This window comes from Limanda limanda, chromosome 3 (assembly GCF_963576545.1).
Source record: "Limanda limanda chromosome 3, fLimLim1.1, whole genome shotgun sequence".
Lineage (NCBI taxonomy): Eukaryota > Metazoa > Chordata > Actinopteri > Pleuronectiformes > Pleuronectidae > Limanda > Limanda limanda.
In genome coordinates this window covers 6,132,132-6,275,995 of record NC_083638.1, presented here as the reverse complement: position 1 = coordinate 6,275,995, position 143,864 = coordinate 6,132,132, and the positions used below count along the sequence as shown (strand labels likewise).

General features: G+C 41.5%; 9 protein-coding genes across 9 annotated transcripts; 6 read left to right on the top strand and 3 right to left on the bottom strand.

Annotated features, from left to right (window-relative positions):
- Positions 1-25,662: 25,662 nt before the first annotated feature.
- Positions 25,663-44,775, bottom strand: LOC132998586 (CD151 antigen-like). The gene is made up of 8 exons (XM_061068307.1): positions 44,555-44,775; positions 40,911-40,995; positions 37,145-37,336; positions 30,845-30,919; positions 28,238-28,342; positions 27,333-27,491; positions 27,049-27,135; positions 25,663-26,916 (listed from the first exon to the last, which is right to left on the bottom strand). Exons 2-8 carry the CDS (start codon positions 40,992-40,994, stop codon positions 26,857-26,859), a joined length of 762 nt encoding a protein of 253 aa, XP_060924290.1. The 5' UTR covers position 40,995; positions 44,555-44,775; the 3' UTR covers positions 25,663-26,856.
- Positions 44,517-51,946, top strand: LOC132998847 (transmembrane protein 138-like). Its single transcript, XM_061068593.1, has 7 exons — positions 44,517-44,641; positions 46,676-46,787; positions 49,337-49,391; positions 50,071-50,254; positions 50,386-50,557; positions 50,656-50,731; positions 51,834-51,946. The coding sequence occupies exons 1-7, from the start codon at positions 44,517-44,519 to the stop codon at positions 51,944-51,946; spliced, it is 837 nt and encodes a 278-aa protein (XP_060924576.1).
- Positions 51,947-53,074: 1,128 nt separating this feature from the next.
- On the bottom strand, positions 53,075-54,244 carry LOC132998585 (26S proteasome regulatory subunit 10B-like). Its single transcript, XM_061068306.1, has one exon. It carries the CDS (start codon positions 54,242-54,244, stop codon positions 53,075-53,077), a length of 1,170 nt encoding a protein of 389 aa, XP_060924289.1.
- Positions 54,245-61,366: 7,122 nt separating this feature from the next.
- LOC132999077 (phosphoserine phosphatase-like) lies at positions 61,367-63,472 on the top strand. Its single transcript, XM_061068858.1, has 5 exons — positions 61,367-61,506; positions 61,604-61,738; positions 62,745-62,890; positions 63,091-63,239; positions 63,362-63,472. The coding sequence occupies exons 1-5, from the start codon at positions 61,367-61,369 to the stop codon at positions 63,470-63,472; spliced, it is 681 nt and encodes a 226-aa protein (XP_060924841.1).
- Positions 63,473-64,605: 1,133 nt separating this feature from the next.
- LOC132998845 (centrosomal protein of 83 kDa-like) lies at positions 64,606-67,206 on the top strand. The gene is made up of 2 exons (XM_061068592.1): positions 64,606-66,043; positions 66,827-67,206. Exons 1-2 carry the CDS (start codon positions 64,606-64,608, stop codon positions 67,204-67,206), a joined length of 1,818 nt encoding a protein of 605 aa, XP_060924575.1.
- A 4,630-nt stretch (positions 67,207-71,836) lies between these two features.
- Positions 71,837-79,659, top strand: LOC132998844 (uncharacterized). Its single transcript, XM_061068591.1, has 3 exons — positions 71,837-72,318; positions 76,715-77,183; positions 79,549-79,659. Exons 1-3 carry the CDS (start codon positions 71,873-71,875, stop codon positions 79,657-79,659), a joined length of 1,026 nt encoding a protein of 341 aa, XP_060924574.1. The 5' UTR covers positions 71,837-71,872.
- Positions 79,660-79,732: 73 nt separating this feature from the next.
- On the bottom strand, positions 79,733-91,006 carry cfap70 (cilia and flagella associated protein 70). The gene is made up of 27 exons (XM_061068590.1): positions 90,938-91,006; positions 90,099-90,285; positions 89,368-89,463; positions 89,171-89,238; positions 88,426-88,617; positions 88,025-88,207; positions 87,822-87,916; positions 87,375-87,462; positions 86,995-87,132; positions 86,709-86,870; positions 86,349-86,432; positions 86,096-86,187; positions 85,813-85,873; positions 85,496-85,678; positions 85,268-85,399; positions 84,785-84,913; positions 84,312-84,445; positions 83,286-83,401; positions 82,790-82,990; positions 82,417-82,556; positions 82,115-82,267; positions 81,867-82,049; positions 81,575-81,664; positions 81,186-81,287; positions 80,277-80,324; positions 79,886-79,965; positions 79,733-79,841 (listed from the first exon to the last, which is right to left on the bottom strand). The coding sequence occupies exons 1-27, from the start codon at positions 91,004-91,006 to the stop codon at positions 79,733-79,735; spliced, it is 3,315 nt and encodes a 1,104-aa protein (XP_060924573.1).
- Positions 91,007-93,551: 2,545 nt separating this feature from the next.
- Positions 93,552-132,185, top strand: ddb1 (damage-specific DNA binding protein 1). The gene is made up of 27 exons (XM_061068208.1): positions 93,552-93,697; positions 94,971-95,119; positions 95,463-95,579; positions 95,839-96,060; positions 96,224-96,338; positions 96,839-96,936; positions 100,084-100,242; positions 101,498-101,581; positions 102,708-102,824; positions 105,083-105,185; positions 105,848-105,923; positions 106,004-106,112; positions 107,177-107,355; positions 109,897-110,060; positions 111,983-112,090; positions 115,313-115,520; positions 115,780-115,875; positions 116,569-116,680; positions 117,588-117,711; positions 119,997-120,161; positions 120,731-120,825; positions 123,882-124,052; positions 125,422-125,531; positions 126,204-126,373; positions 129,258-129,360; positions 130,154-130,277; positions 131,504-132,185. The coding sequence occupies exons 1-27, from the start codon at positions 93,637-93,639 to the stop codon at positions 131,585-131,587; spliced, it is 3,423 nt and encodes a 1,140-aa protein (XP_060924191.1). The 5' UTR covers positions 93,552-93,636; the 3' UTR covers positions 131,588-132,185.
- A 7,671-nt stretch (positions 132,186-139,856) lies between these two features.
- LOC132998842 (tripartite motif-containing protein 16-like) lies at positions 139,857-141,527 on the top strand. Its single transcript, XM_061068589.1, has one exon. The coding sequence runs from the start codon at positions 139,857-139,859 to the stop codon at positions 141,525-141,527; it is 1,671 nt and encodes a 556-aa protein (XP_060924572.1).
- The last annotated feature ends 2,337 nt before the right edge of the window (positions 141,528-143,864 follow it).

Genomic DNA, 143,864 nt, shown 5'->3' with positions numbered 1-143,864 from the left:
GAGAGCAGGGATCTTGCATTGATAAGTACTTTCTAAGAAGTCAATCAAGTCAGTCGAGTGAAGTCCAGCGAACGGACTCAACCCAAAGTTCGCAGGACATCAGTCCCCTTGTATCTGAAAATGTTATCTCAAGCACAGAGGCAGTAACAGAAGTGCCTATAGAGCCCACTCGGCCAGGAAAAGCAACAAGGGAGAAGAAACCTTCTTTCTGAATGGAAAGAAGTGGAGAACACAGCGAGGCGGGCAAGAGCCTCATCAGCCCCAGGCCTGAACAGTGTCCCGTACAGGGTTTACAAAAATGCTCCCGAGGTTTCAATCAGACAAAAGTGAGAAGACACATGTCATCTTCCTTGATCTTGCTAATGCATTTGGGTCTGTCCCACATAGTGTCCTCTCGGCTGCATTCGACTTCTTCAAAGTACCAGAGCCCATCGCAATTTGGATTAAAGCCTACTTCGAAGATCTGCAATTCGGCTTCACAACCCCAGATTTGACCACCATCTGGCAGTGTCTCGAAGTGGGCGTCATGGTTTCATCATAACAGTCGGAGTTGAAACGTGATGGTTACTGTCGTTTTCTTTTATCCCAAATATGAGAAGAGCCGGTCTCGGTTTGGTTCAATCAAGTATTTATTAAGAAGCAATGAAAAGGTATGAAAAGTTACAGCAAAGCAATGGGCACCCAACGCACAGCCCCGGCCCTCTAGCACCACTGGGCAGTCAAGAGTCGCACCGCACGGACGGCGGTTGTAATATTTTATAACAGTAGGAATAATTTGATTGGTCAACAACGAAGGGGAGTCGAGACTTGGTTCTTCCTCGATAGTGCGCAGGCGTAGTTCCAGCCTCTTGGAACTGGAATCAGGAGGTGATGAGGAGCCAGTTTAGCTCCTCCTCTGGTAGTTGCTGGGCAAATCTTCACATAAACAAGCCTTGTGGGTCGGTTTTGTTGTTATTGGAGTAAAGAATATTGTGTTCCAGCTCTATCGGCTGTATGTTCTGTTTGTGTAAACATGCGCATCCTCCAAACAAAACAAGGCCTTTCTATCTGCCCGTCAGAACCTGGGGCAGCTGCTTGAACTCTGTCGGATGTTGACTTAGGCTAAGGGAGTTATGCTTTAATATGAAAAGTTAGGTATGAGAACTAGTTAATGTACGGTGTATAGTATGCCACAGATTTACAGTTCCCACAACAGGCAGCGGCTCTTATCAAGACAGGTGTGAGACTGACCAGCGATGTGACGCACACACATTCTAACCAACTTCAAGATTAACAATAAGCAGCAAAGGTTATTATAAGTCATTGTGTGAAGGTCATATACATTACATTACATTACATTTAGCTGACGCTTTTATCCAAAGCGACTTACAATAAGTGCATTCAACCCTGAGGGTACAAACCAAGAACAACAAGAATCAAGACAGTAAAATTTCTTCAAAATAAAGCAAAACTACAAAGTGCTATAAGTAAGTGCCATTTTAGTGCTACCAAAGTGTTAGTTTCAAAAGTGGTTAGTTTTTTTTTTTTTTTTTTTATTATTCAAGGTACAGTCGGAAGAGGTGTGTTTTTAGTTTTCGGCGAAAGATGTGTAAACTTTCAGATGTCCGGATGTCGAGTGGGAGCTCATTCCACCATTTAGGAGCTAGGACAGCAAACAGTCGTGATTTTGATGAGTGTTTAGCTCGCAGTGAAGGAGCAACAAGTCGTTTAGCTGAAGCAGAGCGGAGTGAACGTGCTGGTGTGTAGTGTTTGACCATGTCCTGGATGTAAACTGGACCTGATCTGTTTACAGCATGGTATGCGAGTAGAAGTGTTTTGAACCGGATGCGGGCAGCCACTGGTAGCCAGTGTAGGGAGCGGAGGAGCGGAGTAGTGCGGGTGAATTTAGGTTGGTTAAAAACCAGTCGAGCTGCTGCATTCTGGATGAGCTGCAAAGGTCGGATGGCAGTAGCAGGTAGACCTGCCAGGAGGGAGTTACAGTAGTCGAGGCGTGAGATGACCAGGGCCTGGACCAGAACCTGCACCGCCTTCTGAGTGAGAAGGGGGCGTATTCTCCGGATGTTGTAAAGCATGAATCTACAGGACCGCGTTGTTGCAGTAATGTTGGCAGAAAGGGAGAGTTGGCAGTCGAGTGTCACACCCAGGTTCCTAGCAGTCTGAGTGGGGGTCAGCACGGAGTTGTCAAAGTTAATAGTCAGGTCATGGGTGGGAGAGTTTGTCCCTGGAAGGAAAAGTAGTTCAGTCTTGTCAAGGTTAATCTTCAGGTGGTGAGCGGTCATCCACTGAGAGATCTCAGTCAGACAGGCAGAGATTCGTGCTGCTACCTGTGTTTCTGATCGGGGAAAAGACAGGATTAGTTGGGTGTCATCAGCATAGCTATGGTAGGAAAAGCCATGTGAGTGAATGACAGAGCCGAGAGTGTTGGTGTACAAAGAAAAGAAGAGAGGACCGAACCTTGAGGGACCCCAGTAGTGAGAGGACAAGGTTCAGAAACAGATCCTCTCCAAGTTACCCGATAAGTGCGTTCGTTGAGGTAGGAAGAGAGCAGGGAGAGGGCAGAGCCTGAGATACCCAGGTCCTGAAGGGATGAGATCAGGATCTGGTGGTTCACTGTGTCAAATGCAGCAGAGAGGTCTAGAAGGATAAAGACAGAGGAGAGAGAATCTGCTCTAGCAGTGTGAAGCTGCTCAGAGACAGCAAGGAGGGCAGTCTCAGTTGAGTGACCTGCCTTGAAACTAGACTGGCGAGGGTCAAGAAGATTATTGTGGTTCAGATAGGAGGAGAGTTGATTAAAGATCGCTCGCTCGAGAGTTTTGGAAACAAAGGGAAGAAGAGAGACAGGTCTGTAGTTATTTACTGCAGACGGGTCGAGGGTGGGTTTCTTCAGGAGAGGATTTACTCTTGCCTCCTTCAGAGAATTAGGGAAACAGCCATTTGAGAGGGAAGTGTTAGTAAGATGAGTAAGAAAAGGAAGAAGGTCAGGAGCAATAGACTGGAGAATGTGAGAAGGGATGGGGTCAAGGGGGCAGGTGGTCGGGCGGGCAGAGGTTACCAAGGTCAGAACTTGATTGGGAGACAGAGGGTATGAAAGAGGAGAGCGAAGGGGATGAAGATGAAGTTCCTGGAAGTGTGGTTCTAGAAGGAGGATCAGAAAAAGAAGATCGTATGTCATCAATCTTTTTGTTAAGTAGTTGACAAAGTGGCTTGGTAGAAGGGAGGAGGGAGGAGGGGGACTGGGGGGGTCGAGGAGGTTGGAAAAGATGGAGAAGAGTTTTTTGGGGTTAGAAAATGAGGATTGAATAGTAGTTTGGTAAAAAGTGCTTTTGGCTGTGGAGATAGAGGCAGAAAAAGAGGAGAGAAGAGACTGATAGGCGAGCAGGTCGTCCAGGTGTTTGGATTTCCGCCATTTCCTTTCTGATGCTCGCATAGTGGCTCTGTCAGCACGCACAGAGTCAGACAACAACGGAGCTGGGGAGGACTGGCGGACCTGTCGTGACATAAGAGGGCAGAGAGAGTCAAGAGAGGAGGACAGTGTAGAAAGGAGAATGTTTGTGGCAGAGTTAGGATGCATGAGTGAGAAGGAGTCAGTGGAAGGGAGAGCTGACAAAACACAGGATGCTAGAGAGGCAGGAGAGAGGGAACGAATGTTGCGACGGACAGGAACAGACTCTGTTGATGTGGTAGGGTTGTTGTTTTGAGACAGTGGGAGAGAGTAGGAGATAAAGAAGTGGTCGGAGACATGAAGTGGAGTTACAGTGAGGTTAGATGTTGAGCATTTTCTGGTGAAAATATAGTCAAGGTGGTTACCGGCTTTGTGAGTAGGAGGGGAAGGACTGAGTGAGAGAGCAAAAGAAGACATTAAAAGTAAAAGATCAGATGACTTGTCTGTCTGGATGTTAAAGTCACCCAGGAGGATAAGTGCAGGGCCATTTTCTGGGAAGTTTGAAAGGAGAATGTCTAATTCCTCCAAGAAATCTCCCAAAGAACCTGGTGGACGGTAGAGAACAACAATAGTTAATTGTACCGGATGAGTAACTGTCACAGCATGAAATTCAAAAGACGTTGGGGTAAAAAGTGGAAGCGAGTAGAGAGAAGAGGTCCATTTGCGGGAAATGAGTAAACCTGTGCCACCACCCCTACCAGTGGGACTGGGTGTGTGGGTGAAGGAGAAGGCAGAGGAGAGAGCAGCTGGGGTGGAGGTGTTGTCCGGTGTGATCCAAGTCTCAGTGAGAGCAAGGAAGTCAAGCGATTGCTGTGTAGCAAAGCCCGAGATGAAGTCTGCCTTGCGGGTAGCTGACAGCTCCTGCCCCACCCTCCTGCATTTGTTTAGAGTTCAGTTCTATTGCAGAGACACACACACACAGACACAATTTTAAATCACAACATTACACAACTGTTCCTGGTCCTGAGAGACTTATGATGGTTTGACAGCCGCCTCAGATCTTCTGGTATGCCAACATCAGCTATTTGGTTTTCTTTGGCAATGAAAGAAGGTAGAATATCTTAGAGACGTATCTTTCAATGTTGGAAAACACCAACAGCCCTTTAAGTTTAGGGTAGTTCATCAACCATTATGGATACATTACATATCATCGTTTACATTATATTTAAAATGTAAAATATATGATCAATCCTGATTAGTGAAACTTAACTTTAAAAATAAATTGTAACTACGTAATTAGATGTAGTGCCACCTTCAGGTCACCTGCGCTGAACTTTTGTGGAAAACATGTAGGAGAATGTAGTGGAACATCATATAGAGTTCATCTGTCCGCCGGGGCCTCCTCAAGAAACCACATTTAAATTCCACAGATCAAGATTTTTATTGGGATCTGAACCACACTCATAAATATCAGAAACAAGATCTTTTCATCAAGAGTTATTCTCTGCGAAATCAATTGTAAACCAGACTTGTTTACGCCTGCGAGGAAGCAAGTCTGGTATCAAGGTGAAAGGGATCTATTGGCAAAAATTGTATGTAAAATAATCATACCGATGTTTTGACTATTGTGTAATCATCTAAATTGCACAAATAGTTGTTTTATATTTAAATACTTTATATTTACATCGGGAGCGGCTCCTCTCTACTTAGACCGCCATGTTTTTTACAGTTGTCTAGACTGGACCAACTACACTCCTTTAGATTTTTTATGACAACTGAAGGTTTCAACAGGTTCTCTTTCATGTTTGGAAGGGGAAGGGGAGGGTGAGGTTTGGGATATTCACCTGCAACATGCAACTTCACCACTAGATGTCACTAAATTCTACACACTGAACCTTTAAGCATAAGGTGGGCTGCACAGTTTTACCGTATGAATGTGTGAATGAATGTGTGAATGCGCTTCAAGTGGTTATCTAAACTAGAAAAGTGCTATATAAATATAGAGCATCATCATTTATTTTGCTGGTTCACCTGGTAACAGACTCAAAACTCTTTTTTCCTGAAGCTTCAATGGAGAAGATGAATGAAAAGTTCACTTCCAGAACCAGAGCCGCAGTATACTGTAAATGTCCATGCCCTTCAGGGTGGTCTCTTCTGGCTGCTTGTACCTGACACAGGTTCCTGTCAGGGCGACATCAGGGTGAAGGAAGCTCACATGTCAACTGTTAGCGCTGACGAGCAACATGGTGGCACTCAGTGAAAAGAGAAAAAGCTGAAGGGAGAAATGCACCTGTGGTTAGTTTCACTTGTTTTTTGGTTCATGTTGACGCACTCACAGTGATGATTCAAGGAAAAAGGTCGAGCATCATTAAAACGCGTTGAACAAGATGAGTTGCAAAGACAAACGCTGTTCAGCGAAGTTCTTGCCAAAACAAGAAGTATCCACCAGACCTGATCCTGACACTGTCAACGTGTGGTGAGTGAGCTGACGACTGAGAGACTGAAACCTCGTTCAAGGGGAGACTCTGAAGAGGAGACCTGTCGAACAAGTTCAAATGACCCTAAGTACCAGTTTGTTACAAATCATGTCTCCTCATCATCATCATCATCATCGTCGTCTCGATGCATGACACTACAAAAGAAGATTTGTTTTTGTTTTGTTGTATCACTACCATCAGATGCCTCACCGTAATTCAGCAGTTCCAGCCATCACATCAGAAAGGACAGTGTGAACTATAATAATAATTTAGTTTGCTCACAAATGGCCCTTGTTAGAGATACCTTTGTGTTTTGCCTTCATGTTGTGATTCATTATTTCTTAGTTACTTGTAATTCTAGAATTCTATTGTGTCTTTGTTGTACTTTTTGTTAGAAAACACAGTTTTAACCCCTGCAAGGTGTTTGGGTCTGATATCTTGAATGTGTTATAAATCACGATTGATTCAGAACCTAATAACCAATTGAGTGTAGCGTGGTTCTTGAGATGCCACAGTAAATGTTTTGAAAGTGGAAGTGTTTCACAACGTGCCAAAGTGTGAGTCACTGGTGAACCTAAAAATAAATTCATGGGAATGCAGTTATCATTCAGAACTAACTGGCAATGACATCGCATCATCATGTGATTTCCATGAAGATGAAAAGAAAATGTCCCCAATATTTGGAAGAATTTAATGTTTATTATTGAAATGTCTCGATCTGAAGATCAGTTGTGCCGTGTGGTTTAAGATGCTGGTGATCTTTCTCCTTTGACTCGCCAGGAAAATACAGTGGAAGGCCTTGAGATTCATTCTGTGGCCCCTCAACAACAAAGAATACTTTCAAGGATCCCCAGGGCGAGTCACATAACTGAGTTTCAGTGGAACCAACAGTAGAATACATGCACTTGTATTGGTTAATCCCTGGTGTTGACCATGAAAGTACGGTATTATCCTGTGAATATGTCGCTGTGTTTGAATTGTGTTATGAACCACTGCAGGATAACAACATGAGTTGATGGACGTTTTATTGCCAAGATAAAGTAAATAAAGTTATATCTGTTACAAGATGTCGTTGGTGCCGGTAAATACACATTTCACATATTTTCCTAAACATTAAAGCTGTAAGTAATTTTTTCCTTCAATACTTACACAAGCAAAAAAACAAATACAACACCAAATACATTTGTATCATTGATAATGGCTAAGGAGGAGATGTACAGTTCAATTGAAAGTGCAAGTGAATGTATAAGACAAGTTTAATGAATAATAATAATAATTATCAACTAAAATTTCTAGGGCTGCAAAGCAGCACTGGGCGGGCCCGAGCACATGCATTTTGAAGCATTGCATGCGTTTTGCCTGAAAACAATAAATAATGAGGAAATGTCCCAATTCTGAGCGAGAAAGAGACGTGACTTTTGCAAGCCATGAAGTTTCCTTTGACTAGGAAGACTGACACTGCAGGAGTGGAGTTTATTTGTTTACGGCTCAGCATCAAAGGATTCATGGATGTATGTCCGCGTTACAGAACATCGTGTTTTAATGGCGTGTAATCAAACTTTGACGCCACGCCACGGTCACACCGTTTGACTAAAAAAAAATACGTCAGTCAGTTTTAATCTCCATCTTGTGGTGATGACACTCATCTCAATTTGAAGTTGATCTGATGAAAGCCCTGGTAGTACATCAAAGTAAAAATGTGGAATATGGCCAAAATGGCCACTAAATGCAAAAGAGCAGGCCTCCTGTTCTGTTTTTCCAATTGCACCTGAGACTTCTTTGTTTGTCTGGTCATGATACACCTGTATATCGATTTTTGTGAAGACCGGTCAATGTGAACACGTTCCAGGGGTCTCGGGGGGTCTTTTGCGAAGCCCATTGAAAATTCCATCAGAATACGTACATTTTCACCACTTTCTAACTTTCTGCAAATTTTGGTAAGAATTTGAGCATGGTAAAGCCCTCAAAAAGCCAATTAATTTGCCTGAATAATAATAATCCTTACAATTTCAATAGGGTCTCACCTGACCTTTGATGTCAGTGCTCGGGCCCTAATAACAATGACTGTGCAATATTTTACATTGAACTTTTCAGTATTTTCCGTATTAGTCTTTGTTGAGTGAGTATTCTTATTCTGTTTTTGTTTATATTTCATTTTGCACACAATGCACATAATATTTTATTACTTTATATTTTTGTATTGAGTCTTTATTTCTTCAACTTAATGGACCGCACCATTTGAAGTTGTTGTGTAGTGGTAAAAACCAGTGCAACAATAAACATCTTGAATCTTATTTTATGTGGTGGCACTTTTGTAAATGGAAAAATGTATCTCAAACACTTTCGCTGCAAGTCAAGAAAAATGTAAAAACCTGCCAGAGAGCTGACAGCTTATACTCACACGGTCCATTTACTGCAATGACCAGGGGTGGACTGGTACAAAAATTCAGCCCTGGCATTGTCTGTCCAGACCAGCCCACTACATTATCAGCGGACACTACATAGAAGTCCACAAATCTCGCGGCGTCTTCTCTCATGCATACTACTGTTACCACCTAGCTCAAAGATGGCAACAAGAAGGGAGGCCACACACAAACCTCTCAAGCCAAAAGTAAATTTATTTAACTCCAAATCAAGATAGCTCTAACTGCGTAGTGGGATGTGTAAAATATGTTACGCGTCAGTGGTGTTAACAGTGTTTGGATGTGTGAAAATAAGGTCTGATGTATGTTGTAAGGTGCAGAAGCAAAGAAAAACAAAGGCTGAGGGCCCCATGCCCCTGGAAGCAGCCTTTAGATCTGCAGCTGAAGCCCAGCCCAAAAGGGCAGGCCCAGGGTGACGCCCCTGCCAGCTCTACCTGTGTCTGGAAAACAACTCCTCAGGCTCTCACATGTCAAGTGGTCAACCTGAGAAAATGACTTGAGTAAAAGTCTTAAAGTAGCTCATATTAAGAGTACTTAAGTATCAAAAGTATCTGGTGTTGAAATGTACTTAAGTATCAAAAGTAAAAGTACAAGTACCAAGTGCTTTTTATAGTAGGCCTATACAGACACAAAACAACCTAAAATGTTTCTCCTCAAGATTGATCTCAACTGACTGAAAAATGATAACAACAATATGAATATAATGTATATAATGTATAATTTTACCAATTTGAACCCTTGACAGCCATATCTGAACTTCTAGAGACAACAAATAATCAACTATAAACAAGTGCCTCTTGTGCCCAAGAACATTAATAAACCACAGTATAACCACTAAAACATTCTGTAAATATCACTTAACATGGACCTCTCATCAGTAGCAGGAGTGATACACAATGCCCCTTATGATAACTCAGCAAAGGGAAACAAGGCACACAAAATAAGATAGTTTCTCTTTTGTAAACAGCCTGCACATGCAGGGTTAGTACAGAGAAGAAAAAATCACTGGACACAGTCTCGTTTTGCTGCCAAATTTCAGACAGAATACTAAAGATGAACTGAACCGAGCTCCTGCATGAGCACCTGGATCATTCTAGAGGGAATAGATGGATGGGGAGTGTGCTGGTGTTGATTAAGTCCCTGCCCACACACATCGCTAGTCCCCATTGGATGGTTTAGTGAGGTCCTCCGACCGGCCCCTCCAGAGTCGGTCAGGGCCCTGGCGGAGCCGAGAAGACGATCAAACTGGACTATTCTAGAGGAAGTAAAAGTTAACGAGACAAGCGCTGCCCCCCCCCCCGACGGCAAACACGCCCCCAGACCTGCACATCTCCAGAGGGAGGGGGCAGCGAGTGAGAGAGAGAGATGCTTTTCCGATGCTTCTCAGCGCCACCCGGGCGTTTTTTACTCTTATTATCCATTTTAAGTTTCTGTCTCAGCAGCAGCCCGTCCCGCGACTCCCCCCGCCAATGCCATGAGGTCCCGCCCCCCCGGTTTGTGTTGTGATTGACAGCACTGTCAGGGCTCTCTGAGCCTGTCAGCCCATGATTGATTGACAATGACAAACAATAGACCAATAATATGTGTCGATGCTGGCAACACACTGTTAGCCCTCTGTAGCCAATTTGCCGGCCCAATTGGAGGGAATTTAAAGAGGAAGAAGAGAAAAAAATAATAAATAGCGGACCAGACCGGCCCACATTGGGTCAACGGCCCACCGGGACGATGCCCGGTATGCCAGATGGCCAGTCCACCCCTGGCAATGACTATTGATGTTAAAGCCTGAAGTATGTATCAATTGAAAGCATAATTGAATAATTCCTCAGTAAAAAGCATGAATAAACTGATACATGTCTTGCCCTAAAAGAGTTATATGGGTCACAAGTTGCACATGTATGTGTGGTTCACTATGAAATTCAAACTGATCACAGGAAATCATTCTCTGGACCTGACTTCTTGTGTCACATCCGAGGGTAGTGCACGTCTCCGACACTTCCTGCGAGTCGTCCCGGAGATTTCGGCGGCGCCCCAGAATCAACACGACAAGCCGTTGATCACTTCTGGTCATTTCTCTGTCAGGGTCCGCCCAGGCGAGGACCAGCGATTCCCCAGGACTCAGTCACACAGACACCTCCAGCCGTCGCTGGCTCAGTGATCACAGCTCCAGGCTTTCTGACTCATGCACCTCAGTGTGGGATGATGTCGCTCGGCTCAACAGAGGTAGTTCCATCTGACAAGAAACACGTTTGCAGTCATGGCGAAGGAGAGGTGGGGGGGGGGGGGGGGGAGAGTACTGTCCAGAGGTGAGTGTATGGTGTAATGACTGTGTATGTACTTAATTGTATTAGAAACTGGCAGCTGTAGCTTGAATTCCACGTGTGAACAGGGTATTGAATCTAATCAACCAGCTTTCTAATGCACTGTGATAACACATCAGATTCAGGATGGACAGTTTGAAATAAAGATCAAAGTTAATGATGAAATCCTCACATCCTCTGATGCTTCTTCAAACTTTGCACTTTATTAGAGCACCGGAAGGAGAGTGATTAAAAAGCCATCTGAGTTTCAGAGTCTGTCCATATTAAAGTTTAAAATACCAGTTGAAAGAAGAAAAACTCCACGAAGCTACGTTTTTGAGTTTCGTTGCTTTTTGATTGGTCTTGTCTTCACCACCTGTACCAGTGTCTCAAATACCAGCCACAGCTGAGAACTGAGAAGTTGCTTTGCATGTTTATTGGCTCACAGCTGCCGAATGTAGTTGTCTTATATGGGACTGACCATGCATTTGCATTTACAACACAAACACTGTGTCCCTCACCAACTCCACAGGCTGATCAGATACTTACATGTGCTTAAACACCATCAAACTGCACCTCAATAGCAGTAATAATAACAACCTGTATTTATACAGGTGTAAATGGGGAACTTCCTAGCAACTAACAACAATACTGGTAGAAAATAATATCAATAAACACACAAAAGACACAAAATCCCCGCCCCTCAAACAATATGCTATTAACCGACCAGATTCAGGAAAACGGAGAGATGCAAACTTGAATTGCAGAAAAGAAACAAGAGGATGAATACAAGCTGTGCTTTTAGATGCAGATCAGATTCTTTCCCGTTAAAGCTCTCGGTCGTATTTTTTAATGACAGTAATTCTGTGTTGCAGTTTATGTTGGATGGTTTGTGGGACTGAGCTGTGATTAAAGTGGGGAAATGCATTTTAATAAAATGGATATAATCATTTACCCTCAGTAGTGTGTCAACTTAGATGCGTCTCTGCACATCACACTGGACTCTCTGCTCAGGCGCTGGTTCTGGCCAAAGACCGATCGATTTTTTGTAAAGCTGAGTGGCCAGTGCCCAGATTGTCATATCGTCATTCATAGTTCCAGACCCATACGGATTAATCTGATCACAGCAGGATAAAAATGGTCAATCAGGCTGTAATGTAGCTGTAATACTGAGTATGACATTATGTTCCAGCCCCACTGGAACAGGAAGGGAGGCTGGGGGGGGGGGGGGTGTCGCTGCAGGGACAGGAAGCAGATGTCCATCAGGGAGAAGTTGCATCAATCAGCGAGAAGAATTCTCTCACAGCGTCTCAGCAAACCTGCAGATTGTCTTCAAACTGGCTCGTGCTTCACTGACTGAGATGGGATCAAACTAAACACAACAAATGTTAAACAGGTGGAACAGGTGAGACACATATTCACTCTGCTTTTAATGATTATTAAAATTAAATCGATTTCAGTTGCCTCTGAGATGCTTCTTCATACAGTCCTATAAATTCAAATGGAAAAGGGACTTTGCCAGCTACCATCCAGCTCAGTGGCTGAAATGTGAAGCCCCCCCCCCCAGTCAGTGAGGTCAGCTCTAGGTTACATGACTGTTTTGCAATCAACCTGATACAACTGCCCTGTGAGGAAATTGGTCTAGTTGACTGTGAATGTGGTCGGGAAGGTTACAGATACAAGGAGGGTTTTCGCAGTTTTACATTTCTGGTCAATGATTGCAATAAACACGTATAATAAAAATAAATAAATCATCAATTCTAAGCAAGAAGATTGTGATTCTCATTTATTTGTCTTATATGTGGACAATGACTGTGGACTAAAGTGGCCTCTGACCGGGATGGTGGATCGTGATCCTGCTGGCTGCTGACCATAGACTATGATTGCAGCAGGACTGCTTCACATTCCGTATTTAAGTTATCCTTCAAAATGTTTACCCTCATCGATGCTGGTAAAAAACTTTAATCTTGATGACGTTTTCCTACACTTGACATCTATTGCACTTCTGTCCGTCCTGGGAGACGGATCCTCACATGTGTCTCTCTGAGGTTTCTATGTATTTTTACCTGTTAAAAGGGTTTGTTTGTAGTTTTTCCTTACTCTTGCTGAGGGTTAAGGACAGAGGATGTCACACCATGTTAAAGCCCTATGAGACGAATTGTGATTTGTGAATATGGGCTATACAAATAAATTTTGATTGATTTGATTTGATTGATATGTCACGGTTATGAAATGTTGGGCTGTGCTTTGAATACATTCGTTTGAAAGTACAGCAGGACATGCACACGACAATAAAAAGTGTTTTCCCCCAACAAAGTGTGTAGCAAATTGTCCTCACTGTCACATTGCGTTAAAACAAGTGCGGACGTCTGAACAAATAAACGAGAAAACGATCGAAGCCGGAGCCACGTCAGCGATAGCTACAGCGGCCCAGAGCGAAGCTAACGTCCTCAGACGCATCTCAATCGAGTCAGTGATGCGGCCCGAACCCATTTCTAAATGAACGTCTGGCAGAACCCTCATTGTCACAGACGATAGGTTGGACTGCACAGAGTCATGTGGACGAGTGGTGAGGGCGAACGGAATGAGAATGACCAGGAGAGACAGAGGGAGACAGAGGGACGGACAGAGAGGGCAGGAGGCGATGTGCTGGTTTGTGCAGCTCCCACACACATCTCCATATTGTGCTTTTTTGTTGCTTTTGCAAGGATGATTCTGCGATGAATCACCGTGTGACCTACATCCAGGCAGCCAGGCTCACAGAAAAATTAAATAGATATCATTAGTTGGCTGTGCCCATTCACTTGTTCCACTTTACAGTTGTTTCATAGTCCACCGCTCCATTAGGGAGAAGGCTCCCACTTAACTGTTGAGTTAGGGATTGTGTGGCTGTGTGCATTCAGCTGCTGGTTGACTGGTTTGTCTTTTTGTTGATGTGTACATGTGAATGTTTTTGGCTAATCTCAGTTCTCTCATATTTGCAGTAGAAACTAGAATTACCAGCCTGCAGCTGTATGTGTTTCTTTTGAGGCAGAATTCTATTCTACCACAAGAACATGAGGTCACTGTGACCCTGACCTTTGGCCTTCCAACCACCAGAATCTAATCTGTTCATCTTTGAGTCTAAGTGAATATTTGTGCTGAATCTGATACAACTTCCCACTATGTCTTAAGATGTTAGGTTATTCTAACCAATTCAATTTGATTCTATTTGATTTGTATAGCGCCAAATCGTTATATACGTTATCTCAATGCACTTTACATAGAAGGACCAAGTTATCTCTGAGTCTAAGTGAATGTTTGTAACAAATTTGAAGAAATATCCTCAAGGCATTCATTAGATATCGTGATATCAACAAGGCACACAGCAAATCTGCTTTGTGAGGTCGCAGATATGTGGAACTTTGACCTCTGACCATCAAGATTGAATCAGTTAAATCTTTACTCCAACTGAAAGTTTGCAGCAGATTTGAGGACAAACCCTGAAGCAACCGGGACATGTTCACAACAATAGGACAGACAGACAGACAGATAACCGAAGAACGTGATGCCTCCGGCCACTGGCTGTCTCCGGCATGGAGGGCATAATAAAACATTAGATTTAAATCACCCCTAAATGTCAGACTGTGGTCATCTAGCAGATTGTTATTGTAAAAGTGTTCTGCACAAAATCATGAAAGTTAATATAATGCAATTATTTCCGTCCTTCTCTTAAACTCAAATCAACTGACCCTTCCCTTTTTAGGTCTAACTCACATTTAAACCAGATCTATGAAGTGGATTCTAAACTGATTCAACAAACAAATCGAGAGGAGAATAAATCACGACTTCCAGACTCACTTGATGTTTTACAGATAGTCAGAAAAGACTTGCACTAAACTGTAGAGAAAGGCACGCTACGCCTCAGCCTCAGGATCTGAGCAGCGCACTCCAATGAATTATCATAATGAGCCGCTCATGGATGTCGATGTCTATGTACGACAAACATGCTGCTCCGAGCTTCCCTGAGGCGTCGCGTACATCCATACACTGCACATCTTCGTGTGAGGCCACTTTACTGTTGACTGAGTAATTCGGCGCAGTGTGCACTCCTAGAAAGTCATTTTCCTCTCGCTCAGCATGGGGGGGGGAGAGGCTGGACTCATCCAAGCTAAAACAACAAACTGCACATGAATATATATCTGTTTGTTTGGGGGCAGATGATGATATGAGAGAGTAAAACAATTCAGGCCGATATGTGTATATTCTAAGATGTAGTTATCGAAACCCTTATGCTAAAGAATTATTATGATTACTATGAATAAAGAGAAAACACAAATACAACCAAATATCAGAATTTCTTTAGGTATAAGTGCAATTTTATTCGGTAATTTCCTTCTGTAAGATTATTACATTATTATTACATGTCATTTAGTTGACGTTTTTGTTCAAAGCTACTTACATTTTTAGTACACTCAGCATTTATGAGGGGCCATTTAGGGGTTCTCTTGCCAAGGACATTCGGCATGCAGGCTTTACCACCTAGGCCACACCGCCCCCAAAGATAACAGTTTATATATTTGCGCATATTTGGCAAAATAAATGCTGAGACTCACACGTCTGTGAAAGGATCACATTGGTCGATATTAATTTGGAGGAAGGATTTGTTGCAGAGGGCAGGAACGACATTGTCAGTTTTGCAGAAACACAAGTGTCGACCTGAATACGGCCGCTGAGGTCTGGCACAGTCGAGTCATTTCCAGTCCAGGAATGAAACAAAATTGAATTTGAGGAAACTGTGACCATGTTTTCACAGAGCTTCCGACCTCTTGTCTACCACTAAATCCAAATATATATATAACCCCTCTGTTTCTCTCACAAGCACAAAGCATTGTTGTGTTGTAACAGCTAGTAGAAGGACAGGGAGGGTAAACAGAGCTACATGTGCGTGATGAGCGAGGATCCTCCCTGCCCACACACACTCGCTGGCTTCACAGTCACGTGGCTCACGAGCCTCTTGCCAGATGACGAATCGCTGTTACTCCGTTATAGTCGAGATACAAACAGGATTCAGGGGCCGTTGTTAGACTGAGGCACTTTAACAGTGACTTAATGGGATGTGAACAGTCTGACACGGGGGGGGGGGGGGGGACTCCGAGCCGACCTGCAGAGCGGCAAGGACTTCGCTAGAGCAGAACAATTCTCCAGTTTAATGTTGGACCTATGCGTCCTTTCAATTACATTGTTAAGTTTAACAGATTTTTGGGACTCTGTGAACGTCCCCATCGGATCTGTGAATACAGCCGAGTCCCAGCAGCAGATCGTGACCGAAACTGAAATAAATGATCCAACATTTCCACTAAATGTGACTAAATGTTATCCAAAGAAAAATCTTATTTGACTGAAATCGTGCAAACACCTCTGCTAATCGACTACAGACTTTCACTACAATACAGAAGGTGATAATATAACCACAAAGAACCAAAGGGCAAAGGTTCTTTGAACACAGCATGATGGTTAAGCACTGGGATAGTTGGTAGAACATCTAAGAGCCACAGTGGAATCTGTAGGTTTCATGAGGATTTGCCGTTTCAGTGAAGATATATATTATTATTCCTAGATCGAAAAGAAAACACAGAGAGCGAGGATAACTCATAATGACCTTTGGAAGCGATTCTCTTTGAAGCTATCTGTCACCTCGATAATCCTCAAAGGAGCAAAGTCAGAACGTAGTTGTGAATAAAAGGAACAGAGCTCGAACCCCCACACACGCTCCACAAACTCACATACATGTCCTCTTCCATGTCCTCAGTTATATAACCTTAATGCAACCGACAGCTTGACTACCACATCCTGGGCCGATCTGGTGATCGCCATTTCCTTCACATGACGGAGAATTCATTGATTCATTCATTCATTCATTCATTCATTCACTCATTCACTCACTCAGCACCATGTTGAGCGGACGACCTGAGTGTCAGAAGAGATGAATCATGTGGAAAGGAAGCCCTGGCTATAGGGGAGAACATGTGTGTTTGTATGTGTGTTTGTGTGTGTTTGTGTGCATGCATATAATGTGTGTACTTCTGCCCATCTTCATTTGTAGCTGTTTACACGAAGAAGATAGAGAATATGTGTGTGTGTGTGTGTGTGTGTGTGCAGAGTAATTCAGTTGTGTTGCTGGAGAATCTTGAAGGACTGGACGGCTGCGAGCTGCTGCCACGTGAGGGTCAAGCAACCAGCAGAATCCACCCCAGGCGTTAATACACCAGTAAACAGCACAGACTCCCATAACACAACTGCTCATAGAAAATGTATAAATAAAAATGCTTATTTGTTATCAACACATGGTAATAATGTAATTGTAAAAAAACTAAAATGTGTTGTAAATAACAAAATGGAACAAAAACACAAATGCAACCAAATATCGAGAACTGGAATTAAGGAAATAACATAAATGCTGATACCGATATGTTTGTGTAAGACTCATTATCGGCTGAAATAAATGGCCAACCGATAAATCTGTCTAGTCAAAATCAATTCCTAGTGGCACGTATCCATTTGTTATCTAATGAAAATGTATGAAACATCAATAGAATCAAAGTTAATGTGGTCCATTGGATCATTTAATATTGTTATAGCTTGTAGAGCTTCAATTTAATATTAATTTAATATTTAATTGTCTTTAAAGAAAAATAAAGCTAATGCTTCTCAATCAATTGCCTTAGTTGTGTGGGATGGTGGTGAGATGCAGAACTCCCAGAGGCCTTTGCTGCGACGTGCAGGCGAGTGCAACTGACAGCTAGGCCCAGAGTCGACGGTGACAAATAGCAGTGGACTTTTTTATGCCCTAGCAACTCACAAAACCCCAACCACCACCTCCAACTTCGACACACACACACACACACACACACACACCCTCTGCACCCCTACTTCCTCCTCCTCCATCTCTTTTCCCATCAGTGGAACAAACACAGATCGGAGGCACAGCCCATCAGCAGCTCCGAGCTTCTCCAGCAGGAAGGGAAAAAACTTAAAAATAACAACAACAAAAAGAGAAAATCTGAAATATTATTCACTGTCAGGCTCCTGGATGGCTCTGAGGGGGGGGGGGGGGTGTCTCATGGAGGTGGGACACTGAGGTGATGGTCTGACGACTGCACAGATTAAAGCAAGGATCAAATTCCCGCCGTCACCGTTTCAACATCTTGTTAAACGTTGTTAAAACTGTCAACATCGTTAAAACTGGACTAAGTAAGAACTTGATTAATGGACAATTTGTCATAAAATTTAAAGTGATTTGTGTTGAAGTTTGATTGTCTTGGAAGCATCTGACGGAAATTGGTGATTAAAATCAGTCAAATTTATGTTGTACATAAAAGAACTTGGAGTAATTTGCTCTGTAAAAAACTGAAGTATCATAAATGTGTCTGTCTTTTTCGCTCCTATATTTTCTGGTTCTGGTGATTTGAAATAAAAATAAGAGCACATCCATTTAATTATTGTGCAACTTTTTGCGTTTAAGTTCAGTTTTGAGCTTGATGCCATTGATGAAGTGGAATCTGCTGTGTACCGACCACATGGACGTTACATACGTAAACTGCACATGGTAAATGAACTAGCAAGGTGATATGGATTTTTCCAACTATCAATACATGAATATTAATGTTTATTTTTTAAAATTGAAGCCGCCTGTTCTTATAATATATATATCAAGAATGAGCTGATAAATATCAAAAAATGTATATAATCTCACGGTTTACAGTGAGTGAAGCTAAGTGAGGCAGTAATGTAAATGGTGGCAGTTGACAATAAGAAGAATTGTATTGAATGTGTGAAAATGTGAAATGATATTTACAAGTATAACATAGAAATGAATACGAGCTGTGTGCAAGATAACAATAATGTTTACATCCCTAGAGTCTATATCCAGTTTCATCCAGTGGGAAACCATATGATCCAATAAGAAACCTCCAAAAGTACAACAGCAACCAAGTTATCCAGAAGGGATTACACCCATAACATTTACAGTACTTATAGTATTTAAGTATTAATATGTCACAGCAGCACAAAAGCATTGAAATTTACTTTAAAAACAAATGCAAATAATATTGTTTCTGTGGAGTTTACAAGTCGTCAATGTGGAATTCAAGTTGACAGGTCAACTTTGATCTTTTATGTAAACGGCTTATTTGAGCTCAAAATGAAAAGTTTAATAACCTGAATCGTTTATCAGTAGCTATTATTCGCCAAGAAAAATTCACCCAGTAGATAAACACCAATAAATAACTTTGATACGGAGGAAAACTTTAAATGTTGATGTTTCTTAACCGAGTTCTGTTGTTGGACAGATTGGGTTTTTTCTCTGGTTTCCACGAAGGTTAATGAAGGTTAATTTACAGATGTGACGTTTCACAGTCAGTCCCACTGAGTATTTATACACATGTACGTACATAAATTACTACATATATGCATTACTACATAAATACATACATTAAGTACAAATATACATTACTACATAAATACATTAAGTACATATAGACATTACTACATAAATACATACATTAAGTACACATATACATTACTACATAAATACATACATTAAGTACATATATACATTACTACATAAATACATACATTAAGTACATTTATACATTACTACATACATATATTACTACATATATACCTTACTACATTCATACATACATTAGGTACATATATACATTAATACATACATATATTACTACATACATATATACATTAATACATACATACATTAAGTACAAATATACATTACTACATACATATAATACTACATATATACCTAACTACATTCATACATACATTAAGTACATAAATACATTAATACATACATATATTATTACATAAATATATACATTAATACATACATACATTAAGTACATATATACATTACCACATACATATATTACTACATATATACCTTACTACATGCATACATACATTAAGTACATATATACATTAATACATACATATATTACTACATAAATATATACATTAATACATACATACATTAAGTACATATATACATTACTACATACATATATTACTACATATATACCTTACTACATTCATACATACTTTAAGTACATAAATACATTAATACATACATATATTATTACATAAATATATACATTAATACATACATACATTAAGTACATATATACATTACTACATATATACATTACTACATATATACCTTACTACATTCATACATACATTAAGTACATATATACATTAATACATACATATATTACTACATAAATATATACATTAATACATACATACATTAAGTACATATATACATTACTACATATATACCTTACTACATTCATACATACATTTAGTACATACATACATTAAGTAAATACATACATTAAGTAAATACATACATTGAGTACATATATACATTACTACATACATACATTACTACATATATACCTTACTACATTCATACATACATTAAGTATATATATACATGACTACATACATATATTACTACATAAATACATACATTACTACATAAATACATACATTAAGTACATATATACATTACTACATACATATATTACGACATATATACCTTACTACATTCATACATACATTAAGTACATATATACAGTACTACTTACATATATTACTACATAAATACATACATTACTACATACATACGCATACATACTGCATTTCGGTGCACTCATCTACACCTGTGACCTAAGTATAGATGTTATTTACTGGTGTTTGTTGTGATGCACGATATATTTAATTATGGATTCTCCTCCCCTTGCCACAAACAGCAATCAGCATGTGCCTCCTCCCCCTCCAGCCCCGACCCCCCCCCCCCCACTGGGTGCAGGTACACGAGCTCTCGCAGCTCCTTTAACAACACAATAGCCCGTGCGTATTTCTCTTGGCCTGTGGTTGCTCTTTAATTACGATTTCACCTTCACAGTTTTATTCATTGTAAGCTGAATTTATTAAACAGCGTATCTGCATACCTCATCTCACCTCGTGTCCTTATCCGAGCATGTCAATGAACATTTTATTATCCACTTTTTAAAAATGGTTTAATGTACATTTAATGTCCCTGGTAGCTTTGATCAGGTTCATTGACCCCCGGCACTGTGGAGACGCTATCAATAAGATATTTAAAGTGCACATGCAGCTTTTAGAATATTCAGAAATCTAATGCATATTACTGCATGCAAAGATATGCACACAAAACAGACACACACAGACATACAAAGCAGGGAAATGTGCTTACTTGTGCCCTGTCGTTATCACGGTAATAAATTCAAGCAGGCTGCAATTGTAAATACACATAAAGTGCCGTAAAGCTCTCGGGCGGATGGTGAGCTCGGTGAAGGATCTCATCAGGACTGGATCTCCACCTCGTGACGCCTGCGGCCGACTCACAACATCGTTACAGATCCGTCCCACCCGAGCCGCCACCTGTTCTAACTCCTGGAAGTTACAGACTGTGCAGTTTGGACTTCCAGGATGAAAAACAGTTCCTGTCCCAGCAGTGGTGGTTCTATTAGCGCACTCTTCTACCCTCACAGTTCACCAACCCCCAGTGTGAAATAACCGGAGCACAACCTCAGTACTCTCATATACCTTGTGAGTCTTTTGTCTTTTTTAATCAACATTTATCTTTCTGTCCTTTCATCACTTTTATAATTCATCACATGTGCTGTGCACCAGGAGACCTGTGTAATTTTCTTGTCTTGAACGACTATAAAACTCTGTCCCTTCCAGTCTTGTTTTAAACTCTGTGATGAAACATGTTGGAGATCATCTAGAAGCTTTTAAGGAGTTTTCATTAAAAAAACAGCATTAAAAACTTTCGAATAAATCACAACCAATTGAAGATTCAGTTTGTTTAGTGTATTGATTCACTTGAAACTGATGTTAGAAAGTTACCTGCTTTAATATGTTAAAGCACCTTATCAACTCTGTTAATAAAAGGACAGTATATCCATTAAATACCACTTCATATTTCCATTCCACTACATTATATACTTACTACTCCAATGCTTTTACTCCATAATACATACACATTATGCATAATCATAGTTAAAACTACCATATGGTGGTTCAAATGAAGATGTGCAGTGATGGATATGGTGAGTCCTGAGATGATAAACAGGACAGAACAAAGTTTTACTCCACAAATACTTGTTTATCCGTTGGACTTTTCTCTAATCTTTATTTATTTAATGAAATGCTGGATACTTGGGCCTCACTGGCTCCTCATTCCACATCTGCAGCTCTGCTTCCATCCCTGAGGGGCAAACACACCCAAAGTAATAACCCCCCCCCCCCCCTCTCTCACACAGATACAACACAACCCCCGGGAGTCAGACCAACAGCCAGCTGGTGAAAGCACCTTGAAGGACGTCTGTACACCTCAGGACTCAGACTCTCCTCTGATGGGATGTGACCCAGAAGAAGGATGGAGAGCCAGATGTTGGAGGCCACTCCGCTTCAGGGAGTGAGCGATGGCTGGAGCGAGCCTGAGTGAGCAAGTGAGTGACGGAGGGAGTGATGTATGTGCTGTACGGTACTGTACCTGCATGCAGATGGATGAGAGCCACATGTGAGCCGCCTGTCAGCACACGGCGGCTCCTTTCTTCAACAGATGTGCAAGTGACATCTCGTAAAATCCGGGAGGCAGCTCAGCGAGAGGTTTGATTTCACACAGCTCAGTGTTCGGTATTAGTCTGAGCGGAGCTTGAAAAGCTGCCGGGGCTCAAAGTCTCTCACTCGGCTGAGCCAGTCCTTCTCAAAGTGGAGGGAAAGGGAAATGACTTATGTCATCAACACCCTCCCTTCACACACACTCACCCTAAAGAACAAGTGAACTCAGCACTTATCAAACACTGATGATAAATGTGTTAAAACAGTCAAACGCAATTAGACGTGTTCAGCAAGTCAATTCACAGTTTGACCAAGTGCAGCAGATTCAAAGTGAGGATTTACGAAGCTTCTTCTTCTTCTTCTGCTGCTGCTCGATGTGGTTCATCTCTGACCCAGAGTCCGGAGCAGCACGTGGATGAAGCTGAAGCTGTGACTCTGTGGTGATTGATTCAGGCATGATTTGGATTTTAACACACATAAACATCCACATGTTTATAGCAACAGTGTGAGTGTGCATTCATTCAGGCAGATATGTATATGCCTACAGGGACAGGCGGTGAAATAACTCATCTTTGCAGCGACTGGATTTATTTCACGATTACATTGCATTTTTTTTCTCCCCTTCGCATTGGATTTTCCAATTAATTTCAATTTCAGTTGGCAGCCCTCGACAGCCAAGACAAAAGACTTTTTTCCCCCATTTTATTGAGACTGATTGGCCAAGAGTGTTGCTGCCATCTACAGACTCAAGATTACATTTGTTAGCCTCCTCCACCTCCTCCTCCTCTACCTCCTCCTCCTCCACCTCCTCACACATACACAAGGTAAACAGCCCAGGTCTTGAATGGAAATGAAATGACCTGAGACGTCTCCGCCTGCAGCAGAGATGTCTGGGGATGCGGAGCGTGCACGCGGCTAAACATGACAGCAGATTATGTTGAGACCTCCGGTTTTCACCTGCAGCAACAGCACAGGATTAACAGGCTGGAAATCACAGTCACTGCCTCAAAGCCCCTGTAACATATTCATAGAAATACCTGCAGTGCTTTAAAACCCATTTTCCTTATGTGAAGTTCACACACGGATGTTACTCAGTAGTTTCTAACTTTTTGTCTTTGTGATTTCTTTAAGGTTGAATATTGAATATTGAATAAACTTTTTGGTCACGGAAATAGTTAATTGACCACAGTGGGCCTAAAGCTGAAATAAAGCCTCATGAACTATTTCTTGCAACGGTTTTAATATTTACACAATTAATTATAATAAAACTATTTCAAAACTTTGATTTAATGCATTTACAGGAATACATTTTTGAATGAATTTATTAATTAATACCATTATTATTCACTCTATCATAAGAAACTAAAGATTAACATGCCAAAATTTGATGGTGCATCTCGATTAAAAACGCTTAAGTAAAACTTAAAAAATAAAACAGGCTACAGTGGCTGGTGGATGCATTGTTTTCTGTTTTTCTGTTCACACGCTTTGTATTTCTAATTGTGGACAGATAGTTAAGAATAATTTGCCCTTCTCCCACTAATCCATTTTAAATTCTGGAGCCTGCGTAGGTAAAATACCCAAAGATTACCCATCAACTCCCAGGAGACCCTCTCTGCGGGGGGGGTCCTGATCACTGATATTCAACCGAGGGAGGAGCCACTTCAGCTCATGATAAATGGAACAGGGAAACCAAATCAGAAACAACAAATTCTTAACCTCAGGAGTTAAAGTTAGAGTTAAAAATAAAACCAACTATGCCCAAAATTAGCCGCAGCTTTGTGCGCCCTTGGGTTGCCCCGACCTTGAGCGACCCCGGGAAACGAATGCCTCCGTGTTCCTCCTCCTGTCGTCAGCTGCGATCTGTGGCAAAGCTCTCTCCCGTCTGTTCGTCCCGCGGGGCACGGAAATCACATCATCTCCCAGGAAAAAAGGTTTAAGGTGAAGAGTGTACACCCCCCCTTCTAAAAAAACAAACACACACACACAAACAGACACACACAGACTGAAAATAGCAAACCTCTCAGCTGGATGGGCCCAACAGGCCAAGGTGCAGCGGGCGACATGTGCACCGAATGGACAACTGCTTAGTGAGTATTGGAGGAGATATTTTGGAAATGTCACGCACCGGAATTATTAACATACCCCTGGTGTTAGGCGGGATGTGAGCTGTCACAGTGAGCGAGCCGGACACAGGGAGGCCTGGAGGAGGAGGAGGAATTATTATGGTTTGTTTTAGGAAGCAGAAATTGCTCGGGGCACACTGTTTGGTTCGGAGGCCTGTCATGATTTCTGTCGTGCGTTTACATTCAGAGAGAAGGTTAAAGGTTAAAGGAGTTGCATTCCACAGATGTCCGCTCCGGTTAAGTGACCATGTGTTGAACTACTTTCACTCCAAAGGAAATGATAAATGTTGGATGAGAGAAAAGAAGAATCTCTCTCTCACCCGCTCATTTGGCCAGGCATGACTCAGCTTTTTACAAGGTGTGCTGTGAGAGCAGCTTCGATGGGCTGCCATGACAATCCACGCTGATTTCTGTCGTATCGTTCCGCCACTTGGGCCTAGCTACACGAAGGGTGGGGGGGGGGACTGGTTCTACACCGGCAGCTCCACACACTGAGAAATGGCTTAATTCGCATTGTTAGCATTCCCAATGGAAACCAATTAGTCTGTGAGCCGACCGGCTGCTGGTTGAGTTTCCTCTCGCTCGCCGAGAAGCAGAAATCATCTGATGAATCAATCGTATGTTTCGTACCCAACAACATATGCTGGAGCTTTTTGGCCTTTCTGAGTGGGAGGTGTGAATGTGTGTGTGTGTGTGGGGAGAGGGGGGGGGGGGGGGTGCTCCTCCACAGCCTCTGGGTGTTTTGCACACACACTCTGACCAGCTGTTTTCATCAGAGTGCTGTTGTGCTGGTGAAAGCCTGACAGGTGCTGCCTCCCTGTGTTTGCATTCGGTAACTGCTGCTGTTACACAATGACGCCGATGCACAGTCACTCTCGACAATACAGAGGGGGGCGGGCGGGGGGGGTCAAATGAGCTGTAGCCTCCTACCAGAGCAACTCAGGTCACAGGCCCAGGTACAGGTGATAAGACTCGAGCAGCAGCTGCTCACATGCCACCTTTCAAACCACTACAGTAACATTAGTGAATTGAGGTTTGGATTAATACACTAATGCACCTGTAAGCTGGTGCCAATTGTGTCAGGGCCACTGGTTACAGACACATGGTTTTGTTTTAACACGATAATGGTTTATTTTGGCAGTTTTTTGGGACGACCCGCCCTGGTGAGGAAAGGACGTCGCTCAGCGTTTGTTCATCGCTGCCGTTGAAAGTTATTAAAAAACCCTGAAAGCGCTGCTGCCTCTTGTTTGGTAACGTCTGCTCGACAGCTGGGGAAGAAACACAGCAGAGGGAAGTGTGAAGTGTTGACTGATGTTTATTCAGAGTAAAATAAATCCCTGGATTTTCACAAAGACAAAGAGATACAGCAGATTAATTTAATGTCGTCTTCGAGGCACACGGGATACGATCATTTTACCAACAGTGAGAAACTCATCTACTAACACGTGTCTTGTTAAATACAAAATAATACATATTCATGGTCTATTGGAAAGTGAACTAAATCCTCATTTAGGAAAACAATCTAAAAAAGAGAGGCATCAGTAGATAGGTGAATAAGGCTGGAAGAGAAACAGTAGGTCCTCACAACAAGTTACAGTCGACAACTTTGGCATAAACCCCTCGTGTAAAAAAAAAAAGGTAAAAACACAAACATGAGGAACTTTCTAATGAGCGATATCAGTGGCACTGCTTGTTTGTGTCACTGACACAATAACAATATCTCTTCATTAACAGAGAAGCAATAGAAAAAAAATGGAACCAACTTGTGAACCTGCACGTTCTCAGACAATCGTTACTGGTTAGTGTAAAACAATACGATACACTGACGTGACACTGAAGAATTATAAGGCATCAAACGGGAAATAATCGCTCATGATAAAGCACATCAGGTGTTCATGAGAAAATCATCATTTACAAAGTAGAAAAACTAACAATTAAAAAGTTTAAAAAGGCAGCGATCGAACACAGATTTCAAATGCTTGAGTTTATGTGAAAACTAAATGTTTCAGTAGAAGAAGACCCGTGATGTGGGTTTATGAAACTTGCTGCTGCGACTAGGATTAATAATTTCTGCAAAGTGCCAGTTTAACTCCGTCGATCTTTACACCCCCCCCCACTCTCTCTGGTGTCACACTAGACCCACACATTGCAAAGTACATCAAGGGAATCAGAGTGGAAGAAAACTACAACTGAGTTACACAATCTCGTGTTATAACTCTCATCAGTTTCTCTCGGAAGCTTTTCCTTACAGCGCTTGTGTCTTCACTGTGGAGCAGAGACATTTAAGTCCCTAATTACTTCAAGAAACCTTGTAGTGTTCTTCCACCCGTTGTTTACCGAGATGAGATCTTCTGATGTACGATGTGGTCCCTCGCCTAACTTCTCCTCCCCCTTGAGTCCACTGCAAAGAAAAGAAGCTATGGGCTGTTGGAGTGGGGCACGCGGTGATGAAGTAACCTCCGTCACCCACACACTTCTCTTCTCTCGCTTCTCTCAGTACGGCTCTGGCTTTAGACTTCGATATAGGCAGCATGTGAACACCATCCCGATGATCTGGGGATTGGAGTGAAGGAGGAAGGAAGGAAAACACATTTTAACAAAAACCTGCAATCTCAACGGATGCACTGTGTATTTATTCAGTCTCTGTTTAGGTGATGGAAGAAGTGGAGATTGCTCTTCGCTCACCTGTACGCAGGCAATTCCGACACCGACCGCTCCAATGATCTTCAGGTGGTCCAGGATGAATTTCTCCAGTTGAGTGATGCAGCCGCCCTACAGGAAAAGCAAAGTCTCACTGCAAATAAATGCTATGTATACACCTCACATATGTACTTGTCTTTTTTTCCCTCTTACACCAAAAAGAAGTCTATTCTAAGACTCTGAGACATGACAGAAATCCAGATCAGGTGGTGGAATCTCAACCCTGCTGACACTCTTCCATCACTCTTCCTCACTCTTCATCCTCTCACCTCCACCTTGTAGATGTTGGACGGGTGGCTCCTGCGGCCACACAACTCAGTTTGAGTCTTGCAGCAGCTGTCAGGCACCTCCCTGTAGTTGGATTCTCTGGAGCGGATCCAGATGCTCGCGGCCCAGTCGGATGAATTGTTGCTCCCACAGCACTTGAACTGACACGGAAGACGAGCGGAAAACATATTTTAGCTTCACAGGTAGTTGGAAGAGTTGAAAGAAAAACCACGAAACATTGGAAAACCGTTTGCTAAGATAAGCTAACTGGCTGCAGAAAAAAGGGAGGCTGTCAATCCTCTTACCGACAGTATATTGTCAGGAAAGCGAATAAGCTTTTTTTTTGCAAAAAGTTTAACTATTCCTTTAAATGTGAAAGTGCAGAAAGTCCAAACAAATGGCTGGAAATGGTGCAGAATAAAAAGTTAAGAACGGTATAAAAAAGAAAAGTATAAAAAATAAATGCCGGCATCTGATAGCCGGGGGCTTTTCAAACTCGTAAACCCGAGCATTAAATATAAACCAACTACACCTCAGATTTATCAATTTTAACTTTGTGTGCTGTCGACTGGTATGAGCCAAAGAGATGGAAAATACAGCAGAGAACAGAAAAGTCCTTTAAGCTGAGCTGAAGTCAGAGGGACGACAATTGGATTTGTTTTGACTCACCCCATCATCAAATCTCTAATCTGATGGGATGATAGGTTTCCAGTGAACAAGCCCCATTTGGGTCCACGTGACTCTGATAAGACGCTCAGGTTCATTTAAAATATGAAGCTGTGGAGGCCTAAAAACGTCCAGTTTGCTTTTGGGTCAAAGAGGTTCACTGTAAAGAACAAATATCAGTTGTCGTCTAAGACTTTGTTCTAAAAAAAAAATGTAATTAAACGACCCTCCAGACATTTACCTCCTGCTGCAGCTTGTCCACAGCCCTGGTGATGCCTTCATGGGACTTCTGTTGATATTTCTGGGTCATGGTCTCCCTCAGGTTCTGCTTCAGCTCCTCGTTCAACTGTTGAGACACAGAAACGAAGACAAATGCATCAGCAGCTGGGTAGCAACAACCAAAAACCTTGAGCCAGCACAGAACACGACCATCAGTTAATAGTGGCAAGTGTTGACATTTCTACTGATGAGATTCATGTGACACAGAACGTCATCGCTCTCTTGACAAAACAAGTCATGGACCCCAGAGACGAGGACCCAACCGGGGCGAAGACAGAACAAGTCTGTGTTTTTTCTGTTTGTTCGCCAGACCAGTGGCAGACAACGCTCACTGGAGGAGTGGGAGGTCTGGGGGGCTCAGTTTCTATGGCAACAAGCCAGCTGGGGAAACCACTGTAAATCAAGGCTGGAAGGAGATATCAATGGAATGAATTATGAAGAGAGGGAATGGAGGACGGAGAGAGATGAGATGGGAGGTGACGATAAAAAGAGGAAAAAGAAGGGAAGAGGAGGCAGAGTTAAGGTTTTTATTTCACCTGTTGACAGTTTCTGCTGCGGAGTTGTAATAAAAACAGCAATTCCAGGTTTAGAATTGCTCAATAAGTGGAGACAGTAGTGGCAGGGGGGGGGGGTGAGAAACATTATGGCTCTGCATTACCCAAACAGAAATAAAAAGCATATACGAGTTCGAGCCTCCATTAAGGTGGTGATTACATCGCCATAAAAACTAATCAGGCCGGTAAGTTTCAGCTGCAGAGTCACACAGATCTGCAGATCGTCCATTATCAGCAGCAGTTTACAAGGTGTGTGATGACAGGTCAGCGAGCGCCATCTAGAGGCAAAGGAAGGTAGCAGCATCTGCCGTTTGGACACAGGTGCCAACTGAAGATTCTGACTGATACACCTGCAGGATCTTTCTGTTTCATAACTGGAGTCATAATGACCGGTGCAAGGATAAGAAACAAGAATCCAGAATCCTTAGGGATGTTTTTGAACTGGGTTGATTGAGTGGAGGAGGCTGAAACAGATTCCAGATCAGTTTATAATCAGGAAGGCGATTTGAAGGAGGGATAATGTCACACCACCTAGATTAACTTGCCACTTCTGCCGTTCCCTCTCCTAGCCATCGCCCCATCCTCAATGAGAGAGAGCTACGAGTGAAGGTTTGTGTGTTAATGAGCATCACATCGTTAATGCTGTTAACTAAGTTGCAATTAACATTTGGTATTTTGCAATCCAAAACTAAGCTATTATTTGTCCACTAGAGGCTTCTGCAACGCAAATATGCACATTTTTATACATACTTTAAATATTCTGATGACTTATTGGCTGCACATGGAAAAAGTGCAATAACTATTACTCACTTTGCCTGAAGGAGGCAACACTGAGATGTTTACATGAGCAGGTGTAAACTGCTGCTGCCGTCACTTTCCTTTATAAAAGGTGGAGGAGGTTGTAACATGAAGATCTGTTCTGACACCGGTTACGTGAGGTGTTTGGCATCTGGTAAAAAATGCAAATGCACAGTTTTCCTCAACTTATCACTAAAGAAAGAGAAATAATAAGAGGAGGAAGAATAGAGGAAGAGAAGTGGCGTTAAGGGACATTAGCAACGCTCTTCGGAGGCGAGTAAAGGAGAGGCAGATTTAGGAAGCAGGACAGGAGCTGTGGAGCTCAGCGACTGCTCATGTTCACAGATGTGTATTATGAATGAGGCAGTTATAATGATATCACTGCACCAGCAGACTGAGAGAAGTCCTGTTGCCGAGCTACAGGCACACCGGGCTTTAGTACCGTAGTCAGGGAGGGACCGTTACTGGTGGAGAGCAATGTCAAGTTAATATTGCACAAGGAAAAAAGGCCTGATTTGCAGCTGCTGGCAGCGCAGACTGTAGAAGTGAAAATGTGAATGTGGCAGCAAAACAGCTGAACTGTGCAGAGGGAGGTTGTCGGGCTTAGAATCACATGCATAGTTTTATCCCTTTTAATCATTAACCTGTGTTACTAGAGTTTCTTATTCTTTCTTTCTTTGGTGAGAGAGAGCAGCTCTGTCTGACTACACCAGTTGAGACAAATCAAAAAATGATTTAAATAAATGTGACACTGTGCATTCAGCCTTGTTATGTGAACAACTTGAGGCATTTTCGTTCCATTTGGACTAAATGTAGCACGAGTAACATTGCCGGTCTGATTTTTGTATTTTTAATGTTCTGTCTCATATTTCCTCCCTGAGATCTCATTTGTCATGCTGGTTTTGTCTCCATCGCCACGTGGGAACTGAAAGTGTTGTGTGTGTTTTATTACAACACTTTCAACTACGCGCTGAGATTAGGCAATATGAAACATTTGTGGAGAATGCTCTGTTGATTTAGTACATCAGTAGTGGACAAAGTAACATTACCTTACCTCATTAAGATTCCCACACAATAAATACTTTGTGTCAGATTTGAAATTGTGCTTTTTGTCAATTGAAAATATTTTCAGCTGCTCCTTCAAAACGTATCATGATGCATTGTACAGTACATTAAAATATACTATTCCTTCAATGGGACCAGGGGGGCGGGGTTACCTGCTGGTAGTAGATGTACGCCAGGACGCCGGCCAGGATCTCCAACAGGAAGATACACAGCAGCAGGACAAAGTACTGTGGACAACGGGAACAACAGAGGAGAGAAAATACAGTCAATGGATTCTTCATGTGATGAAACAGCTTTTAAAGTCAAGGTAGTTTGAACTAAATATAAACAAGACGGCAGCTAACGGTGATGAGATTGTGCCAAAACTGTAAAGCTGCAACTGGACAGTTAAACGATGTTAAACATCAAAAGGTTTGCGTGAGGCAGACGTGCACAATTTTAAATCAATGAGCATAAGCGAAGAGAACTAAGAGAATACAAATGTTTTTTAACTTTAAATATTGAAAGATGCAGAATTGTCAACTTACAAGTTGTCAAAAAAAAGAAAGTTTTACAATTTTGTACATTAATTAAACCCCACACATGTTTCTGATGTAGTCAAATACAACTGCACCAAGTAGAGCCTTAAAAAAAGCCATAAAACCCTTAAACTTAACTCCTCAATCCTGAAACTATAAAAACTTTGAGTCAGTGCTCAGGGGCACATCTCACCCGCTGTGCCTCTGAGTGATGTTTGCTTATCGTCTGTATCTGATTCGTGACCAGACTCAGAGGAGTTAGAGGGAAGGTCAGTTTTTTCAAGCCTAAGTTTTTATCAGACCTGAAGAACAGAGGAGATTTTTATCGCACCAAAACCTTGACCCCAATTCCTCCGGCCTGCTGCTATCAGAGGGTGAAAATTTGCCCGGTAACGTGGACGTGGTCTTTGATTCGATAGCTTGGTCTGATTAGATCTCTCAGTGGCTCTGGGTCTGAATGCTGAGCGGACTCAGATGCTTTGTGACGACGTGTTGAAGGTTTGATGAGAAGCATGACAGCAGAGGAAGGACTCAAAGATCCCAAAATGTACTTCTTGTGATACTGAAAGTAGGTTTTATCTTTGATGATCCTGTGCTTTCACTATACTCTTCGATCTAGCAACATCTGTCCATTAAGTGAAAGTTCCTTCAAGTAACCAAAACCACAACGATGATACCTTTGAATCTATTTGGTGTCCTGCATAGAATTAGCCCCAAAATGGCCTCTACTTTCACAACAATATTGGACATTACGACCTATCTGTGACAAAGTGTAACTCGGCCTTTAGGCTTGTTGCATACTTCCCTCTGCAGTCTCCACAATGTGAACTCACAAACCTCTGCAGTTATGCAATCATGGCCGGAACGCGACTCTTCAAATTTGAGTCATGATTTCCCCTCTGTTGGTAACTGGCTCTTTGGTCTGTGGGTCCCCCCGACACAACCACTTTCTCTTCCAAAGCACAGATAGCTAAATAACCACGGTGTAAAATATAAGAAGAAAGAGGAAGCAAGTAGAAAACAACACACAAGATTTACAACGCGGAAACGGAGCCAGTGTACAAGTTTCAACAAAGATATATCACACCACAAACAAGGTCCACTGAGTAAGTACAAGTCTGTGACAGCACCGCACTTAGGTTCTGCAGCTTTTTGTTCTCTCCCTATTACACACACACACGAACATATACATTCTTCTTCTTCTATTTTAACCATCACATCTAAATCCAAAACCCTTATCCTAACCTAATTGCAACCCAAACCCCAAAAGATGGAAAAGGTCCTTAAGAGGAGGAGGATACACACACAGACATGCAGCCCCTGCAGACTGCAGTTCTCTGGGTCTGCTCCCATTATACCTATATACAGTATTTGCATAATGCAGAAAATCTATTTCCATTCCAAATGCCTGTGCAGAAATTGGCAGAAGGGCTTTTGTGTATTCTGCACCTGCCGTATGGAAGATGCTGGAGAAGGACTTGAATCTCAAAGAAATCATCTTTAAATTCTTGAAAACCACAAGTTAAAGATTCCTGAATATGTCATTGTTATTAACTTGCCCTTCTACAAAGTAGAACATCTTGAAAAGTCCTCATCCTCTTTTTAATTTAGTCTTTTTTTGTGTTTTCTGTCTGTAGCTGTGCTTTTGTGCTCTGGCCTGGTTCTTCTCAGAAAAAGAGATTGATGCTCGATGTGACTTTCCTTGATAAATAAAGGTTCAATAAAATGTTGTCCATCTTCTACAATCTCGTGCAGCCTCGATGACAGGTGATCCGTGGCCGTAATCTCAACTCTTCAAGACGCACCATGCATTCAAACAAGAAACACACAGGTGAGTTTATTTTCTTCACAGTTGCACAAAGACACACACATCCTCAACCTGGTTTTAGTTGTTATTCATCACCATGTAGAAATCAATGAGCAGTAAACTTGGTAAATATCTTTCTTCACACAACACTGAGCAGAGCTTGTTGTCTCACTCCTTGCTGAATGGTGAAAGATTCTCCTCAAATAACTGTGCTGCTGAATAAATGCTCGAGGGTCATGAGCAATGGTCATAAGAGAGAAGTCATGAAAGACTCATCGGGTTGAAGAGCAGACCGGCTGCGAGCGGACCAGCACGACAGCAGGGAGCCACGAAGCCAAGATCGCTTTAACCTTTGCCTCGGCTCGCAGGTCTGCCAGCCTGGTGCCTCAGATAAATACGATCCAGGGCAAAGAGACAGAGGAAACTTAAACAGTCAAATAAGAGGAAACTAAATTCAAATAAATGGAAAAACAGGCACAGACTTTGTGAGACAGTATTTGTCCTTACATGTTGCATTAAGTTTATTCCTTACAATCAAGTTGCGGTGCTTTTCTGTATTTTATATATCCATTTAAACTAAATACTTTAGTCTGATCACTGTGAGCTAAGTACTGCCTTGCTGAACTTGTGTTTATTTTATTTTCTTTTTTTCTTTATTTTGTTTGTTTGTCTGTTTGTTCTTTTGATTTTGTTTTGTTTTTCTTCTTTAACTATTTATTTATTTTCTTAATTTTTTTTTAATTTTATTGATCGTATGTATCTATTTATTTATTCATTCATTTATTTTTAGTATTACTATTATATTGTTATTATTATTATTATTATGATTTATGTCATCTATTCTTTTATTAATGTATTTACTTGCTTATTTATTTATCCTTTCTCTCTTCCTCTATCAACCCATCTTTTTTGTTTTTCTTTTGTTTGTTTTTCTTTATTTTTCAACTATATGTGCTCATCTGTTGGGGCTAGGTGCCGGAGGGAGGGGGGTGGGGGGTTGGTATCTGTTCTGTGGCATGTTGAAATTACATCTGTAATTTTTACCGTATGGAACACTATTGTTTGTTTGTTAATTATGTAAAATTCAATAAACAGATTGTTAAAAAAAAAAAAAAAAAATACTTTACTAAGCCTGAATGAACATGAATGCTCCCCAGAAGTGAAGCCAAACTATCTCAATGAGCAACTAATCATGCACCCTGTTAATGGATGGGACAAAGTAAAAATGCACGTCAAAAACATTTTAGGTTGTTCTTATCAGGCTGATGTTTGTTCAACTTTAACATTAAGTAAGTAGAGAGAGGAAGTGAAGACATTTTGTCCGTCTTTAAAAACAGTCTATGATTGGACCAAACAAGAAACTGGTGATGTTGTTTTGGGCCTGAGAAAAATCAACTGCTAGATGCAGCCCTGCTTTAAACAAAAAACCTAAAAAGTTTAATTTGTGTAATTATTTATCCATTTTTAGCTGAGGGAAATATATATAAAAACATAACATTTCAGCTGAAGAGATGAAGCAAAAGAGATGTAGAGAGAGAGAGAGAGAGAGAGAGGGAATGAGAAAGAATCCAGTCCGACTGCATGAAGTCAGTTTCTCCACAGGTGGATCCAGCCCCTGTTAGGACTGTTTTCCATTTGGCTCTTTGTCATTTGGAAGGAAAAACTCTCGCCCTCCTCTCCCCCGGTCAATTACGCTGTTCTGTCGCTCTTCTACAAAGCAGACACCCCCCCTTCTTCCAGTGGGAGAGTTTCCTCTTTTCTCTCTTAGTCTATCCGACCTCTCTCACACCGGGCGCAGATCATCTCTGATATAAAGTCGGATACGTCCTTCTCTTTAATCAACAAACAGCTGCACAGAGTTTACTTCCACCTCACAGCTGCTGATGTTACGGCCGCATCAGCTTTATTTTGTGGTGGAATTTGTTGACCTTTTGGTTCCGGGACACTGTTGCCAATCACCGCTGCTCTCTCGCGAACTTCCAGCTGTTACCGGGCACTCAACACAGACAGGAAAACAATTAATCTACCCCCCCCCCCTCCCTCCGCCCTTATGTTTGCCCTCTTTAACAATCTCGATAGCATCTCTCCTTGCTGACAAGTTCATTCCTTCACTGTGATTCATCGCCCTAATCTCAGCTCTTCAGGATGCGCCGAGCGTTTCAAATCTAGTGCACAACACAGAGGAGAGGAGGTGGTGCGTACATCTGGATTTACACACAACTGCTGAGTCACAAATCAAATAATCGGGACAAAGTGAGAGCTTACAGAGCAGCGATCTATAGACCTTTCAATTATGTTTTAAAGACTTGGATAAAAATAACAACAAAACACACATAGGTTGCCCGGGGAATCTGCTGTCAGCCTCAACATCCCAGCTTTTCTTTTGACCTCAATATTCCCATAAAAGTAAAAAGCAGACTTATCATGCATGTTGTATTTACAGTATTATAAGCAACTACATTTTTTTTAACTACTGTCTGTGAAGATTATCTCTCATCCAATAGTACTGATAGTACAGATACCCTATATGTGCAGTTAACCTCAATCAGACAATGATAGCTTTTTATATTGTATAGTGCAGGGGTCATTCTACACCTGCCTGTTTGGAAGTTCAGTGACGGACTCAGAACACAGAGCTGCAGAATCAGATGTCATCGACGTGGTTGTGAATGCAGTGTTGTTATGATCAACATCAGTTACATTGATGAGTATAACGTTGCTAAAGACCAACGGTGGCAATATTCAAAAAGTATCGGTCGTCCGAATCGCACAAAATTCAACATTGCGGTGTATTGGGCACTTAAAAATACACATAAGTCTAAGTTTGAGGCAAATACGATCATGCTCACACATATGAATGTAGTATTTGACCTTCGTCTCCCGTCTGTGCGAGCGAGAAGGCAAATAAAATAAGTTTTGTTTTTTTAAGAGGATAATTAAATGTGGCATTAATTTTGTTGTGGTGCGGCGTGTACAGAAATATCTAAACTCATTGTTCTCTAGAACCTGCTCACTAAACTTAATGAAATCTACATTTAACATAAGTGTGACTGTGGGTTCTGGCCGTGTTTTAACACTTGCCTTTTCTCAAGCTGAAAATATCTGGCTGAGCTGAATTCTTCTGGATTCTGCTGAAAACTGGATAATGGCAAAGATGACGCATGATCTGGCAAAGCTTGTGAGGCAGAAACATTTGAGTGGTGCCAACAGTGATGTTCCTGTATAAATTCAACATGTTGAAATGTGTGCTTGAAGGCCAGAGAACTGTGTGTGTGTGTGTGTAGTGTTCCTGTCTGTGTGTGTGTGTGTGTGTATTTCGAGCTGCCATGCAGGTGTCTCTGCTGGAAAAACATGAGCTCTGTCTGTGTTCAGCATGTGTCAAATCAAAATGAGAGACGTGCTGTCTCCTGTGAAGTTGGTGTTTTGTCTGACGGCAACCTTGGCCTGTATTGTTTCTCTGCACCTGTGCGTCTGGCACCAAAATGTCCTTCTAACAAACTCATTATTCCTGAATGTCGTGTATTGTCCACATTTACTTTTTGGCTTAAACTAAATCCGTTCCTAAGCCAGGAATGACCTCAGTGAACAAATAAATGAATGAGCATCCTCCTGAAGAACATCCTGAATGAACTCAGTGACATTTTGTGTCTCTCCTATTATCACCATATGTGAAAAAGAGGCTGGAGGAAAATAGGGGCATAACAATTGGGAGTTTGCAACCTAGTGTGATATGTTAAACTGTATAACTGGCAGGAAATAAAGAGCCTTTGCAATACAGAAACAGTAATTTCCTGACCGGCATTGACAACATTTCAGAAAAGATCATTCCCCCGTAATATTAGATTAACTGAGGTTAAGCTGCATGTTAAAAAAATTATTCAAGCAAGACAAATTAATGCCAACGCTGACAAACGTAATAGCTATTACTAAAAACTGGTATATCTGTCTTTTCGCCCAACAACAGGTGATCACAGATCTAACATGAGTCCATGAGCTCGAGATGTTTTTAAACAAGTTGCTTACAAATGATTCCCACTATGTTTGGTTCTGATTTTGTTTAGGTTTCTCAGCCCGAGTGACTTGTGCTTCACACACTTGGATTTCTCAACCCTGACGTGATCTCGTACCACTCGCAGCAGCTTCCTCTCCTCCTTGAAGGTGGCGCAGCAGCCCAGCACGCCTGTTACCATGACGATGGCTCCGGCCAGGACCAGTATGTAGGCGGAGGCAGCGTAGGTCTTGGAGGAGAGAAGGCTGATGTAGTCGCTCTTCTCCACCAAGGTCCAAACACCCACCGCCATCACAATGCCCCCTGCCACCTGGGAGAAGAGCATGTGATTAGAGCAGAAACACGACTTCGGTCCCTGAAACAGGATTGAAATGATTTAATATGAATGTAAGCGTCAAGGCGATGGAGGAGGAGCCTGAAATCATATCTAGAATCAGTTCATGCTGCAATATAACTGTGAATGAGCCAGAAAGAGCTGCTCAGGTGCCATTAGGTGATGACTGAGCGTTTTCAGCATCACAAATGAGAGGATTTGCTGCTTTTCTTTGTCCTGAATGACAACAAATGTATTATTTGTGTGTTTTTGACTGTTGGCAGACAAAACAGATCTCCCCTTACATCTACTCCTTTCATTACCCCTGTGTCGTCTATAAACTAAAGAAGAGCAAGCTTTTCTCTGTTGCTGCTCCTAAGCTCTGGAATAACCTCCCATCCCACCTTAGGTCTTGTAATTCTTTCGATAATTATGATATAATATAATTTAAAAAACAATCCTTTTTAATCTTGCTTTTAATTCAGCCTGATTCTGTCTTGTGGTTCCGTTTATTTCTTATTGTTCATCTCACTTACTTTCACCTTGTGTGTCGTTTATTGCATCTTCCTCTCACACTGTTTTGTATTTTCTATTTATCCACTTGCTGTGTTTGAAAAGCACTTTCGCACAACTCCTGTTGTTTTTAACCTGCTATATAAATAAATCTGATTTTATGTGATTGCATTTTTTTGGGGTGTTAAGAATTGAAATAAGAAAATTATCAGATAAATTGATCAATAAGATAAAAGGTAGTTAGTTGGCACACTTTTACTTTATCCAACACCGCCGGTTGGGAAAATTTGCTTTAAAATGATTTGAGATGCAGGAGTTTAGCTCTACACAGCAACCATATGGTCTCAAATCTGAGGCATTATTATAAGCCCACAGGATGGACTGACTGTAATCAAAAACAAACATTAAAAAAATCTATGCTTCAATCCATCAAATAAATACTTTCATAGTCCAGCTTTATCTAAGCTATCAGTTGAAGTGAATACGAGGTAAATCAAATCAAGATGATATATTACTACGAGGAGTCAGCAGATGGTGCAGCTCTGCTACAGAAATCTGTCATCCTGCCAAAGCCGTCAATCTAACTGCCTGACTAATTCAGATTTAATGTTCAAGGCAAGAGGACGACCACAGCAAGTAGACACTGACTCAGACTGCACCACACCCAGAGAAAGAGAGAGAGAGAGAGAATGAGAGATGGGAATATTCCAATTAAAACTCTGAACTGACTACTTGACAGGACCAGTAATTAGCTATATAACCATCTGTTCTTTTTAAAATGTATATTATTATATTATATAACACAGCAGACTTCACATTAACTTGATGCTAGAGCCATGCAGCCTGTAAAAGTCAGGGATCCTCAGTGTTTTTCATCCTAACTGCCTGTCGCCACCTGCATGTGAGAGGTGAGCAGGTCGATCCTGACATGAAGAGGTGTGTTGGTGCTCAATCAAAACTACAGGGGATTTAATTCACTCTGTAGAGACGAGTCCAGACAAATGATTGGTCTTTTTTAACATGACATATATAATAGTGACAATATTTCAAATACAAATTTTGAATTAAAGCCTCTCACAACGTTTTACAACACTCTTGCTTCCTGAATAAAACATTATGACCCTTCAACAACAGAATCAAGTCTCCGAACGTGGTTCAGTCGCTGCAGTAACTAAACTGTGTGTTAAACCTGCTGTTAAACCTGAATGAGACACATGAATTAGTGAACCCTGTCCAACAGTGATTGAGAGTTTCCACAAGGGAAATACAAACTGTGGTGACCCCTGGTGGCAGCAGGTGGTAGCGACTGCAACTTTTGAAAGTAAAAGGACCATGAAGTGAATGAGATGTTATTTCTGTGCATTTTCTGATTCACAAGGCAAACATGTGCATTTAGGCAAATACTGAATATGTGTCGTCTATCAGCTGGATGACACTTTTCAATGTCCTCATGCACAAATGTGTTGCACGTGTAGTTCATGATTCTGCATTTGATTTTGTTATGAACATTGCTGACACAAGAAATATTTTGTTTTGATTGCACTGCGCTGTTGGCTCAAGGTAATCTCCTTGGCCTTCATAATATTAACAAACACGGCAACTAGCAAGTGTATTTTAAATAATAATTATAATTCTTGTGTAGAACGCAGCTGTTGTGATCTGAAAATAAATCCCCAAAAATGTAAAATAATCATAAGGGAGGAACAGATGATACCCTGTGCCGTATTATGAACATTAAACAAATAAAGCAATCATATTTATTTACTTATTTAAGAAGCATTCACTTTTTTTAAACTCAATCTGATGTAAAAAATTTCATAAAAACAAAAAGTGCATCAATAGTCAACAGGACATCGTGACCATATGTTGCTCCTGAGGTAAACTAACAGCTGTTATTCAGGAAATTACTTTTTGGAACTGCAGTGTGTTCATTTAGTTTAGTCCAGAAACACTAGGTTTGCCATGCAGCTACACTAAAGAATTTAAAAAAATTATCTCACAATCGGTCAAAAGAGGATCTAGTCCTGAAACATCCATAGATCTGTATCTCTGGGGTTTGTCTCAGCGATCTGATTCTGTCAGACAGATAATTATCACATATGGGCCGAGCTGTAAGTGAGATCTCACGCTGAGGACGAGACAGACGCCGACAGTACGGCTGCTTCACTGGTGTCTCACTCGTATTGTACATAACACATCCGTGTCATAAAACCAGTTATTTGTAGATGCTAATGGAAGTTTTGAGGAATTCAGCAGCCTCTGTGTGAAAGAATGCAACTTGGCTTTGATTCTATGAAGTGGAAATGCAGCAGGCCCTTTATCTATCGCCAGAATAAAAATGCTTTGTTGACTGGTTCGGAGTTTTATCAGCCAACTTTTCCATTTCATAATATTAAATATGTCAATTGGGGACAGGCGTAGTGCGTGTATTACTTTCCTTTTAATAAGGATATTTTATAGTTTGTTAGAGCTGAGATTAGTTTCTTAATTTCAATCGAGAATTGTCCTGGAAATTTCACCCTCACATAACCTCTTTCTCTTTCAGCTAGTCTCACATTCCTCTTTGGAACAAATGGCTCATTCCAGAAAGCTCTTATCTGCCGTTCCTTCCCTCCCTATGACATGTAGGGAAACTACCTGCTTCATCTAAGGTCCTTTCTCCCATTTTAAGTCGGGAGTAATGACTGTTTCTTATCGACTCCCTGACAGAGAGTCGTGAAGAGCTCTGGGACGATCCTCGTTTGCTCTTTAGTTTCACATTCCCACCAGAGTTTGTGTTTCTGGCCCAGTCTGACTTCTTTTCAGACTCGCTGTGTTCAAAGATCCCAGCATTCCACTTGGTGATAAAATGTTATAAGGCATGACCAAATCAAAAAGATAATACAGGAAGCAATAAAAAACGTTACGCAACCAGATTATAAAGGTTGTAGGGCACGCCTGCATTTTGGAAAAACTCTGCCTGAAACATGCAGGAGCTTGAGGAGCTCTTCAGACAAACTGAAGCGCTTGTGAAGTCAAGTCCTTCGTGTTGGCTCAACTCTGCCCGACAGAAACTTACCCAGAAGAGAAAGTTGAAGGTAAACAGGAGGTATTTCAGGCAGATGGTTCCACATGCTTCCTTTTTCTCTTCATAAGCCCCCATGCTGCGAAAGACAACAGATCTTAGGTTAGATAGGACAATGTTACTACAATAAGAGATGTTTTAAATTCCTAAAACACATTCAATACACAAAAATTGGTGAAGAGGTGAAATCTCACAAAGAGATGCATTTTTTTAAGTTCCTTGCAGCTACAGAAAATACTTTTGTTGCAATTAAATATTTTCATAAATTCGATCTCAACTAAATAAAATAGAATGAAGAAATCACAAAAAATGTCCAAAGATTTAAAAGGCAAATTGTTCGTATTATCCAAGGTTCCTTCTCTCATTAAATCTTGGTAATAATGACAGTGATGTCTTCTTTTTGATTTGTCTGATAAACGGCCCCAAACCCAAATACATTCACATTAAAGTAATATATGACAATAATGAAAAGCAGCCGAACCTCAAACCTGAGCAGCTGGAACAAGAAAAGTTACAGCTCTCTTAAAAAATGATTTAAACAATTGAATTTAAGAAATGGCTGCAGTTTAATCTAATCAACTAATTGTTGCAGCTTCAAACTGGATGAAATCCCAGTGGTTCTCTGACCATCTAAAATAACTTTAAGCTTAATTAAGTGCATTGAAAGCCAGTGATTTGCTTAGTAGACAAAGACTACAGGGCCCCTAAATAAATTGCTTGTGTGAAACCCTTTTACCAGATAAGATGTAACAGTCAGGGCTAATGGCGGCCGTGGGGGGGGAGTGAGACTCAGATCAGCAGTGTCGGCAGAATCAGTGAGCTGAGTTATTTCATGTGTATGTAGAGAGAACCATGACTAAGCACTGAGTAAGAGCTGGGAGTTTGCCAGCGGCTGGAAATTATACCCACCCATCCGTCCTCCCCCCCCACTGCTGCCTGCTACAAACATCCAAAATATTCTAATTTTTCTCCAGAGAATTCAATATTTTCAGCAGCGTGCGTTTCTAAGATGAAATGAGTGACAGTTCAGGTTGAACACAATTCCTCGTACTTGGGCTGAATGATTAAAAGTGTCACCGGTTTTCTTTGTAGAGGAATGAAAATAGATTTATCCCGATAATCTCTGTATTTAAAAAACACAGTAATATATAATGTATAACACTGGCTTCTCGCTGCCTCTATCTTTGCTCCCTGAGTCTCACATCTTTCTTTCCAACCGCACAATTTTCTCGGCTGACTTGCGAGTCAAGCCCGGACTCGCCTTCCTCCTCCTCCTCCTCCTCCTCCTCCTCCTCCTCCTCCTCCTCCTCCTCCTCCTCCTCCTCCTCCTCCTCCTCCTCCTCCTCCTCCTCCGACAGCCTCTTATCAAACCCTCATCCTCCTCCTCCTGACTCTGCCGTCTGCTCCCCCGACTTCACGTACGCTACTGTCGCTCCAGACGAGTGCTCCTCATGAATGACTGAGTCTGTCCCCGGCCCTCGTCTGTCGACCATCTGTTTTTTCCGGTGGACCCTCTTGGCGAGTTCCTGTTAATTAAATTCTAACGAGACTTTATTGACGGAGCCATCTCTCACTTTTCAGAGCAGCTGAGTCAATAGGAGGCAACTTCCGGTTAAAAAAATGCTTAAATGGAGAGATGCTCCAGAAGGAACGTCTCCTCTTCATGAAGGGTTTAACTTTGGAGAACACTGGATCTTTATAGTGCATCTTATTAGCTCAGGATGAGATGTCTTTACTCAAGGGCACATTAAACGAGACCTGTCCCTGTATCTCAGACTGTCGGACACACTCACCACCATTCACATTATAACCCGTCTTATCTACTCAAGGAGATTACAGCGGCGAAATACTCGGAACAGGTCCTGGATATTCTTTATCGTGCACATGAGAAAACAGATTGTTGTGAGCATAGATATCGTATATAAAGGCTAGATGTCTCGTTCCAGATCGTTTAAAAATCGGTTGAAAATTGAGCAAGTTATGGTTATTTACCACTACCAACACAATGTTATGGGTGAGCGAGCTGCCCCGTAGCAAGATGGCCGCCATGTGGTGACGTCCGTCTCCGTTGGCCGGCAACGCAGGCGAGACATCTAGCATTTATATATAAATCTATGGTTGTGAGGGCTTCAGAAGTTACAGGTCAATGAATGTGGATGAAGCCTTTCTCAAGCCTGTTGGGAGAGAAATGATAACTTATTGCCGCTTTTTGCACAAATCACCAGTTTTATATTTTCAACCATGTATTTAACCATCATTTCTGAAGCTCTTACTGAAATATTAACTCTTGTGCAATGTCTTATCTACGATTGATCCATAATTCAACATAGAAGGAGAGTCTAAACGTGGAGCTGTCGCTGACTCATGTTTTTAAAAGTCTAATAAACAGTGAGGGAATTCCAGAGATTAGTCCCTGAACAGATTCATATTGGCAGAGGAGTTCCCTTAACCCCACGTTTACTTGACCAGACTTGGAAAAACCAGTGATCGGATTTAACCTGTGTGAACAAAACCTTTTATCTGACGTAGACAAAAGAAGTTCTGTATGAAAGTGAGTCACGTTTTAAAGTACGCATGAATCACATCTGTGTCACCTCGACACACTTCACCTGAGACACAGGAAACAGTCTGACTCAAACACTTATCATTATACTGTCTCTCAGTTACTTTTAAATAATTTACTTTAAGGGAAATAGCCAAATATCCTTAAGGTGACATCTTCATGTTGTTAACTTTGTCTGATCAACAGTTCAAAATCTAAAATTTAAATCGTTAAACACATATTAGACACAGAAATACAGCAAAATGCTTTATCGATTAATTGATTCATTCACTTACAGTTGCTGCTCCAGAAAAATAACACATTATCTTACAACTGTAGCATCTCTCAATTAAATTTGTAACATAGTTTGTTGTGATAAACATAGTTTGTATAAAGAAAATAGTGAAATATCTCAATCATAAGTGACCAATGTGACACTTACTTTTTACTTTGTGTAATTAACACAACGCAACAACTACAATAAGCCAATTAACAGACATCATACAAAGAAATGCAATCCGTTAATTGATGGATTGACTTATGGTTGTTGCTCTAGACACAAAACGAATCACACTTCATGATTGTTATTGTTGAGCAGATTGTGTGTTATAAAAAGTGAACAATGCATTTCTATTACAGATCCGGACTTGTGTCTGCACAGAGGTGGAGAGACCTCCTTGTGGTTTCGAACCCACAACCTTCCTCTGTATAAACCACGTTTGTTTCCCCCCCCACACACACACACACACAAACATGGACCTCCATCATGTTATATTCCATCACTTTATCCACAGCTTCTCCACAGTTTGGTGTGATTTGTATTTTCCTCGGTGTTTGTGAGCCTGAGGCTGCGGAGCATCGGGAAGCTAACGCTAAAGCTCCCGAGCCCCCCGGGCGCAAAACCACCGATTTAACCCGAAACCACCTGTTTTTAAACAAACTAACCACTGTTGATGAGTTGTGGGTTAACTTAGTGTCCGTGTGACGCGGGTAAATGGTTCGTCTGGGTCGTTTATTTAGAATAAACCCGGTGTGAGAGATGCTAGGTGTCGGGCGCGATGTGGGCTAGCAGCGGCCACTTCCTGCTCCGTCCTACCTGCCGTGCGTCGGAGCTCCTGCCCGGGGAACACAGAGGAACAATGCCGGGTAGGGGGATGGATGTCCTGGACGTGGCCGGGTTCAGGTCCACTTTCCTCCGGGGAGAGAAGGGTTCGCTGACAGCCGAGTGGAGCCGGAGGAAGAGAGAGAGAGTCCCGGAGCTGTGGAGCTGAGAGAGGAGAGGCTGGAGGCTGAGTGACTCCTCCCCGGGACACCTTCACTGTTCCGGGGCTGTTCTTCTGTCCCGGGGCGATGCTTTCCTCCGCTGGGCGTCAGCAGCAACACAACCTGAACACAACATGTGTGTGTAAAGGATTCATATGAACTTTATAAATATTATAACTAGTTATCTGACTAAGTTCTTCTTTATTCACTTCAGCAAGTTAATACAATTATTATAGCGGTTTGGTCAAAAGGAAATAAACCTAAATTTAAGTGTGTGAATGTGTATGTGTATGTGTGTAGTTGTATAAGTGAGTATGTATGTATGTATGTTTCTATTTGTACATACATGCATGTGTGTGTGTGTGTGTGTGTGTGTATGTATGTATGTATGTATGTATGTGTGTGTGTGTGTGTGTGTGTGTGTGTGTGTGTGTGTGTGTGTGTGTGTGTGTGTGTGTGTGTGTGTGTGTGTGTGTGTGTGTGTGTGTGTGTGGGTGGGTGGGTGTGTGTATGCATGTATGTATGTATGTATGTATGTGTGTGTGTATGTATGTATGTGTGTGTGTGTGTGTGTGTGTGTGTGTATGTATATATGTATGTTGATGTGGATGTATGTTTGAGTGTATGTATGTATGTGTGTGTGTATGAATGTATGCGTGTGTGTGTGTGTGTGTGTGTGTGTGTGTATGTATATATGTATGTGGATGTGTGCATGTATGTGTGTGCATGTATGTATTTATGCATGTTTGTATTTGTGTGCGTGTGTGTATGTATGTATGTATATATGTATGTTGATGTGGATGTATGTTCGAGTGTATGTATGTATGTATGTATGTGTGTATGTATGTATGTGTGTGTGTGTGTGTATGTATTATGCATGTTTATATGTGTGTGTGTGTATGTATATGTGTGTGTGTGTGTGTGTGTGTATGTATGTGTGTGTGTGTGTGTGTGTGTGTGTGTGTGTGTGTGTGTGTGTGTGTGTGTGTGTGTGTGTGTGTGTGTGTGTGTGTGTGTGTGTGTGTGTGTGTGTGTGTACGAGGTGGACATCGTTACTCTAAAGCAAACAAAGCTCAGCTAATTAAACCAAAGTGATATATTAATGAACACACTAGATACAAGCAGAGGTTGAGGATGAATAGATTTAATTTGAAAGGAAGAACATCTCTTTTCTTCTCTCATCGACTAAAGCTTGAATGAGTGTATTTAATAAACCCTGCAGTGTATTGATCTCATGTCAGATCAATAAACCATTAGGACGAGCTGACCAGGTTAATACTGTAAGAACACACTGGTGCCTTGTTCTTAAATAGTTTATTAAAGGTCTTTACTGGATAACAGATCATTTACTTATGCTTTATTGATCAGTTATATATTAAGAAGAACCATTTTTAGAGACTGTCGGTAAAATCCACCAGCATTTATTATTTAGCTGTTTATCTAATTAATTCATTAGGGATGCTACTAATGGTCTGGTTGTTCCGATGGTTTGAAGAACATGTGGACATTAACAAAAAAGCCTTCATGAATGATTTATTAACAATTATAGACAAATAACTGATTATCTATTAAACCCTGCTATCCTTTAATGTCTCATATTGAATACTGCATTCTTGCTGTTGTCCCTCATGCACTGTTAACAAGGTGCAATGCCGGGGGAGGATTTCCCGCAATTATAATTGGGTTATACTCAATCTCAAAAGCTATATATAATAATTTATCAAACACAGCTAAAGTAATTAACTATATAAATGGCTATAAATGGTTCACTATTATCACAACATTAGACAGTGGACGTCCACAGCTGCAGTGACCAACATGACCTCCTTGTTAATGCAGGTCACTACATATCTAAATGTTGCTGCTCCGATCCAGTGACGCTCTGATCTGTGTCTGTGTGTGTTGAGGCACATTCACCACTAGATGACAGTGTTTTTTCTTTTCTCAGCTGCAGGTGTCTTTCCCGGAATCGTTACCGTAATCCTGAAGAAGACACAGGAGGAGCTCTGACAGAACCCGTCATCATTTACTCATCAAGCCTTAATCTGTTGACCTTCCTAGCACAGGTCAGACTTTATTAATACAGGACCTTTCCATATAAACCATATTGATATTATATATCATTTTATACAATAATATTGTCTTTTGCACACTCTGTCTACATATTCTTACACTCATAGTATATTATATTACCTATTGTATAGTCAAATACTTATATTCATACCTCTACTATATATCATATATTATATCATACTCTCTGTATATTCTTGTATACATAAGTCTATATACACATATTTATACATGTGTACATGTTATAATTATTATTATTATATTACTATTATTACTATTATATATACTGTTGCTGCCATTATTACTATATACTGCTATTATATTGGTATAATTATTACTATACTATATATACTGTACTATTTTTATATACTGTCTAACAATAACATTACCATCATATCATCAATATTATTACCATCATCTTGCCACTGCACCTTATCTACCTATTTTATTTTTATCTTGTGCTTCTGTTTTTTATTCTTTCTACCTCAATATTTTTATTTTATTCTATTGTATTGCATTTTATTGTATTCAAATATACCGGCTGCTATGAAAACTTAATTTCCCTTCGGGGATGAATAAAGTACTCTATCTATCTATCTATCTTTCAAACAAATCAATTGCAGATCTAAGTGCTTTCAAGTGATTGACAAAATATAAAAAAAAGGGATTAATACATTCAAACCAATGCACTCATATATTTGAAAAGAATACATCATTTAATTTCATCCACAAATTATTAATAACATTATTTTAAAAACTACAATCATTAATAGCTGAAGCCTGCTGCCATGAAGATCAGTGTAAAAACCTTGTGCCTGTCTATTAGAGAGTTGTTGGTGGTGGTGTGTGTGTGGTGGTGGTGGTGGGGGGGGGGGGGGGGGGTAGAGCTGTTGCTAGGCTGCAGAGACAAGCTGTCAATCTGTGCTGTGGCATCCTGCATCATAAGGAGACAGACGGACAGCGTCAGCCTCTCAAATCAACCTCCACATGCAGGTAAACACACTTTTGTGCTTCGGCTGCAGTTTGATAGAATAGTTGTAGAAATCCTGTGAAAGCAAAAGGAGAATATTGATGATTTCCGTGTAAAACAAACAAGCTGATCTGTAGTTTCTTAAGAAGATTAACTGGAGCGATACTGAGGACGACAAACTGGGAGCTCGCTCACAGCAGCAAAAGCTTTTTCTTTTAAATCACACCTCTGTTCTTGTCAAAGAAAAACTAAATATCAGGCGTAGTTTGATAAAACCTAAAAAAGTAAACATTGATCTAACTCTTCTCCTCAAATGTGTAGCCATAGCTGTGGGAAACCGTGAACAAGATGTTTCACCTGTAAAACCTTCATCTGGTTTTATTTGTCTTTGTTGATGCACATTTGCAAACAGTGGAGCTGCTAACCCAGATTCCCACTGGGACGTCTTTCAGGAGTGAAGCAGACTCCTGGCCGAGGCCCCGGTGTCTGTCGCTTAATCTCCCTTGCACCTGCTGAGGCTGTGCCGAGCTGTAAAAATAGAGGTCATAAGAGGATCCGCCTGGTGTCGGTGTGAGGGAGTCGGCTGGAGAGTGATCCTGGCTCAGAAGAGGCCCAAAGAGCCGAGGCCAACATTTACACTCGCTGCTTAGCCAACACTCACAGCGGCGTCGGTGAAAGGAGAAACACAAACAGTTTGTTCCTAAGTGAGGATGAGAAGGAGCAACTCACAGGCTGATTAAATGATTTCCTACTTTCTGGTAAATATGTGATTTTGTGCTTAAACATGCTGATGGGATTTAATTTGTAATCAGTGTAGGAACTTGTTTAAGATGTTTAAAGTTTAATATTTTCAATTGAAATGCCTGTATTGGCACCGATAGGTTTGGTTTTATTTGTCAGGTTCTGTAAGAGGCTGAGAAACACGTCAACACAATCAGAGAGGTGGAGTACATTTTCATTTTTTGTGCTTTATTTAAGGAAAACATAACACTTTAAAATTCAATGTCCCTGTCGCTTTGTTTAACACACAACAATCGACTATTTCATCGGTTGAATGAAGTCACAACTTTCCGACAGAACGAGAGAAGCAGAAATGTGAAGAAATAAAATACAGAGCATTTGAGGAGAGGGAAGTTTATCTGTGGAGCACATTTTAATCAACAACGCAATTCAAATCGCTTTTCATGAAATACAAAGTGAATTTTAACAAATTGTAAAAGCAAAAGCAAAAAAGGATGAGAAATCGATTTTGGCCCCAAACTATTCATTCCTTTTCAAATCATCAGCAGCACAGAACTCTGAAAAATGTTGTTATATCATATAAAGGCTGTTATATTCAGATTGTTTCTGAGTGTCATATTGTTTGATGTGAAGCTTTTTACGTATATTGAAAACTGCTAAACACATAAAGTTATCATTATAATTATTATTGTTGAGCTGGAAAGATTTATGCTCTTTAAAATGTCAGTTTATACTCACATTTCATTATTTTTTAAAAGGTGCAAAAAGAGTCTGAAAAGTGTGAATTTTACCTGCCTAGGTCGTCTGGGTTTTGTTTGCTTCTTTGTTTGTTAGTTAGCAGGATTCCGTAAAAACAACATAACCGCTTTCCGTGAGATTATGCTGTGGGGTGAGATATGACCCGAGAAAGAATTAGTTAAACTCTGGTGAGAATCGGTATCAGGGAGCAGATCTTTCTGTTTCTATTCAACCTTTTGGATGATTTGTCACAGAGTAATGATCTGAAAACCCGGCAATATGTTTGTTTGAAGTCTACAGCCTCTACAGTGTTAGACAGTTAAATGGATCCATTGTAAAATGCTTGGATAGGTTTTCTAAGTTTGTACTTTTTCTCTTTCAAATCAAGTCTCTGCATCAGTAACACCCTACAACAAAGCCTGCCCAGTTTATCACAACACTGATGAGTCTCTTGTTTTCTTCAACAGAATCTCTGCGGGATGTAACATGGACACTGATGTCTGACCTGTTGTGGCCTCCCAGTGCACGAGGGCTTCACCCCCACACAGACTGGAATGAGTTGCTTGTAAAAACTGTGTAAAACAGCTGTGACATGTTCACATCTTCCTGCGGCAGCTCCTCCCAACCCAACACTTACTGTCCCATTTTTAACGGACTTCAGTTTTTCAGCGAGTGAACAGTAGCCCTGATGTTGTGTAACCTCACCTGCGTACAGGAAACCAGAGTGGAGTCATCAGAACGCCTCATCAGGATCCCCACACAGTCAGAGCCGTAGTGTGTGCGTGTGGATTTATGTTTCTATGTAGTGCATGTGTGCGTGAGCGGTGCAGCCTTGGATCCATCGTGGAACCACAGTCCGTCCGGGCGCCCAGCCTTCGGGCCGGAGACGCTCCAGACCAGCAACTACTCTCTGGTGCTGCTGATTCAGTTCAGCCTGCTCTCCTTCGACCTGTTTGTCAACTCCTTCAGTGAACTGCTGAGGACTGAACCGGCCGTGCAGCTGGTGCTTTTCATGTAAGTTACAGACAAACATTATCTTTGGCTCCAAACAACCTAAAAAATCATTTGCTTTGGAAGCTGCAATGACATGAAATGATGATAATCATTTCCTTCTCTTCTCTCCTTCTTGTGCTTCTCTTTGACAGAATCCAGGACATTTCCATCCTGTTTAACGTGATCATCATTCTGCTGATGCTGTTTAACACCTTCGTGTTCCAGGTCGGCCTGGTCGCCATATTGCTAGAGCGGTTTAGAATGCTGCTAATGCTCTCTGCTCTCTACCTGACCTTGAGCATCATACTCCACTCCTGGCTTATGGTACGTAACAGCACAGGAGAGAATCTACCAGTGTTATCAGGGGACTTAACAGATCTTCTAAGTAAAGGGACATTTCCTGTTTTTTATCGTCTTTTCAGAATCTGCGTTGGCTGAATACCAACAAATTTGTGTGGACAGACGGTCTTCAGGTGCTGTTTGTGTTCCAAAGAACAGGTGAGATGATAAGTTATATGTTAAAGGTATTTATGTTGAGTAAGGGCTTTTTTTAAGCATGTTTATTCTGTCAAAGGGTAAAAAAAGGATGTACACAGTAGTTTAAATTCTTAAACACACCAAGTGAAGCACATAGTACTGCACTGATCATATAAATTATATATTGAATTGGAAACATGCTCAGTTCACAGGATGTTTTAAGTTTTGTTTTCTTTCAGCTGAATTTATTTAATTAATATAGAATAAATGATGCTTTTACCTTTAACAGGCTAATGTCACCCTGATAACTTAATGAATCACAGTCCTGATCATGCAGATGATTTTATTCTCTGAAGGAGGAAACTGATCTCGTCCTCACAGTTTATTGTTTCCGTCTGTCCTCAGGCTCCACACTGTGATCAGAGAAAATGATGTGGGTGTGATTTTCATACACGTATAAGCTCCTAAGTGGATAAAGGGATTTATTGTCTAGCTGTTGTGCTCTGCAGGTGATGCTGTATGAGAACTTACTGCAGCCTTGTTCTCTTTGGCTGTGTGTTTACTGTGTCAGCACCCACCCAGCCAGACAGTTAGTGGGTGATGCAGTGTTGCATCACCCGCTTCGCCAAATCTCTTTAATCATCACGTAAAGATAAGAGACAGTGAAGTCTGCTGACCTCAACTGTTCTTTCGTGATCCTGAAGACAATGACGTAATTGCTGGAGGGGATTTACAATGTCTGATTGTCTGTGTACAGTCACGTATTATACTGTCTTAAGTAAACTCTATCACTGTAAACAGTAGGAGCAAAATAAATGCAAATAGACTAAACACAAGCAAATTCAGAAAATACGATCGATGCCACAACAAATACGTTGTAAATACACATTGCAACCAAATATACACACTGCACTGATGACAAATGTTTTCCTTTGGGACACAAAAACCTATTTTAAAATCATAAATGTCAGCATCTGTGATAAAGTCACCTCCGAGTCTTTACTTTTTATAAATATTTTAAGACACTCTCACTCAGGGAACCTTACAAATAAAGTAGAATGTGGTAAACAAGTATAATTGCTTGTATATTTAACCTTCTCTTCCATATACCCCCTGTTTTCAGCTTCTGTGTTGTACTTCTACTTCTACAAGAGGACCGCGGAGTACCTGGGTGACCCTCGTCTCTACGAGGACTCACCGTGGCTGCGAGACGTCTTCGCTCAGGTCAGACAGTGATCACACGATGCCACAGACGCCAGAACCAGAGCACGGATGGAACAATTTACGCAACATGTGGAAATATTTATTTTATTTGAAAACGTAAAATGGGCAAAAGTGACCACCTCAATACATTTGTTTTTAAAGATACAGGGAATGTATTGTTGATACATATGCAGTCACAGTCACATTTTGGAAGGAATAATATTAAAAGTATTCTGGTCTAAAATGAACTTCTTGAAGCGCAGGTGCCAAAATCTGGCAGGATTTTTTCTTTAGAACATTAAGGCCAGAACGTCTCGAGAGTCCTGTTTTGCTGTTTGATGATAAAGGTGAATGAAAAGATTGTTCCTGTTACATTTGTTTGAATTCTGTTGGTATTTTGTCACCACATGCCCTTTGTTCTTCCCTTTTTATAATGCTATGAATTTTTTAAAAGACTATTCTGCATTTTATTTTCATATATTTACAAATTGTTTGTGTGGAGCTTTGAGTTTGTGTGGCACTGTCAATATTGAAATTCAACTATTGAGGCTTTGGCTTAGTCGTAGATTTACACTGTCTGGAAAACTTGATAAATTACGTGAATGTGTGTTTCATTTGCAAAATAAAGTGTTAAATACAAACAGTGTACACGTCAGCTATGAAGACCATCATCATTTACTCCCAAACCAGTAGATTGAACAGGTTACATACAACAACAAGCGGAGAAAGCAGAATCGCGGGCTGAGAAATGCGCGTCCCGTGTGAACAGCCTCGGCGTCCGGTTTAAACCCGGCGTTACATAGTGATAATGAAGAATAACATTTGTTATAATGAATTGAAATTAAACGTTTTAGAAATGGAAACGGTAAATTCATAAAATGAAAAAAAAGATGCATCGGTTTAAAATTTTGATGGCAACGCATTTTCAGCGTCGACATCATCGATGACGTTGACTCATCGCGGCAGCCCTAAGTGTAACACCACACATTTTATATAAGTGGAAATAGAACAGAAGATAATGAGTGAAACTAATTGGTTGGCATATGTTGCATCCAACAAACAAAAACCTGTCGTCTCTGGCCTTGTAGCATAGAGCACAGCAAATCCGTGACAATGTACTGAAAAAGGTCAGGTTGAGAAAATGACTGACACACTTGGGGTTTATAAAGGCTTGTAGACCAGTTTGGCCTCAAGCCTCTTTGAATCAGACACTTTCCGCACAGCTGTCATGAAGTCTTCCTGAGTGACGTACTCCCGGTCAGCGCGGATGGCAAACAGACCTGCTTCTGTGCACACGTTTCTCAGATCAGCTCCATTGAAGCCGTCCGACAGCTTCACTATGGCTTCATAATCTATTTCTCCGTGGATGGTGATGGGACTTGCGTGGATCTTTAGGATGTCCATACGAGCCTGTTCATTGGGTAGTTCAATGTGGATTTTACGGTCCAGTCTGCCAGGTCGTAGCAGGGCGGGATCCAGGATGTCAGGTCTGTTGGTGGCCATGATCATCTTGACTCTGTGCAGCGTGTCAAAGCCGTCCATCTGGTTAAGCAGCTCCATCAGTGTCCTTTGAATCTCTCTGTCAGCAGAGGTTCCCTCAGAGAAACGACGCCCACCGATGGCATCAATTTCATCCATAAAGATGATGCATGGCTGGTGGTCCCTGGCATAGTTGAACATCTCTCTTATCAACCTGGCACTCTCACCAATGTACTTGTCCACAATTGAGCTGGAAACCACCTTAAGGAAGTTACAGTCCAGCTGACTGGCTACTGCTCTGGCCAGAAGAGTCTTTCCAGTACCTGGAGGCCCATAGAGCAGGACGCCTTTAGGGGGGATGATTCCCACTCTCTGGAAGAGCTCAGGGTTGGTCAGAGGCAGCTCAATAACCTCTCTCAGCTGACGGATCTGTTCAGACAAGCCTCCAATTTCAGAGTAGGAGACGCTGCCAGGGTCCTCATGAGACATGTTGTACACCAGAGGGTCCACCTCTCTGCGAAGGTACCTCATTATAGTGAGCGTGGTCATGTCCAAAGTCACTCTGGTGCCTTGCTTCAGCTGCGACTTATCCACCTGTCTGCGGCATCCAACCACATATCGGGGGCCATTGGAAGCCTTGACAATGAATTTCTCTTTGGTCAGCTGTTTCAGCACTTCTCCAATAATCTGTCCCACACTCTGCAGAGCGTTCAAGTTGTCCTCTGACTTCTCAAATTGTTTGGTTTGTTTTCTCAGTTGCTCTCTCAATTCTTTTAACCGCGCGTCAACTTCTTTGTGTTCGAGTAATCTTTTCCTGAAATCCTGCAGTCCTTTCTCTCTACGGTCCGCCATGATGCCCCAACTGATCCACGATGACAATTTTGTGTAAATTGAATTTAAGTTGTAAAACGAGGCTTGCCTTCTTTTGCCAGTAGGTCAGTTTTTACAGACTAATAGATCTGCTCAGGTCAAAAACACTTTTGTTTCTCTCCAGATCGTATACATCTTTCAGCTTTGCAACAGTCTAAGACATCAAAGTAATCTATGACCACTGACATTGTGACATAAAAGCAAACTGACAACAATTAATTCTTTGATTAATGAATCCTTTGAGGTGTCCTTTTATATAAAGCCTGGGTGGAGTAAAATAGTAAGTCACAAACGTGACTAACAAGAGCGTTATCTTATCAGCTTAAAGGGATAGTTCATCCAGAAATGAAGATTCCCTCATTATCTACTCGCCCCTATTCCGATGGAGGGGTGGGTGAAGTGTTTGAGTCCATAAAAAACTTTGGGAGTTTCAGGGGTAAACAGTGTAGCAGCCGCATCCAATACAATTAAAGAAATTAGTGAACTATAATCAGACATAATAAAACACAACATGCCTCTAACTGCCTGTGTGATGTCATCAAAGTGTCCGCAAGCCCCGACATTCATATTCGACTTGAAACAATGTAATTTTTCCAACGTGTTTTAAACCTAACAGTCCGGCAGAAGCGGCTAAGCTAGCTGACGGTGTAAATTACGCTATTTCGAATCGAATTTGTCAGGGCTTCAGGACATTTGAATAACACCACACGAGCAGTATGGAGGCGTTTTATCAGGGCCCGAGCACTGACAGGCAATGACAGACAGTGAGCCTCTTGAAATTGTAAGGATTATTATTAGGGCCTGAGCACCGAACGGTTAGTCTGGTTGCCAGACGAACTTAGCCCCGCCCACAACATTTGAGGTAATTTTCTCCGTTGGGGAGAAACTATGCATTAACAGAAGCTAATGTCCACCTCGCGTGCACAGCGAGGTGGACATTATTTTTTCATCAATAAAACTATTGCATGTTCAATATGTGGCAGGAGGTTTCCCTGAACGAGGTCGCCCTGAACGCAGCACAGCGAAGATGTTAGCAGCTGGAGGAAGCAGCCCGGAGCTAGCCTCCGCAGCTCGGCTTCATGTCTGCACACAGACCGTCAGTTCATGGGGAAGGGATTCCGGACAGACTCGGGTCTGGGTGAGGGGTTCCGGGAGTGAGGGCGTGACAACAACCGGACTGAGAGGTCGAGAACTGTCAAATCGAGCTAGCTCTCAGCGGCTAGCTGCTCTCTCAGCGGGGCTTAGGAGTACAGCAGCGCATATTTACAAGTGTAACCATTGAACGGATCCCGTTTAACTGCCACAAGAGTTGTTCATCTTGTAATAAAGATCTCAATGAGGAAACCAAGTGTTGTTTTTTTTTACCGTGGTATCGAAATTGACTACTGAATTTTTGGTATCGTGACACCCGTACTTACAAATGGTAAGAGAAAGTCTTGACTGTCTGACTTAGTAAATAACTCACAATGTCGCTTAACATACGTCACATACTACGTTGCTCTGTTTGGTTGTTGGTCTATCAGATTGAGCGAAGAGGCATTTTTGTTCCTGGTTCAGTCGAAACACGCCCCATAATCACAGCCCAATGGAGCAGTATCAGACTCATATTCTGACCAGAATTATGAGTATGACGTCAGGCTACCAAACGGTGAGAGGTCCTATTGAAATTGTGAGGATTCTTCTTATTATTATTTTTTTCCTGTTAAATGAAGTGGCTGTTTTACAGCTTAAACATGCTGAAAAAGTTTCTAAAGTTTGCAGTAAATAAGAAAGTGGTGTAAATTTACGTATTCTGGAGTATTTGGAAATTGGCGTGGCAAAATGGCTCAACAGCGACACCTGGAACGCAGCACCTAGGTTTCACAACGACCGAGTTTCACCAAACCAGAACACAGCTGTATCGTAACCAGTCATGCCATTGAAATAGGCCATAACATCTCAAAATAACTTCATGACTTTAATGCTGTGCCTAGACCCAGATACATTAATCAATTTTGTCCTGTATTGTTAAATGTTAGAATATCAAATTGAATCAAAAGGCTGTTAAGTGGGGTGGAATTGCAGGCTCTACGTCCAACCCTCCTCTTTTATCCGGGTTTGGGAACGGCAAAGTGACCCAAAAGAGACACTGGTGCAGAGCAAGGTTTTTTTCTTTTTTTCTTTAGTTTGGTTTAGTTTTCAGAGCCCTGAAAGGGTTCAGTTTCACCACGTTCAACACTACAGGTGTGGAAATGTCTCGATTCTTAGATGCATCTCGATGTGGACTCTGCATCGATGAAGAGACTGAACTCAATGACTCATGTTTTCCAGTGACAGTGAAGATACATTCACACTTACATCCCGCTCTGTAAGCCAGGGCAGGATTAGCGGCGGCTTTGCGCATGCGCAATTCATTTGCAGTCTGGAGGACGCGGAGTGTGGCCCTCTTCTCTGCTCTGACTGCAGCTGGGACTGCTGTGCAAGCCCACTGGGAGACCGACCACCTGTGAGTGCTCTGGGACGGCGGAGGGGCTCACGGCAGCACCCACTGCTCGTTGAGGACAGTTACTGCAGAACGATACGCGCTTTCACGTCAGTCTCCAAAACACCAGAAAGGTCTTCAATAACACCAGAAAAAGTCCCTAGATTTGTCGCTAGTAGCTTTTGACAAAAAAAGTCGCCATGAGGATTTGGGAAGTCGCCAGATATAGCGACAAAGTCGCCAACTTGGCAACACTGGCTGGAGCAGCCAGGCTTCTCCCCTCTGCGATACAGGAAAAGAGAGGCTGGACAGCCTTCTGCCATGAAGGGTTTGGAGAAAGAGAGCGAGGAGGGGGAGAGCTGGGGCTATATTGGCCTGGGACCTCACAGGTCATGGGGTCCAGAGTGACCAATAGGAGTTGACCATTGTGTCTCTGGTGGCTCCAAGGAGGAGTTTGATGACTTTGTTAATATAATGAACACACACAATGCTTCCATCACTCTGAAGTACACTTCAAATGACCAGTCTGTGGACTTTCTGTACACCATGGTATTCAAGGGACCGACATTCACACAATCACATAAATCGTACATCAAGGTTTATTTTAAGGACACTGTTACACATGCACTGCTCTTTAAAACGAGCTTTCATCCCAGACACACCTACAGGGAACTAATACAGTCACAGCTGGTGAGTTTACGCAGAATATGTACAAGCAATTCAGATTTCAGAATTCAGATGGAAATCATGAGGTCGGTGGCTCCTCAAGCAAAAGCAGGACGCAAGCAGGTGAGAGAGCTTTGTTATCGAAAGATAGGTTTGGCAATATAAAATATATTATTCAATAGTTTCTTCTCCATTTTGCATTGGCTCTGTGTCGTTAGCTCTCTAGCTTGAACCCGATCCAGTAAAAGGACGACAACCCTCTTCAATTGTTTCTGGCAAAATCGCATTCAAGTTCAATGGAAGTTAATGCAACATTTGTGTAATTTGTCCTTGTGTGTTTTTTTTCTTGCCTTGTGTAGCCGACTGAGGAGACCTCAGAGATCCTCTCACACTGTGTGGCATTTGTCGATATGGGGCGGCTGCTGAATCTGAAGCCGGACTAAGCTGCAAAGCGTGTCACTTTATGTTAAGTTTATGTTTGTTCACATGTGTGTGGTGAAAACAATAAAGAATGTTAAAAAGAAACACTTCCATCTCTGGCTGTGTGTGGGAGAGCCCCGTGGCAAGCACCACTGCCACAGTGTGGTTACCTGTAAAGCTTTGTCTCCCCTGTGAGCAGGATGCAGACATATGGGCTCTGAACGGTCACTGTCACTTCCTGCAAGCGGCCTTCAGGGACGCCCAGGAGAGCTATGAGCGGAGCCTGCACTTACCACAGCAGCCGTCCGACTCTCACCCTGTTCTCCTCCTCTCGGGATCCATCTACCTCCTGCTTCATATGGTCAGATACTGAGACATCATGTTATAAATGTGTCATAAACAGAGCACTGTTAACTGTGTCAACTCACCGAAAAAAGGTGATTGGATCAAGAAGAGGATTTAAGATGGTTTGACCTTTTTATTTGGAAAATTGTTGCCGAATCACTTCTGTGTTTTATTTTCGGTGCAAACTGTTCTCATACAAGACAGAAATCACAGTTATCCTCATTAAATGTGCATTTAAAGCTCTTGATTAAATCACAAAACACCATTTGTAAGCCATTAATCGTAGACTCAGAGTAACTGAATCTCTTGTTTTTTAACTTTCAGTTTGAAAAAGCCAAAGAAGTCTACCAGCGGGCTTGTGAACAGTCGCCCTCCTGCCTGACGTGGCTCGGTCTGGGCGTCGCCTTTTACCGGGTAAAGCTCCACTTCCAGAACAACGATGCAAATGATATCAACTAAATATTTAAGCTTATATATATATATATATAAAAATGGCCTTCAATTTCAACTCCCCCTCAAAGGACACTCGTGTGAGTGGGCTGCGTCCCTGCAGGAATGCAGCCCCTGAACTGGAACACAGTTTAAATGCACTTATCACTTGTTCTCTGTTCCTCAGGGATTTTATCTAACATGCATTTCATTTGTTTCTAAAACAGCAAAAACAAAGCTTTTCAATTCCTTGTTGAGACGGTAAATAAACAAATTTAACTACAAGAGAAAATGTTTTCACAGATATTCTCTTGCTTTTGTTTTCTGGTTACACAAACACATCTGAGCCTCTGTGTTTATCCTTCATTTTGTCATAATGTTTTCATTTGAGTTGCTGTAATTATTATTAGGGTTTAATTTGTTCTCCTGACAAAAATCTTTCTTCTCTTTTCCGTGTGTTCAGTTTAAACTGCAGAAGAGGTGACTCATCAGGGACTATAATGAAGATTCAGCTCCAGCTCAGACGCCTGGTGATAGGATAACTGTCCCGTCAAGAGCTGCGGCAGGAAGATGTGAACATGTCATGGCTGTTTTATATAGTTTTTACAAGCAGCTCAATCCAGTCTGTGGTGGTGAAGCCGTTGTGCACTGGGAGGCCACAACAGTTCAGACATCAGTGTCCATGTTACATCCAGCAGAGATTCTGTGGAAGAAAACCAGACCCATCAGTGTTACGGTCATAACTGTCCCCTGTCCAGATCTGGATTGGAGCGACTTCCACCCCAAACCTGTGTTTCTTTGTTTGAAATAGCACCCTGTTGCTTGCTTAGTTCATGTTTACTGCATTTTCCTTTAAGTTGTTAATGAATAAACTGACCTGTACACAGTTTGTATTTAACACTTTATTTTGCAAATGAAACACACATTCATGTAATTTATCACATTTTCCAGACAGTGCAAATCTACGATTAAGCCAAAGCCTCAATAGTTCAAGTTCAATATTAACAGTGCAACCCAAACTCAAAGCTACACACAAACAATCGCAAATACATATAAATAAAATGCAGAATAGTTTAAAAAAAATTCATATCATTAAAAAAAGGAAAGAACAAAGGGCATGTGGTGACAGAATACTGACAGAATTCAAACAAATGTAACGGGAACTATCTTTTCATTCACATTTATCATCAAACAGCAAAACAGGACTCTCGAGACATTCTGGCCTTAATGGAAAAAATAAATAATGACACAGAGCTGTTCTGGCTTGGACTCTGATCATGAGACAGAAGTTTGGTGGTGATAGGACAATGCAGAGTGGAGTTATGACAACAACGTCTCCTTTGGCGAAGGATGAATCTTCGCCGTACCTCAATGTTTACACGGTTTGAGGAAATGTCCCAATTCTGAGAGAGAGAGTGAGAGATGTCACCTTTGCAAGACATAACGATTCCTTTAATCTATGACCACTGACACTGCAGGAGTTGAGTTGTTTGTTGACGGCTCAGCATCAAAGGATTCATGGTCCATGTATGTCTGCGAAACAGAACATCGTGTTTTATTGGCGTGTAATCAAACTTTGACGTCACACTGTGTTACGAAAAATCGATCTTTGAGTAAGTTTGTATCTCCGTCTTGTTGTGATGATACTGAAGTTGATCTGATGGAAGCCCTGGTACAAGTACCTCAAGGTAAAAATGTGGAATATCCGGAGGTCTTGGGGGGCACCATTGAGCCATTTTGCCACGCCCATTGAAAATTCCTCCAGAATACGTACATTTTCACCACTTTAAAATTTTCTGCAAATTTCGGTAAGAATTTGAGCATGTTAAAGCCCTCAAAAAGCCAATTAATTTGCCTGAATAATAATAATAATCCTTAAAATTTCAATCGGGCCTCACTCACTCAGTTCAGTCAGTGCCTGTCAGTTGTCGGGCCCTAAATAAGAATATGAATCTTTATTCCTTAAGCACAAATCTAAATACAAAACTTTTTTTTTTCAAACAGTTCCTCTTACGAAGTGACGTCATCGGAGCTGCTCCCCTGTGATTGACAGATATTGACACCGAATACACACTTATTGAACATTATGAAGATGAATGAATGAATGAATGGACTGTTCCTGTTGCCATGGATTCGGGTCAGCGGGTAGTGGGCGGTCCCAAGGCAGCGGCTCTGTGATTGGTCAGCGCTCGGTGAGTCCATTGAACGCGCAGTGGTCGGTGAATCCTGCTGCAGCTGCTGTTTGACCCGGATCGACTCTGCTCTGACCGGTAAGTAGCAGCGGAAAACCGGGTTATATTGTACCGTAAACCCACAGAGCTCCTCCTCACCTCTAGAGATCATAACTAACTATTAGATTATCCCTCAGGTGACTTCCCAATGCTGCCACATCATAAGGTTTTTATTTAGAGATATTCATCTAAAATGCATTCAAAGTTTTTTTCAACTTCTGTGGGGAGCTCAGGGAAACGAAGGTGTTCTTCTTTCATACAGTCTTGTGTTTTTCCAGATTTGGAAAGATTACTCGAAAATTTTAATTAAGTTCAAGTAGCAGTAATCAAAATGGGGGAATACAAAAAAAAAAGTACAATACAACAGTAGTGGTAGCAGTCAAATAGTTGAATTAGGAAATTGGTCAAATAAAATAATAAGGGGTAAACAATATCCCTTTCGAAAGCAGAAAAATCAAGCTAAGCTGGCAGACTCGTCAATCCAGTTGAGCTGCTGCTAATGTTTTTTGAGTGTATCAATTCAGATATACATTTTGTTTTCCTCCCAGCAAGATGACGTCAATTTCCCAAACGAAGGAGCTGTTCAGGACAGCAGATGCTGTGTGTTTCGATGTGGACAGCACAGTCATCAAAGAGGAGGGCATCGATGAACTCGCCAAATTCTGTGGTGTTGGGGATGCCGTCACTGAGATGTATGTATAGAAATGCTGTCAACGTTCCATGTCTTCACTTGATATTACTGCGTTGGGTCTGGATGTGAAGCCATCCTGTGTTCCGCTCACATTTCAGGACTCGGAAAGCAATGGACGGCTCAGTGACGTTTAAAACGTCCCTGATTGAGCGTCTCTCCATCATCCGATGTTCCAGAGAGCAAGTGAACAAGCTGATAACAGACCACCCACCTCAGCTCACACCAGGCATCAGGTGAGTGTGTCAAGATTGTTCTTTATTTTTAAGTAATGTCAGTCAGTGGGGTTTGTATTCCACTGAAATACTGGTATGTGCATACAACATGCATGACGGGGTTTCCCATGTGTTTATCATTTCAAGCCTTTCCTGTCTCCACAAAGCTGCCCAACTACTCACACTGACTGGAAAACGTGTTCTAGCACGGTTTATTCACACATGGGAAACCCCTTCATGCATGTCCGCCGAAAACTAAAAACACACCTCTTCCGACTGTACCTTGAATAAAAAAAAAAAAAAAAAACTAACCACTTTTGAAACTTACACTTTAGCACTAAAACGGCACTTACTTATAGCACTTTGTAGTTTTGCTTTATTTCGAAGAAATTGTACTGTCTTGATTCTTGTTGTTCTTGGTTTGTACCCTCGGGGTTGAATGCACTTATTGTAAGTCGCTCTGGATAAAAGCGTCGGCTAAATAAAATGTAATGTAATGTAAAAAGCTGCTCAGCCACAGATTACAGTTGAGGCTTCTTTGCCAAAATCATAGACTTTATAGGAAGATACACGGCGCACCTCCACTTCCTCCCTCTATACAGAAACAAAGCAAAATGTCCTCGATACAAACGCTGCCGTTTGTATCTCGTGCCGATGACGTGTTCTGGAGCCAGAGTCTGCAGTACCAATCGGAGTACGGCGCAGCAGTATCGATACATTAACGTATCATATAATTACATAAACGTTTCAGCTCGTTTTTATAGCATCAAATAACTCATTGAAACTTACAGGAAAAATGTGATAGAGACACTTTGATTTCACTTTTGGGGAGTCGTCCAGTCTGTTTGTCTGTATGTGCAGTCTGTCGTCTAAATTAGATTTCCAATTGTCTGTAACCCAAAAATAAAAATAATAAAAAACTTTGCAACTTATTTACACTGGTTCAACGAAATGTACTGAAAAGAGACATTTTCTATATATGTGCATACATTTGATTGATGCTAAATGTCCAACTGTCTTTACCCAGGGAGCTGGTGGACGATCTGCACCAGCGCAACATGAAGGTGTTCCTCATTTCAGGAGGATTGCGCTGCATCGTCGAACATGTGGCCGCTCAGCTGAACATTCCTCTGCAGCACCTCTATGCAAACAGGCTCAAGTTCTACTTCAACGGTATATTTGACTCTCCCTTATTACTGGAGTGGACCAGTTTGTTTTTTAAACAAGTGTAGGAAACAAATCAGTGCTCTCTCTGAATGAAATGAGGAGATCTTTGGTGATATCAAAAACAGACTTTTCCTTCATCTCAAGCTGTCTCTTGTCATCTTGTTCTTGGACGTCAACCTCTACTTGTGCATCCTGTGTGTTTACAGGAGAGTATGCTGGTTTTGATGAGAGTCAGCCCACAGCTGAGAGCGGTGGAAAGGGGAAGGTCATCAACCTGCTGAAGGAACAATACGGCTTCAAGACCGTGGTGATGATCGGGGATGGAGCCACTGATCTTGAGGCCTGCCCTCCTGCTGTAAGTGATGTTCAAGTGTGCACACGTAAATCTTTGACTTGTTGTTTATGTGTATTTTTGAAACAATTCGAGCATACTGGGAGTGGCAGTGTGATCACAACATAATGTCCCTCTGCCCTTAGAATGCATTTATTGGATTTGGCGGGAACGTCACCAGGCCGCAGGTGAAGGAGAGGTGTTCGTGGTACGTGACCAGTTTCGGGGAGCTCCTAAAAGAACTGGAGAAGATTTAAAGACGCGGAAATGAACTGTTATTCATTTTAACATTTCATAATTGCAAATCTGATGGTTTTATCCAGTGCACAAAGTTCCTTAGATGCTCAATAGATTTTTTATAATAAATGGATATGTTCACATAAGTGAGACCAGTTTTACCTTCATGGAGATATTGCCTTATTGATTTTTATACTAAGAGATACTAGAATAACCAAGCACTGTGTGGAAGGTTACGAAGAAGACTTTAGTATTTAGCACTTTTTGCATCAAAGCCTTTAGTTAAGCTAATACAACTCCTGTTCATTATGTCAGTGAGCAATGAGCGTTAGAAGTGTTTTAATTATGTATGGATACTAAGAGCTGTAACCAGGCATGTCTATGAGTGTGGTGACGTCAGTCCCGTTAAAGAAAAATCATGCTGTCAAAGAATTGAATTGGTTTGAATTTATTTAATCTGTGTTGGTGTTGCTCTCCTTCCCTCTACACTGTTCCCTATAAACCAAAAACACAAGGAAAACATGTTTCCTTTCAGTTCAATAAACCTTTGATATCACAGTTTGCAGCAACATGACTGGCCCCTCGGACAATGATAGATAATGTTTGTTGTCAGGATTTATTATGACACGATACATAGTTTTGCCTCATGACAACATGTTGAGATTAAAAACAGGTGCCATGAAAATATTGGCACAGGCGGATGCAAATGTTTTGTCCATGGACACCCCTTTGATTTGTAAATAAAATTGTCCATTAAACTCAAAATAATTTTGGGTGACACTGATTTCCAATAATTGTAATAGCGCCTGATCTGGCCTTGTTGATAGGATATTTTTTCATTATGTTTTTCACAGCTAATAGTCGTGCTTTGGTATCAATAATGATATATAAGCTTTAAGAGATTTTCAAGGTGCATTACCGCCATCTAATGTAGATCGACTGTTAAGAGAGTGATACATTCCTTTTATATTTGCATTTTGACATCATCACGTGTCTATGATCTTGGCAGTGTAACACATTCCTTTGATCAATAACACATTTTCTTCTTGATTGAGCAAAGCATTTCTGCAGGTCAGTTTTCACAGCACAAGTTTATTGAAGGACCATCAAACATATACCTCTTGATTGAGAAAAGCTTTTCCGCAGAGGTGAGATGACCTGGTTTGCCCTTCGCCAGTTGGAACCTCTGGGCAAGTTTGAGTTGCAGAAGATGCTTATTCATGAGAGGATGAATTACAAAAATCTCATGACCGACTATCAAATGCAGAAGGCTGAACACAAAAGCCTGCAGGATAAGTTCATGCAGTTGCACGGAGAACAGGAACACCTAGTGAGCAACAGACAGACTCAGAGTGAAAGAGTGCAGCTGCTTTTGATGCAAGGAGAGCTGATGGACAAAACCAGGGAGCTTAAGGAGCTTCGACAGTGGGTGGTGACTCCTCAGAAATTGGAGTTGCTCAGAACTCAGGTGAAGCAAGAAATGAATGCTCCAGTTCAAGAGAAATTCAACAAACCAGAGGAGACAGAGAAGTACACATCTATGAACAACAAGTTGCAATATGAGAAGACCTTCATCAAGTCCCAGTTTGACCACCAGAGTGAACAACATATGCTTAAGAAGAGGAGGAGTCACTATGAGGTGACGCTCACATGCGTGGAGAAGAATAGGGAGCACCTGGTGGCTCAGTACCAGGGTTCGGACCCACTGTGGGATGGGAAAGAAGATGAGGCTCAGCTGAGGGAGAAATCCCGGCTCGAATTTGAGCTGAAGAAGCTGGAGAAGGAGGTGGCTGACCTGCGAGCCCAGAAAGACAACTTGGATCAGCAGGCTGAGAACATGAAGAGTGTCCAGACCAGACAGCTATCAGAGCATCATGCTGCAGTGAAGTTACTGGAGGCAGAGTGTCAGTCCCTGCGACTACAAGTGGAGCGGCTGGAGAGTGAGCATCATCTGACCCTTGAGCAGAATAAGCAGCTCACAAAGCAACTGCACAAAGCTGAGAGAGAAAGCAACTCTACCTGCGAGGTTGAAAGTCTGGAGAAGGATTCACATAGGCCAGAGATTGCCAGTGTCAAACTAGAGTGTATCCCCTCGAAAGGAGATGCGGAGAGGGAGCGACACACAATGCAGGGGCAGATGGGTGATCTACAGGCAGGTATGGAGGTGCTAAAAGCTGCAATGCAGCGGCAAAGACACATTCTGGAGAAGAAGAGTGAGATGATCAGGGTGCAAGCTGCCCATGGGGAGGAGTTCTGCGAAACTGTGACCCTGCACAAGGAAAAATTGGAGTTGGACAACCCCTTCACCGCATTAGAACAGCAGAGGGTGCAGCAAGATCTTGCAGATCCCGCACAGAAGGAAGAGTTGGAGGAACATCTTCGTAGAGGCCAGCAAGGTGAGGAGTCGGCCTGCAGAGAAGTGCAGAGCCTTAGAAGCACACTTCAGCAGCAAAGCTCAAAGCCTGAGGAGCTGAAGGGACAGACAGCAGAGATTGTTGAGCTACAGCAACAGTACGAGGACCTAGGTGTCCAACTGGAGACACAGTCGTACTCAGAAAAAGACTTAATAGAGACAGGCCAGCCTCTAAGAGATATCCTGGACAGAAACTGGAATGAGGACCAGGTGACTCAGTATCAGGGTTTGGACAAACTGAAGAAAGTCCAGCTCCTTGCCCAGCTGAAGGGGCTGGAGGCGGAGGTGGCAGTCCTAAGGGCCCAGAATGAAAACTTGGGTCAACAAGTTGAGAACATACATCAGGTCCAGCTCAGAGAGCTCTCAAAGTCTCCGGCTTCAGTGAAGTCACAAGAGGCGCTGAATCAGTCTCTACGACTGCAGCTCGAGCAGATGGAGAGCAAGCTTGATCTGAAACAGGAGCAGAACAGTCAGCTCACAGTGCAACTGCACAAAGCTGAGAAAGAGGTCAACTGCCTCTCCTGTGAAATTGACAGTCTGAAGATTACACATAAGATAGAGATCACCGATGTCAAAAGGCAATATATCTGCTCTAAAGAAGAGTTGGAGAGGGAGAGAGACACATCGCAAGTAGATATGAAAGTGCTAAAAGCTGCAGAGGAGCAACTCAAAAACATCCTGGTAAAGAAGAAGCGGGAGACAGGAGGGAGGGAGCCGGCTGACAGTGGGGAAGAGAGCTTCAAAACTGTTGCTCTGCTCAAGGAAAAGTTGGAGATTGAGAACCATCTCGCTGCATTGGAACAGCAGATGACGCTGCTGGATACTGCAAATCATGCACGGAAGGAAGATTTGGAGGAACATCTTCGTGCTGCCCAGCAAGGTGATGAATCAGCCTGCAGAGAAGTGCAGAAACTGACAACCAGACTTCAGAAGCAAAGCTCACAGTTTGAGGAGCTAAGACAAACCCTGGACAGAGTCAGGGAGGAGCTGAGGACAACCCGAGGTCAGGCTGATGAGGTTGAGTGGTTAGAGGAGAAACACGAGCTGCATCAGAAATATTCTCATATCAAAGAGAGACTGCGAAGGGAAGCAGAGGCCGAAAAGAAGAGGAAGATGCTGACAAAAGACAAGGAGAAGAGACTGCAGGATAAGATCCAGCTGCTGCAGGCACAGATAGAAGAACTGGAACTGGAAGTAGCTGCAGCCAAGAAATGTTCATCTTCAGGGAAAGAGGCCGAACTCAACGAACAGCTAAAGGATCTTCAGCAGCGACACAACAAGTTTCGACAGATCATCCTGCACAGCCAGGCTCCTTTCACTGGTCTCCCTACATCGGTATAACAACTGCATGACAGAAAAAAACTTGACAAATCGCAGAATGCAACTTGGAACCCTTGTTTTTTGCATGAAATTAAATCAAAGAAACAAACTGAAAATAAAATCAAAAACTGAAAACACGTGCATGCCTCCTGATGATGTTTCAACCCTCTTGGGTCTTCTTAAGGTCTTATTAGGCACGTGAAAATGCAAAATATTTCTATCTGTGTGAGGTCCTTCCACAACAACATTCAGAGCAAGAGTGAGTGAGGAGACTCCCACAGACTCCTCCCCCTTGTCTATAATCTGTCTTTGTCTTTAATTCTATAATTGTAATAAAAATAAACCTATTTATATATATTGTCATTCATGATACTGTGTATCTATGAATATATTTTATTTTATTGGACTTAAGTGATATATTTATTTATTTATATTCTATTTAAAATAAAATTGTGACTTGTGATTTTAAACGAATTTCTTATCGACAAACTGATTGTTTTAACTCACATATCAAAATACATTTTATTTATTTGAGTTATCTACATCCATGTATTGTTTTTGTAATACATCATGTTGTTATAACTAACTCTTTGTGATCTGTGAGTTTCTTTCTTGTTCTTGTGAGTAAATCAATATATATATATATATATATATGTGTGTGTATTTATTCTTTTTGATAAGTGTAATTTGGAGAATATGTTGTACAGAATATCTGGACTTAGATAAACACTGTTGTTGTCAAGTTAGAGGGTTTAGGCAAAGGTTCATAGTGGTTAGGGTTAGGGCCAGGATCCATGGTTAGGTTTTACGCCAGGTTCACACCGGAGGCGAAAGCGATGCAGAAGCGAGGCATGTGCGCAGCACCAAGCCTTAAATAACAGCTGGCTCCCATCCACTCCCATGTTAAACCTTTGTGCGGTTCACACTGGACACTGAATCGCCGCGCTGCACCAAGGCTGCCTAGCGCCGTGAAGCGATCGTTTCGGTGTTGAGTCTATTTTTTCGGCTCGTGAGCATATCGCTCCAGAAGACACACTGAAAAAGGATTTTAAACGATATTGATGACATATTTTATATGATATATATGATCAAATATGAATCTCATAGTTTGTATTCCCCTTCTGTTGTCCTGGAGTTTTAATTTTACCAATTTTACCAATCACATTATTAAATGTCACCCTCTGCCCATCCACTACAGACACAAAAGCAGTCATCGAGATAAAAAGGAGAGGGGGTGTCTATGTTCTCTCCACATAGGCTTGATGGAGAATACGTAATTTACCCTCGACACCCGACATTGAACGGAGCAAACAGCCAAGTTCTTGAAGATGGATAACATCAAATTAATAATTGAAGTGGAGAAGTACAGTGAGTTGTATGATCCTCTGCACATGTTGTATAAAGACAACACCAAAAAAGACACATGTTAGGACGCTGTTGCGGTTAATGTTGGAGCAACAAGTAAGTATATGCTTGAAAAAAATGATTAAATGCCGTTTTTACTGTAGGCTGATAACAGCAAAAGTATGTGATATTATTTGCGCAGCCGGCGCTTCGGCGTCGCTACCACGTCCGGTGTGAACAGCCAAACGCCGGTGCGCTAGGGATTAACGCTTACGCGTCCGGTGTGAACCCGGCGTTAGGCAGAGAGAACGTGGGTTAGGTTTAGGCATGGGTAGATTATGAGGGAACCTTCATTTCTGGATGAACTATCTCTTTAAGCTGATAAGATAACGCTTGTTTGTAACTTACTATTTTACTCCACCCAGGCTTCATATAAAAGGACACCTCAAAGGATTCATTAATCAAAGAATTTGTCACAGTGTCAGTGGTCATAGATTACTTTGATGTCTTAGACTGTTGCAAAGCTGAAAGATTTATACAATCTGGAGAGAAACTGGAGAGAGTGTTTTTGACCTGAGCAGATCTATTAGTCTGTAAGTACTGATTTAATTCGTACAACTTTAATTCAAATTGATTTAATTAGTTCAAAATTAATTCAAATTACACAAAATTGTCATTGTGTGGTGTTACACTTAGGGCTGCTGCGATTAGTCGACGTCATCGATGACGTCGACGCTGAAAATGCGTCGACATCAATATTTAAAACCGATGTATCTTTTTTTTTAATTTTATGAATTTACCTTTTCGATATATAAAACGTTTCATTTCAATTCATTATAACAAATGTTATTCTTCAATATCAATACGTAACGCCGGGTTTACACCTGATGCCGAAGCTGTTCAAACGGGACGTGCAGTTGTCAGCGCCAGTAAGCCCGCGACTCTGCTTTCACCAAACCAAGTAAATGATGATAGTCTTCATAGCCCCCCCACCACCCCTCTCTTTCTCTCTCTCTGTCTATCTGCTTGTGTGCTTGTAGTGGATGGGCAGAGGGGGACATTTAATTATGTGATTGGGAAAATTGGGGAAATTAAAACTCCAGGACCACAGACGGGGAATACAAAGTATGGGATGCATATGTGATCATTTATATCACATAAAATATGTCATTAATATCGTTTAAAATCATTTTTCAGTGTGTTTCCTGCCGCCATATGCGAGCGGCGAGCGGAAAAAACTGACTGTGGTATCGTTCAATGTTTTTCACAACAGTTGATTGACATGTAGGTTTAGCTAATAGGAAGCCCCTATGTTGGTATGTTGTGGACCAATAGGATGAGGCCATGAATGTGGGGGGCGGGGTCAGACAGGGAAGTGAGGACCCGAATAACGATGTCAACAATAGTACACAGTCTGTACGCACATTATTAATTGATCTTGACAGAATCAACGCCGAAAACATTGGTGCAGGGCGCCCTTGGAGCATTCGGAAATAAAAATGAAATGGTCAATTTGATTTTTTTTGGAGGAAAATTAATCGTTTAGATCGACTAATCGGTAAAATAGTCGACTGATAAATCGAGAGAAAAATAGTCATTAGTGGCAGCCCTAGTTACACTTGATGCATGATTAGTGGGCGTGGTCCATCGCCGTATAATAACTCAGGAAGTGACTCGTTTATCCGAGTTCTCAAGTAGTAAGGCCCGCACAGTGCTTCACTATCTATCTGTCTTTATATCTATCTATCTATATGTATTTATTAGTGCTGTCAAACAATTCAAATATTTAATCGCGATTAATCGCAAATTTGTATCTATTCTGAATGTCCCTTCATTTTTTTTTCATCCTTTTTTCTCGTTTTAATGCTCTCATCAACAAGAAAAAGTGGATTGGCTTGCTTTATGCAAATGTTTTATTTTATTGAAAAACAACATTGCCAAACAGGGCGGTACAAAATAAAATTATAAAGTGCACATTTCAGGTAAACAAGGACTCAGCCTATAGTGCAGTTCAACCATGGCTTAATATTAAAAAATTTTCAAGTTTGCTGTGAACATAGCAGTCAGGCCTCTAATTTCAGAAACAATGAACCATAACAGTTAGGTTACCAATAAAAGGTAAGCCTACTACTTCTTTGCTTTCAGCCAGCTACTCAAACAGACAAGCAACAAAATAACAAACAAACAAAATACACAGGCAAGTGTCGGCCTAATTTGAAATAAATTAAACACAGAACTTTGTAGGGCTATTTGACTCCTCCCCATATTTGTGGAAATGTATGAAATTAGAAGTACCCTAATTTTAAATAAATAAAACCATATAGCTGCAGCCTAATAGTGTAACGGACTGGGTTTATGTTTATGTTTGGTTTTGACGTTTGTTCAGTAAAACACTGTGTTGAAGGAGCGTTCTGATGTCTGAGGGTCAGTGAAGGGGTCTGGGTGGGATGTGACTGTTTGGACCAATAGGATGGGGTTGTTTGGGGCTCGGGGGTCAATGAGGAAGTGAAGGGTTGTTGATGTGTGCGAGTGACGGAGTAAGAGCGAGAAGTGCACATGTTCGTGAAAAGGATAATAAAAGCTACTAAACCACGAAGAAGTTCCGTGTCCTGTATAAGCAGGGACGCTACGATAGCTTAAAAATATATGTTTTAGTTGGCGAAATATTAAAACAAAAAGCGAGAGCAGGTCAGACTGGATCCGAACACAGATACTGAAGCTGCAGCTCTGCTTTAACTCGCGTTAAAAAAAATTATGGCGTAAATATGGGTTTGCGTTAACGCCGTTAATAACGCGTTAAACTGACAGCTCTAGTATTAATCTATCAATATATCTATCTGTCTGTCTGTATGTATGTATCTATGTATCTATCTATCTATCTATCTGTATCTATCTATCAATATATCTATCTATCTATATGTATCTATCTATCTATGTATCTATCTATCTATATGTATCTATGTATCTATCTATCTATGTATCTATCTATCAATATATCTATCTATCTATATGTATCTATCTATCTATATATCTATCTATCTATATGTATCTATCTATCTATGTATCTATCTATATGTATCCATCTATCTATGTATCTATCTATCTATCTACACGTGCTGGTCACAGAGGATCAATCAGCGCAGGTGAGAGCTGTAAGCTGATTGGTCCTCACGTTTAAAAGGCAGCGTCTTCGCTGCCTCAAGCAGGAAGTCAGAGACTCAGACAGTGGAGAGGATCCCAGACACTATCTGAGAGACGCCCGGTGTGCTGATAATAAACATGTGAAAAAGCAACAATTCTGACACTCTGCCTCCACAGACCAACAAGCACACAACCCATCGACATGGCTGACCAACTCACAGAGGAGCAGATTGCAGAGTTCAAGGAGGCTTTCTCCTTATTCGACAAGGATGGTGACGGCACCATTAACACCACAGAGCTCGGCTCCGTCATGAGGTCGCTGGGCCAGAACCCCACAGAGGCCGAACTGCAGGACATGATCAATGAGGTGGACGCTGAGGGTAATGGAACCATCGACTTTCAGGAGTTCCTGACCATGATGGCCAGAAAAATGAAGGACACAGACATCGAGGAGGAGATACGTGAGGCTTTCCGGGTATTTGACAAGGATGGAAATGGTTACATCTGCGCCTCAGATCTCCGTCAGGTCATGACGAACCTGGGAGAGAAGCTTACAGATGAGGAGGTGGACGAGATGATCAGAGAAGCAGACGCTGATGGAGACGGACAGGTCAACTTCGCAGAGTTTGTACAGATGATGAACGCAATGTGAAGCTTGCCCGCCCCGTCCTGTCCCCTCTTAGAAGGAAAAAACAAGAAAAAAAAGTCAAAATGTTTTGCTTTCATCTTGGAAAAATGTTAATTTATCTATACTGTTCCTGTATAGAAAATAATTGAATGTTGAATTAATCTATCCTTCTGTCCACACAGGAAAAAATATAAAGAAAATATACAAAATATATCTGCATGAAAATGATGGTTAGTCATCCTGTCCCCTCCCCCCGGAGATCAGTTTAGCATCAGTATTAACAAGTAAAGATAATAACAACAAACTCTGTAACTACTTCCTTCAGACTAAAGCTAAAGCATTTGGCGAACTCTTCCCAGTTCCAATTGCGAGTGGTAAAAGTCCGGGCTGGCCATCTCTTCTTTCTCTCTCTCTGTTTTCTGTTCTTCACGCATGCATCTTGTCAGTATTCTGTCACCACATGCCCTTTGTTCTTTCCTTTTTATAATGCTATGAATTCTTTTTTAAACTATTCTGCATTTTATTTATATGTATTTGTGATTTTTTGTGTGGAGCTTTGAGTTTGTGTTGCACTGTTAATATTGAACTTGAACTATTGAGGCTTTGGCTTAGTGGTTGATTTGCACTGTCAGGAAAATGTGATCAATTACGTGAATGTTTGTTTCATTTGCAAAATAAAGTGTTAAATACAAACTGTGTACAAGTCAGTTTAATCATTAAGACCCTCTTACAAAGTTTGCTCCAGAGCATGAACTTCGTTGTAGGATTGTAAAGGACAATGCAGGTTATATGAACTAACCAACAAGGCAAGCAACAGGGTGTTATTTCAAACAAAGATAACAAAAAGAGGACTTTCAACTAATAAACAATTCTTGTCTGACTCTCAGCAAACACCAATATTATCTCTTGATGTAATTATAATATTCATTAGCTAGCTTGGTGAGCTGTTCACAGTTGATTTACAGCCTGACACAGCTGGACAGAATTCATACTGCCATCCCTTGGTGATTCTTCCTGATGATTGGAGGCTTGGGTTAGAAGCCAATCCAGATATTTGACTCTCCCTTCTTACTGGAGTGGACCAGTTTGTTTTTTAAACATAGGGGGGCTGAGGGGTAGAGTGGTCGTCCTCCAACCTGAAGGTCGGCGGGTCGATCCCCAGTCTGACCAATCTGCGTGCCGAAGTGTCCTTGGGCAAGATGCTAAACCCTGAATGGCCCCCATAGAATAACAAAGTGCTGGGATAGATGCACTGTGTGAATGGGTGAATGTAAAACTGTACTGTAAAGTGCTTTGAGTGGTCATCATCAGACTAGAAAAGCGTTATGCAAATACAAAACCATTTACCAACCAAAGAAGTGTAGGAATGAAATCTGTGCTCGCTCTATGAATGAAATGAAGAGATATTTGGTGATATCAAAAACAGACTTTTCCTTCATCTCAAGCTGTCTCTTGTCATCTTGTTCTTGGGCGTCAACTTCTACTTGTGCATCCTGTGTGTTTACAGGAGAATATGCTGGTTTTGATGAGAGTCAGCCCACAGCTGAGAGCGGTGGAAAGGGGAAGGTCATCAACCTGCTGAAGGAACAATACGGCTTCAAGACCGTGGTGATGATCGGGGATGGAGCCACTGATTTTGAGGCCTGCCCTCCTGCTGTAAGTGATGTTCAAGTGTGCACACGTAAATCTTTGACTTGTTGTTTATGTGTATTTTTGAAACAATTCGAGCACACTGGGAGTGGCAGTGTGATCACAACATAATGTCCCTATGCCCTTAGAGTGCATTTATTGGATTTGGCGGGAACGTCACCAGGCCGCAGGTGAAGGAGAGGTGTTCGTGGTACGTGACCAGTTTCGGGGAGCTCCTAAAAGAACTGGAGAAGATTTAAAGACGCGGAAATGAACTGTTATTCATTTTAACTTTTCATAATTGCAAATCTGATGGTTTTATCCAGTGCACAAAGTTCCTTAGACGCTCAATAGATTTTTTTAATAATAAATGGATATGTTTACATAAGTGAGACCAGTTTTACCTTCATGGAGCACGCGACATGTCACTGTGCTACTCTTGTGTCTTCTTCAGGTCTTATTAGGCACGTGAAAAAGCTAAATATTTCTATCTGTGCTGTGAGGTCCTTCCACTACAACGTTCAGAGCAAGACTGACTGAGGGCTCCTCTATTTATAGGCTGCCTCTCACAGACTCCTCCCCCTTGTCTATCAGTGATGCTGGTAACGCGCTACTTAGTAACGCGTTCCTCTAATCTGACCACTTTTTTCAGTAACGAGTAATCTAACGCGTTACTATTTCCAAACCAGTAATCAGATTAAAGTTACTCGTCCAAGTCACTGTGCGTTACTATTTTGTCTGCTTTTTGTTACTTTTATTATCATCTACACGAACATGTGCACTTCTCGCTCTTACTCTGTCACTTGCACACATCAACAACCCTTCACTTCCTCATTGACCCCTGATCCACAACAAAACCAGCCAATAAGGGCCTGACATCCCCAACAACCCCATCCTATTGGTCCAAACAGTCAAATGTCCCACCCCGACCCCTTCACTGACCCTCAGGATATCGGAACGCTCCTTCAACACAGTGTTTTACTGAACATACGTCAAATCCAAACATAAACATGAACCCGGTCCGATACAATATATTTGATTTTCTTCTTGCTTCGTTCTCTCCACATAGGCTTGAGTGGAGAATACGTTATTTACCCTCGACACCCGACATCGAACGGAGCAAACAGCGAAGTTCTTGAAGATGAATAACATTAAATTACTAATTGAAGTGCTAAAGTACAGTGAGTTGTATGATCCTCGGCACATGTTGTATAAAGACAACACCAAAAAAGACACATGTTAGGACGCTGTTGCAGTTAATGTTGGAGCAACAAGTAAGTATATGCTTGAAATTACTAAATGCCGTTTTTAATGTAGGCTGATAACAGCAAAAGTATGTGATATTATTTGCGCGGCCGGCGCTTTGGCGTCGCTACCGCGTCCGGTGTGAACAGCCAAGCGCCGGCGCGCTAGGGATTAACGCTTACGCGTCCGGTGTGAACCCGGCGTTAGGCAGAGAGAACGTGGGTTAGGTTTAGGCATGGGTAGATTATGAGGGAACCTTCATTTCTGGATGAACTATCTCTTTAAGCTGATAAGATAACGCTTGTTTGTGACTTACTATTTTACTCCACCCAGGCTTCATATAAAAGGACACCTCAAAGGATTCATTAATCAAAGAATGTGTCACAGTGTCAGTGGTCATAGATTACTTTGATGTCTTAGACTGTTGCAAACTGAAAGATTTATACGATCTGGAGAGAAACTGGAGAGAGTGTTTTTGACCTGAGCAGATCTATTAGTCTGTAAGTACTGATTTAATTCGTACAACTTTAATTCAAATTGATTTAATTAGTTCAAAATTAATTCAAATTACACAAAATTGTCATTGTGTGGTGTTACACTTAGGGCTGCTGCGATTAGTCGACGTCATCGATGACGTCGACGCGGAAAATGCGTCGACATCAATATTTAAAACCGACATATCTTTTTTTTATTTTATGAATTTACCTTTTTGATATATAAAACATTTCCGTTCAATTCATTATAACAAATGTTATTCTTCAATATCAATATGTAACGCCGGGTTTACACCGGACGCCAAAGCTGTTCAAACGGGACGTGCATTTGTCAGCGCCACTAAGCCCGCGACTGCTTTCACCAAACCAAGTAAATGATGATAGTCTTCATAGCCCCCCCACCACCCCTCTCTTTCTCTCTCTCTGTCTATCTGCTTGTGTGCTTGTAGTGGATGGGCAGAGGGGGACATTTAATTATGTGATTGGGAAAATTGGGGAAATTAAAGCTCCAGGACCACAGACGGGGAATACAAAGTATGGGATGCATATTTGATCATTTATATCACATAAAATATGTCATTAATATCGTTTAAAATCATTTTTCAGTGTGTTTCCTGCCGCGATACGCGAGTGGAAAAAATAGACTTGACGCGACTTATGTTTGTTGGTATGTTGTGGACCAATAGGATGAGGCAATGAATGTGGGGGGCGGGGTCAGACACGGAAGTGAGGACCCGAATAACAATGTCAACATTAGAACACAGTCTGTACGCACTTATGGGCTGGGAGAGCCCCCTCACCTGCACCACAGAGGACCTATCAGCGCAGGTGAGAGCCTTTCGCTGATTGGTCCTCACGTTTAAAAGGCAGCGTCTTCGCTGCCTCGAGCAGGAAGTCAGAGACTCAGACAGTGGAGAGGATCCCAGACACTCTCTGAGAGACGCCCGGGCGAAGCTGGAAAGCTAGTCTGCTTTGTGTGTGATTAAGTTTATGTGTGCTGTTAATAAACATGTGAAAAAGCAACAATTCTGACACTCTGCCTCCACAGATCAACAAGCACACAACCCATCGACATGGCTGACCAACTCACAGAGGAGCAGATTGCAGAGTTCAAGGAGGCTTTCTCCTTATTCGACAAGGATGGTGACGGCACCATTACCACCAAAGAGCTCGGCACGGTCATGAGGTCGCTGGGCCAGAATCCCACAGAGGCCGAACTGCTGGACATGATCAATGACGTGGACGCTGAGGGTAATGGAACCATCGACTTCCAGGAGTTCCTGACCATGATGGCCAGAAAAATGAAGGACACAGACATCGAGGAGGAGATGCGTGAGGCTTTCCGGTTATTTGACAAGGACGGAAATGGTTACATCAGCGCTGCAGATCTCCGTCAGGTCATGACGAACCTGGGAGAGAAGCTAACAGATGAGGAGGTGGACGAGATGATCGGAGAAGCAGACATTGATGAAGACGGACAGGTCAACATCGCAGAGTTTGTACAGATGATGACCGCAATGTGAAGCTTGCCCGCCCCGTCCTGTCCCCTCTTAGAAGGAAAAAACAAGAAAAAGAATGTTTTACTTACATCTTGGAAAAATTTTAATTTATTCATACTGTTCCTGTAAAGAAAATAATTGAATGTTCAATAAATCTATCCTTCTGTCCACACAGGAACAAATACACTGGTCAAAAAAATTAAAGGAACAATTTGAAAACACATCAGATCTCATCGTGAAAAAATAATGTTGGATATTTATACTGATATGGACAGTTTAATGTCTCAGGAACAAAAGGATGCCACATCTTTGATGGAAATAAAAGTTTTCAGCCTACAGAGGGCTACATTTTATAGACACCCCGAAAATCATAGTGAAAAAGTGATGTGGCAGGCTTGTCCATTTTGCCAAAATTCAATTTCTGCAACTCAAAATGCTTCTCAATATCTTGTGTGGCCCCCACGTGCTTGTATGCATGCTTGACAACGTCGCGGCATGCTCTTAATGAGACAACGGATGGTGTCTTGTGGGATGTCCTCCCAGATCTGTCTAAGGGCATCAGTGAGCTCCTGTAAAGTCTGAGGAGCAACCTGGCGGCGTCTGATGGACCGAAACATAATGTCCCAGAGGTGTTCTATCGGGTTTGGGTCAGGTGATCGTGAGGGCCATTCAATTGCATCAATTTCTTCATCCTCCAGGTACTGCCTGCATACCCTTGCCACATGAGGCCGGGCATTATCGTGCATCAGGAGGAACCCAGGACCTACTGCACCAGTGTAGGGTCTGACCATGGGTTCAAGGATTTCATCCCGATACCTAATGGCAGTAAGACTGCCGTTCTCTAGCCTGTAGAGGTCTGTGTGTCCCTCCATAGATATGCCTCCCCAGACCATCACTGACCCACCACCAAACCGGTCATGCTGAACGATGTTGCAGGCAGCATAGCGTTCTCCTTGGCTTCTCCAGACCCTTTCACGTCTATCACAGGTGCTCAGGGTGAACCTGCTCTCATCTGTGAAAAGCACAGGGCGCCAGTGGCGGACATGCCAATTCTGGTGTTCTATAGCAAATGCCAATCGAGCTCCACGGTGCTGGGCAGTGAGCACAGGGCACACTACAGGACGTCGCGCCCTGAGGTCACCCTCATGAAGTCTGTTTCTGACTGTTTGGGCAGAGACCTTCACACCAGTGGCCTGCTGGAGGTCATTCTGTAGGGCTCGGGCAGTGCTCAACCTGTTCCTCCTTGCACAAAGCAGCAGATATCGGTCCTGCTGATGGGTTGAGGACCTTCTACGGCCCTGTCCAGCTCAGAGAAACTGCCTCTCTCTTGGAATCTCCTCCATGTTCTGGAGATTATGCTGGGAGACACATCAAATCTCCTTGCAACGGCACGCATGGATGTGCCATCCTGGAAGAGTTGGACAATCTGTGCAACTTCTGTAGGGTTAAGAAATCGCCTCATGCTCCCAGTAGAGATAATGACTCTAGCTAAAGCCAACACTAATGGAAAACCAGTCGAAGTGATCAAGAGGGAGAAACTTGAAATGGCCTCCACATGCAAAACCACTCCTATTTTGGGGGGTCGTCTCATTGTTGCCCCTCTAGTGCACCTGTTGTTAATTCCATCAACACCAATGCAGCTGAAACTGATTAACAACCCCCTCTGCTACTTAACTGACCAGATAATTATTGAAAAAGTGCAATAGAATTCATGCAATTCCCTGATAAAAAAGTGTTTAATTTAATTTTTTTGAGCAGTGTATAAAGAGAATAAACAAAAAATATCTGCATGAAAATGATGGTTAGCCAACCCCTCTCCTCCCCCTGGAGATCAGTTTAGCATCAGTACTTAACAAGTAAAGATAATAACAACAAACTCTGTAACTACTTCCTTCAGACTAAAGCTAAAGCATTTGGCGAACTCCTTCCAGTTCCAATTGCGAGTGGTAAAAGTCCGGGCTAGCCATCTCTTCTTTCTCTCTCTCTGTTTTCTGTTCTTCACGCATGCAGCTTGAAACCGTAGCACACAATTCTGTCAGTATTCTGTCACCACATGCCCTTTGTTCTTTCCTTTTTATAATGCTATGAATTTTTTTTAAAACTATTCTGCATATTTATATGTATTTGTAATTTTTTGTGTGGAGCTTTGAGTTTGTGTTGCACTGTTAATATTGAACTTGAACTATTGAGGCTTTGGCTTAGTCGTTGATTTGCAGGAAAACGTGATCAATTACGTGAATGTTTGTTTCATTTGCAAAATAAACTGTTAAATACAAACTGTGTACACGTCAGTTTAATCATTAAGACCCTCTTACAAAGTTTGCTCCAGAGCATGAACTTGGTTGTAGGATTGTAAAGGACAATGCAGGTTATATGAACTAACCAACAAGGCAAGCAACAGGGTGCTATTTCAAACAAAGAAACAAAGATAACAAAAAGAGGACTTTCAACTAATAAACAATTCTTGTCAGCAAACACCAATATTATCTCTTGATGTAATTATAATATTCATAGCTTGGTGAGCTCTTCACAGTTTTGATTTACAGCCTGACACAGCTGGACAGAATTCATACTGCCATCCCTTGGTGATTCTTCCTGATGATTGGAGGCTTGGGGTGGAAGCCGCTCCAATCCAGATATTTGACTCCACTCCCATCCAGGAAGGAGGAGGAGCATCTGGGGACTCAGACACTCTCACCGGGACAGGGGACAGTTATGACCGTAGCACCAGGCGACTGAGGCGGAGCTGATTCTTCAGCTCATTGAACTCAGTGAGGAGAAACGTCTTCTGCAGTTTAAACTGACCACACAAAAAAGAGAAGAAAGGTTTTTGTGAGTCAGTAGAAAAATGAAAACCCAAACAATGATTACAGCAACACGTTCACTCAAATGAAAACATTATGACAAAATGAAGGATAAACACAGAGGCTCAGATGTGTTTGTGTAACCAGAAAACAAAAGCAAGAGAATATCTGTGAAAACATGTTCTCTTGTAGTTAAATGTGTTTATTTACCGACTCAACGAGGAATTGAAAAGCTTTGTTTTTGCTGTTTTAGAAACAAATAAAATGCAACACAGATCAAATACTTTGACACCACCACACTACTCACCCTCACTGCAAACTTATAAAACTGCTCTGCTTCCTCTTGTCTGCCGGTCTGAAAACAAATGGTTCGTCACATGTTAGATAAAATCCCTGAGGAACAGAAGTGATAAGTGGATTTAAAGGGACTCTCACCTTTGTTGCATTTGAGAATTACAGCACATTCAAATCATCCCGCCTTTCTCCAATGCCCCACCCCCTCGTTCCCATCCGCGGTGTTTTATTTAAGAAACTTTATTTACACAAGCAGACTTACAACCATCCCGGTGTTTTTATTTTTTGAAGAAACTTTATTTACAAGCAGACTTACGACCTACTGCCTCCGCGCACGCACGTGAGTTTTTGTTTACCAAAGCAATGGATTCGGATTCAGAAGCACCGGTAAGTTATATACATTTACATTCACATATGATGACGGGCCCGAATGCGCCACAAGAAGCAGACGGAAAACCTGCATGTCCATGCAGCAAACAGACAGGTCTGTCGGCCAATAAGGTCCTTCGGTCCGAAGAATTTTATTGGTTGAGGTTTTTACTAAATATTATGATAGTGAAATAATTGTTTGTTTTTACTCCTGGTGGGTCTGTCTTGCATTTTAGAGTGTCATTACCTTATTAATACCAATTTAACCTTATCCAAAAAAAGTGTAAAAATGCAACAAAGGTGAGAGTCCCTTTAAACTGTGGCCCAGTTCAGGGGCTGAATTCCTGCAGAGACGCAGCCCACTCACACGAGTGTCCTTTGAGGGGGAGTTGAAGGTCGAACTAAACTTGCTCTGCAGGATTGTGGGAGCACAAGACTCACAGGCTGTGCTCCCATATTTGGGTAAAGAACGACTTCATGTGGACCCATTGGTCTTTTTTTTTCAACTGAACTGGGACGTAGCTTATGTGTTTTCAGAGTTTTCATCACTCACCCTGAGGCAAATAAGAGACAGGTAGGCCCACACCTCTGCATTCTGGTTGTTTAAATGGTTGGCCTTTGTCAAAGCCTCCTCGGCTGTAGACAGATTCTCCAACTACACAAACACAAACACAACCACGGCTCACTTCTTTTCAAAGTTAATAAAAGTAGTTACAAATCTTGAATCCAAGTTAGTTCTGAGTACTTACAAGATAAACCTGGGCTTTTTTCTACCACATAATTACAACTGTACTTCAAACATGCAACTGAGGATTTCACAAGTGTTATCACTAAGACTCACCCTCCTTTAATCACATCTGAACAATTTTACATTTTTATATATATAAACTTAAATATTGAGTTGATATCATTTTCATCGTGGTTCTGGAAGTGGAGCTTTACCCGGTAAAAGGCGGTGCCCAGACCCAGCCACGTCAGGCAGGAGGGCGACTGTTCACAAGCCCGCTGGTAGACTTCTTTGGCTTTTTCAAACTGAAAGTTAAAAACACAAAAGAGATTCAGTTACTCAGTTACTCAGTTAGTTAATGGCTTACAAATGGTGTTTTGTGATTTAATCAAGAGCTTTAAATGCACATTTAATGAGGATAACTGTGATTTCTGTCTTGTCTCTATAGCACAGTGCTCTGTTTATGACACACACACACATTTATAACATGATGTCTCAGTATCTGACCATCTTATGCAGGAGGTAGATGGATCCCGAGCGGAGGAGAACAGGGTGAGAGTCGGACGGCTGCTGTGGTAAGTGCAGGCTCCGCTCATAGCTCTCCTGGGCGTCCCTGAAGGCCCCTTGCAGGAAGTGGCAGTGACCGTTCAGAGCCCATATGTCTGCATCCTGCTCACAGGGGAGACAAACCTTTACAGGTAACCACACATTATGCAGCCAGTAGTGTGTGTGTGTGTGAGTGTGTGTGAGAGTACCTTATCTCTTTGAAGCAGTGCCTTCTTGAGGGTGGCAGCAGCACTGCAGTAGTCAGCTTTGAGCAGCTGCAGCTGGGCCAGATGAAGGAGGTAGGAGGCGCTCTGACCTCTGTCTGAACACAGGAGCTCCTGGGACAGAGCATGCCCTGCCATCTGATGACAACACGACCGTGTCAGCTGACAACTGGCATTTTTTATACTTTGATTTTGTTGGAACTGAACATAAACTTGAAGGGACCCTCTTATCTACATATTTGACCAGTGGCTATTAACAAACCACACAATGCTGAGTGTGTTTCTACCTGCAGTGCATTGTTCCTCAGCAGGAACTTGACAGCCTCTATGTAAATGGTGGTGGAACATTCTGAGTCAGAACTGTTGATGGGCTTTTTTGCAGAAGACTCTCTGTGCCTCTCTGGGTTGTGGTTAACATGCTCTGGATCTGGGAGAGAAAACACAATAATATTGTCGAGTGCACTGAGAGTGTACGAAAAACACAAAAGATAACACAGGCCTTATCTTCAGATGGTTCTTGCCAACACAATGTAGCTAAACCAAGCACAGCAGGGATTAGGATTACTCTCTCATTGAATTTTCTATTTACATTTGAGTTTTTCTGGCCTTTGGAATGAAGTGTGAGAACTCCTTCTCTCTTTTTCTCTTGGGTCTCCTCACCTGGATTTACATCAGGAGTCTGACACACAGGAGCGGCTGTGTTCACCTCCTCCACATGCTTGGTTTTATGGCTTTTTCGTTTCTTTTTCAGCTCCGCGGCTTGTGGTTGCTTCTTTTCTATGACTGCAATCAGGTGCTTTTTGGCCTCCAAAAAAGCCCTCTGAGCCAGGATGGGTTCATTCTGCCACTCATGGAGGAAACCTGGACAACGGACCACGAGAACATGAAGACAGACCATAGTGAAATGTTTTTTAAAGATTGGAATACATATTTAATACCTGCTTTAGACTAGTTTAAGAATACTCGTGATGTTTTTCTCTGGAAAAGCTTAAAAACAGGACACTGACTCAACATTCAAAAGTTCCTGTGAAGCTCGACCATTACAGGCGCGTCCATCATACTGGGTGAATGCTAACTGGGTAGAGATTCGACAGAAGGGGTTGGTAGCAGCAGGTTCACAGGTAAAACAGCAGCGAGTATTAAACTTCCATCTCACCCAGCAGCGTCCAGCCCACCACACTGGGGGGTTTTATGTCCGTGGCCTGCTCCAGGAAGGTCTGAGCCTCCGTGTAACGTTCATACGTTGCTTCCATCACGCCACACATCATAAGGCTGCGGAAACAAGAAAAGGATCCACATTTACATTTTCAGCATCAGATTATTTGGATGCCAGGTTAAACATAACTCCTGAGTCGCCTTCCAGTGGAGTTCGGATGGGCTGTCGCTGATTCAACATTTTCCTTTTCACACAGTTTCCAATGTAGAAATGAAAAGTGAATTAACATCTCTAATAAAAGATACGTGATGAGGTGCAGGGGAAGAGCCTTTAACTGTTCATTTTAGTTTATGTTAAATAACCCTGACTGGGAGCAGAGGACCAGTAAACTGGAAGTATCTTTATAATGTCCTGTTATATAATGCCAGTACACCTAATATTATTTTAGTATCTGTGATGGATAAATCTTCATGATAGATAGTATATAGGCTCTGGACAGAGGTGAGGTGAGGACCCAATTGTAGACTCAACACAAGGGCAGATTAAATGAACTGATTAATGGGCTTTGCACAGATTGGCAATCAAGAAAGCAGTGGTGCCTTAAACTCTCGAGCAGAAGGAGAAGAAATGAGACGAAACTTTGTAGTAAAACACTAAAACGACGTCTGGGGAATAACAAAACTTGAAAACACTGAGAAACTGACGCCACACTGATGAGAAACTGCACTGATGAAAACAAGGACAAAAAAAACAGACTACACACTCAGGCAAAGACAGGAATCTAAAAACCAAACGAGAGAATATCTTCTCTGGGAATTGTTTTAAAATAAAAACTCTCAACAAAAAGAAATCCACAAAGAAACAAGTTAAAAGCCTTTAAAAGTTCAATGAACCCCAGACTGGGGCAGAATGATGACAGGGTTCTGCTCACTGCTCTTTCAGACACAATCATGCAGCCGTGCAAAACAGCAACCACTAGATTAAAGTTTGACACCAGGGTTTGAGATGAACTGGGCCGTGTCTAACCTGGGCTGATGTGTCTGCTGGATGGATACCGCATCATGGTAACACTCTTTAGCCTTCATGTGGTCTCCAGTCAGCATGCAGAGACCCCCCCACTCAAATCTGTGGGAGGGCTCATCGGGGTTCCTCACCACGAGCTGTGGGAGAAAAAGACAAAATTCAGCACTCGGTTATTTCACCAAACTGTCAATATCTGCACTAATCACAGCTGCGGCAGGACATGGCCACAAACAAACACACACACACACACACACACACACAGACACACACACACACACACACACACACACACACACACACACACACGCACAAACACACTGATACAAACAAACAGAAGCCCTACAGTACCTGCACTTGTACAATACTGAGTAATTATCTTCCAACACTGCTCTGTTTAGCTTATATCTTGCTTTTCAACTCTATTTATTGTTGATTCCGGAGCGGATGCATTGGGACGGACGGGCATGTTGTCGTACCTCGTGGCAGTAATGAGCAGCCTCCTCATAATCCCCAGTCACTTGAGCTTCCTTTGCAAAATGTCTGAGCTGAGAGGAACTCAACTGGAATTCATCCTTGGAATCGTCATCAACAGCTTCTGAATAAATCTGGAGAGGAGAAAGCGATTATATATATATATATATATGTATGTAATATCTACCAGATCAATTAACACTGTCATATTATGGGGATTTATCTTATTTATGAGGACAAAGACCAAGTTCATTTTAAGGTGACGAGAAGTGTTAAAGCCGGGGTTAGTTTCAGGTTAAGCTTGGCTTCAGGCTAGTTGTCAGTACGGTTACGTTTAGAAAAAGTCTTGAAATCATTATAGGTCAATGTTATGTCCTGAAGACATAACTGAGTGTGTGTGTGTGTGTGTGTGTGTGTGTGTGTGTGTGTGTGTGTGTGTGTGTGTGTGTGTGTTTGTGTGTGTGTGTGTGTGTATGTGTGTGTGATACCTTGTTGAGGGCGATGTGCATCTCATCCTGCAGATAGACGTAGAGCTTACTAACGAAAGCCTTCAGATCCTGAGGGTCAGTGATTGGATCTGTCTTCGCCATCTTGTCACGTACAAGCCTCACCACTGCATGCTACACACACACAGACACACACAGACACACACGTATATTGACGACTTTCAGGGTTCCTGCTAGTTTCCCCTGTGTGCTGTATGCAGTTGTTCTGACCTTCATCTGCTCCTTGAAGGAAAAGTATCTCCCAGAGACATTGAGCGCTCCCATCAGCTGAACTGCCACTTGCTCCGGTTTGCTGTCTTCTGACGGCTCGCATGCTCCTCCAAATAATTCCCGATACTGGTCTGAAACTTGGGTCACCACGCTGCCCACCTGCCTGTGGAACTCCGCCACAGCCTGCAGGAGCACACACCAGCGCAGAGAGGTTAAAGAATGTACAGAAAGTTAGCACCACTCCCCTGATGTGCGTGGATTATCTTTGTGTACGAGTGTTTTTGGCACGTTTGTGTTACTGTGTGTGTGTGTTTTACCTCTGCTGCTTTGCGAGGACCATCTACAGGTGGAGGTCTGGGTGGGATCAATACCTTCACCCTGCAGGAGGAAACAGAGACACATTCTCACCCACTAGTGTTTCACAGTCGGAAAGAAATCCACAGGGCCATGAAGAAATGTATGAACGTGCCACTATTGAACAGTTCATTTTCTGATAGCTAAAGTTTGATTTGCTCAGGGCCACAATCCAGAAACATCATAATCAATAGAACAGGGTCAAGCTCAGTGACCACAGGATGCTGGATTTATGTAACACGTTACCTTCTGGCCAGCTCCTCTGGAGAGGTTACGGGCACCAGTGGTTTCTCCAAGGATATCTCAATGATGAGGTAGGTTCTTGATTCAGAATACGTCTGTCATTAAGAGGAGTGAGGTGTCAATATGAGTCAAAAGTATGACAGTAAGCAGGTAAAGTGAATATAAGTTCATTTATTCACAAGCGATGGTTCAATCTGTAATGAACCCTGATTAAAAACACAGATTTCAGTTTTGCTGCTGTTTAATGGAAACTTACATCTTGGTCTGTGTGGCCGTTCGGCTCCGTCTCGGTCGGGCTGTCGTTCTCGGCTGGAGCCGCCTTGACCGGATTGGCAGGTTGCTGACAAACAAACACAACTTTTACTTTAAACTAACAGATTTTCCAGAAGTTGTACTTTGTGAAACTGAAAGAATGAAAATCTGATCTGTTTTTCATTGATGAATCCAGAAGAAATTGTTTGTGAAAGGTTAAACAAAATCAACGACTGGGTTTTGCTCTGGTTGGAAAATTAGTTTTACAGTTTATATCTTATATAATTTTAAATTTCCCAGGAATTCTGTTAATTAAACTGTCTTTTAACAGGTAACATGTTTTCCTACTGAGGACCTTTCTCACCTTTTTGGGTGGATCCTTTGATTCCTTGACTCCCTTCTGTGCTCCATCCGTATTCTTCCCTGGCTTTCCCTTGTTCGCGCTGGCAGCGGCGCTGGCATGAGCTTTCATCTGTTTGGATGCAGCTTTCTCCAGTTCCTTTAAGACACTGTGACTCCTCTTGGCCTTTGAGCACAAGACAGAAGACAAACTCTCTTTAGTTGAAGTGGAAACACTATGGAAGCAGTGTTTGGTTGATTCAGTATATTCAGTAAAGTGCAGTACACATCCTCGTGTGAATTTGTATGACCTTGTTCAGCAACTCGGCCTCGGAGAAGGCATGGACACTGTACGCTCCTCGGATTCGGCTGATACCGGGATACAGCAGCCGCCCCATATCCACAAATGCCACACAGTGGGAGAGGATCTCTGAGGTCTCCTCAGCCGGCTACACAAGGCAAGAAAGAAAACACACGACAAAGGACAAATTTCACAAAATGTTGCATTAACCTCCATTGAACTTGAATGCGCTTTTGCCTGAAACAATTGAAGAGGGTTGTCGTCCATTACTCTGATCTGGTTTAAGCTAGAGAGCTAACGACACAGAGCCAATGCAAAATGGAGAAGAAACTACTGAATAATATATCAAATATTTCCAAACCTATCCTTTGATTAATAAAGCTCTCTCACCTGCTTGCCTCCTGCTTTTGCTTGAGGAGCCACCGAGCTCATGATTTCCACTGGCCACAGTCTGCTCTCTGTGATCCTCTGTCTCAGCCTGAAGTTAGAGTCACAAACATTGATAAACATCTTCTCAGACTGTTCTCCTGAGCCATTATTTTACCACTTTTCTTTTACAGGGATTTGACTTCAATATTTTTAAATGGGGAAACCAAGTTGTCAAATATAACCTAATAGAATCCTAAAATTTTCAGGCATAGTCTTAAGATCAAATATCCTTTCCAGAATAATCTATTTGTAGACATGGCGTTCAGGCAGCATGGTGGACAGATAGCAGGAGGAGGAGGAGGAGGAGGAGGAGGAGGAGGAGGAGGAGGAGGAGGAGGAGGAGGAGGAGGAGGAGGAGGAGGAGGAGGAGGAGGAGGAGAGGAGAGGCGGGTTGTGTGTTTCACTGACCTGGCAGCTCCGTTTGCATTCAGGAGGCAGCACATCTCTGAGTCCCAGCTCACCCTGCTCTTCGTGCTCTCTGCCTCTTTACGAAACTCCAGGTCCTGTAGGAACATTCAAACCTTGACAGTTAATCGACAGTAATGTGGCAAACAGCTCAAATCGATCAATGAGACGTTGAAGCAGCAGACGGAGGCCGGATCCACAATTACCTCAAATCCTTTCAGCTCGCCGTCCTCCTGCTCGATGGGCTCTTCATGGAGATAAACTCCAGGCATGAAGTGGTTTCCTTGGACCAGTAAGGCCTGATTGGGCCTCTTCTTCTGTCTGCCGCTCACCTCCCTCTGCCCCCCTGGCTTCAGCTGCCCATCACAAAACACCAGTGCCTTATTTTTCTGGAAGTTAGAGGAAGAGTATACACACATTGGTTAAAGCTTTAATCCTGGAAACATTCATGTCTGTTACATTTTGATTCACCATGACCGTTGTACAGCATCACTACCTTAGATCACGAAGGGGTAGAATCTCAGGGCTACACTTCCTAACACTTTACAAATTGTTCATTATAAAACAGCTCAAAGAAGCCAGATTACAAACACAGTGCAGCATTCACCTTAGCCATAATTGGGACCTCCAGGGCAGCAGTGAATGTGGAGGGAGTTGGGGCGGCATTAGACAGCAGCGTCCAGGACTCAGGGACGGCGTAGGCTGTCTCCAGGGTGACCTTCAGCAGGTTGGAGGTCGACAGTTCAACCTCAGACAGAATTGGAGCCAACACACTGACACTCACGTCCAGGGTCGACTGCTGCAAGGGGTCAAATGATGACGATGTTTGATTTGCTTATCAACAATTGTATCGTCTACAAATGTCATTAACGATTTTAAACTGTGACGGAGTTTTTCTACCCACGGTCACACAACCAATTAATTATTGTTTTTTAAACAATTGTGTTTTTCGTGGATCCTTATCCTGCACACCTGGCTGCACTTTTCTTTTCCTGCTTTGGGATCAGTACCTCCTTTATTTGGCGCCTGTGATAGAGCACAAGCATTTCGGAAAATAATATGAAAGGGCTGCAGATAACAAGTGACACTCCATGTGAACCTTTATAAATTCTCATACAACATTTTATTTCCAACATTGATGTATTGTTTTGTATTGCCTTAGTCCTGAAATGTTTTAATACTGTTTAACGATGTGAAACACTTATTTCTGCTATAAACTGTAGAAAATATATAATAATACAGAAGATGTGACATCTCCCGCTGTGCCTGACAATAACTGAGTGATATTATTTAATGAGTGATACATTATGATTATTAAATATTATTAATTATTGAATATATAATCAGACAACCTTGGACTCCTGGGTGGGGGGGCAGATCCCTGGATGCAATGGGACAGTGACGGAGAAGCTGCACTCACCTGAAGAAGAAGAAGAAAGTCATGTACTCACAGGATTTTTCTTTCATGGCCTCCACAGCTGCACCAGTTAGTGTTATTATAAAATACGAACATGTTGTGAACATGATTTCTAACATGAACAACTTGTACCCTGCAGCAGCGGCATCAGGTCGACCACAGCCTGGCCCAGCACCACCATCTTTGCCTCAACCTTCTTCTCCTCGGGCTGGAACTCACTCACTGTCACTGACAACAAAAAAAACCACACAGTTTAATCCAGTGGAAATTGAAGCCAGTCCCGAGCATTAGGACTTCAGGCCTTCTTCTGTTTCATTCGACACTCAGCAAATTACTCCAAATGCTATTACAAGGATCAGGGATAATTGTTTAAGTTTAAGCTGCAATTGACTTGTCCCCCAATCTAAGTTTGCGACTCATGGTGACTGGACCTGCTGTGTCCAAACAGAATATCTGCAGACCAGTATATTAGTTAGTCTCACAAAAATTAACAATAAGGCTAAATAATGGGACTTTCTTTTAATTGGCTTGTTTGGTCAGGTAGGTCAGTAAAATAATAATAAATTAACTCCATGCACATTAACTAGTTGGGTAGTTAAACTTGTTGGAGATTTGGGTTTAAGTCTCTGGTAAGCAAAGATATAAAAACTAATATAATGACAGGTTGTAGGTCAGTAATATAAAACTAACTCTTTTCCCAAAATAAAAAATGGATCAGCATTTTATTCACTGGATGTATTTTTCCATTATTGGAGAATGTGTGCAATCTCCTATCAATTTGAAATAACAGCCCAAGCTAAGTGTGGATATCAAGGAGACACTGTGGAATAACAAGAACAACAGAATGAAACACCTCAACTTACATATGATTGGGTGGTTGACCATGTGACTGAGACCCTGAGCGTCATCACGACAGGAGTAGTTGCAGGTGAGGTCGTAGTTCACACGCTGCTCCTCAGGGTCGTACTGCTTGTTTTCTGACTCTCCCAGCAGAACGTTGTCCACCTCAACCTGCAGAAAGCTCTGGAAGATGTCGGCCTTTTTCCCTTGCTGAAAAACAAGCGGAGAAACAGAATAGAAAACATGAGGTGTGGACAGTCTTCTCACAGCCTCAGTTGATCGTACAGCGTTTTCAATGTGACCCTGATCGAGGCATTCAAGCTACATCTTTTTGAACATCCATCCAAAACATTTGATGATGAAATAGATGAGTCCCATCAGCTACAGCACAGGGTGTAAGGATCACTCACTACTCTGGGTCAACTTATGAAATCAAACAAGACTTTGAGCCTCAGGAACTTTTGATCTGTGTCCTCGTTAAAAAGAAAAAAATAAAGATAATGAGGAACTAGTTTCCATAAATGCTCTGGAGGGGATCACATATTTTCAGATCATTATAAACTACAAGAGCAGATTTGGCGTGTTTCCCTTAAATCACCCTTAAAATCATGAGATCTCTGTATGTCATAGAAAATCAACTTTAAACAAAAAGTCTGAAGATGAATAACGCAGAACTTTTGTTATCATACATTTTGCTTTTTCTTTTAATTGATCTTTTATTTAGCGAGTTCAAGGTGAATATGCACATTCCCAAACCTCTGTTGCATTGGTAACATAATTTAAAGTGGATGGAGATGTTCGTTAGCAAATTGAGCTAACTTGTCACTTATCCTTCTAAAACGACAGTTAAACTCAGACTCACCAGGTTGTTTCCACAGGTTGCATTGATTTCAATAAAGAATGTTTCTGATTCTTCTTTGGGGGTCTCCATTGTGAACACTGCCGACAGAATAACATTCAGCAGTTAGCTGTTAGCCTCTTCCTTCAGATAAACAGATTCACGTCTCCATGGCGACAGTACACATGCTGGTGCGTTCAAGTACAATCTGAAATATCCTGACTGACAGACCAGCAGGTGTAGATAGATAGATAGATAGATAGATAGATAGATAGATAGATAGATAGATAGATAGATAGATAGATAGATAGATAGATAGATAGATAGATAGATAGATAGATAGATAGATAGATAGATAGATAGATAGATAGATAGATAGATAGATAGATAGATAGATAGATAGATAGATAGATAGATAGATAGATAGATAGATAGATAGATAGATAGATAGATAGATAGATAGATAGATAGATAGATAGATAGATAGATAGATAGATAGATAGATAGATAGATAGATAGATAGATAGATAGATAGATAGATAGATAGATAGATAGATAGATAGATAGATAGATAGATAGATAGATAGATAGATAGATAGATAGATAGATAGATAGATAGATAGATAGATAGATAGATAGATAGATAGATAGATAGATAGATAGATAGATAGATAGATAGATAGATAGATAGATAGATAGATAGATAGATAGATAGATAGATAGATAGATAGATAGATAGATAGATAGATAGATAGATAGATAGATAGATAGATAGATAGATAGATAGATAGATAGATAGATAGATAGATAGATAGATAGATAGATAGATAGATAGATAGATAGATAGATAGATAGATAGATAGACACTGTGACAATTTTATGTAAATCGAAATAAAGTTGTAAATGAGAACTACCTTAATTTGGCACTAGGTGGTGCTATCACTATCAGTACACACAGACTAATAGATCTGCTCAGGTCTGAAACACATTCTTCTCTGCAGATCGTATAAATCTAAAATCAGTCAGTCTAAAAGATCAAAGTGATGACCACTGAAACTGTGACACTTAAGCAAACTGACAACAATGAATTCTTTGATTAATGAATCCTTTGAGGTGTTCTATTATATAAAGCCTGGGTGAAGTTAAAAGGTAAATCACAAACAAGCGTTATCTTTTCAGCTTAAAGGGATAGTTCATCCAAAAACAAAGATTCCCTCATTATCTACTCACCCCTATGCCGATGGAGCAGTGGGTGAAGTGTTTGAGTCCATAAAACACTTTGGGAGTTTCAGGGGTGTAGCAGCCGCATCCAATACAATTAAAGAAATGAGTGAACTATCTTCAGACATAATAAAACACAACATGCCACTATACTGCCTGTGTGATGTCATCAAAGTGTCCGCAAGCCCCGACATTCATATTCGACTCGAAACAATGTAATTTCCAACGTGTTTTAAACCTGAAGCCGCTTAGCTAGCTGACGGTGTAAATGACGCTATTTCTAATCGAATTTCAATGTCAGGGCATCCGGACATTTGTACAAAACCACACAAGCAGAATGGAGGCATGTTATTTTACAATTGTTTTTTTTAAAGTCAGAAGATAATTCACAAATTTCTTCAATTGTATTGGAATTAGCGGCTACACTGTTTACCCCTGAGACTCCTAACGTGTTACGTGGACTCAAACATTTCACCCACCTCTCCATCAGCTTAGTGATGAGTAGATAATGAGTGAATTTCCATTTCTTGGTGAACTATCCCTTTAACCTTTTGATACAGACTGATTTTACATTCATTCAGTTTACTTATGCGCTGCTCAAAAGGACAAACTCTGATTATAGCCTTTACTGTAACTGTGACTCTGCTCCTCTGATGTTTTCTAATCACTCACTTTATAAAAACCCATGTGTTTTTACCATAGACTGTATATATAAGATTTTTACACACATTTCATTTGAGAAGATTGAACAATGTTCACTGACTGAAGCTGATATTTTGTACATTGTGTGTGTGAGCATTTGTAGCACATGTGTATGTATGGTTTTTGCACATGTCTACATATACCTATTGCACATGTGTACATATGGTTATTGCATATTTGTATATGTAGTTTTCACTGTGTGTGCATCAGTTGCAATAAATATTGTTCTCAGACAAAATCTACTTTGTATTATTGAGCTCCAATGTGTAGTAGAATGTGTTGAATTTTGTGTAACTTGTACTATGTGTTATAATATCCACCTGACTTGGACTTTTATCCTGCCCCCACACCTCAAGGATGTGTTACATTAACACATATTATATTATATTGCATTACATTGCATATTGCAAATTGACATTGGTCTCCTGTTTTATATTTTGCATTTCACTTTTTGCTTTACTTTTTATATCTTTTTATTTTATATATTTTTTTAATTTTTTATTATGTGTGTGATATTTATTGTGTTTTAATGTTCATTGTATGCACCAACAACAACCAGAGCAAATTCCAGGTGGGTGTAAACCTACTCGGCAATAAATACATTCTGATCCTGATTCACATCTTTGATGTAAAGTGTCATCCCCGTCACAAGGGGGCGCTCCACCGCCGGGTCACCGCTAGCCTTTGATGCTCCGTGCTCCAGCAGCTAACTACTTCCGGGAGTGTTATTATCAATGATTTTGTCACTCGTGTGAGATCAAAACACTTCTCCGGTGTTTGTCGTGTGTTGTTTTGGGAAAATGTCGTACAACTACGTGGTAACAGCGCAGAAACCCACGGCGGTGAACGCCTGCATCACCGGTAAATACCCGCCGAGCGTTGAGTGTGTTTTCCCGCAGAACCGTTCGCCACCTGTGTGCTAGCTGCGGAGCTCCCGCGTTACGCCAGGCCCGGAGCTGCAGCTAGCCTTTGTTTTGCTAACTCAAATGTTTGCTTGCGTCATTAGCTGCTGGTTTACTGTGCGTGGGTCATGACATGTGCACGTCCCGGTTGTGTGTTTGTGTTCCGAGCCGAGCCGAGCAAACCGCTGGTTCGGGTCTTGTTTGTTCAGCTGGTGTCGGTTGAACTGGTTGTCCCCCCCAGATCAGATCAGAGGCTCGTTTCCCCATAATCATTATTAATCATATAACACTTTGTTTACATTAAACTGTGACACGTGTGCTGGGACAATAATAACACACATAAGGTGTCCTAGGATGTAACGGGGCCGGGAAATACACAACATGTAAAAAAAAGCAGGTGTTGCTACCGTTAATAAAACCAAACGCACACGAGTTACACGTTCGCTCCAGTTGCATTAACGTCCACGTGTACGTGTAACTACACATTTTAACACTAGTGTCACATGAACACACGTTTGAGGTACTTGTACTTAACCTGAGTATTTATATATCATAGACACTGTGTACGTCTGCTGCTGTACTGTTTACAATGCATCTATATCTATATATGTACATCTTTAGCTTCCACTTAATTTATAGGTCGAGATTTGCATACAAAACAGGAAGAGCTAATGAAGAAACATGGGTTAGTGTAGATTGAGGTACTCATTAGGATATATGAGTACAATATGGAATTTGCATTGCACAAACAGTATGAACTAACCATTCGCATCTGTATAAACCTTAATTGGTCCCTAGTTATTGTGATAATATGATAAGATGACCACTGTCTGTTCCCATATCTGTGAAAAGGCTTCTCTGGCTCTTCTCCACTCTTGTTTAGAACATACTGATGAATCCAAGATGTACAGATGATGTCATAAATTTTATTTAAATTACAGCAAAAAAAACCATACTGGTAAATGACGGAATGTATATATTTTTTTATACACCCGATTGACCATCGTGTTGTTTTTAGTAATACTTCTAATTCTGATTTAAAAGAAGTGCATTTTATTGTTGTGGCTAAATGAATTTGGTTTGTTTACTCTGTTCCACACAAATTGTATTAGTATTGAATGTTTAAAATAAAAGGTAGTTTACGATGTGATTTCATGACAAATCGATTGAACTCATCATCCTCCTTTTTTTCTCATTTTAATTGATAAAATCTAAATGTTGATGTTTTTCAGGTCACTTCACGTCTGCAGAAGATCTCAATCTGCTCATAGCCAAAAACACACGGTTGGAGATCTATGTGGTCACACCAGAGGGGCTGAGGCCCGTCAAGGAAGTGGGCATGTATGGAAAGATTGCTGTTATGGAGCTCTTCCGGCCCAAGGTAGGCATTTTGAGTATGTGTGTATGTACAGTGAATAACTAAATGAAATGTTTTTCAATTTGTTCAAGTCGATAATCCTGGTTTCCTTTTATTTAAATTTGAAAAATAGCAACTAACAGAGAATTTTGAATAAATTGACATTAATCCCATAATATAGTTGTTTTAGGGCAGACAGGTGGATTCATACACTGTTTGACTGTCTCTTCAAATGAGGCCGGCTGAGATTGATCATATAATCAATGCCACTGCTGCAGCTTGTTCAACTCTGTTGATTGAAGCAAAATAAGGCTGATGGATGTTTGCTCTTTGACGACTTCAGTGTCTTTTCTTTGTATTTGTTCAGGGTGAAAGCAAAGACCTGCTGTTCATTCTCACGTCCAAGTACAACGCCTGCATCCTAGAATACAAGCAGAATGGAGACAGCATTGACATCATCACACGTGCCCACGGAAATGTCCAGGTGGGTAGGACCGCAAAACAAGATGCACTATTCTGTAATATTTAATCAACAAACACATGGATTTCAGGTGTTTTACCTTTAGTTCATATAAAGAGGAGTGTATATTGTGAATTTCCACCATTAACCTTGATTAAATACACCAGTTTTTCGTTCATGGTCATAAGTGGAATTCTCAGTTCTCAGGTTTGAGTATAAAACATGGAATAGATGTTGGTACACTGGCATAAAACATTTCCAAACCAAATGCTCTTTCTATCAGGATCGTATTGGACGTCCCTCTGAGACCGGCATCATCGGAATTGTCGACCCAGAATGCCGCATGATTGGTCTGCGGCTTTATGACGGGCTGTTTAAGGTGATCCCACTGGACCGGGACAACCGCGAGCTCAAGGCCTTTAACATCAGACTGGAGGAGCTGCAGGTCATCGATGTGCACTTCCTGTACGGCTGCCAGGCTCCAACGGTCTGCTTCATCTACCAGGTACAGGAGGGGAGAAGCACATGGACGTAGGAGTGTGTGTTAGGTGTTCGTAAATTCGATATGTTGTCGTATTGTGTGAAAGCAGTTGAATGATGAGGATGACTTAATTTTGTTTATACTCCTCCCTTAACGTTGTAACCTGGTGTTCTGTTGTGAACTGTAGGACCCCCAGGGACGCCATGTGAAGACCTATGAGGTCTCTCTGAGGGAGAAGGAGTTCAACAAGGGCCCCTGGAAACAGGAGAATGTGGAGGCTGAGGCATCAATGGTCATCCCAGGTAATCGGTGCTTATACTAAAGTAGAATAGCTAAAGTAAACAATTAGAAATTAGTAGCACAAAAAGTACTGCAGTCACGATTTTGTCATCTAGTTTTATATGGATGTCAGTAGGTTATTTTTTTCAGAATATAGGCCTATTATAAATGCTTACTGGTCTAATAGCCCTTCGCAAGAGAAAATGCCATATCTGTATATCCAACACTTAATATAGATTAAATTAGTATAGCATAGATTTTTCCTCTCTGAACCTTCTGGGTTTTTAAACATTTAGGAAATAAAAAAGAGGCTCAGCAAGGTGGAGGGAATGCAGTTGGTGATGAATTGATCAATTAAAAACCCAGAGGTAGATAATAAAGCGGTAACATATGGTAATAGAATGTTATTAGTTTCAGCCATACTTAAACATCAACCTGTTTAAAATCCCACAAACTGTTTGATCCTGAAATTGTGCAGATTCAGCATTTTTTTTACTCTCTTGTTCATGTGCTTGTATTTTAGTGCCAGAGCCATTTGGTGGAGCTATAATCATAGGACAGGAATCCATCACCTACCACAACGGAGACAAATACTTGGCCATTGCTCCTCCTACTATCAAGGTAAAGACATCGCATAAAAGCTTTTGCTCTCTTTTTTATGAGATTATAACATTTATGTGTCATCATCTAAAGAGACAAGATGATTGAAGGGTGTGTATCACGTGTCTCAGCCCAACGACTACCCTTTCTGTACAAAGGACACAAAGCAAGTTTGAAAATTCTCATGCAAGGTTGATGAAATTTAGCGTCATAGGTTTCTCCTCTTATCTGTGTTGTCAGGCATACACACACATCAAACCATCATAATTGGACTGTCTCTGTTTGACGGGTAAAATTCACTCTCATGTTAAGTGGGTAGTAGAGGCCCCGGCAAAATTGTGTCGAGTTAAAAAGGATTTTGTGTTGCATTTAAGAGACCCTGAGGTGCACGTGTACATTTAATTTTTTTTGTCACAAATCTTGTGTTTGATGTTGAAATTGGATTTGAAGGAAGGCTTGTAACTGCTGTGATGATGACTTAATCTCCATATACACCGCTGCTTTTAGTGTTATCAAGATGAAGTTGCAGTCTGTGCTGTCGTGCACATTCGACAAAGCTCAAAGGAGCTCTTCAGCAACATCCTGCTTCTATAAGTAGAGAATATTTTCTCACTCGTTTGTGCCAAATGTTGGAAAAGAAAGGAGTAATTTTACTTGAAGTTATTTGGATGTAGTAGCTTCTAATTCAGAGGGGCACAGTTTTGATCTGTCTTCATGATGAAAATGTCTTTGTGAGTTAATGACTTTGTTGATAACTAACTTCTCATTCCGATAAAGGGTCATTGATCCTTCTTTATTCAACATGAGCTTTTTCTGAATAACCTGACAATTATGAGATACAATCAGATCTTTTTTTGTTATATCTATTAAATCTCTGACTCAGTAGCACATGAAAATGTTCCCTCATCCACCTGCTGTAGATAAAAGGCACGAGAATGAGATACTTCATGCTGAGATAGTTATGTTTCCTATATTTAAACTGAGGTATGAAGTACGTGTTTTATAAAGTGTTTGATAAACGTTAATGTCGGTGCTCATTACTTCTGCCAAGGATATGATCCCCCCCCCCCCGTCCTTTTGTTTATTGGTTGGTTTGTATAATTACTATTTGAAGCAATATAACGCAAAAACTCCTGGGGTGTGATATGCATTGATATGCAGCATGACGCGTTATGACAACAAATCTGTGAAGTTTTGTGCAGCTTGACTGAATTTAAGAGAACTGTTAGGCCTCGGCAGAGATATGATCTCTATTGAAGGCTTTTGTTGTTTGTACCTGAATGGCTGTCAGCTATGTTGTTCGCTGCAGAAATGTCACAATCAAATGTTTAGAGCTTTTTGTAATTTCAATGTCTCGACTGTCATGTTTAATATCCGTCCCAAGGTTGTTTTTTTTTATCACAATTAACAGAATCTTCTTTTTCTTCCTTTAGTTTTTAAGTAACAAGGAGTCACATAGTAGTCATTTTGTCGCAGTACAAGTTGGAGTCTATAAAATCTCAAAATTTCGATTTTAAATATGCAAGTTGCACAGAGTGTTGTTTAGCTGCACCACAAAGTTGTCCTCACAGTCAGAAATATAAAATGCACCTTAAGTGTAGATTGAAATGCATCACAGCCTTGAGATATCTCATCCTGAGCAGCGGCTCGTATCTGTTGATCAATCCTGTCTCCAAACCGAGCTGCCTGATTATCTAACTCATTTGTCTTGCAAGCTGTCATGTCTCTGTTGCAACTCTGTTTCCATAGTCGCATCGCCCACCATCACTCATTAGATGTAGGAGGGAAGAAGTAGTGGAGCTTCCTGCCATTTGTCTAATGGAATCATCCATTCCAAATGAAGCTGACGTTTTTATTTTGGACTTTCTTTCACACCTAACTTCCTATTAGTATTCAGTGTGGCACACTTTTAGTGAACACACACAGACGCTTCTTTTGATATAACACAATTTTTTTGACAACTAATTATTACATTTTCCTTTTCAAGCACAGAAGTGAAAAAGGAATGTGTGACTCCAAAGAAGTTGTGGAGCTTTACTTAATGTGTGTGAGCTCATATTATACTTTTCTGTAAATTGGTCTATGGTGGCTCGGCAGAATCAAACGCGCTAATTACCTGGCTTTCAGTTGACAGGTTTGCAAGAGGTTTTTTGAAGCTGTGAAAGTAAAAGTGGTTGAAAAAATATAAGCAACCCAACAGGCAGGAGGATTGTAAAAAAAACTGATAAAGGTTCGATCAAGTGAGAAATTGACTTGGCTTGTACAGTAGACAACGACAACAACAACATCTTCCTTTGAAGGAAAAGTAGAGCAGGCTCAGTCACACATTGTGAATTTGATGGCAATTCCAATCAGGATTTCTATTCCAGCCTGAGCAGCAACTTATCTAGTTGTGATAGTGGAAACAGGAGGCTCCAATCAAAAGCATCTAACAAGTGAAAGTGTTAACTTGGATTAAAGCTGAGAGTTCTGTTCATGGGAAACGTTTTATAAGACAAGTTATGAATCACAAGTAGAAATGTAATTGAGGCTTGATATTTTCGAATTAAACCATAATCTAATCTTTATTAAAAATATAAAGAAAACACAAATACAACCAAATCTAGATACTTTTAAAACTGTCATTATGTTCCTTTTCAATATGCTTTTACATTGTGTTAAAAAACAAATCTTCCAGTTTATAACATTTTTTAATACTTAAATATAATATGTTTCAGCTCCAACAATTTAGTGTAAGTCACGCTCGAGCTCCTACTATTGTGTTAAATCTTTTAATATTAATGCCCCTTTGTTACATTTACATTTGTAATCGACTTAACTTATAATGGAAAATGTCCCCGGACTTGTGGAATCCTTTTCTTTATGTATTAAGCTTCATATTCATCCTTTTGTAGTGTACCCGCGTTCCTGCCTTATTTAATCCTTGCTTCTCTTGTCAGGCAAAATTTGAAGAGTCTATAGTTTTAAAGTTTTGCCTAAGGGAAGCTCCTCACTCTTCATAATGACAGATGCTAAAGCAAGCGTAGTGAGGAAAGCTCCCTGTGGCGATACTATACGTTGATGTTTTTCATACAGTACTCAGATAAAGCATGAGGTGAGCCCCATTAATTTGTGCAGCTTTTGCAGGCTTTTTTTAATGTTCTGCATGTGTCCCTGTCTCAATTTCAGCAAAGCACCATCGTCTGTCACAACCGAGTGGACCCCAACGGCTCGCGCTACCTGCTCGGGGACATGGAGGGACGTCTGTTCATGCTGCTGCTGGAAAAGGAGGAGCTCATGGACGGCACAGTGGCGCTCAAAGACTTGCACGTGGAGCTTCTCGGAGAGGTGCTTTATTTATCGTTTTTCTCTGTGTCTCTGCCTGTCTTCACTCTGTTCACCTGCCTGTCCTCTTGTCTTTTCTCCTGTCTTCGCTCTCCACCTCAACCGCCCTTTGTGTTGTTTGAATATTTTCCCCCAGTGCTGCCTTTTTTCTCTCAGTCCCCACTTTGTAACGATTGGCTTTTTAATGGTTTATGGCCCCGACAGGAGATAATGGATCAGTCTGCTTGAGGAGGAATGATACCAGCTCTTTGTTGCTCGCTTGCCAGTCTGTCACTTATCCCTTTTAAAGTTGATTTAGACGAGTCGAGGAGTTTAAAAAGGTAAAACGCGTTCATTGATAGTCTGCAAAGTGATGCAAGAGCAAGACAACAGTCGAGCAGAGTAGTTCTGTCGAGTCAGAGCTTTTAAAATCCTTCTTATTGTCGACAGGTAGAAGTAACTCTTCATTGAATTCGTTGACGGAAAGATTCTTTGTTCTATATGAATAGTGGTGTAGAGTGTAAGATCATCTACAACAGAGTTCTGTCTGTTTCTCAGATAAAACATTCAAATGCTCGAACCTGCAATTTGAACTCATGTTTTTCTACTGTTCCCTCTCTTCCATTCCACAAACAACAAATGTTCATCAATACCATTATCTGCCTTCACCATCATTACTTCATTTGTCTTTCTACATACTGAACACATTTGTTCTCAGTGACCTTTCACTTCTCGCTGTCAGACACAAGCAAATAATCATTATTTTAATTTATTAACAACCTGCCAATTATTCTCGATTAATAATTAGTGGTTTTAAAGGTCAAAAATAACAAAACAAATCTCATCTGAAATAGCCACATCTTAAAGTGATGTCTCATAATTGTTCATTTTATTTTTCCAACAGTGAAAACAAAACAGTTGCGTAGGAAATTAAACAAAAACACGCTGAAACAATTAATCTATTATATCAATTGGTTATTTGTAGTTTTTTCACATTAATTGTTTTTACACAAAGTCTGCCGTATAAATAAAACTTTACTTTTAGTTAGTGTGAGAATTTGCTGCTTTTATTATTGCATATCACAGTGAGTTAACTATGATGATTTCAACTGCTGAATAGGCAAACTGAGAAATGTCAAGTCTCACGTTGAAAAATTGACAAAATAAATGATTAACTTTAAAATAATTGGAGTATTGATCAAAAACAAAATGATAATTAGTTGTAGCTCCACTGTGGACATGACCTAAGAGACTAAAATGTCTTATGTCTCATTGACAGACGTCTATTGCTGAGTGTTTGACCTACTTGGACAACGGTGTGGTGTTCGTAGGCTCCAGACTGGGTGACTCACAGTTAGTGAAGGTAAGTAGTTATTATGTTCATGTATTTAAACCAGCTGTAAATACAAAGGTATGTTTTGGGGTTTTGGGAAGTGTTCTACTGGTCAGACGTTGTAGATTCACCAACATTCTTCCCTCTTTTACATCAATTTACGTATGTGATCATCTCTGTAATTAATGCTTGGAGCAAATAAGCATTATCATCTTGTTAAACTAAATTTAATTAAAACATTTTTACTTGTCCAGAAGCCCGACCTTCCCTCCACAGTAGAAACACAATATTGTGTATACATCTCGCTCTAACACTGATAAGTTTACAAACCCTCTGTCCTATTCATCCAAAACGAGCAGTATGGAGTCTCAGCCTGGACTCGGTGCTGCTCCTCCATCAAGTGAGGCCACGCTCTCGATTGTTTCAGGTCATTATGTTGCTGTAGGATGAACTTTTGACCACTTCCTTTGTTATTGCTCTTTTCTTACTCCTCTGATAGAAATAAACACCACTACTCCCTGCAGTGCAATATTGTCCTAATAATGCATCAGCGGGTGTAGTCACACGGTTCGCACAGCGCCTTTGCACAGACAGAGGGTTTGTAATTAATCAAAAGTTGGGACACCTATAGGAATTGGTTGCAAACTTCCGAGGCTTAATTTACTTCCACTGCTGCAGGAAAGATGTTAGAGGTAAACAAATTTCTTATTCCCTGAAAAAAGCGTCTATGAAGCTGTTTTCTATTAAATTTATATAACGTCAGGGTCTGGTGACCTAAACTTTTTGTCCTCTCTTTTACCTGGGGAAGTTTAGCACTTAACTTTATACTGTGAGCTGTGGAAATTCCATAAAAACAGGAAAAATGTCGATGAACAGAAACAAGTGTAACCAAAGCACTCACTTTATATCTAATGTTTGTTTTTGTGTTTTGTTTTCTTGTTAGAGATCTCTGCATTGTTTTTGGATAATTGTTGACAATTGCCACACAACGATTCAAAAGATAATTCTCTGACCCATATAACAAGCTTCCTGTTTCATTGTAGACCGTCCAGCGGTGTTTGTGTAATCCTACTGACCAACGGATGATAACATAACTTCCTTCATGGAGGACAAAAGACAAGTGGTCATCGGTCTGAATCTGTTTGTTTCTCTGCAGCTCAACGTCGACAGCAACGACCAGGGATCATTTGTGGCGGTGATGGAGACGTTCACTAATTTGGGACCCATCGTTGACATGTGTGTTGTGGACCTGGAGAGGCAAGGCCAGGGTCAGGTAACAAAAACAACCCACAAAACTTAATCCTGCATTTTTCTTTAACTTCACAGAAACATGACAGTTTTACACTGAAAGCAAATCAATCAGAGTAGAAGGTTTCTTCTTGAGGTATTCCCCAGAAGAGGTAGACACGACACAGTGAATACAGAAAACCTTCTTTACAGTCACTGAACACAAGGTGTGGATTGTGGTCAGTCCTCCTTTGTGTTTTCCCTCTTTATCATCATCTTCTTCTTTTGTCTGCCCTAATTCCTTTTGTTACCAGTTGCCATTTACATGCACCTGGTATCCCAGTTGTGTCTCGGTATGATTAAGGTGGACTGCAGTCATACCTGGTTGTTAAAATGCAACTGGAGTACACAAAGCTAAATTGTCTTTCTTGTTCCATTACAAAGAGGCAGATTGCCGTGCCTATCATTTCCTCTAATAATATTTACACGCTCTAAAAGTGACAGTGAAGACCTCTCCTCCTCCTCCTCCTCCTCGGTCGTTCCCCCGCCTGCTTGCATGCTAACAACTCATCATCTGTGGCACTTGTGTGTACTTCAGTTTGTTTACCTTCAGCAGTTATCACACACTTTGTATTCTGAATATGATTTGATTTATAACTGAATGTTAAACGGCAACATGCGGACACAATCTACTAGAAAAGGTTACAAATATAATCTCTCTTTTCTCCGTAATATCAAAACCCGATTCTCTCTGTGTTCATTTCAACCAGCTGCTGATTGAGTCCTTTGTTTTTTTTGGCTCGTTCTTTAACAAATAGATGCAGAAACCTCCTAGTTTTACCCTCAAAAAAACACTTGGAGCGTTTGTGCTCCGTTGTGTCGAATCACTGAGGCAGCTGGAGATGTTACAGTGAAGTGTGGAGGGATGCAGTACAGAGGGTTTTGTTGGCAGGTGTTTGAGACCAGGCCTCCGGGTGCTTGATGTGGTTCCAGAGGCAGCGGTCCACTGGAGCGCTGAGCCAGACTCTGGGTACAGCCCAGCACACACTCAGTCACTGACTGTATTCATCCACATATCCTCGCAATCCAAGCACAATTGTTTCAATTTTCTATTTGCTGGAAATCCCACAGAGCATTTGACCTGGTTAATTGGTGCAGACTCGTTCCAAGACAGTTGAGGATTGATTCGTTGGCTGCAGGGCAAAATAATATAACCTCAGATTTAGTGCGAGAGTCATAGGAGAAAAATATCGTATTCACACACAAATCGGGGTTTATGAACCTACGCTAACATGAACGTAACTTGTGCAGTTTGAAGGAATTCAGTCAAACAGAGTGTGTGAGTTCATTTGCGAACACGCTCGGGGGGGGACTGAACGTGGGTTGCCAGGTTTGCAATGGTTATTTTCATTAGGAAGAAGGTGTTGTGTGGCAGGTGGTAGGGGCTGAGATTATTATGGGCTGTGGTATTAATCCTGTTAGTGTTCCATGGCTGAATGAATAAATTCACATTCTGCTGCTCTCCAGTCAGACTGAACAGACGGCAGGATTATTTACCTTCAGGGGGTTGGATCCTGACTCTGTTGTCATGTTTGTGTTGGCAATCGCACCCGAGCTCTATTATAAACTGATACTGATTCTTAAATCTGTCCAACAGCAGCTAGTGACACTCACTGCTGTGAGGCTGACTGGTACTTCTACCATAACTTGTACATTTCATCACATCATCGCCTGGAGCTGGGAGCATTATTCTCTACTCTGTTTACAACTACAACCAAAACTGAACCAGGATATTTCAAGTTTTGCTTAAATACTAACTGGAGCAGGAGTGAGAAGTTGATAAACGTCCCAGTCATTTTCACACACAAAATGTAAAATGTCATCCTTTCTTCCAATTTCTGAAATATGAGCACTTTTCAGCAGCAATATGATTTGAAAAATAATCATGCAGTTTGATTTTCAGTTGATTTTATATAGCATGCATTTTGTTTTATTGACAAAACACTTCTCATGCTTTCCAAGGTAATTATTGAAAACTGGAAACATGAAGACATTGTTGCAACAATTAGCCAAATTCATATCAGCAGTTAATGGTCATAATTTTGTATTTTATTGTCACAGATTTTACTGGTGGGGAAAAAAATGACAAAATATGGTTGTATAACATAAAGGACTAGAAATAAGAATGAAGAGATGCTGAAGAGAACAACAGGATAAGACTCATAATATTCTTTGAAAAGGAGAGAAATCTCCCTCTTCTGGTGTCTCACTTCATGTCTTTGTGTCTCTCTTTGCTGCTTTTAGCTGGTGACGTGCTCAGGTGCATTCAAGGAGGGCTCTCTTCGGATTATCCGCAACGGCATTGGGATTCATGAGCATGCCAGCATTGACCTGCCGGGAATCAAAGGTTTGTGTGCTCAGTATGTGTGCGCCTGTGTGTCTTCATCCCTCTCTCAAGTCTTGACTTTATCTGGACTTTAATCCTCTGCTGACTTGACAGCAGAGCCACTTCAACCCACACATCTGTTTCTGTCGCCGGGCCAAGACACAAGCTTTAGTTCGTCTAAGCGCAACGTGTGAGCGCGGCTCGGTATCACCCAGGTTAGGTGTGTAAAACAACGAGTGCTGCTATGTCTGCATGAGTGAGCTGCCATGTTGAAGAAATCCACCATCTATTTTAATGACGGCAGACACGTCTTAATCCCAGAAAATTAAGTTCTGCTCCCCTGGCGGTTCTGCGGTGCTTAAATGAGACACACAGGCCAATTCAGGTCTTCTCGTACTTGTTAAGCTTCAGCTTTTTATTGACCTGTTCTGCCCTAAAAGTCTCAGACGCTGCCTTCTCCCCTGGCCTCTTGATGAGAGGCAATTATTCACTCAGCCAATCAATGGCTCTCCGAGGCAGCCCTGCAACCTGTACATCTCCCAACATGTTAACATTTGACAGATGTAATAGTTAAAGATCGAATCGGGTGCTTGCTGGATATTGTATTTCTTTTACCCTCCAGAATGATGGAGAAAGCGGCATTTCCTTCTAACACAATCTTTCTTGCCGCTATTCCCTTCCAGGTTTGTGGCCGCTCCGCTCTGAGGCCGGTAGAGAGACAGATGACATGCTGGTGCTGTCCTTTGTGGGCCAAACGCGGTAAGTGTTTTTGCCGCGCCGCATGCCAGATTCTGCACTGTGGATTCTGAATGTCGTTTAAAGAGCATGTTTACCCCCAGAGTGTTGATGCTGACTGGTGAGGAAGTGGAGGAAACAGAACTCCCAGGCTTTGTGGACAACCAGCAGACGTTTTACTGTGGAAACGTGGCGCACCAGCAACTCATTCAGGTTTGTTGACGCACATGCACACACTTGTTTCATCAGCTGAGCATGCATTGGTTTAACATTGACACTCATTTGATGTGAGCCCTCTCTTCTAGGATTAACTGAATTGCCGTATATTTTTCATTCAAAATTAATTATAGCAATGAAATTTTCAACTGTGGCCTTTTCTTCATTTAATAAGAGACACTTTGCTGCAGCTGAATCATACATGATTGAAGGGGGCAAAAAGGACTTCATGTATTTTAAACTCGGTCGAGATGAATATTGCACTTCATTTAAATTCAAGATCCGGCCTGCCTTTTTGAAAATGAGGATGAAACCTGCAGGGAATTCTGCCGACTGTTAAACCTTCATCCACACATTTTTAAGGTTGTTATGACAACCAGCATTAAAATACAAACCTGTTCATGCTCTTAAGACGATTTGACTCGTTTTCTCCCCCATCAGAGTGAGAGGAGGTCACTGTGACCTCAAACGAAAGATGGTTTTGGTCATTAACGAAGAATTTATGTGGTAATCGTGACAGAATTTCACGTACACGAGAAAAATAGTGAAGAAAAGACAATTCACATCCAAATGTTAAAAGGTCAACGTCACCGTGACTTCATAATGTCCTGTGACCTTTTGTATTGAAATTCCTGCGAATAACTCACTATGTATATTGTGTGGAAAGAGATAGACTGCTGCTTGACTGGTTTGAGGAAGCGAACAACCATGAGGCAGTAATTCTAGTTGAAGTTTAAGAATCTATTATATGCATCATTTGTTCGGTAGCTTTTGGATTAAAAGAAAATGTATTTATCGTCTTTCCACCAACAAAAACATAGTCTCATCTCGTTTTCATTGTAAAATTGTGGTAGAATTACCTTTGAGCTTTAATTTATAGTTTATTTTCTATCATTTAAAAAGTGCAGCAACAATCCTGGCACAGACATCGCATATAAACTGTGGGAATTGCCTTGAAGCTTATTTTAACTCCCAGTCTCCGCATCATCATCCTTCTCTGTCACTTTCCACAAATTCAGTGCAAAATAATCTTTAAAGGGGAAAACTGTGTGTGTCTGCAGATCACGTCAGGCTCTGTGCGCCTGGTGCTCCAGGACAGCAAGGCATTAGCGAGCGAGTGGAAGGAACCACAGGGCAGGAACATCAGCGTGGCCGCCTGCAACCACACTCAGGTGGTGCTCGCCGTGGGACGGGCCCTCTACTACCTGCAGATCCTGGCCGGAGAGCTCAAGCAGATCAGGTACAGATACACACAGGAAAGGTCAGCTGTCAAGATCGCTTAATCTGTTGTCAGACATGAACTCTGAATTAAAAATAAGTCCGCTCAATTGGGTCTTCACACTTCACATATGAAGAACACGGTCCGGGTCAATCTCGGGACATTTTACTTTGAGGTTGGCAGGAAAAACTCTGGAGAATGTTCAGAGCAACTGACATTTGCATCCTTACCTCCAGCTCCTCTGGATAAGTTCAGGAGAATGTCAGAAAGCAGCATTATAAATTCAAGCTGTACTTCACTCATTCTATTATGTGCATTTATGGAGCTTCTGATTTATGACATTATATATAAATACATGTAATGCATCAATTCAACCCACTTTTATAGTTTTTATCACGTGACAGCAGCTTAGTGCATAAATTCATTCAGATACAGATCCGGAGCTTCAGGTGATTGTGGCAAGGTTTCTTTTTGGAAATTATTTCTGGAACTGCTCATCTGCTGGGATTTTCATGCATGAAACTCCAGTGTTTACTCAGAATGATGCCAATAATAAAAAATCATCCTCTGAGCCACAGTTCTGTGGATGGAAAATGCCTTGTTGACGAGAGAGGTCAGAGGAGAAAGAATATAAACAGGTTGGAGCCGACAGGAAGGCTGCGGTAACTGAGTAACCTCTCTTCAGAAGTGAGAGAGAGCAGCAAAGCATCTCAGAATGAACACGTGGAACCTTGAGGCTGATGGGCTCCAACAGTTAAAGACCACATCAGGTTTCACTCCTGTTAGCCAATAGCAGAAATCTGAGGCTGCAGTGGGCACAGGCTCATAGAAATGAAGAATTCAGGATGTCAATGCAATAAGAGATGCACATGCTTTGAAGGGATGGTTTGACGTTTTGAAAAAAGTGCTTATTCACTTTCTTGTCTCAAGTTCGTTGAGCGGTTTGAAAGCAGCCTGATGTCTGCATGGTAAATGTGGAGCTGGAGGGAACAGTTAGCCTAGCTTAGCACAAACACTGGTGGCCATTCTGTCCGTATTGAACAAACACAGTACAATCAGTTAATTATTTTGTTTTATAGCTTTAGACTTGATGGTTGGTGAATTCTGTTTCCTTTGGAGCGAGTCAGAGTAGCTGACTCCCATGATGCCAGTTTTTTGTGCCAAGCTAAACAAACGGGCTGTTGGCTGCAACTGCGTATTTACTATACAAAAACAAATGAATGTATTCCCTTAAACGTCGGGACTATTATTTTAATGCCAACCATGTCTGTGTGAATTTGATAGTGAGGTTATAAAAGCTTCAGAGTAAATAGGAATAATCATAATCCCTTCAATTAACCCCGGGCTGTGACCTTTATGAAAATGCCCTTTGCATGAAGACTAAAGTGTAGCCAGTTATAACTTAAATTCAAAGTAAATCACAAAAGTCGACTTCAGAGACTTACATCTTAATGTCGGAGAAACAAAAACTAAACTCAAGTTGTCAAAGTTAACACGATACATCAGGGAACAGGCGTGACTACACAACAGAACTAATTAATCACACATTCATTTACTGTTCAGAAACTTTGTGGTATTATTTTCCTGGAACGTTCTTACCTTGCTGCTGTGGTTTACCCTTGTGACTTTGTTTGTGTCACTCTTACAGTAAAACTGCCTAGAGCCAACATTTTTTACAGTACTTCTCGAGGGTATGAAAATAATTTGTTTGTTTCCTGTTAAGAGAGGAACACAGCTTTCTAATGGCAGCTGGGGCTTCATGAGGTGCAAAGTGTTGAAATAATGTTGTTCCTACATAAATAAGGAGCCAGGCTTGTGTGGAAGCCTCAGATGTCAGTAAATATCAGAATGTCACAGTTGGATTTAAGGTGTTTACTTCGCTGAAATACATCTAATTCATCCTATATGTGCAAGTAAAAGCTCAACACACCATACAGTGATTATAAATAATATAATGTGATGATAGGAATATGTGTTTTTGTTAGAATTAAAATAATCCTGGATTTGCCCATCTGTCTGAATTCACTCCAGAATTGAATGGGTCTGTGACATCATTTATATTTGTCACACTCTAAAATACCATATTTATAATCAGACACAAATATTCAGGATAATCAGTATTATTACTTATACTCCACACAAGAATATGCACAACGCGAGTAATGAGTCACACAATTCGAAATATGATTGTTTGAGCCAGATTTCACAGAAAACCTCTTACATCCACAGAGTTGATGGATGCAGCCATTTGTCCACAAATTGCTCCACAGAAGAAAAATATTGCAGCACTCGAACAGAACAGGCACAGAGAATCTGCTGTTAATCATTGTAGCATTTGTCAAGTGGAGCTGTTGTTCAAGTCACAGCTTCGATTAAATGAGGAAGAAATGAAATTGTGAAATTTCCCACAGTCCTGTAGGAAATAGAAATGTCTCCTGGGAACGGTGGGAACTCAATTTGCATCTCACATGCAGGTGTCGAGCTTTGTTGTACACTCTTGTTCACACGATGTGCAGGACAGCTTGCTAATGTTCTTCTCACGTCCTCGATGCCTGTTCTCAGCACCACGGAGATGGAGCACGAGGTGGCCTGCCTGGACATCACCCCTCTGGGGGAGGCTGGCGCTGAGTCACCGCTGTGCGCCGTGGGTCTCTGGACCGACATCTCAGCCCGTGTGCTCAAGCTTCCCTGCTTCACAGCCCTGCACAAGGAAATGCTGGGAGGAGGTGAGAGAAATGAGCAGTAGAGAGCACTGACTCGAGAAAGGGAAAGCTGTTACTGACTTGTAGAGAGAGATAGGTGGAACTGGATAATGTCAACTCAAACTCAAAAGCACAAAAACACTATCTCTGAGGCATGAAAGCTGAGATTCACAACCTGAGAAACCCAGAAAAGAAACTCTCACATTGAGGGTGAAATATTTCAGTTTTTCACAGTTACTCACCCTTCAATAAGCCACAGCCTGGAGGGATGTGTGGTACTTTATATGTGGAAAAATACGAGATTTAAAACAAAAGCAGACAGGAAACTCATTTTTAAAAATTTAACCCCGTTTGTGTTTCTGTAAAATTGGCTTTTATCATCATCAATCAAAATTCACTTTATTAAATGTATGTTTTCTGGCGTTTTTGCCTTTACTTAGATAGAAAAGTGTAGACAGGAAACTGGGTCACAGAGTAGGTGAGAGACACACGTGGAATTGACCAGCTGCCCAAAAGTGAATCCTGTGACCTACTAGTCGAGGAAGATGCTGTGCCAGTAAAGATGGGTTTAAAAATATCAAATCTACCTTTAATTTAATCAGCAGTTGTCCAAGCTGTTTCAGTTAAGGTGGGACATTTACAATCGTAATAATTGGACAGATGGTGGAAATAGGAGAAATAGAAAAATCGATCCTTTGGAAAATAATGCAATGGTTTATTTATATGCAGCCAGTCCAGTAATAAAGGAATTTTTCAAAAGGTCGCTTTCTTGCAGGGAGTTGGATCAATACTAATTTACAAGCATTGAGCAGGCTTTTATCTTAGCTTAGCTTGGCTTTGTTTAGGGGGAATTTAAATCTAATCCTGGTCTCAAACACATAATATTTTGTTTACTGTTTTTCTGTTTACCTGCACCTCCTCACAGTCTTATTGCGCTGCTTGAACAAAAGGATGCATGTGAATAATTGAGCTGGGGTTTGTTGCCCTTTTGCAGTGGACAGACTGTGCAGCTGTTCCCTTAAATTATCCAAAATATAAATTCAAGTCTATGAATGTTGAGCACTAACTAAAATGGATTTTATCTCGAGTTTATAGATGCCAACGACATGTCCCGTTAAGAACCTCATTTTAAAGTATGTTCTTGTTGGGTACTTGAGCATTGACGATGCTGCAAACCCAGACATATTCAGTCCAGCATTTAAACTCTTGAAGAATATTTAAGCTTTAGGTTTTGAAATATGCAAGAGGGGACTGATTGGTTAAACTTATGAAAAAGTCAGCTGCCACTGGAGACACTGAAAGTTTCCTAACACGGTGAACTGGCACAGACAGGACTCATCCTTTCCAATTAGAAGGCTCCATTGTCACACTTATTTTTAAAGTGCATTTGATTGACAGCTACTAGGTGCACAAACTCTGCAAACCCCCTGGAGGAACAGTCTGACTGTTAAGTTTTTATAGGTTATGCACAGAAAACTTTCAAATCAAGAGCTTCTACATAGTTCTAATCGTTAATTTGGATGTTTTTCTTAATATAACACAGTCATTTGTTAATATTCCACCCCCGTTTGGTCCCCTTATTTCAAATATTTGATCCACGTTTGCATGGAAACATTTTAAAGTCGTCTCATTTCCGAACAACAGTAGTGCTGAACAGCTGGCAGTTAATCACAGCTCAATGTAGCTTCGATGTAATTATTCTGCAGTGAGAGAAATCCATGTTTGGGAAGTGGAAAAGACAGAAGACTTTGTATTCACCCTGCAGCATTAAAATGTTCATTTTTTTCTTTAAAAAAAAGTTCCCATCCAGTCAGGCCAATAACCACGATTGATTTTTCTGACAGAAACATTGTTGCAGACATTTATCACTTTGGTGTTCATCCACAAACCTGCGACTCCAGCGTACAGGAAAAATAAATCACTCGATTGTGTGTGTGTGTCCTCAGAGATCATCCCTCGTTCAATCCTGATGACCACCTTCGAAGGCAGCTACTACCTCCTCTGTGCCCTGGGAGACGGAGCCCTCTTCTACTTTGGTCTCGACCTGCAGACTGGTAGGTCCTTCACATCACCATCACTGCTTATCAGAGAGCTTCTCTAACTTCTCGCACTGGTAAAGGTCTCAAGGCAGAGCTGTAGGCAGCTGTCTGAGAACATCGGAGTCACAGTCGGCTTTATTGTTTTATTTATTGCTTTATTCTCTCTTATCCCCGGTTTAAAAATATAGCTACGCAACAAATCGTACTCGAGTGACATGAGAACACAACATAGTGCGAAGTCAAGAGGCCCAGGGTGGATAGGATGTGAGTAGTTCAAAATGGATTGACATAAAATACTTTGGCAGCAGTATGTGTCAATGTCAAACCGTCTAGCCTGAAAAAGGTATTTTTAAACTTTTGCTGAAAGAAAGACATTACTGTCAATCTTTCAAACTTAAGAATAAACAATGTATAATGAGTTTAAACATGTACCAAGTTTCAAGTAACAGAACATTTTAGACACAATAGAAACAGGATTTTAGAAGATGCTGCATAAAGGAGGAGTTCATCGAGTCTGGCTAAAGGCTGTTGGAATTTAAACTAATCAGAAAAGCAGATGCAATCCTCACTTCAGTGCTCCAGCAGATGCTTTTCTCCCAAATGCAGCCACGTTAATTGCCAAGGTTAAGACTTTAAAGACTGGGCTTGTGTCTTATACAGAGTGGAAGTGGATGTGGAAGTAAAACAATGTCATCAAAAAACATAGCATCCAAAACATGATATAGAAATAGTGAGTTTGGTTTAGATTGTTTGGTTTTAGAGCAACCTCTGAATTCGTCTTCAGGCTTTTCAACTCACAGAGGTCAGATAATAAACAGTTAAGGGCTCAACTATATTCAGACTGACCACCAGGATGACTGGGTCACATCCCAATGGGCTGCTGCCTTAGTGCAAGGATGCATATTAATGTATAATTTCTTTTTTTTTAATTTTAGATAGAAGCATATATTTGCACCGTCTCGTTAATCCAACATTATCAGGCAATGTCTTTTATCAGTTTCTGTTAAGTATTCATCACCATACAGGGCTCCAGACTAACTTTTTGGCTTAGGAGCACTGTGCTCCTAACCCAGAAAAATTGGGAGCACCAGCAAAAATCTAGGCGCACCACTATAAAACGTTGGCCAAACCAAGTAATACTACTATTGATCAATGTTAACAACCTGGAATAACATGTTTGAACAAGATTATAAAAGGTAAGGCATGACCTTGCTTAGATAAAGGCCTACATTGATAGGTGGAAAATAATTGCACGGTATTTTAGGTGGTTTAGATGGTAGGGGAAGTAGGACAAATCACACCATTTGTTTTAACCAAATTCTTTATTACTCAGACTGCTCTTGTACCTGCAGTCAACTGTTGAAAAATAAATAACAAGAATATTATAACATTAAGAAACCATGGTGACACTCACAGATCAGGATTGATTTTGACATTAATAGCTATAAATATAATCAGTTTTACGGTCATGATCAGTAGAACAACATATTATTATCTCCTACATGTGCCATAGTGTTACAACACTATATATATATATATAATGTCCTTTCTTAATAACTTAACATCATACATAAGAATGGCCTCACAGATCAGGATTAATTTTGACATTAATAGCTAAAAATATAATCAGTTTTACAGTCATGATCAGTAGAACAACATATTACTATCTACTACATGTGCCATAGTGTTACAACACTATATATATAATGTCCTTTAAGTTTCTTACTTACTCAACATCATACATGTACATAAGAAAAAACAACAACGTTAACAGTCAGCTCATTAGACAGGGCAGGGACGGCGGAACTCCGGTCTCCTGGCTCTACGGCCGGCTCTGATCCACTTCCTTACAGAAGGAAGTGGATCAAAGTCCTCCAGTGAAGGACCATCCGCAGAGATGCGGATTAAATCCTCCACGGTGCCCACACCCATGCTGGCTCTAGTGGAGCTCTTGATTCGTCTCTGAGCGGAGAAGCCCCTCTCACACTGGCCCGGGGAGGCTGGCGACGCATCGGCCGTGACCGTGGGCGGGTCTTCCACAGCGCTATCGGGCGTACATGCAGGCTTGTCAGAGGTTTCTTGTCTGTTCGGTGGCTCCGAACGTTCTCGAGAGGCCTTGGTGAAAAAATCCGATATTGTGCGCTTCATCTTGTCCCTGACAGGTTCACGAAAACTTATGGCCAATCATACACACGCTTACTAACTGTGCTTGTTGCTTATCCTATCTGCTCCTTGATTCGCGAATCATGATCAGCTGACTCCAGGATGCATTACGGCATGGGAATTATGGATCGGTGCGCTGCTAGCGCTGCCAGCGATAGCGCTTCCGGGTTCTGTGTAAGCGGGCGAGTGACAGCAACTATCATTCTATCGCTTGTGTCAGAGTAGTTTATTTGATCGCTTGTTTCTGTCAGGGGACTAGTTTTTTGCCAGCGGGGCGTGGATCTTATTGTGCTTATATTTATAGGCGCACTGATTTCAAATCAAGTCGCACGGCCAAAATTCCAGTCGCATATGCGACCAGATCAGTCGCAGTCACGAGCCCTGCCATATTTGTAGAATAAACCAGACATTAGTCAAAACTTGAACTTTCTTTACCAATCAGAATATCTAACATTTTCAAATTAAGACATCATATGTGCTGTACCTGTTCTCCCTGTCACAGTTATCTCACCTAACATAAGTGATGAGATGTTAGAGTGAAACTCAGCCAAGTTTTCAAATGCACAACAGCCCAATCTGAGTGCAGCTCGACATAATTTAGTTTAATTATGAATCTGTCGAAAGAAACAGCGAAAATTGGCAAACTGTCGCAATTAGAATCGTTTGTTATTGAGCCTGAAAATGTCTTAAAGGGTCGACTGATCGTCATAATAGTTTTGGATTAATTTTCCTTCAATCATGGTTAATGGACGAATGGTCTCAGCTCTAATTTCCAGGCTGTTAAAGAGAACTCGAATCAGAAGCACGGGTAATACTGTAATCAAGGTCAGGTTCCTTGCAAACATTAAGCTCAATAACAGGAAAGACTCACAACAGGGAAACTGTGTGCTTATACATATTCTTATAATATTGATTTGGTTTGTTCAGATCATAGTCGTAGTGTGTGTGTGCACTTTGGGGCAAAATACTCGGTCTAAAGGTTCTTGGCATTTGACTCCTTTGACCCTGATTAAAACGCCCACACTCCAAACTGGATTTTAACTTTTTGTTGCCGTCTCATTTCCTTCGCCCCAGGTGCTCTGAGCGAGCGCAAGAAGGTCACGCTCGGCACCCAGCCCACAGTGCTCAGGACCTTCAGATCCCTGTCCACCTCCAACGTGTTCGCCTGCTCCGACCGGCCCACCGTCATCTACTCCTCCAACCACAAGCTCGTCTTCTCCAACGTCAACCTGAAGGAGGTCAACTACATGTGCCCACTCAACTCCGAGGGCTACCCTGACAGGTCGGCAGCAGAACACGTCCCGCTTGTGCATATTAGTCTCAGTCTCACAGAAAGACAATGACGCTGCACTAAACTGTGCTGTGAGAAATGTGCCCTGGAAACTCCACTTTCTTTTGTTTTGATCCACCAGCAGAAGCAGTTGGTTCCAACGTGTTGTTTATAGAATACAAACAATCACCCTCTCTTTGATTTTTTGGGGAGTGCTGTGTATTGTTTCACTGCCTAAATTCATCTTGTTTTATGTTTTTTGTTTTTACAGTCTGGCTCTGGCAAACAACAGCACTCTGACCATCGGTACCATCGACGAGATTCAGAAACTCCACATCCGCACTGTTCCCCTCTACGAGTCTCCCAGGTCAGTTCTCTGCCTTGAAAGTGAACTTCACATAAACATTTCACACCCATCATCCAAACAAATATCCTGTTAGTTCACATTTTGTTATGGTTCTGTAGAATCTTTTTTTTTGTTGCCCTCTGTTTGGGCCAAAATCTACCAAGTGGAAGACATTAAAACGTTGAGTGCAGTGTTTCCCAGATAATTCGATTCTACAAATAGCTCCCTGTGGTTTGGTCGTTGCTTAACCTGGTCTATGTTGTGAAATATCGTATTATATGTTCTCATGACCTCTAACGTGATACCAGAGAACTCTCTCTCTCTCTCTCGCTGTGTTTCTCTGCAGAGTTTGTGCAATCATCAATAAAACTGTCCCGCGATTAAAAACACATGCTGCCACATGTGGTGTAAAGCGATGAGAGTTTGACCTCTAGTCCACTGATGGTTGTCCTCTCGAACAGATTCAACAAAAATAAAAGTAAAAAATGCAAAAACAATTTCAGTGACTAAACCTGAACGGCCCACCCAGTGAGGTCTGTGTGGAAATCTGTGCTGAAAACACTGGATTATTGTGTTTTCCAGTCAAAACACAGACAGCAGTCTCTCAGGGAACTTTCTTCCGAGCCCTTTTGCTCTTATGGTGTTAACCAGCATCTTCCCTCGGCTTTTTCTCACTCCTCTTGTTTCTCTCTCCATCTGCGAACATCCCACCAGGCGGATCTGCTACCAGGAGGTTTCCCAGTGTTTTGGAGTTCTGTCCAGCAGGGTGGAGATTCAGGATGTGAGCGGCACCACATCTGCCGTGCGCCCCAGTGCGAGCACTCAGGTACCGCTGCTCCGTGTTGTGCTCAGACAATAAACACCCCCGGGCCTGTTTGTTTTGCACTCTTATCTAACCAGGCATGCTGACTGAAAACTTTATTTATAGTATAAGACTGGGGCTTTGTCAGGAAAACAGATGTTAGACACCGAGCAGGTTTAGTGGGGCTGGATTTTATAAACCAGAATTTAATTCATCATGTTTAGTATCTTATAAAAGAGTATATTTTAATTTAACCCTTATTAACTTAAACCAGTCGTTGATTTCTTTCTTTCTATCTTTGCTTTATAATTAACCCCCCAAAATATGATTTATTACAAAATGGTTTAATTATAATCGAACAATATACAATATCTTTTTTATTTTTGTTTCACTGTCCCTCCAGTGATGCGAAGGTGCAATAAATGAAAACAGAGTAGACCCACTTTATAAGTGCTATACCTGCTGGAGCTTCATTTAGCTGTTGCCAGTGTTCAAATCAAACTCAAATAACATTAAACAAAGTGTTTGATTTGTTTTCAAAAGACACAGTTAATAAAGTTTCAGCCGCCAAAGACAGAATAGTCGGACGAACATTTAAGGAAGATTCACGCTTGAGGAGCCAATCAAAAAGTCATTTCAGCCAGATTTGTAGTGACAGCATGTGGAGTGCTCACTTAGCTTGACTCTGTGGTGTCTCCTTAGAGACAGGTGTGTACTCTGTGTTTGTATTTACTGCATCAGCAGCTCGGCTTTGTAAAGATGACACCAGAGAAATGTTTCACCGTTTTTAAATTTGGCTGCTACAGACGGTTCTGACAGCGCTGTGGAACTGACTCAGAAATCCATTTTGAATGTCCTCTAAAGCCTTTATTAGCTTTCTCTTGAATGGTTCTTTACTTTTGCTCCTGCTCCTGAATCCACATCCTTCCAGGCTCTCTCCAGCAGCGTGAGCTCCAGCAAGCTCTTCCCCAGCAGCACCTCTCCCCACGAGACCTCCTTTGGTGAAGAGGTGGAAGTCCACAGTCTGCTCGTGGTGGATCAGCACACCTTTGAAGGTGAGACAGCTGGATGTACATGTTCCATTTGATCTCCCAAAGCTGGTGCTTTCACATGGGCCTGCTGATGGTAAAAGAATGTGCTCAGTTTGGAGAAAAACTAGGTCAGTGTAGAAAAGTCTTTCCACAGCCGGGTCCCAACGCTAACTCATCAAGCTTTCCTACGTGAATATCTGATCTTAAAAATATGTGCACGCTTACATTTATCTGTGTCTTTCCTTAATTTAATCTCATGCCTCATTTAAAGTTATTCTAGCACTTTGTGTTTATAAAGTTGTTGACATTATTAGTTCATTTCTAAAATAAACTCTGGCTTTTTATGTAATAATTCATTGATTAAATGCTTTGGCCGTCACACAAACCACTTCCACTGCATGTGGCAGCTCTTTACTCGGCTCTGTTTTGCATTGCAGATTTTGCTGCGCCAAGCCCTTAATTTAAAAAAAAAAATCCCGCAGTTGCCACACCTGCATAAATTAGGGTATGTTATATGTTAATACTATTTAAATAAGGGACTGGTTCAGCACATTGTGTCCACAGCCGACTCCAGTTCATCAGTGTGCGATCGGATAACCTTCTCGTGTAGATGCAGTTAGATTTTAATCAGTCACATATGTATATATTATAATGTGGAAGGTGCAGCTTCTGCTTTTTGAACCAGGGTCACGGTTTCTGGTTGATATTAACCTATTTCACGTTAAAAAAAATACTGGATACAGTTACGACACTTGAATCTGTCTGTTATTTCTAAGCAGTTCCTTCAGAATTGACATCTGACGTCTCAGTCACAGGATTTTCAATGATTTCCATTCTTCAGGTGTTTTAGGATCAATGTAAGGCTATGTAAATGATGTGTTAATGGATTCATAATTATATGCATGCCTTGAAGTTAAGGATCATGTGATTTATTACTCTGCTGTCCCCTGACGTTTACTCTTGCTTAAGCCCGAGTGCCTTGGATAAAAAATGAGTCAAACCAGTGATAATAATGGAAGGTGTCCTTTCTGGACAGATGCAGTAAAATTAACTGGAGAGTGAAAGGGATAAATAAAAACAATGTTGTGTAGACCTAGTTAGGCGCCATACAACAAACACACCATAAAAACACCTTTTGTCTGTATTCTAAGAATGTAGAACGTGGATAATTCCAGTTCGTTACATAATCTTTCTGCAGCATAACGTGTGCCAAGTTGAGAAGCAGTCACAGATGCATCAACAATGATAAACCAACCTCCATGTTGACTCCATGTTGTTTGGAAGATAGAATAAATGCACATTTTCAAATTGTAATGCAATTGTAATGTTGAAATTGAGAACTAGAAATTAGTACATAAAGCATTAAGTACTCAAATGGCACTTCTGGCAAGAATGAGTGTTATAATATGGGAAATATATTTAAGTGTGTATTTACAGACGTCAGTATTCATGATTGAAAATCAACAATTACTATATATTATATCACCTCAATATTAACAGCTATGTACCACTTCAGATTGTCCAAACATTTCCTTGTTCTTTCATTCTCATATTCATACAGACGACATTGGTCTTCAAATATATAACAGGCTATCTACATTTAATTGTAAAATACAATATTATAAAGTTAGAGGGGAAAGCAGCATTGAAGTTACAATGTAAATCTTCCTCACAGTCGACAACCAGAGTCCTGTGTTCAACTCCGATGTGTGATACGCTCTGAGTTCTCTCACTTTCTTGTGCAATTAGGGTTTTTATCGACATTTCAAGTGTTCTTCCATTTTATAGCCTGACAGACAAAGTTTGGGGCCGGAAATAATGATCAGTGCGGCCGGCCGTCTGTAGTAATTTCATTTCCGGATCAAAACTTTTCAAAACCCATTTGGATTTTCTCAACTTTACAATTATTATCCAGACAGCAAAGTGGACCCTGTAGATATTTCATTTAATGAGAGAAATATTATGACTTCAGGTAAATGTGATGGCACACAATTATCTGCTCTGTCAGGTTTTGTGGGAGCATGAGGGGGATGTGTCATCTCCTTATACTCTTGTTTTCTACCTGGTTCAGATAACATATCTGTGTATGCGACCACACGTGTTGTTTCATGTTCTGCCAGATTGTGATGTAGCAATGTCCCAGTGTTCCCAGACAAGCAGACTCCATCTGTATTAAAACAGAGTCCTCCTTTTCAAACTAAAAGCCGAAGGACAGTCGTGAAAAAATAAGCACCTGATTAACAGGGCGATGCATTGTTCTGCTCTCGCATTCAGTTTCCTGAGGGATTTGTGTTTTGTATCTCCATCAGTTCTCCATGCCCATCAGTTCCTGCCCAGCGAGTACGCCCTCAGCATGGTGTCATGCCGTCTGGGAAAAGACCCGTCCGTGTATTTTATCGTCGGCACCGCCATGGTGTACCCAGAGGAGGCCGAGCCCAAGCAGGGACGCATCATCGTCTTCCACTACACCGATGGTCAGTATCCAGGTTTCTCCTTTTGCTCTCTCTGTGTTCCCCAAACAAACAAAAACCCAAATGCACTTTTCTTGTCTTGTTCCTCCATCTTGTCAGGAGGGGTCCATCTTGTCCTGTTTGTCCTCTCATCCGGCTGCTTTTACTTTGCTCTGTTTATCCTTCACCTGGTTTCATTTTCTCCTCCCCACTCTCTGTCTCCTTTTTTTTCCACTCACGGACACTGTGTCCTACCTTGCTCTTGCTTCCTCCCTCACTTAATCATTTTCTTATAACTTCTCATCAGACTTTCCTCCTCTCACCCCTCCTGATTCCCCTCATTTCTTTTCATACGGCCCACTCCAGGTATATTGCTTGACTTTAATTTGTCCTCCCATGGCTTTTTTTATTCTCAGCTTCTTACTCTGAATGCCTCGCCGACCCCTTTTCTCCACATCTCTCTCAAAACTGTTGACTAGCACACCATGCACCCTGCACCATTCTTGTAGGTGCTGGTTTAGTTTGGCCCTGAGCGTGTAGCACTGTGAATGTTAACTCTACGCCGTCTGACGATGTGCTCTTCTTTCCTCCAGGTAAGCTGCAGACGGTGGCTGAGAAGGAGGTGAAGGGAGCCGTGTATTCTATGGTGGAGTTCAATGGCAAACTGCTGGCCAGCATCAATAGTACAGTAAGTGGTGCATGATGGGGTCTGAGTTCTCAGCGAGGTATACAAAGCACTTGGCTTTAACTTTACTTAACCGCAGTCATCCTCATATGCAATACGAGGGAACTCCTGCAGAGTAAATCTAGCTTGAATATTAAATTAGCCTCCAGGTGCACTTTGAAGTAAGTTCATCTGTCAGATTCTATATTTTACCGCAGACCTCTCTGTCAAAAAGTCATAAAGAATTGTAAGTACAATTTAAAATCTTTCTTCCCAGCCCTTGGAAAGTTCCTGATGTAGTGTGTCTTTAAGTGAAGCTCTCTCGTCGTTTCTTTTCCACTTTCCACCTGAAAAGACCTGGTGTTACCATTTGTCCTGAGTGGTCAGATCTAAGTTCAGGTCTGAAAGCTCTCAAATCTGTCCTCGGATCACTCAGACGAACGGTAACACCAGGGGCCAGGTGGAGGTGAAGAAAGACAGAATGTTCAGTGGTCACAGAAGTGATATCATTAATAAAAGATAATGCACTGAGTGGTAACGTGTTGCTGCTGCGGTTGATGAAGTTAAAGCAAGTGAGAGTGAATATGACACAGAGGGAAGTGCCTGAATTAAACAAGCGAGAGGCTAAAAGCAAGTTTCTCATTGGAATTGAAGAAGAAACTATATTTTTTCGGAGCCATTTGTCAAGCAAATGAAAATAGTTTTTCCCTCCCCTCTAATATGAGTGTGTGACTAATTGATTGAAAATTTGGCTCGGAAGAGGCCGTGTCCAGCATTTCTTTCTTTCCTTTTCCTGACATTTTATCGGACAAATAATTATGTCTCATAGTTTGGATTCAGATAATGTAATTTTCACCTGAATCCAGACGTTATATTTTCTCTTTTTCAGTTTCTCTTCTAATTACTATCAATTTTCTCAACCATTACAGAGTCTGGTCCAGTAGAAATTCTCTTTTAGTTTCATACTCTGATGTTTTTTTTTCTTCTCATCAGTGAGTCAACCTCCGGATGACTTGTCTGCTTCAACTTTCCTTTCTTTGATTTCTTAAGAAGCATGTGATCTGCTGAGGAAGAAAACTGCCTCCTCTGTCAATTCAAAGGTTCACTACATAAATAGATTTATCCTGTATGGATGCTGTGTGAAATCACTTGACATACAGTTTGAAAGAAACCGCTTCCCCCCCCCCCCTAAGGTCCTGAGATGCTCCGCTCATCCACATCGAGCTATAGATAGATTAAAAGGATTAAAAGCTTGAAAAGGCGGCTTTCTCTTAATATATCGACAATCAAATAGACATGGATTTCCTGTTTCCGTCAACTCATCACACAGCGTTCACTTCCTGCCACCTCCTTTCTTTAAAGCTCGCCACAGTATTATGTTAAAATTACTTTTGGCTACAAGCAGTTATTTTCTCATATGACATATTTAATTCAAAACATTAGTCACAGATTTCGGTGTTTTATTTTGGTGTCAGTTTCTTTTATTCAAGCAGCTAATTTCTCGAAACCTAAACTCACTATGACGCAGTGAAGTTAAACAATCGTTAAGGTCTAATCCATCATGGGGGTGATTTCAATTTCCCCCTTGACAGCCGCCTCAGGAGACCATCATGCAGCTCGGTGCAGAGCTGTGACATTAGTCACTTGTGAAACGACTTCATAATATACTTGTCAGTGAATTCATCGACTGGACACACTGACATTTTCTTGGCTGTAAATGGTTAAATTCATCGCTGTTGCTTGTTTAAACTGCTTGAAAGGCTTGGGAACTATTCTGACTTGTAGGAAATAATCTGAATACAATGACCTCATCGGGGAAAACTGAGGTAGATTTCATAGGTTATGGTCCCATGGTCCCACGCCGCTTCATTAGTCATGTAACTAGGTGTTTTGAAGGATGAAGTTACATATTACGCTTAATATCATGTCACACTCTGTCCCGTACGTCAACCAGGGAGCATCGTGAGTCAGGATTGATCAGGATCTATATTCATTTTTCTTTGGGGAGGAAATAGATGTTATAATTAAGGCCACAAAATAACCTGATGCGTTCCAGGTCTTTAAACGTTTCAGGAGGTTCCGCTTTATCTTTAGCAGCAGGTGCTGGTGGTAATATAAAGAGTAAAAGTAAGAAGATGAGGACACACGGTTCCCTTCAATTCAATTAAGCTGCACCAAATGTCACACAATCATAGAGATCAGTTCCCTTAATACATATTTAATTAAGATCAATAAATGATTCCCTGGGAAATCAGCGACAATGTCAAAACACGCACTTTCTTGAAGAAAGTGGAAAAGAAACTCTCGGATCCATCCCAACTTTTAATGTTTAACCACCTTGGTTGGAAGTAATTAATTCAAGAACTAAGAATTAAAGATCTGGAGTAGATAAATATGTAATACAGGCAGGATTCTTCCTTTTAAGTTTAATAAAAAACACACAACAAACATTTGTTTTGTGCAGCACTGTGCAAAGATTTAGCCCAAAGTGCTTCACATGAAAGGGATTAAGATGAAGAAATAAAACGGAATACAACAACAAAGAAAAGATGGAACGTAAACAATAAAACAATGAGGCGTCTGAAGAACATTTGATTGGAAAAAAATCATCAGAGAATCAAAGACTAAAAATGTCAAAGCCCTTCTACATGAAATACCACATTAAGACGAAAGCCCTCTGAAAGAGATCAACTGAACTCCACCAGCTCCAACTTTTGTTTCTTCTGTTTACCTTAAAGCACATTTAACATTGCTGAGCCCACATGATTTCATGATGTCAAATGGAAACTAGTTATATCCAGAGTGACACCCACCCCCCCTACCACCCCCTCCTATCATTCATCCACCTTACAACCCTTTCTTTGAAATTGTGAAATGGTGCAAAGCAGTCAGTGTAATTAGCCGTTAAGTGTTCCTGCAGTGTGACGTCCGATAACTGGGACTCTTTAATCAGCGCCTCACGCTCACTGAGGCGGATCATATCCAGAAGTGATGAAAGCAAAACGCCCGGTGCCCATTCATCCAATTCTGCCAGAGCTAATTGCTCTGGAACGACTTCTCACCTCGACGGTTTGTTTCAGGTGCGCTTGTACGAGTGGACGGCTGAGAAGGAGCTGAGGACGGAGTGCAACCACTACAACAACATCATGGCCCTGTACCTGAAAACCAAGGGGGATTTCATCCTGGTGGGAGACCTGATGAGGTCCGTCCTGCTGCTGGCGTACAAACCCATGGAGGGAAACTTTGAAGAGGTGAGGTGTGGGAGAGGGTGGAAACCAACGAATCCCAGAGGTTAAACGAGCTGAGCCTAGTTTTCCGTTTGCTCTCGACTGGAAGGAATTAAAAACTCAAGCAAAGCTGGAGCAGTTTGTAGCTCGGTTTCCTTTTGGTGTTTTTATCCACACAACTTGTATTTGGTGCATGAATATTTTCCCTCCGTGTTATACCTGACATATGCTCAACATCTCATCCCTTTGATGAGCCGAGTGTAAAATTGATTTGCAGAGATGAAGCGATTTGATGGGTCCCGCTCACGGCTGCACTCCTGCTGTGCTGCTGTGCTCATTGTGTGAGAGAGCAAAATAATCAATTTAGAAGGAGAACAGGCTTAATTTTCTTACTTTTTTAAAGGAGACATATTATGTACGTATTCAGGTTCATTATTTTAATTTTGGTTATGACTTTATAAAGGTTTACATGCTCTTATATTGAGAAAACACATCACTTTCCTCATGCTGGGTGTAACAGCGGCCAGAGCTTCAATGTTTCCTGTGGGGAAGAGGAGCTCCCTTTACCACAGACTGTGGACTTTTTAACTCCACAGGACTTTTACATTCATGAATGTTATGTACCAGATGAAAGAAAAACCTGCATAAGCCTCATATTTTTCCTTTAAAACCTTTAACCATTGAAATTGCCTTATTTATACATTTCAAACCATTATTTTTCCGAAAGAGCAGCTATGATGAATATTTATTGCCTCCCTGATGGATCCTTCTCATTCTGACAAACCCACAGATTTTTCTCAACCCATATCTGTATTGGTTCATCTCAGCTCTGTGGGGCGTTGGAGAATCTCTCAGAACAGTGTTTTGGTTTTCCAGCCTGCAGCTTTTACTGGTTTAGTTCGTCCACTCTGCTCCCATCAGCGGGTTTTCCCAGACGCAGCATGCAGCTGTTTGCAGCTAAATAACTCTGAAAATCTGTTTCATGCTACCTGGCCGGCACCAAATGGCAGACTTGTTTTAAGCGAGTGGCTGCTGAGCAGAGCAGATATTTCCCCTTTGGGAGACTGAAAACAGGCCAAAAACCTAATTTCTTAAACTGCTAATGTAGTTAAATAAAGAACAGGGTGTAAACAAGTTCACTGTTAGAGGTTAACGTGGTGGTAATATGTCAGGGTTGTGTTTACAGGTTTTCTCTGCTTCTCCTGCATAGCTCAAAACACGGTTACAGGTTGAGTTGGGCATTTGGAAAACACACTAATTCATTAGTTATATGAAAAGATTGATCCCCGTCTCATCAGTGTGGTAAATCCCAGTATAAGGCTGGAGTCAGTAACCAGTAGTTAGTTTAGCTTCGTCCACAAAAACACACCATGTTTGTTTTTCCGTTGCTCAGATCGCTCGTGACTTCAATCCCAACTGGATGAGCGCAGTCGAGATCCTGGACGATGACAACTTCCTGGGAGCCGAGAACGCCTTCAACCTGTTTGTGTGCCAGAAGGACAGGTGAGCAGAGCCGCTAATCTTAAAGTAGAGAAAAACTGAGGTCATTCAACCTTTCCCATCATCATTATTCTCCCCTGAGCTGCTCCTCCAGAGCCGAGAGAACAAAAGGTTTCAAAATAACCTTCAACGTTTATCCACTCAAATCCACATTGGGTCATTAGGAGGCTACACTGACTCCCATGATACTTATAAGAGCCGCATCTTTGATACTAATGTGATGCAACAGCATTGTCCTTGCATTTGTTTTGGAAATCATGAGTCAGCCGGGCTGCATCTCTCATTGTGGTCATGGTTATCACACAAATGTTGATTTCAAGGCAGAGATATGGCCTGAAAGTGAGTGTATTACATATATGCCACCGCTAATTATGAGCCTAATACGTCAGGCTGGACCACTCAATGCTTTTGACCTTTAGTTTTGTATCACATCTCTCTTCTTGTTTCTCTCCACTGTTCTTCACCCTTTTATCCATTACCTCTCCGTCATTCCTTGACCTTTACCAACGTCTCTCATATCTTTGGCCCTCTTGTTTTTCTTCTGCCTAATCGATCACCCCTGCCTCCCAACACTTCCTTACCTGACATATTTTTCTCTTTGTTTTCACACTTCTACCGCCAACATTTTTGTAATTCCTCCCCTTCATCTCTCCCATATTTTCCTCCCACCGCCAGCGCTGCCACCACAGATGAGGAGCGGCAGCACCTGCAGGAGGTGGGGGTCTTCCACCTCGGGGAGTTTGTCAATGTCTTCTGCCACGGCTCACTGGTGCTGCAGAACCTGGGAGAGAGCTCCACGCCCACCCAGGGCTCGGTGCTCTTCGGCACCGTTAACGGCATGATTGGTAGGAGCACGGACAATTTAACACTCACACAAGCATTTATACACACACAAACACACACAAAAGCACAAAATATTGCTGCAGGTGAACACTCGCTGTGTTACACCTCAAACCATGAGCTATGAGATCATTTTGGGAATCATGCTTATTAAGTGTGACGGCTTATCTCTATCAAAAGCTGACAACAGCTTGTAGCACCTTAAACAATCGTTAATTAATATGTCAGTTTATTTAATAACAACCAAAAAATCCAATAATCGGAATTGTAGGCCTCAAAGTGTCTTAAATATGTTAAAATAGTAATTCTTATGTTTAGGTAAGTCTTGATTATATTATCATTCAGTTTTCTAATGTCTCTCTGTAATAAACTTGAAACAAGCCCATCGTGGAGCTGATAACTTCAGTCCGGTAGGAATTTAAGACTGTGGATACTATCTCTGTAGTTTGTCAGATAACGTGGTGTTCTGAGGGGGTTCTCCATCCGGCTGCTTTACCTTTTATTCAATTATGGATGGAAGTAATTCTGGGAAGTATTCTGAGGTCTATAAATTCCTTCTTATTGGTCTTCAAAAGTCTTAAATTGAACTTGTTGAAACCTAAGCCGAGCTAACTGAGAATCATTCAGTCTTTTTATCTTGTTTTCAAAAAGTCTTGCTATTCCTTTAAATTCTTCAGTTTTGGTATTGCCCCTGGATTCTCTCCTCCAGGGCTCCTTGATCCAATTCCATTCAACTCTAATAGCATCGAGCCGCACACACAGTTTTATTTCGAGCTTTTGAGACTTCTGCCTGCAACTTGACTCACTGAAGATGCTCAGGATTCACTTTGTGCAGCTGAAAAAATTTTGGAATTGAAAAATTACTGGATTGTCCCTGCAGCTCAGGATAATCCACTGACATCTCTGTGAGCACTTCTGTTTAACTTTAGGCAGAAAAGAGTTCACAGTGAAAAAGGTAAACCCACTTATCAGTTCCCAGTGACAAAACAGCTTTATAGTAAAAACAAATACATGTATACAATAAAATCTAGTTTAAAAACTCATGAAAATGTTAATATTTATTCATTTAATGCCGGAAAGTAATGATAAATATGAGAATTAAGATTACATCCACTATCTGACAAATCAATGAATTATAACAGACACAGTTCTCATTTCAAGCTTTTCCAATAATCATCTGACGGCAGCACAGAGACGTCAAACCTCTGTCAAAAGCATTTGTCCTAAACTAATGTTTTCCATTTCTGCAGGAGAGTGAGACATCTCAGTTTTTCACCTCATTACTTTAAACTGGTAACTTAAAGCCTGGCACTAATGATGGCCGAGATGAAAAACAGGCAGTGTGCATCATTTGGACACAGCAGTGAATTACCCCATGCGCTGGCACAGCAGCACATTGCATCACCTCGACGCCCCCCTGCCATTCTTTAAAAAGTCTCCGAGGGAAGTTTAACAGGAAATGAGAACCACTGTCGCACAGTCCACTGAAAACTTCCCGCAGTCGCCCCGTAAACCAAAATGGTCTTCGGTGTATAATGAAAGAAAAATAGCCCGGCTAGTCTTATCGTTTGTTTGATGGTCAGATAGATTAGAAGTTTCTCAAGAGAAGCTGTAAAGTCGCATGATTATTCTGCCTGAAAGGAAGTTGACAAACTTTAATAACCCTGTTAGAAAAAAAGGTGAAGTAAACGGAAAATGTCATCTAGGGTTTAAAATCATTTTACACAAACTCAGAGCTATTAACTTGTCTTACGTGTTACAGGTGAAAAGATCGTTTCATATTACACTGGGATAAACAATCTATCATGAATCGATTCTGATAAAACTTAGATCATATGCATCTTTATTCAGGTAATTGATTCACATGTTACTTTGCACCAAGGTACTTTTGACTGATGACAGAATAAAAAAGAACGAGTCGTTTAATAAAATAAGTTACGATCATTGACAACTGAAGCAATCATTCAAATAATTGATTATTTTGACGAGTTACTCGATGAAATTATTTATTTATGTAAAAATGACAAACAGCTTCTCAAACAATTCCCTGATATGATAAACTCAGGATCTATCATCTCTGGGATTTGGACTGTTGATTGTGTAAAACAAGCCAATATGTAATAGAGAGAATATTGCCAGAAGACATAAAACAACAGATAATGCAAATTAAAGGGTTCTTGTGTAGGATTCAGCGGCATCTAGTGGTAAATAACGAAGTGGCGCTAATTCTCCGATACTGTGCCGTTAACCAGCTGCAGAGGAAGATTACACGTGAGATAATATGCGAGATCCAAGTTTTGGCGATGGAACTAAACGACTGAATCCATTAATCCAGAAAATCAGTAATAATAATTAAAATGATTTGTCGGTTGCAGCCCGACCGCCGTCCTGACTGTTCCTGGCAGTTTGTCCCAAAAGTCCAACTCTTGTGCTGCTTCGTGTTTAGTGAAACGAGCTCCGCATTAAAACTCAGTGCAACTCCTTGTGCTGTCAATTTCACTGGAAATTATTTCCCCGGAGCATCGGAGTAATGCACTCACTGTCACGGCCGTTGCATTTTTAGCGCAGAGGAAAGCACGCTGCGCCCTCAAAGCTCTGGGATTCCACGATTATACTGGGAAATGACTCACTAAAATAAAGCAATTTTGAAAGGCCCCTGAATAATTAAGTATAAATATCAGGCTACTTTACTCCCGTTATAGTGCCAGCATACAAACATGAAATCTGCATGAGGAGGATTGCAGTCACACTAATGATCTTTTCATTTATTTATCGTACAGGTTTTTGTGAGTCCACGACTTCCTTCCCCCAAGAAACCAAAAGTGTTTATCGAGTGCAGCACTGTTGCCTGATATAAATGTGTGTGTATGTGTGTGTGTGTGTGTGTAGGTCTGGTGACCTCCCTGTCCGAGGGCTGGTACAGTCTCCTCCTGGACCTGCAGAACCGCCTCAACAAGGTCATCAAGAGCGTGGGCAAGATCGAGCACAGCTTATATCCTTGTTATGTACATGTGGACACTCGCCATCTGGCTCCGCCCACTGGGGTCGACTGGTCGCCTGTAAACCAGACAGTAAAGGTGATGGGAGTCACTGTAATTGGCTCTGAAGGGGTTTGATGGAAGTGTCATGTATGAACGGGTTTCTATGTGTTTACTCTACAACGTGATCTGATTTGATTTGCTACTTTAGAGGTCAAATCTTAAATCAAAGTCCTGCCTCCTCCATGTTAGTAGGTGGGACATTGACCAAACTATATTTTCTGGATAGCGAATCAATTGGAGACACATTGTCCCTCTTTACTGGACTACTTATAAAGTCAATGTTAAATAGAGTTGATGAGTGATATTTCTGTAAAATAATTTCATTCGCAATTATCCCAAAAAGTCTGTGATATTTTAATGATGGTTTTGATTTAAAACCTGAGAAACAGAATTAATTGGACAACTAGAGGTTTGATTGCACTGAAAGTCCAAATAAATCAGAGGGGTTTTTGTTAAGCATGTTTTATTAAGAGGTTTCAAATATAAACTTGATTTTTCCATCTAATCTTGTTAAGCTGCAGTTTACACACCAGTTTCCAGCAGAGCCAGCTCTGTATTTCATCTCACTATCACACTCCATCAGCCGTGTGGTCCTCTGCACACTGCTGTTTTCATTACACCTTTTTTTCATCACGCTGAATATTAGCCGGCTGCGCCCGAGGTGAAATATTTGATATTGTACCTGAAGATCGACCCTCGGGCGCAGCAGCTGCCTTGTATTGATTTTCCTTGACTGCGCTGCACCTGGAGGTCCTTCCACACCGAGAGGAAGACGGAGCAGGCCACGGGATTCATCGACGGGGATCTGATTGAAAGTTTCCTGGATCTCGGCCGGGCTAAGATGCAGGAGGTCGTCAGCACTCTGCAGGTAGGAGCTCTTCTTCATCCACATCAGCACCGATTTTAGAACCGGATGAAATGTGAATTTAGTCTTTTTTTCTGCACTTTTTCTTTATCCCATGAGAAGAAATATCCAGACTGAGGCTTTTGAGTATTGTGCGAACACGACAGTGATTCATCCTCCTATTTAACAGGCATTAAAGGCAGCTTACTCAACAGCTCCCACTGCCAGCTTGGTGTTGCCGCCGGTGTTGACCTGTAATGGGCACGAATACGATAGTTAGTTTAATAACAGGGAGGCCTGAGCTTGTTGTTAGAGCACTGGGCCAACTGGAGCATCTGCTTAAGAGGTGATGTGAAACTGCTGCTTTCATTTGTATTTTTGACTCAAAGCAACATTGGACCGTTTTCACGAGTCGCTCCTGAGTGGGAACAGGGCAGAAGTTTCACGGCAGAACAGGTGGCTCCGCTCTTTGTTTACCTGCCAGAAGAGATTCTGGCAGGTAAACAATTCATTATACGCAGCTTTGAGTATGTCTTCACTCACGTTGCTCAAATTGCAATTTAGAAAGAAAAAAAAAAATCCCTTTTTAGCTCTGAAACAAAGACGATTATCTGTTTCCCTGACAGGAGAAGAGGATAAAAGACAAAACATTTGAGCCAGTCGTTTGCCATGAAAATTCCCTTTTCTATTTGGGTTTTGCTATAAAAAACAACTGTCTGTACAACATCAGAAAACAGTGAGAAATCTCCATTTCCTGAAGCTCAAGGTTGATGAGAACACGCAAATTGTTTTGTCTGATCAAATCGTAAAATTCAAAGATATAAAATTGACTGTTCCGACGAGAACAAGCAGCAGAATCTCTTGTTTGAGAAGATAAGTGCATCCTCCGCTCTGATGCTGCCTGTTCGGACCGGACTGTTTGTTTGCAGCCCAAAATACATTTCTGGAATTATTCGATAGAATACACTGTTTAATGTTACTGCAAATTGATTAATTGTTTCAATTGGCTACTTGATTAATTGACTAATCTCAGCAGCTTCACTGAAAACGCCATTAAAACAAAAAATAAGGGTTTCATCATTAAAGGCTTCATTTGCATCAGGTTGAGTTGCAGAAAATTAATGACATCAATCCACTGGAAACCACATTTTACTGCTTGTGCCTGTGTGTTTGTTCCTTTAATGTGACATCAGTGATCTCTGCTGGGCTCAGTCTCGGCAGCGGAGGCTCATAGTTTGGTTCGATTGCAGATCGATGACGGCAGCGGCATGAAACGTGAGGCCACGGTGGACGAGGTCATTAAGATCGTGGAGGAGCTGACGAGGATCCACTAACGTTACTGCCACCCGGATCCCCCCCCACCCCATCAACCCCACCCCACCCGCTGAGTGAGAGCAGAGTCACGAGGACAAAGTCTCTGCAAAAAAAACGTCGCGAAAGAGAATGGATTGTGGTTTTTGCAGATTTGTAAATAATTATAAATAAACAGTATGTGCATGTTCGTCCTTCAGACTTCAATGATAAGTCGACTGCTGAGACCCTGAAGGTGCTGGACCACGAGTGCAGCACTCCTCCTTCAGACGAGTCTCGAGGCGAAGTGCGTAAAAATCCTGTTCGGACAACAGAAAGACCAAAGTCAAGACATCGGTCTGAGTGTGTTGGAGTTTGTGTGCGTATGTGTGATTGCGTCTGTCCCCGGAGATTTTCCTCAGTAAAGTCCTCTGGTATATTTGTGACAGTTACTGGCAGGCTAAAGGTTCGATGACCCCCCCCGCCCCCCCACAGCTTAAATCTGACACCCAAGTTATTGTTGAAGTCTGGAGTGAAACACACGTCTGAGAAACAAATTGAGGAAATTGTAGATTTATAGCTATTTTGTCTGTGTGATGTTTTCTTTGTCTATTCTAATAAATTTGCTTTAGTACTGGTAAACACCTGAGTTTCACTTTGTCTCTGTTCCCACCTTTAAAAAACCAGTCTCCTCTGCTTTTATTTAACGTTTAATAGTCTCTTAATTTGTGTAGTTTTGCTGATTCAGGGAAATGGATTTATAACATTATCAGTTAGTTGGTCGATCTCTTAATCTTTCAACAAATATTTATGGATTGCAATAAAAAATTTGCAGCAGATATTCATCTCATGAGTCCTGATGAATTTATCGATCTTCTGAATATTTATATTTCAACATCTAACAGATATTTCATAGATCCCAGATGAATCCCACTGACTTTGATGATCCTGTGATTTTCAGCCTAAGTTCTGGTGTTTGGCTTGATGAAGATATGTTCTCACCGAGCACCTTTCATAGACATTCATGGTCACTAGAGGATGAATTATAATAACATCTTTCACCTTATGCCATAATCAGGTTTTAATTCTTTGTCCAATGCTTAAAAAACACACATGGTTATTACTTAAAACCAAGAAGGTGAACATAAATTCTTAATGTGAATATTTACTGGGTTTATTAGTCCGCTGGGTTGTTTAGTTAAATATCTTTGAGTTTTAATCAGATGAGCAACATGATAGAAAGAAACATTTATCCCCAAAGAAGGTTTTCATTTTAATCATAATCTATCATATCAGGATCAAATTGCCTTAACGGATAAAATCAAATACTACGTTTGATGTAATTTTCCATTTTGATTCACGCTCAGATTTATAAATCAAAACATTTTCAACCATTTTGTATCTTTATAGATAGAATAATGTGGCAGAAATGTTTGCTTCGCGTTTAATCCATTTCATATATAAAACAAATTGAGAATTTTAATCACATTCATGAGAGCTTAAAAAAAAACGAATCCCAGATTAGCTGTGAAACGTGTTCCTCCTCGGGTCCGGCTCCACCCTCTATAAACTGTCACGGAAGTAACAGGTTTAACAGTGATTCTGCTGAGTGACCATGAAAACACAACCTCCTCTGAGTCTCAACGGATTAGAAGATTCATTGATAATGAAAATCAGCTGCAGCCCTTGTTGGATCCAAACTGCTTCAGGTACTCTGATTATAAGTGAACATTGAAACTCATCAGCCAGAGGTGTTGTAGCTCTAAATATAAATCCTTTGTACTCAGGCCAGCTGTTTGCATGTAGACACAAATTGAATGTATTAAAACGACTCTACAATCACCACTGTTGACCTTGTTTATCCTATAAAAAACACCTCCTGGTCTTTGAGTCGATCCACAGCCCTAAGGAATCCATCTCACACATTCACACCAGAGGACATGGACTGAAAACGAAGCTCGAAATATCTGAGTCAGTTAATCAGCGTGTGTGCATATTAAACACGTGGGGTTTCCTCCTGGTCTCTCTGTCAGAGCGGCTTGAAAATGCTGACGGTTGCTGAGCATTGTTTTTCCCAGGCACCTCATTAACGTCTGTTGTGTGCATATTTATTTTCGTCTGCAGTAAACAGCAGATTGGAAGATACCACCTCCTCCTGTTTGAGATATCAAAGCATCGACAGTGACGGTGGAATCCAGCTCCAGTGATGATTCCCTGCACTGAGGGTTTCAATCAAACTGGTCAGTAACTGGCAGAGGACGTCCCCAGTGGTTTCTGTCGTCCTGTCTCCATCCTGACGAGCCCTTTGTTTTCCTCTGGTGTTTCTTCACCCGATTCCCAAACCGCACTGGATTGTTTGAAATCCTCTCCCGTCATCATATTCAAATCTGTTTCATGAATTTGAGAAGCAACAACATCTCGGCACTGAGCCGGCGATCATCGTTGAGGTTAAATGGAAAAATGAGGAAACATTCAATCTGATGATGACAGAAATTAATCAGTCTTCCTCAAATATGGTAAAGAGATTAAACATGAGGTATTTTTACACATCAAAACTAATGAAAAGTCCTTTTCACTGCTGTTCTTTACTTTCATTAAGGATTCATGTGAACTAGCTGTGGTGACTCTCTTGTGTTTAAACACACAGAAGCAGCACTTTACCAAGGACACTTGTGTGTTGTGTGTGTTTATTCTAAATGCTGATGCAGCAAAATGTAAAAACACAAAACACTTTGGTTTCCATGTGAAGACGCTAGAATCTGATTCGGCAATTAGATGACAGAATATATGTTTAATACGTTTTAGATTTAAGTTCTTAAGCTATTACTTTGTTTCTGAAGTTGACTTATGTTTTACCGATTTAACATTATGTGTTTCATTTTCTTGCGTCCGTGTTGGTAGCATCTGCAGATGTTAGACTTTGGTCTTTAATCAACTGAGATCAACACAAGGTCAAGGTCACTTCAAAGGGTCAAGGTCACGCTGGTTTCACAAAATCTTTGATAGGGCGTTTTTTGACGTCTTATCTTTACTCATGCTTTAATGTATGAATGTGGATTTGTTGTGTCTTGATTGGCTTCAGGGGGGGTGGTGGGATGTGGAGGAGATGTGAGCTCCACTGAGTAGTTTTAATGTATTTATTTTGACCCAAAATTTTTAAGAATGATTGGGAAAAGGAACCATTCAAAGACTCGGTTTATCTGCTTCCAGCATTCTTCATGAGAGAGCAGATACAGATAGTTTCCCGAAAGTGAATTCATATGATAATTAATCAAATAACAAACCACAGCTGCACTTCACCCAAATTGAAAAGTTCCCAAAGGAATGTTTTTGCGAAGAGCTCACACTGTGACTTGTTGGTTATTTCCCGCTGTGTTAAACCTGCCTGATGAAACAGGCTCAGGTTTGTTCTGTGGCTGCTCCTGAAACACAGGAAGTCATAAAGTGAAGCAGAACTGCATTATAACAAGCAGCTGTTGTTACAAGCTTGATTCACCCCCCACCCCCTTAAAAAAAGAGAAGCGAATTGAAACACATCCTGAAATAACTTGTGTAAGAACATCAAAACGTGGCTGATGTCTTCCATGTAACAGGCTCTCAGGGCGGATTTAACTTGAAAGAGGGAATGGGTGGTCGACCGTGTGGATCTGCAGCCACAGTGCGATTCAACCTGCAGCAGCTGCAGCTCCGGCGCTGGCGAGGCCGGGGAGAATCTTTTCATTTCACATAGTTCGACGTGTGCTCGTCCAAACAGGCGTCAGAGAGTCCCACTGGGTCTGATTTTGCTCATTGGCACTTTTCGCTGGGAAGGTGTTCTCGCGCCTCAGCCTGGTTCCACAGCTCACATCTTCTAATCCCACTGAGTCGGGGCCAGACGCCACTTCCGGCCACTTCCCGCACCAGAAGGGACAGCATCGTTGATACCGGGGCACAGAAGCTTTGACACATCCCACCACAGGAGACGCAGAAGCCACAGTCAGTGACGGATTGTGATAGAACTCTTTGAACACAATTAAACACAGTCTGTATGTCATTAGCTGCTGGTTGGGATCATTGTCCGGTGGTTTTATTGTGTATTGTAAGTGTTTGATGCTCTGTTTTGAAAAGTGATGGTTGGAGAAGTGTCTGGATTAAAACTTTATTATGTAAACCAACATTCATGTCTTTGTTACGTTTACATTTGATCTGGTGGGTTTTGGTTTCACGTTGTAATTCAGGGAGCTTGTTCACGACGTTTGTGTTCGTCCAGTCGTTGTCACCTGTGTGAGCTTCTTTCTATACTAAAGAAATTAATGGATCGGTCCATTTTGGTTTTAGGACCCTCATCACCAGCTTCAGGCACATTTCTCCACATTTGTTTAAAGGTTCAGTGTGTTGGATTTACTGACATCTAGTGGTGAAGTGTCATGTTGCAGCTCCCCCTCTTCTTCCAAACATGAAGCAGAACCTGTGGAAGCCTCCAGTTGTCATAAAAACTCAAAAGGGTTTTAATTTGTCCAGTCTGGGCTACTGTAGAAAACATGGCGGCCTCCGTAGAGAGGCCCCGCTCCAGATGTAAATATAAAGTATTTAAATATTAAGGGACCGTTACACAAACACACTAGTGAAAACATCACTAGGAATGTTTTATATGTTATTTCTGCCAATTGATCCCTTTCAACTGAATCTCACACACTGAGCCTTTAAATGCAAATCGTCTTCTTGTCTAAACATTATATTTCCGGAGGTGAAGTCTTCAGTGAACATGCAACTGCTTCCTCTTCTCTATGTTTTCCTATGATTTAATCTGGTACTGGATCCTGTTCTGGATCCTGGTTTGAGGAACCTTTCACTCCCAATGTTTCGACCCTAACCCGAACATGATTTGTGCTTTCAAACAAACACTGAGAATCATTATTCCTAAGTATTGCTTCTGTTTTATTCTTTATTGAACGGTCGTACAATACTAGGTCTGTTATCATATTAACACATCTGGATGATTTCCAGCCTTCCCATGAGATTTAGAGATAAGGGCAAGAATCTGATTGTATGTTTACTGGCCGTCCACAAATCGCGCAAAGAAACGTATTGTTGGTTTGTGTGTGTGTCTGACAATACTTCATGACTTCCCCCTCTCTCTGTGGCTTCCACTGCTCATGCTAAAGATGTGTATCATTAAAACTAGGTCACAAATAGTGGAGTTGAGTCAGTTTCTTATTTATACGGCCCCAAATCACAAATGTGCCTCAAGGGGCTTCACAATCTGAACAGCAAACAAATGTGTGACTATTTTCCGCTGGAGATTAATACACAGTTGAAGCTGATGAATAAAAAAAAAAAAAAATGAATATATACAATATTTCACCCAGTGCGACAGTGAGGTTCAATTATGTGTTTTTAATATTTTTTGCAGAATAGTGGAGTTCGCAGACACACAGAGGAATAATACATCAGGAATAATAATACATTATGTATTCATATATACATATGTTGCTTGGAGAAAAAACTGCTGTGGGTCTTATCATGAAATGTGTTGATAATAAGACAAATCATGAATACCGTGTTGACCACTGTTTTCCTAACCTTTTTATTTTTGACACTTTAAAGAGAACCAGTCTGTGTTTGCGGTCCAATCTCACTGGTTGTGTGTTTCTAACAATATTATCATCATTCTATTCTTATTCTTATTGTTACTTTTGTAATATGCTCATTCTGATTTTTCTTCTCCTTATGATTACTACACATTTTATTTATTTATTTAATACGCCAATTTAAAGACTTTAATTTGAACTTGTACTTTAACCTTTAACCATGACATTTTTTTTAAAGTCATCTTGATGTGCACAATTGGTTATTGTTTATTGAGAAGTGAAACCTTTTTTATTTAGAATAGCAGTATTACTAGGATTAGGACTCCTCTCTGTTGTATGACCCTGACCCCTACATTAGTACAGAGAGAGATTCTCCTCAAAGACTGAGACAAGTGAAACTCTTCATTGTCCCTGGATGAACTCTGTGTTTCCACCGAGGACAGAAGTAAACAGTTTCATTGAGTCTACACAGTAATGCAATGGGGCCCCCCCACACCTTCTGGCAGGTTCTGTGACTGCCATCCCGTCCTGCAGCAGCTGAGGGGGGGGGGGGTCTTGGCCCCGGTTGCTGGACCCGTCTCGTAGTCTCCGTTCCAGCTTGAGTAAATCCGATCTTGGGAGCTGGTTGTGTTTCCTCCTTTCGGTTTGTTTGACTTCAAAGTGTTTCTCCTCCGAACAGGATGGGACGACATCCGCTCGGGTTGCGTTTGCAGGATTTTTTGCCTCGTTATGGAACGAATTGTTTTCAGTAACGACTTTGAGAGATTGTAGAGTGTGGAGATTTCTAAACGATTTCTTGTTCCACACATTAAAAAAATCTGCAGGGGTGCATTTACAACTAATGTGGAACTGGAGAACAAGTGGAGCAGCTTTTTGTTAAATAAAGTGTTTGCTGCCCTCAGATTCCCACAATAATACCACAGGAGAATGCAGGTGTTTGACACAGTGAAGTGGGCGTGTCAGACTACAACAGGAAGCTTACGGCTCAGCTGTGCTCCGGGGATAAGACGAGTGGCCATCGGTCTGTAGAATTAGACACAAAAATGGCCGCAGCTTGTTGAACTTCATTGTGAAGGAAACTGCTCCGAGTCCACTAACTCTGTGGAATCAGTTCCAGCAGATCGTGTGAATAATGGAGCGCCTCTAATCACGTTAGCTTAATACGTATTGGGTTTGATGCTGCGGCGAGCTGCATGAAATATTCAAATCAAGGTGCCCTACATTTTGGCGGTGAGTCTCGACTTATTTCGGTTGGCGAGATAACGCAGCCTTTCTCTGATAGCCGTGTTGAGATGCTATTCTGAGATTCCAAACATATTAACGTTGCAGAGAGAGGAACTCAGACTTTTTCTGGTTTGATTAAAATGTGTTGATACGAGACACAACACAGGAAACATTATTGTCCGAGCCCTCGAGTGTCAAGCTGTCTGTGTTTGTAATGGTCAAACTCTTCTCTAATTCTAATTCACTCTTCTGTAATTCAGGTATAGAAACACTACAGCCCTCAGTCGCACAGCCCAGTCAGGCTGTGCTCAGCGATGCCGGAAAGTAAATGTCACCTTATTTGTATATGTTTTAATTGGCTGAACCGCCAGTGGCCACAACTACCTGAGAAGTTATTCCAGGAACATTGTTCGTAACAAACGTCAATCGACAAATCATGACATTTCAATAAATACCAAATGTCAGCTTCATGTTGGAGGTAGATAGAAACAAGTCTGGACCGGATGACTGATTGCCATCGTTTGCTTCTCTCATTGCTAAAAAACAGGATTTGAAATCACAAAAAAACTATTTTTTTGCAGCAAAAACAGTCAAGAGCGAATATTCAAAATCTGCTACCGGCCCTTAACTCGAGGATCATGAGGTCGTCTTCGTCTCCAGTCCGACACAAACATTCTTCTTCTGCCTCGGAGGTGGTAGTTTGTCTGTTTGAGATCATTTAAATCAGGTATTCTGAGAGTTTGTGTTCAGGTGAATCTCACAGTCCTGAACAGACGTGTCCCCTCAGTGCTGGAGAAAAAGCTCCCTGGCTTGTTTTATTTCTTTAAATCAATCACAATGGTGTTGCCCAGGAGGCAGTGTCGTGCTCCTCTTAGTTCATTTAGCAGATAACTTGATTGTGTGGAACATTTGCACATTCAGTTGTTGTTTATCATAAACCTGCGACAATGATGTTAATACCAGAAAGAAAACATTGAAATTGTAAGTATTAGTTTTTTTTACCAGGCAAATTAATTGGCTTTTTGAGGGCTTTCACATGCTCAAATTCTTACAAAATTTGCAGAAAATTTGATAGTGGTAAAAATGTACGTATTCTTGTGGAATTTTTAATGGGCGTGCAAAATGGCTCAACAGTGCCCCCCAAGACCACGGTTCACATTGACCGATCTTCAGAAAAATCGATACACAGGTGTATTTTATTAAATGCATCTATTTGATTTGACTGTAATTGTAACTGTATGTTGTGAATGAAGGATAACTCACTCTGCCTCTCACTGAATCTCCTCTTAACACCAGGTGTGACAGGCCACTGTGAAATGCAGTAAATCCTGAAACACCAACAAGTTCTTCCTCAAACACAACCAGCTCCTCCCAGTCAGAATATGTCTGTGTCTCCTCCCTTTACAGGTGTGGAAGTGTAAGAACCAGTGAACAACAAGCTTTGAACTGTGGGAGATGAGTCCCTGCAGGGAGTGAACAAGGAAGTGAATCTGTTCTACAGTCACTGGCAGCAGCTGAAATGGCGCAGCTAGAAAATCCACTGGACAGAGAAAGATTCTGCTGTTCGATCTGTCTAGATCCACTGAAGGATCCGGTGACTACTGGCTGTGGACACAGCTACTGTAAGAGCTGTATTAACACCCACTGGGACAATGGGGAGGAGAGAGGAAGCTACAGCTGCCCTCAGTGTAGACAGACCTTCACACCGAGGCCTGTTCTGGTGAAGAACACCATGTTAGCTGATTTAGTGGAGGAGCTGAAGAAGACTGGACTCCAAGCTGCTCCCGCTGATCACTGCTATGCTGGACCTGAAGATGTGGCCTGTGATGTCTGCACTGGGAGAAAACTGAAAGCTCTCAAGTCCTGTTTGGTTTGTTTGGTCTCTTATTGTGAAAAACACCTCAGGCCTCACCTTCAGTCAGCTCCATTTAAGAAGCACAAGCTGGTGGAGCCCTCGGAGAAGCTCCAGGAGAACATCTGCTCTCGTCACGACGAGGTGATGAAGATGTTCTGCCGCACTGATCAGACGTGTATCTGTTATCTCTGCTCTGTGGAGGAACATAAAGACCACAACACAGTGTCAGCTGCAGCAGAAAGGACTGAGAGGCAGAGAGAGCTCGGGCTGAGGAGACAAACAATCCAGAAGAGAGTCCAGGACACAGAGAAAGATGTGAAGCTGCTTCAACAGGAGGAGGAGGCCGTCAATGGCTCTGCTGATAAAGCAGTGGAGGACAGTGAGGAGATCTTCACTGAGATGATCCGTCTGCTGGAGAAAAGAAGCTCTGATGTGAAGCAGCAGATCAGATCCCAGCAGAAAACTGAGGTGAGTCGAGTCAGAGAGCTTCAGGAGAGACTGGAGCAGGAGATCACTGAGCTGAAGAGGAAAGACCATGAACTGAAGCAGCTCTCAGCCACAGAGGATCACAACCAGTTTCTACACAACTACCCCTCACTGTCACCACTCAGTGGATCTACACACTCATCCAGCTTCAGGATCCGTCTTATGAGGAACTTTGAGGATGTGAAAGCAGCTGTGTCACAGGTCAGAGGTCGACTACAGGACATTCTGAGTGAGACAGAGACAGAAATTTTACAGATTGTGTCTCGAGTGGATGTTTTACTGCCACAACCAGAGCCAGAGACCAGAGCTGACTTCTTAAAATATTCACAGGAAATCACACTGGATCCAAACACAGCATACAAACGTCTGATATTATCTGAGGGAAACAGAAAAGTAACATTAATGCGTGAAGATCAGTCTTATTCTAATCACCCAGACAGATTCACTGGTACGACTCAGGTCCTGAGTAGAGAGAGTCTGACTGGACGTTTTTACTGGGAGGTGGAGGTGGGGGGGGGGAGAGTAGTTGGTGTAGCAGTCACATACAAGAATATCAGCAGATCAGGAGATGAATGTATATTTGGATACAATGATAAATCTTGGTCATTATCTTGTTTTGGAAACATTCGTAGCTTTGATTACAACAGCATCAGGACTCCAGTGTCAGGTCCTGTGTCCTCCAGAGTAGGAGTGTACCTGGATCACAGTGCAGGTGTTCTGTCCATCTACAGCGTCTCTGACACCATGACTCTCCTCCACAGAGTCCAGACCACATTCACTCAGCCTCTCTATGCTGGAGTTAGGGTTCATTGTCTTGGATCCACAGCTGAGTTCTGTAAACTCAAATAGACTTGTGTCATTAAAAGTGATTTAGATTCTGTGTGTAAATATTTAACTTCTTTTGTCTCCATGTTTGTTGATCAAAGTCTGTTGTGGTGACGTTTCTGCTCCGCACAGAGATCAGCTGTCAATCAAACACTGACCTTCCTTTATCACACATATTTAGTTCACACTTGTAAAGACACAAATCTATAATTACACTGACATGAATGTGTTTGAAAGAACTAATGTTGCTGTTGTTTTCTAAATCAAAGTAGAAATAAGGTTCTGTGATGTTTTAGAATCTGTATCAATCCTGATTAGTGTTGCAAAGGAAAATATAAAGTTAAAGTTTTTTGATACCATGCAGGCACCAATACCACATTTTTCCCTTTTCAGAAATGTCTTCATCTCTTGTCATTGATGATTTAGTGGTGTTATTTATTTTGGGGATAAACATGGAGACTTTATAACAGCGCATGGTTCTGCAACTGCGGCTGCAGCTTTTCACGCAGCTGTGTCGATGGACACGTTTTAATTTATGATTCTCCAAGGGTTGCGCGTGTTGCAAAGCAATTCACCGCCAGAACAATACGTGGAGTAACGTTTTTTGTCAAAGACGACCTTCTTTGTGTATGGCAGTCGTCGTCGACTGTTTATTTACATCGCCACTGCTGCTCCTCATAGCCTTTTTCTGGCGGACAAATTTCCTCCACAGCTTCGTACACTCGTTGACCTGCAAACCGACGTTAGCCGAGATGCAGGAATTGCAGGCCATCTGCGCGTTCTTGTATTCCATCAGTGACGGGTTATACAAGTGGTCATACTTTCGGATCTCTTGCCAAACGCGCTTCTATTTTGTCCATATTTGGTCTTACTTGATTTTACTTGACGCACGCAAGTGGCTCTTGCACTTGCATGTCCTTGCATGTCTCTGAAAACGCAGAAGCATGCGCCGGCCTTTGCAGTGTTTCAACTAGCAAAGCTGGTAAATCTCTACATGATATTGAATTGTCATTAATGGAAAATGGTTTTATCCGTCTCGTTTTCTCGGTGAAGTGAATCCTAAGTCGTCTGTGCCATGTGAGAGGAGGTTAAAACGCAGCGCAGCATCTGTCATATCAAACCTGCTCCGGTCTGTGTAATGACTCCGGCACTTACCACTGTTAGAACAGGCGGCCTCATGGAACATTAATCGAAAGAAGCTCTGCTCACACTTCAAGGTTTGGCCTGAGCTAAATGCCTGTTTACTTCCTGCCAGGGTGCAGTCACTGAGCTGTGGATCAGGACAGTCTCATCAATGTTGGCATCACACCTCAGCACAGAGAGAGACTTAATGGATTGTAAAGCAAAGGTCAAACAGAGCTGACATTGTGGGAAAGCGATTGGAGGACAATTAAAACGGTCGGCGCTCTCTCATCGTGAAGAACGTAAAGATTGATTCAAGGGGAAGGGATTTTCTGCTGCTTATAAATTGCACAGTAATGTGTTGTGTCAGTTGATTGGTGCAGGGTTAAACAAACCCGGCCAGAGGTTGATGGATGGCCAAGCGCAGGAGGGACAGCCAGGTCTGACCGGTGCAAAGTCAAATCAAGCCTGTGAACTCTTTATCCACCGTGAATCACGCAGACCTTCAACGTACACACGAGGGGAATTTATTTATATCAGGGAGATATTCAGGACCCCAGATTTGAAAGCCGGTGGAATGTTGGGGAATTAGTTTGATGAGCGTTTGTGTTTAGGGCTGAAACACATCGGGATATAAAAGAGCTAAATTTGGCAGCGAAAAACAATCCATTCCAGCGAAACTGCTGCGATCAGAGGATGCACTCGTAGAGCTCAGTAAATGTTTAGCTGAGCGGCTGCAGCACTTCACCGATTATTCATGCCCGAGGTCACAAAGTCAACAAGCTAGTTTGCAAGAGCTTTCAAATGTCGCACACCCCGGCCACCCCGAGCCACACTACAGGACCACTCAGTCCAATTAGCGTGTTCAATGGTCTCAGCAATCGCTAACAGGTGGTAAAATCCAGCAGAGAGACACTTATTCACTATTAACAAGCGTTTTCCACTGAAATGAGTCTGATCCAAGAGTTGATCAAACATTTCCTGTGAGTGCTGCTGGCGTCGAGTGGAAATGTCCGACAACAAGGATGCAACCAACGCTTCAGGGAACACAGGCACAAAACAGGATTTCTCCAAAACAGACAGGAAATAATTAAATGTGGTGTAAACTTATAGAGTCGTTACATCATCCAGGATGTTTCTGTGTCAAGGAATATTCAGGAAATTGTTCAGAGAACAAATTGAAATGAGAAGAGAAGAGGGCCTTCTCCATTTCATCATGTGGTGGTTCCCCCTCCCCCT

Bases quoted from the DNA above. Each gene is read 5' to 3' on its own strand.
- LOC132998586 (XM_061068307.1), bottom strand. From the start codon at position 40,994: ATGGGGGCTTATGAAGAGAAAAAGGAAGCATGTGGAACCATCTGCCTG. The intron at 30,920-37,144 runs GTACGAGATCAC...CGTTGTCCACAG, and splicing joins AGAGGAAGCTGCTGCGAGTG to TACTTTGTCCTGCTGCTGTG. The intron at 28,343-30,844 runs GTAACCCCGCCC...GTGTCTCAACAG, and splicing joins CGTACATCTACTACCAGCAG to TTGAACGAGGAGCTGAAGCA.
- ddb1 (XM_061068208.1), top strand. From the start codon at position 93,637: ATGTCGTACAACTACGTGGTAACAGCGCAGAAACCCACGGCGGTGAAC. The intron at 105,186-105,847 runs GTTTGTGTGCTC...ATTCCCTTCCAG, and splicing joins TGACCTGCCGGGAATCAAAG to GTTTGTGGCCGCTCCGCTCT. The intron at 120,162-120,730 runs GTCAGTATCCAG...TCTTTCCTCCAG, and splicing joins CGTCTTCCACTACACCGATG to GTAAGCTGCAGACGGTGGCT.
- LOC132999077 (XM_061068858.1), top strand. From the start codon at position 61,367: ATGACGTCAATTTCCCAAACGAAGGAGCTGTTCAGGACAGCAGATGCT. The intron at 61,507-61,603 runs GTATGTATAGAA...CTCACATTTCAG, and splicing joins GGGGATGCCGTCACTGAGAT to GACTCGGAAAGCAATGGACG. The intron at 61,739-62,744 runs GTGAGTGTGTCA...GTCTTTACCCAG, and splicing joins CAGCTCACACCAGGCATCAG to GGAGCTGGTGGACGATCTGC.
- cfap70 (XM_061068590.1), bottom strand. From the start codon at position 91,006: ATGGAGACCCCCAAAGAAGAATCAGAAACATTCTTTATTGAAATCAAT. The intron at 89,239-89,367 runs GTACAAGTTGTT...CTTCTTCTTCAG, and splicing joins CCTGATGCCGCTGCTGCAGG to GTGAGTGCAGCTTCTCCGTC. The intron at 81,665-81,866 runs GTCAGATACTGA...TTTAACTTTCAG, and splicing joins TCTACCTCCTGCATAAGATG to TTTGAAAAAGCCAAAGAAGT.
- LOC132998847 (XM_061068593.1), top strand. From the start codon at position 44,517: ATGTGGGCTAGCAGCGGCCACTTCCTGCTCCGTCCTACCTGCCGTGCG. The intron at 44,642-46,675 runs GTCCACTTTCCT...TCTCAGCTGCAG, and splicing joins CTGGACGTGGCCGGGTTCAG to GTGTCTTTCCCGGAATCGTT. The intron at 50,732-51,833 runs GTGAGATGATAA...CCCTGTTTTCAG, and splicing joins GTTTGTGTTCCAAAGAACAG to CTTCTGTGTTGTACTTCTAC.
- LOC132998585 (XM_061068306.1), bottom strand. From the start codon at position 54,244: ATGGCGGACCGTAGAGAGAAAGGACTGCAGGATTTCAGGAAAAGATTA.
- LOC132998845 (XM_061068592.1), top strand. From the start codon at position 64,606: ATGACCTGGTTTGCCCTTCGCCAGTTGGAACCTCTGGGCAAGTTTGAG. The intron at 66,044-66,826 runs ATATCCTGGACA...AGGAGCTAAGAC, and splicing joins GACAGGCCAGCCTCTAAGAG to AAACCCTGGACAGAGTCAGG.
- LOC132998844 (XM_061068591.1), top strand. From the start codon at position 71,873: ATGGCTGACCAACTCACAGAGGAGCAGATTGCAGAGTTCAAGGAGGCT. The intron at 72,319-76,714 runs GTGAAGCTTGCC...CTGCCTCCACAG, and splicing joins GTACAGATGATGAACGCAAT to ATCAACAAGCACACAACCCA. The intron at 77,184-79,548 runs ATGTGAAGCTTG...ATATGAACTAAC, and splicing joins TTGTACAGATGATGACCGCA to CAACAAGGCAAGCAACAGGG.
- LOC132998842 (XM_061068589.1), top strand. From the start codon at position 139,857: ATGGCGCAGCTAGAAAATCCACTGGACAGAGAAAGATTCTGCTGTTCG.